Here is a 140,966-nt window from a genome sequence, read left to right on the forward strand (position 1 = left end):
TTCCACCTCGAAATGCATGTTTTCAGTACTTTTACGGGTTCACCTTGTGATTTGTTGGTTCAAACTTTGATATTTAAATAAAATTATGTATGATTTACATATTTAATCTAAAACTTTGCTTACGTAACCTATTGGAAAATTGTTTGGGTCAGTTTTTTATGCATTACCTTACGACCCTAACGAGCCAGGTCGAGTTTTATAACGATTTGAGCCAAGCTGGCTCCCTATCCATACATAATGCTACCCAGTTTTGATTGTATTGATTTTGACGACTCCATTGATTAATTGTTAGGCGATTACGTGTTTGCCACATAAAAATGACATCAACAGTTTGATAATATCGTTAAAGTAGATTTTTAAATAGATAATTTACATTTAATATTTTTCTATCTGTAAATATTTTACATATAATATTATATTTATAAATATAATATTTTTATGTGTAAACACGAAGAACCAATAGTTTGTATGTATAAACTTTTTACGCATATAACAGATGTTCGCAAAGGTTTAACAAACTGCGAATGTTCACTCGTTAGGGCCCATAAAGGCCGGCCGAGCTAACTTCGCCACCCCGCTGGAATTTTGACATTTTGCTTCTTTTAAAAAACTTATTTTATTAATAGATACTTGAACAAACTTGTTACACAAATAGATCTTTTTTACCGCGTCAATGCCCAATGTTATTGGCGTCGTCGTTGTATAGGACGTCGTCCTCCCGCCACATGAACATAACATGATCATTGGTACCGTCCTATACAACGACGGCGCTAATGACGTTGGCTCGGTAAAAAAATCTATTTTATGTAATAAGTTTTTTAGAGTCTATTTGTAAAATAAGTTTTCTCAAAAAGACCAAAATGTCGAAACGGACTTGGTAAAGAACGAAAAGGCCGAAATAATTTATGGGCCGAAGTATTGACGGCCCATAGTGGGATCTCCAACACTCGATTATTGGGCCTGGCCCACTTGCAGCCCCCACTTCCTGAAGCCTCCCGTGCCTTCAGTTCGTCGGCACGGTTCGATTCCTCGCCGGCCGCCGCCTCTTCCTCGACCCCGAGCGCCGCCGGGGTCGTCGCCTTCGCCTGGCGAGAGAGCTTGTCTTGGTGCTCGCCGCGCTCTCCCCTTCTCTCTCTCTCTCTCTCTCTCTCTCCTCATTAACCCGGCTGCGGCGGTGAATAGGAGCTGCGATGGTGGTGATCGAGCAGGAGGCGGAGGCCGAGGAGACGACGGCGCGGCCCTCGTCGTCGGTGGAGGCGGAGGCCGGGGAGGTGGCGAGCGCGGGTGCGGCCGGAGGGGAGGCGGCGAGGCCGGAGGAAGACGAGGAGGCCTTCGAGGACGCGCTGACCGACGAGCAGCTCCGGGAGGTAAAGTGGTCTGGGCGTCTCGTCCGCTCGATTCCCTCCCTGTCTCCGATTTCGCTTCTCTCTCGAACTGCTGTGCCCAAATCTAGGGGAAATCTGGGGTTCCTGTGCGCCTAACTTGTATTTGTACTGATCGGCTTCGTGATGCTAGTCACCAAGGGCTTCGGGGATCATTTTCTTTTTCTCACTGAAGGTGAAGAATGGATTACTGTTTCTGGTTGCAACCGAGAATTCCACTGGTACACTGGGTTTAGGGCAGTTTTGGTTCTGGATAGGGATGAACCCTAACTTCTTCCTTTTAGCTTATTTCCATTTACAGTTAATGATGTGAGCAACTAGAGTACGGTGCAAGAGTTAGTAAATAGGCTATGATCTAATGAGATGTTTAGTGCTAATTCCTGATGCAGGATGGTCAGTTAGTGAATTTAATTTCAAAATTCATAGATCCTTTGCATATCCTTATGAAGTGAATTTCTTTTTTGGGGGGCCAATTTGTTAGTTTGTTCAATTAGCATTTTCATAGCTGGCCCTCTTGTTTGTATGATAGGTCGTATTAGGTGATTATTTTGTTCTCGGATACTCGTTTGGAACAATCGCAGTCAGGGTGGTTTAACTGCACTTGTGCATATGCATATTATGAGATAAACTAAGTTGGTGCTTAAGAAGTCGTGTGGTAGTATGCACTAGGTAGAACTAGTGCTTGATGCTTCACTTGCTGTCCCAATTTTCTTAGCAGTTAACCTTTTTGCAGCACAACTGTCACCTGGTTCTTACCCTTGACAAGTGCAAAGCTAGGTAGCACCAACCGAACAACCAAATTTGTTGATAAGCTAGATTTCCAGTCTAGCTGCTAATCGGTACCACCTCCATTTCACAGTTTAAGAGTTTCTAGCATTGCCTATATTCATATGGATGCTAATGAATTTAGACATATATACGAACAATATATATTGATCAATAGATGAATCTAAGTATAGCCAAGAAGTCTTACAAATTAGATTCACCAGTTTATAGCAGCTTAATGGAGGCTATTGTTTGGGCCTCGCTTTGTTGAATATCCTACATCATTGGGATAGATATAGGTGGCTTGTATGTTATTGAGATTTATCGGCTTTATTGCATTCCAGTAAATGATTGTGCTTCCTACTTCCTGTAGAAAGCTAGAAGCCAAGCAAATGATGCAAAGGCAGAAGGGAACAAGTTTTTTGGTGCTGCAGAATATGAGAGTGCATTGTCACAATATGAGATAGCTTTGCAAATTGCTGCTGAGCTGGAATCTGCTGAAGATATACGCTCCGCATGTCATTCAAATCGTGCTGTATGCTTCTTGAAGTTGGTAAGACTTTCTATTGGTCTTTAATTTTGGATAAAATAGAGGATATCCTTTTTCTTGTCACCATTAATAATTTTCCTTTATGTGAAATTGCAACATGATCATATTGGATATGCTTATTTTATTAATATCTTACCTCTACCATTAGTAGATCACTATATCTAAGCCTTTGGCTATAGAATTCTCCAAAAAATGGTTATCCTTCTTGATGTAAAGCGGCTACCTTTATTCCTTGTAAAAGTTTACTTCAACAATATTGTAAAGAGTTATGCCTGAATAATCTGCTAGGCGAAATCAGTTCTTTTTTTCTGGTGCTTGGTAAGTTGGTACTGAAATCAACTGTTGTTTCTTTAGTTTTTCTTAAATGGTATTTTATTTTCTTCAACCAGCTGATTATTTTTATCCAGTTGTTTTGTTTGAGTAATGTCATGTTAGAAGTAAACCACAGTGCTAACATTATGTAATTTAGGGCAAATATGATGAAACAATCAAAGAATGCACCAAAGCACTTGAGCTGAATCCTTCATACTTAAAAGCCTTGCTCCGGAGGGGAGAAGCACATGAAAAGCTTGAACACTATGATGAAGCTATTGCTGGTTAGATATTGTTCTCATGATGTGCTTTAGATTTACAGTCTATTTCACACCATTACCTTTGATGCCATATTTTAAGACCCCTCTTGTGCTGAGCTTTATCTTCATCTCAGATATGAAAAAAGTTATTGAGTTGGAACCTTCAAATGAACAAGCTAAGAGATCACTGTTCCGACTTGAACCACTGGCAGCTGAGAAAAGGGAAAAAATGAAGGAAGAGATGATTGGTAATTGTTTCTTCTCAAATTTTCAGAGTACTGTATGCATTTACTCCTATGATTTTAGCGTGGTTTATGTCTCGGGCAACCTTTATGTAAATCCATCTTTTTAATTTCTGTGCTGCTTGGTTCCAGTTCATGCAAACTAGTGTTATCTAGTACTTCCTCCGTCCAGAAATATAAGGACATTTAGAGTTTAAATTTTGTACAATAATATAAGGGCATCCTTAGCTACCTCCTCGTCTCAACCAATTACAGTCATATCTCATTTAATATTCCCACGTGCTTTCCAATTGCAACCTTCCCCTCTCTCGATCTTAATCTCTCGAAAAAGCTCCAAACATCCTTAAATTGTTGGATGGAGAGAGTAAATTATACAGAGAGCACTGCTATAGTATGTGCAAGATCTATATGAATTGTTTGTTGAAGTTCTGATCAGAAAAGAGTTGTTCTGATATCCTGACTCATGCAAGCTTCTGTATCAACTCCTGACCTATTCTCTGTTGCAGGAAAGCTAAAAGATTTGGGTAACTCTGTGCTTGGGCGCTTTGGGATGAGCGTTGACAACTTCAAAGCTGTTAAAGATCCAAACACAGGCTCGTACTCCATTTCGTTCCAGCAGTGACATGGTTGTAACATGTTATTCAAATTAATATATGGACAAGTACACATGTAGTCAATGTACATCCTGGAATTGCTCGTGTCATTTGGTTCAAGCCGTCAAGCCCCCTTTACCATCAACTACGATCCCGCAGTTCAATCTGAAGATGGTGCATGAACGTTTGCAGTCTGGGTTCGCTGCCTTTGATCCAAGAGGGGGGTTTTTATAGAGTGGACCTGTATTATATGCGTTTGCCACGCTGGGATTTTCCTGGTTTTGTCATAGCAATTCTTGCGTGCTTCTAATGTCAATTGCCCTCGTGTCACGAATTGGCGTATGTTTCTGCTGTGAAACAGTACATTCCTACGTGCTCTGCTCACTTCATCCCTATACGTCTCTGTCGTCCTTGCTCAGCGACCCCGTCTCCTTGGATTGCGTCGAGACTCCTCTACTCTTGCTCACTGCACTCCCTCTATTGCTCTTGATCTGCTCTACTTCTTTAGTAAAACCCTTCAACTGATCTTCTCCATTGCTCCTGATATGCTTCATATGTACTTGTGTTTCATAAGGCATGACTTAAAAGAGTTAAGGCTTCCATCATTTTGCTTTCTAGAAGGATTTCTTCGTATGTACTTGTGTCGCTTTTCAGAAGAACTTCAGGTGTACTTATTGTTTCATAACGCATGACTTAAAATAAGGCTTTCATCGTTTCGCTTTTTAGAAGAAAAGACAAAAACATAATTTTGCAAACAAAAAATAATGTCTATAATATACTCAAAAACAAAAGTTATAAAAAACACGATGAAAAAAACAAAATGAAGTCTAAAATTAAGTTTTAAAATTAAAATTTTGGTTTATAATTAATTGTAACTACGAAACAATAAAACCTAAATCTCATACTATTTTGTTGATCTTAAAATATGTGCAAAGGGGAGAGCGCCGGTGGTGAAGTAGGAGCGGTGGTCTGGATGGAGGACGTCATCTAGACTTCCTGTAAAAGAAAACATAGCCAAACCCCCCTGACTATTACACTCCATCTAATCTATTACTCCTACCTAAGACTAGGGCTGGCTACCGCTTCACGACGGTGCACGGCGCCGGCGCCGGCGCCGTCGCCGTCAGATTCCCTCCGCCGAACGGCGTCAGCGTCACCTCGCACCGCGCGCGAAACGCATTGGTCATTAGGAAACCAGGGTACGGTTCGTACGCCACCGACACGTCGAGGTGCACCTCCCCGCGCCGTAGCTCGCCGTCGAGGCGGCCGCGCGCGTCGCCGGGGAGCACGGAGGGCGGCGCGCGCACAGTCGCCGACACCACGGACGGGAACAGCGAGCTCAGCCCGGTGTCCTCGAGCACGCCGCGCGCGGCGACCGCGCCGCCCGCGCACGACACGGCGACGGTGCCGTTCGCGTACGCGGTCGGGAAGAGGTGGAACCACCTCGTCCTGAGCCGCACGGTGACGTCGAACGACGGCGAGAGTACCGCCGCGGCGGTGCCGTTAGTCCGGCCGCCGCCGGCGCCGGCGGCGGCGTCGTCCGGCACCAGCTGCAGGCCGGCGGTGGAGACGCTGTCGATGGAGACGACGGGGTTCATCCAGACCCCGAACAGGCAGAAGCCGAGGACGGCGGCGAGGGAGACCGCGTACCACAGGAAGAACACCGCGGCACGGCGGTTTGGTGAGGCGATCGTGCGATCGCCGGGGTCCGCCGGGACGACGTGCGTGGAGCTGCTCATGGCGAATCGCCGCAGAGACGTACGCGCGCGACACGATCGATTTGTCTAGGGCTAGCTACTTCAGAAAAGATATCTTTTTTTTTTCCGAAAACGAAGCATATTAATCAACTCGGTATAGTAACTTACTAACTATATATATGCAATAAAAGTTATATACGAGGTATTTATATTCTTGTTAAATCAAGAGAATCGAGAAAACATATATGCATGAAAGAAGTATGATGGAGCCATTTTTCATAGATACATTTAAAAAATATATATGGACTTCTTGTTAAACTATTTCAATATATTTTTCATTTTATTGTAGTTATTTATCAGTTTAAACTCTTAAATAACTAGGACAAAACTGCTCGGCTGTTCAGTCATTAACTGCATAAGAATAGACCAAACATCTTCAATGCATATATATATGCAACTAGTCTTTCACCACAAAAGAATAGGCTAGACATTTTCAGTATGTATGTATCAATGTATGCATGTAGAGGGGAATTATGCAATGTTAGAGTACCACATATACGCATATAATGAGAAAAATAGTATGATATTGTAGCAATAATAATAATAATAAGAGTAGAGTACATGGCCGGTCCTTAGACTCGTGGCGCAGTACCACTTAGGTCCATAAACTTAGAAAATGCACGTTTAGATCCATGAACTTGTTTTAATGTACATCCAGATCCATGAACTTGTTTTAATGTACCATTCAGGTCCATGAACTCGTTTTAATGTACTATCCAGGTCCATAATTTTAGACGTTAAAATGAGTTTATAGACCTAAACGTGTATTTTCTAAGTTTATGGACCTAAGTGATACCGTGTCACAAGTTTAAGTATTGGCCATGTACTTTACTATAATAATAAATTTATGATTTTATACTAGCAAATCATCGTAGTATAGGGATATAGAGTCATTTATCTTACAACGGATGGTTGAGATTCTGCCAATGTCGCAACACTGTTCTTCTCTGTCATTGTTGTGCAATGGCAGTACTATAACCTGTATAGTTCAATTTATAATTTTATATGCCCTCGTTTACAAAGTATTCATATCTAGAGTTATTCATAAATATGTGTTCCACGTGGGCTCACAAATATCAACGTCCATTTAAATTTATATTGAGCCATAACATCAGCCCGGAGGTAGCATACTGAAACATGAGTTTACGAGAGAATGTCAGGGTTTCTTAAAACAAATCCCAATAAATTTGTGAAATCTACTCTAACTAAAATTAAAATTGCAGAAAGATCTCCATGACGCTATGGCTAAACTAGAACCAGTCGGTTGGGCTCGACGGTGCACCACGCCGTCGCCGGCGTTGAATTATCTCAGGCCAAGCGAAGTCGCCGGCGCACATGCGCGGAACCCATGGCTGAACAAGGTCCGTCGTCGATCTGTCCCAGCGACACCGACGCGTCGAGGCACACCTCCCCGCTTCGCCGCTCGCCGACGAGGCGGTCTCGCGCGTCGCCGGGCAGGGCGGTGGGCGGGGCGCGCACCGTCGTTTTCTGCGGTGATTGGACTTGTCTGGTTACTGCTTCACGATGGTGCACGCCGCCGCCGTTGAATTCCCATGGCCGGGAGACGTCGTGGCGGCGCACAGGGCGCGAAACCCGTTGCTCGTTATGGCTTCTCTCGGTCTCTGGTACGCCACCGACACGACCAGGGGTGCACCTCCCCGCGCTGCAGCTCGCCGGCGGGCTGGTCGTGCTCGTCCCCGGCGACGGCCGTGAGCGGGGCCTGCACCGTCGCTGACACCACGGACGGCCAGAACGCCCTCAGCACGACGTCCTGGAGCTCGCCGCGCGCGGCGACCGCGCCCCCGACGCACCACACGGACGCGCTACCGTTCGTGTACGGCTCCGGGAGGAGGTGGAACCGCCGCATCTTGAGCCGCACGGAGACGTCGAAGGACGGCGACATGGTGGCGGCGGTGGAGGCGTTCCTCCCGCTGGCAGCGGCGTCGTCCATACCCAGCCCCGTGGTGGAGACGCCGTCGACGGACACGACCGGGTCCATCCATGTCCCAAGCAAGAAGATGGCGGCGACGGGGACAAGGAAACACGTACGGCAGAATCACTACCACCGGCGGGATGGAGCATCTGTTTGGTGAGGACCTGCGGTCGCCGTGGCTGGCCGGGACGACGTGCGTGGGGAGGGCGTCGACGGCGCCGGCGTTGGGTCGACGCGAGGCGACTTCGCGCCGCGCATGCACCCGCCGCCAGCCATGGCGAGCGGGCGCAACAGCGGCCGCGAAGAAGAACGACACGCGGGCACACGGTACTGGATTTTCTCTCTGCTATCACCGGATAAAAATTAGTTCAAAACCAAACCGAATCACGATAAATATCTTGTTCTTCACTTCTGTCCTGCATTTCGCAATAAACAGATCGGTCAGTTTCAAAACCGATTACATTTACTCGTATAGCCCCTTATCCCATTTTGTCAGGGAGTCGTTTTTTTTGGATAAAAAAAATCGAAACAACATATTTACAAATAAATAATAATTATAAATAAAATATTTAACGATGAAAAAAACTCTACCCTAAATTAAAGCTCGAAATTTTAAATTTTAACTTACATACATGAACGAAAATATCCATTGTTATACTCATTACTCAGGACGTTTCCGGAGGAGGTAGTAATAATAATATTGACAACGGGTTTATCCTAACCATGGTATTTGGTGTGTATAGGGTACCAATATGTTTTACTGATGGTATAATTTAATTATATCGTTGATATAATTTTATCGGACATCTGTGATTAAATTATATTACCAACAATTTAGGTGTAGTAGAAATTTAAAGGGATAATATCTTTATTGCAAAAAAATAAAATCACAAAATACTGCTAATCAAGTAATTAACAAAATAAAAAATACTATTTTTACTGGTAGTATAATACTACCAGTAAAATACATCGGAGACTACGAACAAACTTCGATATTTGCAAGCAATGAGATAAAAAAAAGGCATATCTAATATTGTCAACGAGTTTTATGACTTTTATCTCATGTACATCTATTATTTGTATATATTGTCCAGGTAAGCAGTCGGAGAACAATGTGTGAATGGAAACCTTGATTTAGCCTATTTAACTAATTTAATCGACGAGACGATGGACATGGAGTGGTCGTCAGTAGATCGTGCTTGGTGGGCTTTAGAGCAAGTTAAATAGTATAGAAACTACTGGCTCTAATTTATTTATACTCTAATTTAGCTCTAATTTATTTATACTCCAATTTATATATAGACAATTTAATAATCAACTCATACAGTAGTTACCTACAAAACATAAATATATGGTCCCACATATTATACACATATTTTATCTTGGAACCCATGTGAAGCTGGCAATAAATTAGTACTCACATCTCTTCTCTCTACCCTCTTATTTCTTTAAAATATACTTATATCTCTTCTCTCTACCCCTTATCTCTTTAAAATATACTTATAGCTGGCTTATAGAATGCTATTTTATACCTGCTCTAATTAGCTTCTAAACTGCTTCATCAAAGCTTGATTGGATGCCCTTCCGTTCCAGGAGGCCTTAAATTTACACCTTAAATTGTTCAATTGTCTAACATTACCTCCGTTTCATATTTTGTAGCATTAACTAAATTCATCGCTGGATGAATGCATATCATTTATATATATATATTCATTAGCATCTATATGAATCTATGTAAGACTATTGTATGAATTGGCTACTATTGTATGAATTGGCTATAGATGAATTGGAGCTAGTATTTGGCTATACTATTGAACTTGTTTTTAGGATTTGCTACTACCTCCGTCCCATAATAACTTCATTTTTCAGTTTTTTGACACAATGTTTTGACTCTTCGTCTTATTTGAAATTTTTTTTACGATTAATATTTTTATTGTTACTAGATGATAAAATATAAATAGTGTTTTATGCGTGAATAATTTTTTAAAATTTTTGTACAAATTTTTTAAATAATACGAATGATCAAACGTTGGACACGAAAAAAAATAAAAAATAAAGATATTATGGAACGGATGTAGTATCTAGAGCAGGTACAATAGCAGGCTATAAGCTAGGTATAAGCATATTTTAAAGAGATAAAAGAAAAGAGAGAAGAGGATGGGCTACTAATTTATAGCCAGCTGCACTGAACTCCAAGACAGGGTGTGTGTATGATATGTGGAACCATGTACTAATGTTTTGTAGCTAACTATTATATGAGTTGGCTATTAGATTGACTATAGATGAATTGGAGATTGTAGTTGGCTATATTATTGAACTTGCTAATATAACTAACAAGTTGGCTATAAGATTTCTTATAGCCTTCTTTTAGCCCACATATAAGTATATAACCAGCTTATAACCTGCTATTATACTTGCTCTTAGGGGGTATTTAGTTGGTGAAATGAAAATTTTTGCGTGTCACATCAGACTTTTGACCAGATGTCGGAAGGGGTTTTCGGACAAGAATGAAAAAACGAATTTCACGGCTAGCACGGAAACCGCGGGATGAATCTTTTGAGCCTAATTAATCCGTCATTAACGCATGTTGGTTATTGTAGCACTTATGGCTAATCATGTATTAATTAGGCTTAAAAGATTCGTCTCATGATTTCTCACATAACTGTGTAATTATTTTTTTGATTTATCTATATTTAATATACTATTTAGATATCCAAAGATTTAATGTTATGTTTTTGGGCGAAAATTTTTTGGGAGCTAAACGGGCCTTAGCTAGCTCAGCTGCTGGTGCCGCCTTGCAGGACAAAGGAGTAAAAATGAGCAAATCTTCGGTACAGCAGCAAATCCAGTCTCACTTGTCAACACCCGGTTCCATTTCCCGAGCTTGGCGCAGTGCAGTGGTGCGCGCGCGCTTGCGCTACTAGTGCGGTTGCAATGCAACACGAATGCCGCGAAAAGACCCAACACGACACGAGAACCCAAAAGCCGCGGGAACCGAGGGAGCGGACGAGCGGTGCGCGCTCTCGCTTCCCAACAGCGCACAGCGGAGCGCTGTACCGCCCCCAGGCGACGCAGCCGCAGCGCGGCCAGGTCCAGAGCTGCTGCCTTTGAGAGCTCGGCTTCTCGTGGGGTGGAAGAGTGGGCGGCGATGGCGGCGGCGGCGGGGGAGCTGGGGTGGGTGGCGGAGGTGGCGGCGGAGGAGCTGGCGAAGCTGGAGGCGTCGCACCCGGGGCGCTTCGGCCCGCTCAAGGCCGAGCTCAAGCGCCTCATCGCCGACCCCGCCTGGGACGCCGCCGCGCCGCTCGTCTCGCCGGACGGCGCCGCCACCACCACCTGCTCGTCCACCTCGTCCCAATACTCCCAGCCCGCGCCCGTTCTTCACCTCGTCTCCACCCAAGGTCTGTCGTCGCTTCACTGCCTCGCCACACACACACACACACACACACACACACACACACAAACCATCCTTCTTGACGTTCGCCGTGCATGGCCGAGCACGAGCAGCAGCCATGGTCGCCCACTCACCAAAGAACGTTCTTGCGACGACGCGACCTGTGCAGAGTCGTCGAGCCGGAAGAGGAGCTGGGGCTGCAACGGCCACGGCGAGCAGGAGGAGGGGAAGCGGCGGCGGATGGCCACCGCGGCGGCGGCGCCGGCGGGGAAGGACAGGGCGGAGATGGCCATGGAGCGCGCGGAGAGGTGCCTCAGGAGGATTCGCGCCTTCAAGGCCAGCTTGCTGGGCTTCTCCGATTAAACGAAGCAAAAAATAATTAAAAAAATTAGAAAAAAACTGAGAAAATAGAGATGGAAAGAAAAATACTGGAGACGATGACGTAGCCACGTTGTTGGCTGTGGAAAAAAAAAAGAGATGGCTTTATGGATTTGCCTTTTGGTTGTATATTGTTTGCCTTTGGCAACGAGATTAAAAGTGGTGCTTTGCCAATGTTTTTGATTAAAAAAAAGTAGCATATAAGCCGCAATGGTTTATTAGTTACGAGAAATCGAGTATGTATAACACTTTGTATATGGATTTTTTTACTACTTTAATGTAAAATTTTGGTATTATAAGGTACGTGGTATCTTTGAAGTATTAACAATTTTATATAAAAAAGATGGTATTTCGATATATTTTTTAAGAACAATTGTACATATCTTCTTAGGGTAATATTTTGGAACATACGTTCTTACAAAGCATTTTTAAAAGATTATAATCAACATTATAATTAAGGATTAATTTTTTTAGGGCAGCTCATGAGGTGAAGACGAGAAGGGCAAACGATGGGGTGATTCGCATGTACGGATGGATTCATGGCACGTCCCTGTAAACTTTAGAGCTATGGTTCCTCGCGGAAAAAGAAGAAGAGCAACCTAACTCGTTGATTGCCTTGATTGAGTTTTGGAGGATTTATAAGTGTGGTCCAACCCTATTGAAATTTTTCTCTCTAAGATCCTGTTTAGATACTATAGGACTTTTCTTAGTCCCTACCACATCGAATGTCAAATCTCATATTCTGGACTATTTCGCGAGACGAATCTATTGAGTCTAATTAATTCATGATTAGCGAATGTAATGTTATAGTAAACATTTGCTAATCATGGTTTAATTAAGCTTAAAAAATTGTCTAATGAAATAGTCTTTATTTATGCAATTAGTTTTGTTATCGGTCTATATTTAATACTTCTAATTAACGTCTAAACATTCGATGTGACGAGGGCCTTAAAAAACCCTGGATCCAAACACCATGTAAATTCTTCTGCTCTTTTTTCTTATTGAACAGTAAGATCCCTGCCTCCTCGCTTATGTTTATATGCCAAAATTTAAACTTTAACCTTAAATTTGGTGTTAGTTTGGAGTTTTTTGTCGAAGTTTATTGTACAACCTTGACTTGTATATCACTAAGAATACGTATATAAAGTTTTTATTCATAAATATGTCATTTCGTTTTATCTACCAAACCCCCAAATAATCACCCCGTATAAAATTTCCCGTGTTTAAAAAATCCAAAGGATCCAAATTGATATGTTATTTCAGTTCTAAATTTTTTTTCTATTCCTAGGCTTTTAATATCCCTCGTGCCAAATGAGCCCTTAGAAATTTCGAAGTCTCCGTAAGTTCAAACTAAACATTTCAAAATTGCTCTAGTTATAGCCGCAAAAGAACCACTACTCCAAAGCGAAATTTTTTTATTTTTTAAATATTTTTAAGAAATAATTTTATTACTAAACATTCAAGAAAAATATTTTCACCACATGAACTTTTTGGTCACGTTACTAACATTAGCGTGGCCAAACGGCTTGCCACACCATGGAACATCGATTAGACTGCATGACAGCGTTGTCTTGCCACACTAATGATGGTAGCGTGACCAAAAGGATTAGATTTAGAAATATTTTCCTCGGAGATTTAGTAATAAAACTATTTCTTAAAAAGGTTTAAAAAATGATGAAAAAAAATCAGTCTCCAAAGCTCACTGCAAGTCCAGATTTGGGTGGTCTCGTGATGGGCCGAGCCCAAAACCTAATTGTTAAAGTGGGCTTACGGGCCCACTTGACTCGCCTACCCCCCTCTTCCGCCGTTCCACCCTACTCCGGTCGGCGCGCTGTCGCCGGCGCTTTCGCTCCGGCGAGCTGCGCGGCCGCGAGAGCAGAGCCAGGCGAGAGCGGGGGAGGGAGGCATCGGGAGAGAAGGGGAAGAGTAGTGAGGAGATGGTGTGGGCGCTGACCCCCGTCGACACGGTGCGCGGTGCGTCCCCCGACTCCTCCGCCGTTGTCTCTCGTAGGTTTTTTTTGCGTCGTTGGTTGGTTCAATTTTTTTTTTTTGTTTGCAGGGGCGCAGAAGTGCTACATCTTCGCCGCCGGGACGTACAAGGTCGGCCGCAAAGGTCATCTCTTTGCTCCCATCCCCTCCCCTCCCCTCGCTTGTGTTTCTTGGTGCTGTTTACTGTTCAGCGATTGGGTGTGGATTCGCTTCGTTGTGTGAATCATCAGAGTTAATGTGGTAGTGGGTGTAGTTCTGTATGATGTCAGGATTGAGAGAGACAGGTTGATTCATATGGTTTTATTTAGTGTTATTGTTCCTCACTTGTCTGAAACCTGTACCAGGAAAAGTCTATTAGTATGTTTACTGGTTCCTGAATCAGCAAGATAACAAGAACTTTGTTTCAGTTAATTTGGTAGTTACTTGATGCGTCCGTATCCTGTGATTGGCAGTTTGACAATGCAATAGCAAATGCTTCACTAGCAAGTTTGTGGCTTCGTGATTGTCTTGTGAAGTTATTGACTGAGTATGTTGATTTATGCTGAAGACTGCGATGTCATTGTTCAAACGGACACATCGATATCGCGAGTCCATGCGGAGATTGCAGTTGAAAAGATGGTTGCTTGGGATCCACATTCTGGTGCACCAGCTAGCCCTTCCTATGTCCGTGTGATTGACCGCTCAAAGTATGGTACATTTGTCAACAAGGTACAGGGAACACAGGGCAGTCGGCTTCATAAAGATGAAGATGCAATGCTTGCTGATGGGGAGACTGTGACTTTTGGAACTGGTAACGCAACCTTCAGGTCAGTATATAAGAAAATGCGACATCCATATGCTAATTGCACATTTTTATTATCAAACATACTGCTATGTATAATAGATGCTTATCATTTGTCAATACATGTCATTATATTTTAACTGGCATTTCTGTTTAATTCATATGTACCTTTGTGATCCTTTGGTTGAAAAGTTATATTCATAAGTGGTGTGTATTTCTGTTTGTATGTTTGGCAGGTTGTCATTTGTTCCCATAGTAGTCTTTTTTCATGGAAGAAAGTCAGGAAGGATTAGTCCATCTTTGCAGGCAGTAATAACATCTATTGGTTAGTGTAATATGTGCTTCTATTTTAACATTGGTTAGTGTTATTGGTCCATTCTGAAATATAGTTTTTTGACTTAAAAGTGTTTTTACTGAGTACTGAGTTCTGATAATCTGATGACCTCTTTCACCTTAATGATGTTTCCTTTTTCTTCCAAAGGTGCATATGCTACTCGGAAGTGGAGTGATGAATGTACACATGTTCTCGTTGATGACTCATGCTCATTGACACCTGAACTCCTAGATGCAGTGTTGGCAAAAAAGCATATCGTCTTGGGAGACTGGTTTAAGGTACTTTTTTTTTCCTTGTTGCAGTAGTGCCTTTTAGCTCCAATACACCTTTAAGCCAGTGGTAGATCTTCTGAATGCATGTATTGTGTGATTAGGTTAGAGTATAACAGTTGCCAGACAATTGGTCCACAAAGCTACTATGATTTAATTCTTGATGTTGATATGGCATCAAACACCTAGCTCATGTTGTAATTCAATTTGAGTTCTGATTATTTTGATCTGTTTTAGGTGATGGCTGAACGGAACATACACACTGAAATGCCTTCTTGTACACAGTAAGTTGTGAGCAACCCATCAAACCTGATTTTGCCATTTCTGTAGATTTTTGCACCAAGTATTGGTTGCTCCATAACACAGATGGTAAAGTATTAGTGGAACTTGATCCAGATATATTCCAAAGTTGACCCTTGATGGGATGGAGATAAAGATGGTGGAGATCAAGCTCATCGAGAACTGCCTAGCAGGATATACTTTTATCTTGGGGCCATCAGAAAAGGTGGTGCATGTTTATAGAGTAAAATGAAGTAACACAATTAGGCGTTTTAACTAATTCTGTTTGAGTGCAGTATAAATTTGGAGACAAACTACATGCTTTGCTGGAATATACTGGAGCAAAGTATCTCCGCACAGATGAGTTTTGTGCAAACAGCCAGGCAAGTTCTACTGAAATTTATGTTGTGAATGTGTCCTCTAGAATGCTGGGAAGATGTTCAGTCAGCTCTACCTAATAGGCTGTGCTGATAGAGTTTACCCTAGTTACTCAATGCTACCTTTGGCATGACAGTTTTATCTTGTTAGCAGTAGCTTCTCACTTCTTTTATGGGAGGTATAGGTGGTTGGATTCAATACTTAAGCACGAAATTGACAGGACTCTGAAGCTGTTGAAAATGATAAAGAAATTCTTCTTGTCCCTGCAAAATCTCCTTTGGAATTCAGTAAGATGCGCCCGCTATTTCCATTGTCCAAGATCACTGATGTAAAGCTCTTTGCTGCTATTTTGTCTGGCCGCTTGGAAGCAGCTTCTATTGAGCCACCAGCCTGTAAGTACTAAGTATCATGGTATATTTGCTGCCAGATTTAAGTCTTGTTTACCTTAAGAGTTTCTTTGGCGCCTTTGCTTTATGACAATGCATGTGTAACATCAAGTATATTAATTGATGTTCCTTTAATTATGTTTCTGATAGACATTGTTGCATCCTCAAATTCCACGGATGAGACTATTGTGATGGACTCTGATGTTGAAATTGATAGTGCAACTTCTGATGCTATTATTACTGCTAGCAAGTCTCAACATCACGTTGAGCATATTTCTGATGATAAAAAGGAAGTCACTGTAATATCTGAAGAGGATGCTGTAAATTTGATGGAAACAAATGCCAGCATTGATCTTCACAATGACCTGGAGAAAGATGTGATTGCAAAACCTATGGGGGAGGATGCCAAGATCATAGATAAAACAACAATGCATGGGGTCAAAGTTGAAGATAAGGATGTTTGTGTTATAACCAAGGTGCCAAAGGATGAAACTTTGGACAGCAGAGATGAGACTTGTCATGTTATATATAGCCATGATCTGGTTGTGAAAAGCATCCTTCAATCAGCTCATGTCGAGTCAATAGAAACTGGTGGAGTTAACTTCAAACGCTTTAGAAAGGTATTCTACATGCTTTTCTCCTGTAATATTCTTTAGGCACAAACAACGGAATGGCAGCAAATTTAACTATGGGCCTTCAACTTTTTAGAGGGGAACGGTGTCCGGAAATAGCTTCAGGGACCTGATCCCATATTCGCGAGAACCATACAGGTAAAGAACAGATATCCTACCAATGAAACTCAAAGCTTTTATCAGTAGCTTGGCACTGAGAACTCACCGAGTTCTGCTCCCTTCTGCAGAGAATCTGATTATAACCGGGGAACAGTAACCGACTTCATGCGAGAGGAGAAGAAGAGGAGACAGATGGAGGCCATTGCAGAGGACCTCTTCAACAATGCCAAGGTACCACCTTATTACACGTTACCCCGAATCCGCATTCCCCATTTGTCATGTGCATATTTTGAACCCTGTGATGGTGGGGGTTTCAGCCGAAGAAGAAGACAGCTGCTGGTAGTTCAATTCACACCATACTCACCGGCCGCAGATGAAGGCCAGGAAAAAATCACTGGCACATGTGCTCCTTCTAACCCAGAAGACGGGAGAAGTCAATCGCATGATGCTTTTGGGTTCTTTCTGCCACCAAGCTATGTAAAACGTTTTCTGGAGTGGATGTCTGTAGGTTGACACTGCATGTGTTAGATGTAAATGGTGTATCAAAGGGCAGTTTTTTTCCTGCCCAAATTTTGGAGTTATCACAAGTTGGATGAGCTTTGTGTACAAGCCCAGAATCCGAGCAATTCTCACACTGATACACCAATTATCAGAGCCCTATCAATATTGTTGCATGTATGTTCAACCTACAGGGTTATTATCTCTCCCCGTTGTCACACATCCAGTAGATTGGAGAGGACGAATTCGTGGAAATTTGCAGGGTTATTGTCTCCCCAATGTCACACGTCCGGTAGATTGGAGACTTGAGTTTCGTGGAAATTTGGCTGGGATCGTAGTAATCAGGGAATATTTGTGCCTAAAACAGTCCGAGGCCTCATTTGGAAATGAAGAAATGTTGAGCGCTTTTCTATAGAAATTGAACTAGTTCATGTGAAAATCCTGTAAAATTCCTACTATATAAAAAAAAAACCAGTTATCAACTTTTGCCCAAAGGTCAGCTCGACCTTTTGTCTCAAAAGCCTTGGGATTTTATAGTATTTCACAAGAACCAATTGAATTGCCCCCAAGAGAGAAAGATCACACTAAAACCTACCTATAACACAACTTCCAAGGGCACCCGGAGGTAAGGGGTTGTTTGGATCAGGGATTTTTTTCCCCTTATCACATCGGATATTTAGACGTTAATTAGAAGTATTAAATATTAGACTGATAACAAAACTAATTACATAAATAAAGGTTATTTCATTAGACAAATTTTTTAAGCCTAATTAAACCATGATTAGCAAATATTTACTGTAGCATCACATTCGCTAATCATCGACTAATTAGGCTCAATAGATTCGTCTCGTGAAATAATACAGAATATGAGGTGAGTTTTATTAATAGTCTATATTTAATGCATCTAATTATTGTCTAAACATTTAATATGACGGGACTAAAAAAAGTTCCAAGGAAACAAACAACCCCTAAATCCACCACAAATCCACAAAGTGAATTACCTGAAGCACAGTGTACACCTCAGCAGGAACAGTGCCTAGGCACAAACGTGCACACGCATCCAGAACAGCAAATGAGATGGCTCCTGAAGACAAGCGTACATTGAGATATACATACGGCAGGCGTAGGAATGCTCCGAGTTTGGTACTTTGATGAATTTAATTAAAAAAATCTGCACATAGAAGTCTCAAACTCGCAACGCATGTTTCCTGCCTCGGCAGTTTTCATGCCTCGTGTACATGACCTAGTGGGCAGCGAGAACTAGAATGAACAATTGTTCCATCGGGATAAAAAGACTGTAAATTTCTTTGGTCTTTTGATGTCTGTAGTATAAGTTGCAGTAACAGATAAATATGGTAGACCTTTGAACGCCAGATCCAAGAGGATAACCTGCAGAAAAATTAGTAGTGTTAGTGGCTGGTACACACCATCAAAGCAGTAGTATAGCAAATTGTGAGCTGCAGGAAATAGGGATGGGCATAGGTCGGCCGCAGATAATCTGTGGCCCTAGTTTAAATAAATGAACAAAGTTTTATTTTTAAGACCTCCAGGGATTATACGTAGGCCCACCCATGCCCATCCCTAGCAGGAGGTAGTTTGGACAAAAATAGAAAGGAACTGGAGGTAACATAAATCAAACCTTTGTTCTACTTACGCTTATAAGTATATAAGCAGAACCTTTGGTCTTTTAACTTGTTTGTTTATTCCTAGACTAGTCTATTGGAGAAAACCAGATGTAGCATTGCTGCAAAACTCTACAGGCAGTTCTTTGTCTCATGATCAACATGGTTTGAGAAACTAAACACCCCCAAATTTGTGAAGTATACAAGACTTAAAATCTGAATTTGCAAAGGCATACTCCCTCTAGTTCCATAATTCATGTTGTTTTTGACAAGAGTATGGTCAAACTTTTGAAACTTGACTATTAATAACTTTTAAATTATTTAGTTTGAAAACACTAGGACGACATGCATAGATGAGTCTTAAAATGTATTTTAATAAAAGTAAACATTTATTTACGCATTGTATACATTTTAATTAAAAATTACAGTTAAACATAGATTTAGAATATCCAAAACGACAGGAATTATCAAAATGGAGTAAGGTCCTAATGTGGCTAAAAGCTATATCATCAGATAATTTACAGGAAAATGGCAAATTAATTAGTACAGCATGCAGAAAGGATGGGGGAACAAGATAGTTGAACAAAGTGAATGTCTGGCTAGTCTCACCAAGCTGCATTGACTTTGGTTTAGAACCAACCATCAGGTGCATATCAAGAATTAAACAAGAAAAAAATTGCATGCAATTTGGTTCAGAATCAGCCATCATCCGCTCCCTAAGGTTGTATGATCATACGATTCCATAGAACTGTGTGCGGATTGAAGTTTAGAAGTTGCCATTTATTACTGGAACTTGAAAAAGCAGGAGAGATGAGACAAAATATTGTATGTGTTTTTCAACAATTAAAGCACCATTTATTCCTTTAATCTAAGGGACAAAACAAGAGCAATTGTGAAGAGCCAGACAACGGATCAGACACAACAGAACAATAAATCAACCTTGGAAAACTCATCTGAACATTCACACTTTCTTGAAAATGGAAGGCACATCAATCTATTTACTATCCTACTATCTTATACTTCTTAGGTGTCATTCTTTTTAGCTTATAGGGGGTGGATTATCAGCTGGATTTTTCGTGCCATGTTTCCAAAAGTAATATTTCTCCAAACTTTCTTCATCAGCATTGTTTTGATTACTTTTCTAATTTATTGTCAACTTCACAATATATAATATTGAATTAATTAACTGGCTATCAGATATTCGGCCCTGTTCTGTTCTGAACGGGACCTAAGCAAAAATAAGATTTATGGCTGCAAACATAACAGAAATGAAACCAAGAGTGCAAGGGTTTACATGGAAATAGGATTTAAGTTAATCCAAAGGATGCTTAATACTAGGAAAGGATGTACTGTACTTTAGCTATACAAGCATGTTGCTCAGATGAGTAAGTACATCAAAGCTATAAAAATGCAAGGTGGGTGCTCATAGATGGATAATTAAGTAACTGCTCTGCACAGGTCTCTCGACTGGCTATGGACTTTGGCACCTGGGGTTTTCTAGTTTTAGCAATACTAACAGCCACAGCATGCATAACATAATTATCAGGGTTAAAAATCATGAACCATAATTCCTTGGGTAAAATTTGGCCAACGAAACTAGCAAAAGCTTAACACTAAGTTTTAACTTAAAATGACCTTGCACTCAGATTAAAGAACACGGGAAAGCATAAATCAGACTAAACCAAAGAGTTAACAAGAGATGATTTTAGTTTAAAAGTCATTTTATCAACAAAAAAAAAACATGTGACATCTAATATGCTACTCCATCCAATCAAAAATATTTGTCGTTTAGGACAAAATTTGGTCAAATTTCTAAAATTCTGATCATCGATAATTTCTTAAATGCTTCATATAGATTCTTCTCGATAAGTACCATCGTAATATCATAAAGTTATTAGATTTTATAAATTTATTATTTTAACACAAAATTGTTTGTCAAAAATTAGAAGTTTGACCAAATCTTGTCCTAAACGACAAATATTTTTGACCAGAGGGAGTACTTGAAAAGGGCCTTTCGGTTTAATAGTTGTTTTATTAGAAAGATATGCAACATCTAATATATCATAAAGTTGAAGATATAATGGAGAAGTGTAACATCTGATATGGTATTAAATTAACAACTCAATGGAGTTAAAGAGAAATTTAAAATATGATCCAATAGAGTTAAAAGGGAAAAAAGAAGACAAACGAAGAAGATTGTAATAGAGTTTGGCAGAAATCGATCCCAAGACGACCTACACTATGCAACCACTAAGCACATTTGAAGAAAGGCTGGATTTTATTTATTGAATAAGAACTTATATGCATTTTCGTTGTTGTTTGCTACTTTTATTAGAGCTAACCACATGGATGAAGGGGAAGGTGGGGGTCGCTAGCAGTGATGAGGGGTGCCAGGAGGACATCCCCAACACCCCCCCCCCCCCCCCCCCCGCCGTCGCCACTGAAGTCAGATGTATATGTAAATAACTCTCTGTTCAGTGGTTAAAATGAAGGATCAGTTCATGGTAATGTAATTTGAGGATGCAAATAAAAGATCAGCCAAAATTTTAAGAACTTGTTCTGTTAGCTATGCACAATGACAGGATACTTGCTTGGATAACTACCACATTGTTAGCTTCCAAGCAACTGGTGGAATCAGGTATGCAGGTGATGCATCTTTTCACATTGCATTCCTAATTTTTATTGGGAAAAATGTTGTGGAGTGTTTCAATCAAACTAATGTACTCCACAAGTTGTGCTGGCATCGTCATCACAAACACAATCCCAGTACATCCTTTTAATAATAGTTGAAACCGTCTAGTGTTGAATATGACTTGCTTAACACAAACTTCACATAAATCTGAAAAGGCTTGTCATTGCTACTATACAATGATTGAAGATAGCTAGATCAGAGATATGCCTATAATCGGTAGTGAACAATCAGGCTGCTACTACTGCATCTGTATGCTGCTTTTAGGATAGCCAGATCCCATTGCATTTTACCACAGTTTCAGTAATTTTGGATGTTTCCTTACCTTCAGGTTAAGAAAACAAATAGCTAGTTTCTATGGTCCAAGCAGATATTAATAAAATTTGAGATTGGAAGGAAATAATGACTAGTTCAGAGCAGGATACAGTCTACTAACTAAGTTGCATAAATTACAAATAACTTGATACCTCTAATCGACCACACATTTATGCTCAGTTTTTGCCGCCGGGTGCACCTCCATCCTTTGAGCCACTGGCATGCGAGCTGGCACCATCACCCCCATTGTTCCCATCCTGCTGTGAAGTTTGTGACCCGAATCTATTAAAAGGCCATGGCAGTGACATAAACCGCTGTTCAACCGACCTCGCACTATCCCCACTCTCCTCCCCTCGTTCCTCAGCAACAGCAGAACTCCCAGATGCAGCTCCAGCAGCCATGCCAACAGCTGGCTGTGGGTTTGAGGTCCTGCGGTCCTCATAATCAGGGTCATCGGTAGGCAGCTCAAAGCGGCATATAGGGCATGAATTGTGGAGCTCCAGCCATGGCATGATGCAATTGGAGTGGTAAATGTGCTTGCAAGGCATCTGCTTTGCCCCCTCCCCAGGTGAGAAATCCTCCTTGCAGACGGCGCATTCGGCGCCGTCGGTCGCAGCGACCATAGCATCGGTCACGATAACATCAGGGAGCGTGGAGAGGGCCGACTTGGCGGCCGGCGGCGTGCCGTAACGATTTGGATCGTTCTCGGCAAGCTGCTCGATGAGCTGCTCCAGACCCGGGCCGACGAAGTAGTCCCCAAAGCTGGCACCGCCGACACGGCCGATGCCGCCTGGGGCGAGGCTGAAGCTGGCGTCGTCGAGGAGGACCTGGATGTTGGCGCCGCCCTCCACGAGGCTCTGGAGGTAGTTCTGGACGAACGTGACCGCGTCGAATCCGTCGGGCTCGTCCTCGGGGGTCGCCGTGCCGGCGGCGGAGGTGGCCCCGGGCGCGCGGTCGGGCTCGTCCCGGAAGCTGAGCACGCTGCTGAGGAAGGCGGAGAGGTCGTCAGAGGGGGACGCGGCGTTGGAGGACGACGAGGACGGGGGGGTCGGGGACGCGGCGCCGCCCATCGGGGGCAGCGCGAAGGGGAAGGGGATGATGGCCGGCGCGGGGACGTTGACCTCCTCGAGGAAGTCCCCCCGGCACTCCGGGCAGGACAGCGCGCCGGCGGCAGCGGCGGAGGCCGCCAGGAGGACGGTGCGGTTGCATTGGTAGCAGAAGTACTGCTTCCGCGCCACCGCGGCGTAGTAGGCGGCCGGATTCGACATCGCGGGCGGCCGGCGATCTCGCTGCCCAGTCGGCGGCTGCGGCTGCGGCGGCGGCAGATGGGATTTTCTTTGCTTTTCTTTTTTTTCTTTTTCTTTCTTTTCCGGGAAATTTAGGTTTCGCTATCCCTCTCTCTCTCTCTCCGCTTTTATTAAGAGCCAGGACTATGGGGAAATCGGGATTAGTTCGGTAATACTAATACGCGTCGAGGTATACAGCACGGCTTCCGTTAGGATTCGATTTCACAGTTCTACTCTTGGACGGCAACACTGCAGCCGGAATACTTGAGATTTAGCCTTTGTATTTGAACATTATCACCGGAATAATCTCGGTTAATATCTTCGGATTTCACAGGAACCGTTGATGAACCGTAAATACCTATGGGACTCGAACATATTTTATCAAAAGTTCAAAAAAAAAACTCAGTTTTGGATTTTGTTTTCAGCTTAGCTCAAAACCGAGCCGTTTGTGTGGTTGATACCATCCGGAGAGTCCGAACCAGTTTCTTTCGGTTTGGGAAACGCTTATTTAGTTATTTGGACTACTTTAGCTTTATAAAACTTGTTCGGAAAAAAATAAGTTTAGAGTTCATTAAGATTTAAAAAAAAGTTTAGAGTCCATTTGAAACACAAGATTATCAAAATGCGGGGATAGAAAAAAAACTTTACCATAAAATATCATGCTTATTGAATTCCTACATGATTTTAAAACATATGAAAGAATCAAAAGTATTTTCTAACCGGACTCATGAAAATATAGAAAAACTAAAACACAAAACGAAGAAAACATGTTGTGATTTGTGTGGTGCCACCGTCCATGCTCCTCTTATCCCTAAGCAGCTAGCCTCGGTACAGTCATGGAAAACGGCAATTATCCACTTTGACGCGGCAATAGAGCGGAGGAACTACAATAAGGCCTTTTGCCCACCCCATGACACGTCGCATTGGTTGCAACACCCAACTTCACCATCACACCACCTACTTCTTCGATGTCATCTAGTGTGCTCGATTTACATGAGGCTCCTCAATGAGTGTCGCTCACGAGGAGATTCTGCCACGGCTACATGGTCCTAGCAGTGTTGAGCCACACAAAGTGCTAGTCCCAAGACAACAAAGAAGGAAGGAAACTCGCCATCGTCAAGTCCATCATTGATTGATGGGTCAAGGAGAAGCATCCCTCACTTGTCGGTCTCCCGCTCGTGGAATGGACACATCATTAAGAGAGTACTTCCTCTCTACGCTGGTAGGGAAGGTTAGGTTCAGTAGTGTCGCCATTACGACCGTGGAAGTTGTGTTTGACATGATGGAGGACATTGTAGCCAAGTACTCGAGTGACACGTTCATGCACATGCCCAAGGACAAGTAGAGAGGGCAGGAGGTTGCGTTGAACATGGGCAAACTCAATGAGAATTGCGTTGGCGTCCAAGAGATCCAATGTTGAAACTTGTAAGTCCGTGAGCACATAGTTCTTGGCAGTGAGGATACCAAGACTGACTCGTGTCGTTACCGACAAACTAGTTGATGCGCTTCACCAGAAGGGGTTCATGGATGAGAAGGGGTTTCTAAAGGAGCACATGGAGAGTGAACTCTTGAAGAAAGACAATAGAGGATGCGAAGGTCTTGCCCAAGGTTCCAACTGAAGAGGCATGTCACGGAGAAGTTGAATGTTGCATATGCCTACCATGAATTTACCAGCCTCAAAACACAAGAAAAATCTTTTGAGTAGATTGAGCTCATATAGATCATAAGAGATGAAAGTATGTTAGTAGCAACACTATTAAAACCCTAGTTGAAATGTTGTTGTTACTAAAACCAAGTAGACAACCACCATGTTGACTCAACAATCTTAACCATGTCAACACATAAATGCTAGATAGGCACAAGAGACGGGGAATGCTTATATGTAAACTGTACACAGTTAGATATCTAGTTCTCTTATCCTTATCCTTGTGCACTAAATAGCTAGCTAGAAACACTAAACTTTAAAGTTGATTTAAACTGTTATGGGTTATACCCCACTGGTGCACGCAGGACACTCTTGAATTTTCAAACTGTTTGGGATTCATCATTTCAGCAAAGTTAATCTAGTCCACTAGTCAAGGATATTGAAACAAAGTTGCTAGTTTCTAGTCGTTCCTTCTTCCACTCTAGCTTCTTCGCTTTGTTCATGGACTCTTCACTTCATAGCTTAGTATCAAGAGAATATCTCCAACTAGCTCATTAATAAACCTAATGCCATACACAGATATCAGGGATGATATTTGACTTTTTTATCAATAGAAAAAAGCAAAACAACATATTTGCAAATGAAAAATGACTTGTAAATAACACTTTTATCATACGTGTTCTTAGCGATCTAAAAATAAACACTACAAAAATAAACTACGATAAAAATGCTTAAAATCAACTCTAAATTTAAGGTTGAAAATTCAAAATTTGGCTTATAAGTATAAGAAGAAGCAAAAAATTATGATGAAAACTCATAGTTCCATATAATTAAGGAAGAATGTTCTAGTATTATTCTTTGCACAATGAGTGATCCTCACGGAGAAATGAAGCTCATTGTTACCGTCACACGCATACGAGAAGAAGCACGTCTAGCATCTTATCTATCTCATGCTTCAACTACAGAATAGGGGACAAATAGTAAAAAAAAATGACCTAGCCGTTCCTGTAGCACATTCTTTATTTTTGTCCATCATCCATATGGTTAAAAATTTGAAGTTTCTCTCTACTTACTCCAAATAAAAACACAATGCTATTTCTTGAGTAGTATATGCTTAATAAGAAATGTACACTTGATATATATTAAAAATATAGTTGGATGTGATATGATAATCTGAGTATAACTATATATGAAGGATGAATCTTTTTTAGATGATCATTTAAAATTAAGGGCAAAATTTAGATGAGTTGTTTGGATGGTTTTAACACTCGAGTTCTGATGTAGAAGATGATGGGTATACTCTTAACATATAGACCCTTCGATAAGTGTATATTCCACCCCTTTCATATTGTATGATGTTATGACCTTACTTAGATAGAGAATTTCCTGTATGCCACTAAAATTTACCTAGTTCCTTCTATGCCATGCAAAAAGTCAAACATCCCTCTGTGCCATTCACTTAATTTTTTCTTCCTTATTTGCCATTGCCGTTAACTTTTCTATCCAACTCCGTTATCTTACGTTTCTTTTATGCCACTACATGCCAAATGACCTGAAACATAGAATTGAAAATTGATATTTTCGAATAAAATTTGAAAATTGATATTTTCGAATAAATTTGAAATGACCCGCAACATAAAATCGAAAATTTGAAACATATCAATTTCCCTACTTGGAATTTTTCAGAGATTTTCCGTCACTTTGTTTACTTGTTTATTTTTTCAGAGATTTAAAACTATTTTAGTTTTTGGAATTTTTCAAAAGGTTTTAAAAAGATACGCAGGTAGACTAAGGTCAAATATTGCTCTTTAGTACTCTTCAAAGTAGGGAAATTGATATTTTCGAAATTTCAATTTATGTTGCGGGTCATTTTAAATTTATCCGAAAAATATCAATTTTCAATTCTACTGTCTTAATTTCAAATTTTATTCGAAAGTATCAATTTTTTCGGGTCATTTGGTGCACTGGCATAAAAGAAATATAAGCAAAATAAGTTAATAGAGTTGGATGGAAAAGTTAACGGCAGTGGCACATAAGGAATAAAAAATTATGTGAATGACACAGAGGGAAGTTTGATTTTTTGCATGACATAGAAGGAAACGAGTATAATTTCAATGGCATATATGGAATTCTCTCTACTTAGATTCATACGTGCGCTAATGAATCTAAACACATATATAAAACATATATAAATCTAGTTAAAAAAAAAAATGAACGGAAGGAGTGAATTAACATTACTCCTTTTGCCCCCACTGTAGAATTACGTATTTACAATTTGGTACTCCATTCTCACATAACGCTCCCTCCCCTTCCCCCGACCCAAACCAAAATACTCCAGGTCGTCCCCGTCTCCTCCGCCCGCCGTCGCTCGCGCCGGCCTCCATCGCCGCGAGCAGCCGCCCCGGCATCCTGCGGTGAGCACCCGTGCCGACGCACGCACATCCTGTCTCTATCTCTCTCGCCTGCACACCTTTCCTCTTTGCCCTAACCTTGTCTTCCCTGATAGATCTGGAAGCTAGGTTTTCTCTCTGTCTTAGCCCTAGTAGTGATAACAGCTCTTTCCGTCCGCTAATTTTGGAGGGGGGGGGGGGGGGTTTCGACGTCTAGGTTCGCCCGTGGCTATGTTGCTTAATTCGTGCCAGGGACTAGTTTGATGGACGCGATGGGGTGCTGTCTGATATACTTCGTCTAGGATCGGTGATCAGTAGGCGGTACTGTATGATTTCTGTATAGCTACTATTGTACTTGTAACAGATGGTCCTTTGATTGTTGATACGCGATGCAGTGTTGCATGGGAAATTAAATTTTGCAGTTTTTGCTTTACATATATTGGTTTTGTTGGGAATTTATGGCTTGTAAGATGGTACTCATAAGCCATGCTGATTATTTCCTGATATATTGTGTTTTACTAATTGACCTCTAATGCACAGTTTTAGTAGCAACTAGAGTAAAGTTGCCATAATTTTTACTGGGCCACATGAACCAAGAGCTTACTTCATGTGGTGGGACAATCGGTATGTGTCCATAAACTTTGCACTTGGTGCAGAAACACCCATGTTTGGGCATTTCGGATTGCAGGCATGGATAACCAATTTATTTCCTTATCCTTTGGATGCCTTCCCGACACGCTGTGTGATTTTGAGCCGCACAGCAGATATTTGAACACATAATCACTTGTCCATCCCTTAAAGCACCATGCGCATAACAATTATCCTGTAAATTCTCAAATCATGTGACCCACAGAGCTCACATGCAAAATCACCCTGTTAGCAGATGCAACTCACTATTCTTCAAGGATAGGTCATTCTATCATGTAATGGCAATGTCCCTCTGTCCTGATGTCTCTTATATTCATCTTTTTTTTTTTGAAAAACTAAGGTAAGAGTTTATGGTTTTGTTGATCCATATGATTGAAGATCAAAGTTGAATTTGTTTACTTTGTTCCTCCCTGGCCTAACTAGCACTTGTTCATTCAAACTGAACATAAAGAGAAATTTTAGGAGCACAACATAGAATTGAATTATTGTTATGAATTTATGATTTAATTGTTGTGTAACATCAAACCTCTCCACCAAATACATTTCTCTTTGCATACATTGAGTGTGAATTGTGAAACGCGTACTAGGTGCTAATTCATGTGACCCATTCACGTCTTGCAGTGCTCCTGGTAAATGACAAATCCAATATTAAGAACGGTTTCTCCCCTAAATGCTAACTTAAAATTCTCCCTCTTGTTATTTTGACTTAAATGTTGCCCATTTGGTAGGTTCTGCTGATTGCAAGATGAACTCTAAGCGTAGGAGGAGTCATAGCCCAGTTGAGCACATGGAAGGCAATGGTAAAGAGAGTGAGGTTTCTGGAAGGAAAGATGACACAAGAGATCTAGAGAATGACACTAGCAATGCCAGATCAGGGAGAGGTCAAGAATATGTTAGGCATTCTGATAGGCATTCCTCTGGAGCACCACGTGAATCCAGGAGGCATGATGATTATAGGAGGTATCATGATAAGCGTGCTGATGACAATGACAGGGGCCATAGAACCTCTCGGTCGGAACGGGAATCAAGGGCTGACACTTACTATGATCGTACAAAGCGTGATGGCACATCTGATAGATCACGTGGTGATTGGCGAAATGTTGACAGCAGGTATGATGACAAACTTGTCAGGAGAGAACACAGGAGTAAGAACCAAGAAAGGCAAGATCCCTCACGTGATTATCCTAGATATGATGGAGAACATGACAAATATTCAGACGGCAGGAAGCAAGGGCACAATAGCAGAAGGTATCCAGAAGAAAAGGAAAGTAAGAACAAGGAGACTGCCAAGCAAGAGGAGGCCCTAAATAAGAGAACTGGCAAGGAAATTGAAAAAATGAGTTCCATAGCAGAGCCTGAGGCTAGAATTAGGGAGAAGAGAAGTTTATTTAGTTCAGTTGGGCCAGATTTTGAAAATGCACAACTTAATGATAAGGTAGACACTTCTAGGAAGATACCTTCACTTGATTGCTCGAAGGGTGAGTTGAATTTTAAATTATGAACACGATTTTCATGGAATTGATATAGTCTCACATTTAAATAGTGGAATTTACAGATGGAGTCATGATTAACTCTGCATCAGTATTTAAAGATGGTGGAATTGTAAACAGTGTTGATGCAGCAAAAGTTGCAGCTATGAAAGCTGCCGAATTAGGTGATGAATGTGCTTAATTTATTGCTGATATTTTCCTTTCATTGCTGCATTATTTTCAAGTCTTTTATACTCGTTAGATGGTTTAGTTTTTATTGTGCATTTTCTAAACTTGAAGTGGACTCCTGTAAATCATTCTGTTTTATGTAAATAAAACTAAGGTTTAGTTTTACCTGAATATTACACTGTTGACAGAATTGCAACAATGACCCAAGAGAAAATTCACGATGTTAATATATAGGCCAACAATTTTGTGTTATGTACTTGAATTATTGATCATCATTATGTTCTCCATTGCAGTGAATAAAAACCTTGTAGGATTTGGAGTTGGCGCTGGGCGCCTGTCCACAGACCAGAAGAAAAAGCTGCTTTGGGGCAACAAAAAGAGTAATCCTCCGGAGGTAAAATTTACAAACCAGTCGACTATTGTTCATCCTCTTGCTTCCATAATAACTTTATACATGCATATTATTTTCTTACTGTATGATCTAATTAAAGCCCATTCCCCTTGCTGCAGTCAAGTACTCACTGGGACTCAAATATGTTTTCCGACCGGGAGCGCCAAGAGAAATTCAACAAACTCATGGTAAACCCTGTTCCTCAAGCTCTGCTTTGCAGTAAAACAAAATTCATTTGATACTTTCGTTTCTCTTACCAGCAACATATATACCGTTATTACCCTGCGATGCACTAACACTGTTTTAGAGTCTGAGGATGCCTTGGTGGCTATGGCCTGTTGTAGGGAGTGAAGAGCAGCAGCTCAGCCCAGGAGAGCAGCAGGGTCGACAACAAGGACGGGGGCTCGTCGGATGCCAAGAAGCAGGAGGAGCTGGACACCGACCTGGAGAAGCACTACATAGCTGGCCTGCGCCGGAGAGACGGCCGGACCGTGGGTCTTGGCCTGTAGTAGTAGAGTGGCCTGCTCTCAGCTGCTCTTGCTACAGAATTGGACAACTCTGGAGCTCGTTTCGTGCACACATTGCTGGCATGTGTGGATGTTTAACTGGGTTTTCACCTGTGGAATTGCAACTGGTCTGTTTTGTACTGGCGCCTGAACTGCTGTTCCTGCGTGACGCATTAACCACAGTGAAGGGGGCAGATAAACTCGCTTCCCATGCTTGTTTATCTTCCCATGCTATTTGCTGTTTTCAGTTGCTACTCCTATGCCGTAGAATGATGAAATTGAAGTGCATTTTGGCAAAGACTTCAAGCAGCTCAGGTTTACGGGAAGTGTAGAATGCGAGAGAATGCATACGTGGGGAGTGGAGGCTACACTGATAAAAAAGCAGAAAACATACCATCAAAAGTTGTTTCAAGAACTAGAAATGCTAAAGAATACATACGTCGTATGATTTCTCCTTCGGTAAGAAAACCAGAAAAAGAAGAAAAATATAAAGAAGTGTGCTTTCTTTTTTAAAGCAGAAAAGGAGTAAAAATAAATAGAGATGCCCCCATGCAGGATCGAACTACAGACCTTCAGTTTACAAGACTGACGCTCTACCACTGAGCTATAGGGGCATTTCTTCTAATTACAACCTAATTATTTAGACTAACCCATTTCATAATATTAACGAGGGCCGTCTATTTTTGCTTCGCCCTTCCTCCTCTACCAATCGATCTTCCTCCTCGTATCCTCTCCACCCTCCTCGGCGGCGGCGGCGGCGGAAGCGGCGATGGCGAGCCCGCAGCGGATCGAGCTGGACAAGCTGAGCGTGGAGCAGCTCAAGGCCGTCAAGGAGCAGACGGATCTGGAGGTGAACCTCCTCCAGGACAGCCTCACCAAGATCCGCTCCGCCGCCACCCGCCTCGAGAGCGCCTCCGCCGCGCTCCACGATCTCTCCCTCCGCCCCCATGGCACGCCCCACCCCCCTCCCTCCCTTCTTCTTCTCTTCGTTCTCTCCCACGCGCCGTCTGATTTGTTTTTGTTGGGTTTTAACCCTTGGTTGGTCTTCTGGCGCAGGGAAGAAGATGCTCGTGCCGCTCACGGCGTCCCTGTACGTGCCCGGCACGCTGGACGACTCCGAGAAGGTCCTCGTCGACGTCGGCACCGGCTACTTCATCGAGGTATCCACACCTGGGTACTCCTATATGATAATTGATAACAAGAGTATGGAATAAATTAGATTGTTCAATTGACTAAGTAAGTTTCTCAACCTGATAGTATAAAACTGTTAAATTCTCTTTTTTAAAAAGCTGGTAGTATGAGTTGGAATGATTGTATTCTTCAATTTTACAAAACGATTGCTGGTTGGATTGGGGTGGAATGATTGTATTCTTCAATTCTACAAAACGATTGCTGGTTGGATTGAATTAACACTCTGACAGTTAGCAACACCGACCAATCAGCAGCTTAGCATAGAAGCATATTTTTTTGCATGAACCTCTGATGAACTGATCCAATTGTTGGTTCCTCTGTCCTGCTTTCTTGATTGGGCCCTGATGGAGGATAAATGGGAAAATCGACTATTTCAAATAACTAGGCATGGATTCAAATACTTGCCACTCTAGAGTTGCCAATCACTCCATCTGGTTGGAAATATATGGCATCGCGGACGCTGCGCGGCATTATGTATTCCCAACCGGAGGTATTTGCCACTCAATAGACATACACTCTTAATAACATACCGGCTTAGCCATTTTCGTTGCTATGCCCCTCCTAAACAACAAACCCAAGTTTTACTACCTGTCTAATCACGTGGGATTTTGGTTATTCTACTCAACATCTTGAATCAATGACAAAACATATTCTGACTTGAAACCTTATGTGCTCTAATTCTCTAACTAATCATCTCCAGAACCATTTAGCTGTGATCTAATGTATACAGCAGATTGAATATTAGCTATGTAGCAACCAAGCACATATGGAGATCAATGGGAAGGTGCAGGACACTTCCAATCGAAATATAGAATCTTGCCTATCTTCCGTTCTATTCATTGGGACCAATCACAGCAAGGCTGGTGGTGCCAACACTGGCAAGGGTTTGGTCTTGTACAGCATGCCCATCCAGCGGCGGTGACAATGAACAAGGGTATGAGACAGAGAGATCTATGGTGTTGGTTGAAGAGGTCAATCAGGCGTGGTCCAGTGTTGGCTACTTGATCTGATCTGGTTGCGGTGGTTCAACAAAACCAGGCGTGGTTGCCGTTAGGGATGGAAGCGGTAAAAAGTAAAAAAAAAAAAAAAGAGGAATAGGTGGGCTAAGTATTTAGGGGAAAATTGCAAAGGAAATGGATGATATGGCGTTTTTATTAGTGTGTATGTCTATTGAGTGTCAAATAATTAATTGTGATATGTAGAGTGGTACATAGTAGGATGAAGGACAGATCACCTGCTGATCTTTTCCAAAAACATGTGAAGCTGTAACTTCTTTATGATAAGCCTGAGATATCTAGTGTAGTGGCAACTGACAATGGTCAAATTGCAGCATAGCCCTTGCTGATATAAATATGTGAAAGCCTGAGTCTTTCAGTCACCTCATAAGAATATGATGGGAACATATGGTGGCTGTTTCCAGTACCCACCCTGTTGCTCGACGAGGCCCACTGGAAGAACACAGATCTACTTTACTATTATATTACATGATATGGCTGGAGTTTTAGGGTTAATCCCCTTTAGATATTTCTTATTGCTTAAGGCATAACACAATACTAGGCTATACTGAGGCACTTGTAGATAAAGGGAAAGGAAACAAACTAAAACTAGTAAGTCCAGCCATATCACTTCAAGTAAATACCCCTGTTGGATGCAAGAAATTAGCTATATTAAAGCCACTACTTTGAGTGGCAAATAGTTAATTGTTTCATCAATTGTTCTAAAGTCGTCCTATGTAAATGATTTTTTTCCTGAATTTTAGTGTAGGTAGTTTTCTTTTAACTCTTCTGCAACATAGTGAGTCTCGCAGCAGTGCAGCACCTAAAGTAAAACATTTCTACTGGTGTACTTGAATGATCCTGTTTCTTTTTGTTTGCACTTGTACTTCCTTTTGTATACTTATGTTTTTCTTTCTGTGCAGAAAACTATGACTCAAGGCAAAGAATACTGTGAAAGGAAGATTAATTTGCTAAAGTCTAATTTTGATGAACTAGTTGAGGTACGGTATTGACTTGTCAGCAAATTGAACTGTTCATTATATATTTAACATTTTTATGCCATCTGAAGGACAAATGCTTTCTCTTTCATGCCTTTTTTTGTTGAAATGTTAAGGCCTTGTATGGAACCTGGGTTGCATGAATTTTACAGGATTTTCGCAATAATTTATCATAAATGGTTCAATTCCCATGGGAATAAGATTTTTTTCCGGCATTCCTATTGTGACCTAACTGAATAGAAACACTCAGGATGCCAACATTGACAAGTTCACTTTGACATGAGTAATTTTCGTTTTTGATTCCACTGATGGTTGAAATGGATTCCTGACATGAAATTCATAGGAGAACAAAAAATTATTTCCATCCATGTGTGCTCTGAACATGCAAAGTCTTGTCATGCTTCACTTATGCTGGTCAGATGAAATCATTTTGGGGTTTGTAAGAACCATTTCTGTATCACTAGATTAGCCTTGCAGACTGTCGCTGCCCAAGTTGGATGCCGAGATGGAATCCAGTGCCCAACACAAATAATTAGAATTAGTGCAACTTTTGATTATTTTATCATTAGTATTTACACAAATAGATCGGTGCAACCCACCAGGTCATCACCACAAACACAAAAGTGCACAAAATGGGCTGAAAGGCCGACTGACCAAAAACAAAATTTCTTGTTGCTAAATATCATGGTCTCATGGACATGTTATTTTATTATATTGCATGCACATGTTTTGGTCCATTATAGTGTGTAGATTTTGATATGGTGGTATGTAGCATAAACTTTGTAATTTGTAGGACACATGACTATATTAACAGATTTGTCTCTCTCATTGTCTGCTTCCCTTTCGTAATTTCTTTAAGACTTTGACCCTTTGGTCAATTGTCCTTAATGATTTGATGGTAGTTTTAATATGCCTTTTATGAAAGTAAATGCACAAAAACATTGTAACAGGATTTTCCTGTACAAATGTAACCGCATACATCAAATATCCATGTATTTATGTCATGAAAAGAAAATCTTTTTTCCAGTACCACTACAAGTTTCTTGTTAGCGAGCTCGTACAATTTATTCAGCTATGGATTCCCATATGAGATCTATCCCATCTGTTCAATCAGAGTGCTAGATCGTGCTAAACATGATGTGTATCAATGCATGTGATAAACGGACAAAAATAAGTTACTGGGAGCAATACTTGTAGCTGATATTCAAAACTTGCATGTTCCTTATTTGTGATGCACAATTGTTACAGTATATCCCAAGCACAACTCAGGATCCTGTCTAAGCATGCTGAACATTGTACGTTTACTTGCAGATGGCTACCAAGAAGAAAACCATAGCTGACGAAATGGGTGTGCTTCTACAAGCCAAGCTGAGGCAGTCATCGCCGAGCCCGAGCTCATGAGAGCCGACCACACTTTTGTCTCCACCTTGTTAGATGGCCAGGTTGAGTAGTTTGTGGCATCCATCTTAGCCAACATAGGAAAATATTAGCTGCTCTGGTCGTGTCTGTGCAATGGCAACCGGTTCACTTCGATGTTTATTGAAAGAACCTGCCTCATCAAGTTGCCCAGAAATTGGGCGTTGGATATGCAACGGAGATTATAATTTTATGGCTTCAGTTGCAAAAGATAGCCGAATTGTCATAATCATTCGTGTGGTCGTTTAAATTTGAAAAGCTGAATTCATTGGGCATTTTTTTCTCCTGCTGCTCCTGTTCCTGGAATATGATATTTCATCCAGTTATTTTTTCCAGCACTGCTAGAACCACAGGTTCACCAGACCAAATAGTAATTGAGTAAATTTGATGGAATCTAAGATTTGGGAGCAAATATAATCCAATGCGAAATAATTCAATAATTTCAGGTTTTGAATTTTGCCCAAAGCAATAGGGCATGCACCAGATATTTTTATTTGAATCTTTTCACTTTATTTTAGATTTGATCTTTTACCCAAAGCAATAATGAGCATGTTTTCATTCCATTCTGTTACTAACCAATAGTGTTTTTTGCCACGTCAATCTAGATGGCACGGTAGAACTCTAGCACGTTAGTTGCATTGACATGACCGAATAATGATGTCACTCAAGGTTTAGGTATGGAAATAATGTGTGAGAGGGTTTATTTTTAAAATTTAAAAAATAAAAGGGGACGTCAAATCTATACTCTGTATATAGTTGGAACCTACTGGCAATTAGTTTGTGTTTTTTATAGGTGAAAGATGGAAGATAAGAGATGAAGAAATATCTTATTTTTATAGTTATTTAATGATATAAATGATGAAATTAACTATAAAAAATGAAAATTCTAATTAAAAGTATACATATAGAGACTTATTTGAAAAACATACCGTTTAACCGCTTATAAAACGTCCCCACAAAAGCCGAGAATAATTTGTGTAAAAGAATACGGCCTTAGTAATTCTAAAGCTTGAACATATAAATATGCCACATCATCACTCACTAATCACTAGTAATTATTAAGTCCGTACAAACATACTGCATCACCGCTGGCTGCTAGCAATTGCTAAACCTGTGCGAGTATGTTGCATCATTTATAATTCAATGTTATGTAGAGATTAATATACATGTAAGCATGTCAAATCATCGGTCAATAAAAAAAGCTCCACACCTAAAGTAATAGCCCAAATGTGTAGTAACGGATGGGCAAATGATTATAAACTCTCGAGGGACATTTTCTCGTTAATTGCATACCATGTAAATGTAAATAGTCATAAAAATAAAAATTAGAAATATATATTAGTATGGTACTCCGTATATATCATTTCACAAGCATGTAACTTCAAATATAACCTCTACAAATTGCAACAAAAACAATAAAATAAACTATAAATACCACATTTATATTTCTAGTCGTATGTTTTTCTACAACTTGCAGAAGTCACATTTAAAGTTATATGTTTATAAAGTGATATATCTTATATTAATCAATCTTCCTAAATTATTTTAAATTTTGTAATCAATATATCTAGATGAATGCACAGACATAAGAAGATGTTTCCATCGAGAATTTAAAATGGAATAAGTTTACCATAAGTCCCTTAACTCATCGTCGAATCTGTTTGAGGTTCTTTAACCACAAAACAAAAAATGTGTACCCCTAAATTTGTATAAACTGTTCAAAAAAGGTCCCTCGACAGTATTGACTCAATTTTTTACCCGGTTTTGCTGACGTGGCATATGATGGGTCCCACCTGTCAGAATATTTTTTTTCTTTTTTCTCTTTCTTTTCTACATGTCTCTCTTCTCTCTCATACCAAGCGCAGGCGACGGTAGGGAGGTGGCCAACGCGAGCTGGAGGGTGGAGCCGCGTGGCGGTGGCAGCTTGCGGGACGAGTCCGACGACCTCTCCTACAACGGCGCGAGAGATTACAACGGCGCGAGAGATTGGATCGATTTTAGACGGCCGCACAAGCTGCCGGTGTACACCGTCCCGAGCGGTCTCCTCACCTACGCAGCGCTGCGCTCTAGCTGTAAACATCCGTCGGATGAAAAGCAATTTCATGAAAAGAAAAACAGAGATAATTACCACCATTGGACCACTTCAAAAAAAATTACCACCATTGGTCTTGGTGTTTGTCATCTCCATCCCCTCCAAGAAAACTTCCACCAACTTACAAAGCAGCAGGAAAAGGAACGATAGAAACAACAAGCAAAAACAAAAAGAATGGGAACGGAGATCACCATGACTCTGGTGTTCCATGTTAGTCACCTTCCTCAAGAAAACCACCAACACACCAAATGTAAGAACACGAGGTAGCACCACACCACTCATGCACCACCAGAGAGACACGGAGACCAACCAAAATCTCACGAAAGCACCTCGATCAAAGAGAACAGACACACATTGCTCCTTGATCAAGTAGTCCGCAGCAATGAACGAAACAACAAGAACGAGAGGAGCATATACATCGGCCAGCATCAGCAACAACACCACTAACACAAACACATCGCCATGGGAGAACAAGAGAAGGAGCAGTGCCAACCTGCAAGCCAGCCGGTCGCGTCGACGCCACTCGCTGCCACCGCCGCCACCCGTGCCCCTGTCGCCAGCCTAGCCGCTGCCAGACGCACCTCACCTCTCCAGTCGCCGCAAGCCGCAGCCACGCCGCCCTCTAGGCCGCGCCGGTCGTTGGCCTGCCGCCTATGCCCTAGCTGGAGAGAGGGGCCCGAGAGAGGAGAGAGGAAGAAGAGAGACCTGTAGAAAAGAAAGGAAAAAAAGAACGTATCCTGACACGTGGGACCCACTGTGATTCCACATCAGTAAAACCGGGTAAAATTAAGTCAATACTATCGAGAGATATTTTTTGAATTGTTTATATAAGTTTAGAGGTACACCTATCTGGTTTTGGGGTTAAGGGACTTCAAATAAATTTGACGGTAAGTTAAGAGACCTCGGATGAACTTATTCCATTTAAAATCCACTAGACGGCCCAAACAAAAAAGGGCCCAGCTCCCGCGGCGCGGTCGCAGGAGGAAGCGCGCGAACCGGATCTCCGCATGCTTTCCCCCCATCCCCTCTCCCTCTCCTCCTCCTCCTCCACCTCCGGGGTCTCTCTCCATCCACTCCCCGGCGGCCCCCGATCGATCGATCGGCACGAGACGGAGCGGAGATCGACTGCAGGTGGGTGTGGGGGGCCCCTCGCCCGCGCCGCGCGCGCTCGCGCTTCATCCGGCGAGGTAGGTATGGTGACTTACTGAGTTACTGGCCACACCGCTCGTTGTGATCGGCTAGGGCTTCTGACGGTTTTCTCGGATTCGATTGATTGATGGGGCGCGCGGTGTGTTGGGAGGGGGGGGGGGGGAGAGAACTCCAGCTTCCCTCTCATTTTGCGGATGGGGAAATAGTTGCATTTATCTCGATTGAGGAATTCGCGGCAGTTCTTTTTTTTGTTGTTGTTGGTGGTGTTTTGATCATTTTGTTGGGAACAGCTTATTAAGATTAGGTTTGACCGTGTGACCGCAGTAACCTAAAGAGGCGACAATGGTGGGAGTCAACGAGAAGCGGATTGAAGAATCATTTGGTGCCTTCTTCTCCTTTAATGAGGATTCTTCCAGGTACTACCATCTGCAGTTGCGTCAGAGTGATATATGTCTGCACTTCTAGGTTTTTTTTTGAAAATTATAGTTTTCAGCATATTGCTTGGAATAGATTTAGGGAAATGGCTGAATCACAAAAAGGCTTCAATCTCTAAAGTGTAATTATGTAGAGCTATTGTGCATGTAATTGCGCATCTAAACATGATTTTATCGCGAGGGAAATATTGGACAATTACCACCTCTTTCTCCTGCTATCTACATTCCCTGCACGTGCAGCTTCTTTCTCTTAACTGTTGGCCATTTTCTGGAACAACATAACAGTGAGGATATATCATTGGATGGTTTGGATGAGGAACTTGAAGAGCACAAGAATTATGACGTAAGTTTAATGGCCTTTGATATCTCTCCATCTCCATCCGAGTATAAGAGATAATTACTATGTAGTTACCATAGTGTGCTAGTGTACTAACTTCAATCACTTGTTTTTGAGTATGAGATAGCTGTATAATTACCATATGTGCTGCTAGATACTCCCTTCGTCTATAAATGTTTGACGTCGTTGACTATTTTATATACGTTTGACTATTTGTCTTATTTCAAAAAATTTACACAATTATTAATTATTTTATATCATTTCATTTATTGTTAATTATACTTTTATGCATATATATATAGCTTTATATATTTTACAATTTTTTTAATAAGACGAATAGTCAAACATGTATAAAAAAGCTAACGACGTCAAATATGTAGGGATGGAGGGAGTATAAAGTACTAAATGTTACCCTTACATATCCTTTTATCATTTATACCTGTAGACAGCACATTTATGTAGTAGTTTAGTTAGACTTTCCAAATTATGCGGGGTATTTGAAGAGAAATAAGTCAGTAATCCTGCACCTCTGTTTGTTAAATACCTGAATTTTACCCTTAGCTCAATTCTGACACGCAGTTCCATAAGATTTTTTTTTCAATCATATCAAATACAGTATTCTTCTGTGTTATTCTCCAGGTATTGATAAGTATCCTAGCGAATGGTGAAAAACAGAGAGACAGGGCAACCTTAGTTGAAGGTGACCTAGGCCATGATGAACAGGATCTGATTCAAGTATGAGTTTCTGGAAAATCCCGGCATTTTATGTTTGTATGTGTGTGCATGTGATTGGTGACTTATTTATGGCTACCTTCTATTAACTTACTCAGTAATTATATGAAATATCTAAGTAGAGATATCTTTTCTGATTGCAATATGATAGTCGCTATTTTTTTTCCCACCACTGTGATAACTTTTTTTATTGTGATATATTGCATATTTTAATTATTTACATGGATAGTTGCATAGAAATATGTGTCTTAAATATGTCTTTAATCATGCAGGATTATGTTGAAGATAGTGACAGCCTAGTATTATTGCATGATCAAATTCATGATTGTGACATTATTTTGTCACATATAGGATCGCTTCTTACTGGATTCCAGGTATAGTATTGATTACATGTTTACTACGTGTATGATCTATGAAACGTCCACTTTATGCTACTAAGCACTAGCTTTTCTTGTTTCCGTTGAAACTAAAATCCGAGTTTGTTATATATTTGAATACTTTTGGATGTGTGAAGCCCTCATGCATTCGTATGAAAAGGTAGTTTTTTTGTTATTTTTCAAAGATCATACGGCTAGTGTTGCTTAGTCGTAGTTGTCTCTTAAAACTGATAGCTTGGTGGTCTGGTTTACTTGGTTTACATGCGACACATTTTACATAATCCTATCTATTGCATTATGCTATGTCATGGATTGCATTATGTTATATTATGGCTTAGAATATAAGGATTCAGGAACCCAGCTGTCATTAAAATATTTGTTGTACTTCTAAATAAAATTTCTGAGTGACTCAGAGAAAATGCCATTGTTTGACGTGTTACTTAATGTTTCTTTAGCCACACTAGGAAATACAAGTTCAATGGTATCTCCTACTCTGGTGAGCTTACCATGATAATAAAATCAATGCTATAAGTGTTAATAATTCTCCTTACAGGTTCACATTGGTTCCATTAGCTCAGAAATAAGAAGTCTCCAGGAAAGATCCTTGGATATAAGTGTAAGACTGAACAACCGCAAGGTACGGACAGTCCTATATGATCAATCCCAGGAAAAAATACTGCATTTTCATTAGAAAAAGGTTTTGTGTCCTGGGGAGGGGCCGTCCCCATTACAAACCTACATGGAATCCAGCATGTTTTGATGCTTAAAAATTTCCCAAATAAATCATCAGTGTAGTTCACATAACATTTTAAAAACCTGCAAATGTTCAATCTAAGGTTCATCCGACATGTCAAGACCCAAAAAGTTCCAATTGAAACAATTTTTTCAGGTCTGTATAATTTGTGTACTACACAAATTCTTTTACAAATATTTGAACCATTGTAACATGCTAAATTTGATAAAACGGGGACATGGGCACCCAAGGATAAAAAAACCACATTCATTAATTTGTTGAGAATTAATTAGCTCAGGACTATCTAGAATTGCCTTATAAATTCAGTTGATCTTTTTTTTCATTTATATGTTAAATAATAAAATATCTTTTAATCATATTTGATGAATTAATGTGGTTCAGCTTTGATGATTGTTCGATAAATACAAATGTGCTTATTGAGCTCAAATGTACAGTTGGTTGAGACAAAGCTTGCAAAATTTGTCGAAGAGATTGTTGCTCCTCCTGGTTTGGTGACTGTTATTATCGATGCAGAGGTAACCATTGGACACAAGACATTGTTGCTGTGGTTTTGCAGTATAATAGGTTCTGTTTGAGTGTTGACTTGTATGCTACAAGTAGAAGAGCATTCGATGCTTAGTAATGATAATGCCATCTTTATATTAAGCACATCTTGTCAAATATGAATGTGGCTTGTAATAGTGGCTATTTGATTTAATTGTATTCGATTGTTTAAGGAGCATAGTGCTACTAATGATATCAATATTGAGTTCACCCATCAACATCCTTTCATTTTCTAGCAAGATTCCATGTTATTTAGTCCTCACTAACTGCAATGCTTCCAAATAATTGTTTATTGGACCATACAATCTATTTCTTCTCTTCTAGATTTGCATTGAGATGCTTTCCCAAAGAGGTCTCCCTTTTTTTAATTTTCATGGATTGTAAAAATGCTAGTTCAAATGACTTGTTATTCTAGTTTCCTTTTGCAGGTAAATGATGCCTATGTTAAAAGTTTGGAAATTTTGAGCAAAAAGTTGAGGTTTTCTCAAGTTGATCCTATGATTAATGCATCAAAATCTCTGAAAGATATTAAGCCAGAACTGGAAAGGCTTCTAGAAAAGGCATTATCCAAGGTAACCTTAGGAAAGCACTCATTTGTGTTGCTTTATTATGCCTAGAGATGGCAGCGGGTATGTACCCACTGAATTTTATTACCCCATACCCATACCAGCTTACGGATGCAAGATTCTCCCCGTAGTCATACCCATTGCACTAACTTATAGCGTTAGTAATTTTACATAATAATTAGACTAACGGGCAACTATCAAAATCATGTTAGGTAACAATGATTTTAACATTAACGTTCAAAAAAACGTGAACACCCATGATTCAAAATCAAGAAATTATACAATAATTTTATACAACTAAACTAGAATAAAGGCTCCGTATGCAAGGGCTTTTATCAATAGGTTAGTGGGTATGGGTGACTAAAAAACAAACCCATGCCCACATACCCAATGGATAAGGATTTTTTTTTTCCCAGTAGTAGGCACAGGGGTACAAGAATTAGACCGTATGTAACTTCTAATAGGGTAAAACCCCATCAGATCTCAGGTCATGGGCCCCATTGCCATCTCTAATTGTGCCCAGCTTTCATGTTGATAGATAGCATGCTTTCATTCATCATAATTTATGCCTGTCATGCACTGCTGAAATTTGCTTCACTCTCTTGTACCTCTCATTTACCTTTTCAGGTGTCCGACTATCTGACTGAAATATTCTTTTCCATGAAAAAGCCTGGAACTAATATCCAGATACTGCAACAAAATTTGGTTCAAAAATATAGGTATATAGTTACATATTTTCTTGTAGATAGACAAGACAAAACTATACTTCTACACCATGAGGCTTTCATGCATTTATCCTTGAATTATTTCTGATTCATTTTCATGCTTCAGATTTAAAACTAATAGTATAGTAGGGAAAACTATCTAAGTTAAACTCATTAAACAAGTAAAAATAAGGCCCGACGTTAAACAAGTAAAAACAGTACAAATCGCACCAGCTAAGGTATAATATATAAATCTTATTATTTCTATTGTTGGTTGTGGTTGATGCATATGCAGTCAGTCCTCTTCTGATACGTAGTCCTATGGCTGCATTAGAAAAGAAAAAAATCCAAACTGACATCAGGATTTTTTTTCTTCAGACAATCATATCACTGTTCCCTCCAATGAATGCTAACCATTTTTGTTTATTTACTACTGTAACTAATTGTGCTGAAATGTTTTCAGATATCTTGTCCTCTTTCTAAAAGAGCATGGAACCAAGGTCTATACTGATGTCTGTGCAGCATATGCTGATACAATGAACAAGGTAAAAGCCCTATGGTATTCCATATGACTACAGGAATAGGTGAGGAATTTTAAGAAGGTTTTCAAGAATTGGGATGTGTCTCTGGTGTCATGCCTGTGTTGTTAGGTACTCGGAAATCACAGATAATGTTGAACAACCTTACCTTAGTGGTTGGAAGCCTGAAAAATCTAGTAGGAGACAAAATGAGAGTTCCTTAGTTTGTCATGGTTCTTTTGACTTGTGTATATTGACTTAAAATAAAACTTGTTCATTGGTTTGCATGGCAGAGCTGCAGCTAGTCTCCAGCAACTCTGCCTGCAGTGTTAAGCTTTAGACATCACTTCTTGCCCTTCCATGGTCCCTCAATATGTTCGCTACTCCTTTTTTCTTTGCTATCGCTGTAGCAATGAAACTGATGTGAGGAGACTTCTAAAAGTACATCGTCATCTACTACCTCTGTCCCAATTCAAGTGCACTTGTGGATTTGCGTTCCAACGTTTGATCGTCTGTCTTATTTGAAAAAAATATGAAAAATTTAAAAAATAGTCACAAATAAAGTATTGTTCATGTTTTATCATCTAATAACAAAAAAAATACTAATAGCATTTTTTTAAATAAAACGGGCAGTCAAATGTTGAACATAAACCGTGCAAAAAATGCACTCTTTCAGGGACGGAGGTAGTAACATACTAATCCAGTATCTTGTATGATGCCAACAGAACTGTCCTATTCCATAGCCAGCTAAATTCACTACGTCATCTAATCTACTATTATGATGAAATCTGCTGCAAGTTGGTGAATTATCAGCAGTGCTCATTCATTTGACAATATCCTTTAATTCCAAAATTGTAGAAAACCGTGAACTCCAGTCGATTAAAAATGGAGAATGAAATCAGTACTTGATGCATTAGCCTTGTATTAGTGGATAACTTTTGTCTTGTGTGTCTGCTTATGTCAAAAACATTGAGATTTATTACTAGAACTTGCTACATCAGTTATGTTGGGTGATCATGATCCTTAAGTCCTCGATTGTTGCATTTACCTTCTGTTTTTGTCAAGGTAGGTGCTTAGTGCACATTTTCAAGTGTACATAGAAGCATTAGCGATGTTGAAGCTTGAGATTGGTGTATCAAATGATTTGCCTGCTTATGCTACCAATATCATTGATCTATTATCAAGGGGAAGAGAATATTTAAGAAATCATCGCTTCATGTTTTCTGTTGGAGAACGAGCAAGCATTTTGAAGGTACATCAATATTATGATACACTAGCTAAATAACCATACTTTGCTACAGAGAATACGAGTTATACACATGTTGGTATTTTTTGGAACTTGTATTTTAGAGATAAAAAATATAACCCCTATATAGGATTGTTTTAAAATATTTTATATACACAAAGAAGTACTACCTCCATTCCATATTATAAGACTTTCTAGATTTGTCAAGATTTATCCATGTATCAATGTATATGTTTTGTATATGTGTCTAGATTTATTAGCACATAAATAAATCTAGACAAGACCAAAGTCTTATAATATGAAATAAAGAGAATAGTTGGTAAGACAATATATAATATAGTTGGTGGATGACATATTCACGGTTACCACCACTATCTTCTTTTAGAATAGTATAGAATATGTGTTGATGAACATTTTTATCTGGACACAGGCACATGTGTTGGAATCTGACTCAGTTTACATATCCAATACAGAAATACAATGGACATATTAAAATAGTACTCGAAATACAACACAGATGTCAGAATCCAACTTGGATTCTGGGTGGTCCTATTTTGCAAAAAAAAAGAAAAATGAAGAACAGTGTATTGGTCAAACTGGGTGGAATATGTCATCCACATTTGTGTCCTATATACAGAAACATTATGAAAATAAATTCCAGATATAAATTATTGCACCACCCTCTGAACTAGGTCTCTGGGCTTTATTAAGGAGTTCTATTTATAGATCTTGTATCACTCATTTTTTAGGAGATTGATCGACCTGGATTGGTTCCTCATATATCTGAAGTCAATCCTGTGAAATACCCATATGAAGTTATTTTTAGGAGTCTACAGAAGCTTCTGATGGACACTGCTAGCTCTGAGTAGTCACTTAACTGTACTGAAATCAAATACATGAGTATGGTCATATTACTAACAGTTAACTGTAAAACATATTTTTCAGGTATCTTTTCATCAAAGCATTCTTTGGTGAAGAATCATTGTTTTATCAAGTTTTTCAAGGTAATTGTTTTCTTCATTTGTGTTCTATTTGATTTTTTTCCGTTTGTTTAGAGGGGACCTTTTTTTATTTCATTAGGGACATAAGTCTTATTGTCTTCTTCCCAACACTAAACGTTCTAGAAATGCATTCCCGTAAAACAGGACAGTCAGTTGTTCATTATATGGTGAGTATTTATATAGGCGAAAGAAACTACATAAATAAGTAACCATTTGGTTTATCAAAAATATGTTCAAGCATTCATGGATAGTCTTAGGTAAAATATTATGCGCTAACTTGCTGAAGAATTATTTCTGTTATTTACAAGGTGGAACACCTTTTGTTTTATTATGTTTCCTACTCAAACAAAAAATTAGCGAAGCAGGTCTAATGTTTTGTTCAATGGACAAATTTCTGTAAGTGTGCACCCAATGTTCGTGACCATGTTTTTTTCTTTGCCTCACTGTACTTGCATTTTAACTTAATTAGAAAATTAGCATTACATAGCATGTATTATAGATTATGAGGAAAAATTGCAAATCTTGCTCTGTCGTTATTTTCAGGAACTTTTGAAGTTATTGACCAACATTTGGACCATACACTTCAAAATTGCCATGACGCAGTATGCCTAATGCTCATGATCTGTATAACTAGGAAACACCAGGTATGGATGCATTTGCTATTTTTTTATGGATAAACACTGGACTAATTTACTTCACCAAAATAGTGGAAGACACCCACGAAGATCTCATGTTATGAGCTTATAACGTTAGTCTACCCCATTGTAATTACATATATGGTATGTCCTATGGCGTCCACCTTTGCTTGTGTCTATAAGATTATGGTTTTTTTTTTACTGAAAACTATAATCAGATCCAGTTTGAGAACATAATACGAATTTGAAATTAGTACTTTGAACAGGCATAGATTTAAGATATCCTCCAAGATAGATAAGGAACAGATGGTGGTCAGTTGTGTGACTCTTGCAATATATTGCTTCAAGATAGTTCCAAATTCATAAGTACTCCCTCCATTTCTTTTATTTTATGCCGTTGACCTTTGGATCTATGTTTGACTATTCGTCATATTTAATTTTTTTTTTACAAATATGCAAAATTATAAACATGCTTAAAGTACCTTTAATCATTTGATGATAAAACAAATCACAGCAAAATAATTAATAATTATATACATTTTTCGAATAAGATGAATGATCATACTTAGATTTAAAAGTCAACAGTGTCAAATAAAAAAAAAGGTAGTATATGACTCTGCTATTTTTTATAATTTAGGACTTCATCTATTGGACAATCAACTTAGTGGGGGGCAAACAGAGGACTTACATTTAATTCTACTTCTACCCTTTTGGCAGCCAGACAGTGCCAATTGAATGTCCTTCTCTATGAACAAAGCATTTTCTAAAAGAAACAAATTGCGACAAAAATATGATCATTTTTAGTGGTACAAACTTTAGTTGCTACAAACTTCATTTCATAAACAATGAAACTAGTGGAGCATTTGATGTATGATGATGCTCCCCCTGTTCCCTGATTTCACTTGCTAATTTATGATGTTGTACTTCTGCCAATGTATTGATTTTTTAAAAAACAAATTCAATGTATGTAAAATTATATGACATGGGTCTTTCCCCACTTTTTTGCTATTTCAGTTGGTTATGTTGAACAGAAGACTTCCTTGTCTAGACACATATTTGGATAAGGTGTGTAGGGGAACAGCAGTGTATTTTGAATGAGTTACTAACTCTGCTAAGAGATTTAGTTCTCCCACTTTCTTTGTGTTAAACCAACTTTGACCATCGTTCCCACTTTAGGTTGTTATCTATCTCTGGCCACGCTTCAAGACTGTTTTCGACGTATATCTTCAAAGTGTGTACCAGTGTGATGCAAAAATGTTATGGGAAGATGGCTCCCATCCGCACCATATTGTAAGGTGCTATGTTGAGTTCACATCATCCCTTATTCAACTTAATGCTGAATGTGGAGATGGTCAGGTCAGTAAACTAATCTGGTTCTGTTGAACCATTGGATTCCCCAAGTGTTCTTTTGATTTATACTGATAAGAATTGTGTATCCAAACATCAACTGTCCCAAATATAAAGCTTTGTTGATAACCACAATATTCATTTGATCTCAAAAGCTTGATCATCAGATGTTCTAGTTTTATTGCTATCTTAATCAATCACATGGAATTTGTTTTGTGCTTCAAAAAATAAAAATTAAAACAGTAATTTCCATGCCACCATGACCTCTTGCTGATATAAATTCTACAGTAGTTAAGAAATAACAATCCAAAAAAGATTTCATGAAATTGTAATCTGTAACTAAAATTTATTTGTTTAAGTCATTGTTCATTTTCTTAAGTTCTCTAGCATTTTGAACATATGATGGTTGGCACAAGAAACCATGCCACTTGTCAACTCCATGTAGGCATGTGTGCTGAAGTAGTACAGATAGTTTGTGCCACAGCCAACCCACACATTTTTGAAAGGAGCGTAAAGTAGAATGAAGCAATCCAAGATTTTTGCTATGAACTTTCTAGATCTAGTCCTCATTCCAATCTAAGATTTTTGCTAGCACATAGTTGTGAAATATTTTTCTCACTGCAAGCAGTAACTTTGTTACAGATTTACCATGGTTATATTATTTATCAGTCAGACTTTCCAATAGTTCCTTGGTTCTTTTATTCTTTCAAGTGCTCTGGATAAATTGCTTTTTTATAGGAAAACATTGCTACAGGGCATCGAAAAAACGCGTAATTAGCTGGTGGACACCGTAAGACCACGAATTTGCTGTAGGGCACCACAAAAATGTGGTAATTAGCTGATAGACACTCTAGTTATTTTATTAATTTCGGAGTAAAAATTTTAAAAATGACAAGATTGTCCTCGGTGGTTGGGTCACCGCCGCCCTCGCCGCAGCTGGGTTGCCGCCGCCGCTGCCTGCTCGGTCGTCCTGTAGGCTAGGGTTTGGGTGTGGTGCGGCGCCGAGACCTACTTGGTCTGGTTTGACCGGATCCAGTCGGCATAACGGGTTGGCCACCGAGGGCAATCTCGCCATTTTTAAAAAAATTTACTCCGAAATTAATAAAATAGTGGCCCGTCTACCAGCTAATTACCACGTTTTTGTGGTGCCCTGCAGCAAATTCATGATCTTACGGTGTCCACCGGCTAATTACGTGTTTTTTCGATGCCTTATAGCAAATTTTGCCTTTTTTATATGGTAGTATGTATCATGTTATTATTTATGCAGCTTGATATGAACTTGGAACGCTTGCGGTTAGCTGTTGATAATCTACTTGGCAGACTTGCTGAAAATTTTCCAAAACCCAAGATGCAGCACCTGTTTCTTCTGAATAATTATGACATGACCATTTCTATTCTCAAGGTTGGTCTCTTGCCTCTATCTTAGAAATATACATGACAGTCCTTCCATTATGGGTATTTACTGTAGCTACTTATTGCAGGAAGCTGGTGATGAAGCAAATAAGCTGCAAAGATATTTCGAAGAGAAGTTAGAAAGTAACATGATATCATTTGTGGTAAACATATTCATGCCTTTTTGTATCACAACTGTTATACAACAGTATATTATTATTGGATTGGTTCTACCTGGTAGGTTGTGCTGGTCTGTGGATGGCCTGCAGGGGCTGGCTTAAACCAGTTCCTATAGTGAAATCCCAGCTGCACTGGAACTTTGTTGGGAACCGACCAGACAACACCAATTACAGCCAGCAAATAGCTGGTTATGAGTTGTGACCCTTTTTTAACATTCTTTTAAATTTTATGGCAAAATAAATTAAGTATATCACGAAAAGAATTGACACCATAATGGATTTCAAATGTTCTTTAACACATTCTGCTTGACTGCAGGACGAATTGCTTATGGAGCATTTCAAGGATTTAATAAATTTTGTGAGAAGCCGTGTCTGTAAGTTGCATAAAACTGAAGCAAGTTGCAAATGCTGTCATTCATAAGATTATCAAGAAAGTAATATCGTTTTGTCTACTTTAGCTGAAGACCTTATTCTTTACACCGAACACCCAAACATTGCTGATGTTGAGCTAATTGTGAAGAACTTCGCCATGACATGGAAAACTGCTCTAGAGCTCATGCACAATGAAGTTGTAACTTCTTGCAGTAATCTTTTGTCTGGGATGGCGATTCTAAAAGCAGCAATGGCCCAGTTGCTCAATGACTACAATAGACTCTCAGAATGTGTGAAGATAATCCCAGGAGGATCAACTCTGAACAGGAATCTGGTGTCTATTACCTCCATTTCATATGAAATCAGGAAGTACTTGTTATGATGTCAAAGTAATTTTGGAACAGATAAAAAACGCACAGAGCTGGTATTTTTTATCCCTTCCATCCCAAGAAAGAGGGAATGCAACCGAAATTTTGTGCTTTATTTGATGTATTGTACTTTCACAGCTTCATTGAAAGTTGTCGATCAAATAATACTTGACAACAATGATCTGCTCACGGTTTACTTCTGCGTGGGGTCCATCAAGTGCATTTCTGTGTTAGCTTGTGTCATGCAGGTACCATTCAGATAATATTTATTTGGCACCCATGGACTGACATTTCAGTTGAGTAATGATGGTTCACCTATCGCTGTCAATTGGTGATGGTAAGTATGTTTTAGCTTATCTTCTCTCTTTTCCTCTCAGATACTTGTTTCTCTTTGGATTTAAATAAATTTCTGGGAAAGAAATAAAGGGCTGTCATGGAACTACAATTTTAAGCTCAAATTTTCCAATTAGCAATGCTTACAATTTTTTATGAACCTGATAGTCTGTTTCTGCACCCACATATGGTAAACTAACATATGTAGTGGCTGTTGTTTTCATACTTGCTGTAGGAAAAAGAAACGGCTGGATTTCTCCTTGTTTACTTTGCTAATTGTTTGGCTGCAGCTGTTTAATGAAATTGCTTTCTTTTTTATTGTTATTCTGTTGTACAATTATACTATATGCTTGTCCTCAATGATTTGTTTATTTGATTTGCAAATCCTGTGTGGGGAAGAAAACCAAGTGAGCTTGTGAAATGCTGTGTCACAAAAGGTGATTTTGACTATAGAAAGGGGTTTATGCCTATCAAAACCTTTCATATCTGTTTCCCATCATTGAAGTTCATGCACCTAACATATCCATTCTTAGGAAAGGAAATTGGCGCTCATCAAGCACATATTTAACTAACCGCTTCAGCTGCATCTTGGCTTTCATAATAATGGGTTTGTTACTAAGGGCATGTTTGGGGTAGATTTAGATTCTGAGAAGCAGCTGTTTGGTAGCCAACTTCTGAGAATCTGGAAAAGCTCTAAAACCAATTTTTGGAAAAAGTGGAAGAAGCTCTCCCAAATAGGACTTAAGTTTCATTTGACTTCATTATTAATATAGTTAGGCACCATATAGTTTGTCAAATGTTCATCTATAACAACTCCCAAGTGTCCACATTATTTTTATTTTTTTTGCCGGGATGGCCAAAATGAATGTCCACATTAATGTAGTTAATGTTCATGTGGATTAGTACCTAAGCCATCCATTTCCTTCTCTGCCACTGCCCACTGTTCTGATCAATATTCTCTTCAGGACTTCAGGGGAAATGAACACCATTCTGGAAGTGAAACCGGACGCAATCCCTCGTGCCCCACCCGTCTTGATCTCCCAATCTTATCCAACTATCCTTCGGCATCCTCCAAGATTTCTCTGGATCAAAAGTTGGACAGCGTTTATTTTGAATGTACAGCAATACAAAGATTATCATAGTAAAACTGAAGCATATTTACGCTCCTGTGGTGCAGAGGCCGGGGGAAGTTTGTTTTCTCATAACAACTGTATCCTGTGGTGCTGAGATCAATAAAGCTTGCATTATCTAAAAAACATGTACTCTCCTGTATCCAGTTTTTTTTTTTTTCAGATCACATTCATGCAGAGTTAGGAACAACACAGTGCACAAACTGTTGACCTGGCACTGAAGCAGGCAACTCCTATCTGCATACTGGGCAATCAATTAATCCCAAAGATGAAATCAAAGTTCAACAAGCTGCAATCTGAATAACAACTACTCAACCATGCATCCTGCACTGTTTGAATACAGTTACCTGTTTCTGCACATAGCGATCTGCTCTTTTGTTTCTGTCAGATATCATGACATCTTTCAGACATCGACATCTCTACATGTTGGTTCGGTGCATTGCAGCTAGCTAGCTTCGCATGCAGGCGAAGACGACGGCCCCAGCTCCCCTCCACTGGGCCGGAAAACCGGCCGGCCGGCCGCCGGAGCCGTCACCTTGCCGCCGCCCACCGCATTTTGTCCGGTACGATCCCATCGATCTGGCAGCGTATCTACGATCTTATGTTTGGATGGTTTAACTTACATAGTTTTTAAAATATCATAAATATATCATGCCAAAAATACAATATATCCATATATATCATTGTCACATATTATTAAAAATTTTTTCCTTTTCATAAGATTTATTTGTCTTTATATATATATATGACTTAGATTAGTTTTTTTTTTTATCGAGACCACCCTTAGATACGCCCATACATAGCGTCCCCTTTCTCCCAGACCGATCCTGTCATGGCAGAAAAGACTCGAGTATTTGGGCAAAAGTAGCATGCATGCAGTAGCTAGGCAGGCAAGTAGGCAACAGTGTTGTACCAGGATGCATGATAGGTGCTTGGTGGCATGGTAGCCGTTAGCTCGTGATACCTGATAAGCCATTGGCACATCGCCATGACGCCATGGCTGCATGCTTGATCCTTTTTTTTTTTCTTCTCCCCTTTTGGTGTGTAGCTTTAGCCTTTATTCAGAGTGATTGTTTTTTTTTTCTTTCTGATCTGCAAGTAGACAGTCGGCAGAAAGGGTTGGATGCTCATACCAAATTAGGCCGTCTCAGAAACACATGAATTTTACAGAAATTGTCATGCTTTCACATAAACAGGTTTAGTTGCTGCATAAGCCGTGAAAAAAACTGCTGTGTTTCAAAGGATGTATTGTCAAGAATGTCAGCTATATCATCCTCCTATTGCTTCGAAACTGGTTACTGTTGTTCAGGTTATTAACAGCCGTTGGCTCTAGAGCTTTCCTTCCTAGTGGAAATTGCCTCCATGTAAATGGAAATCTGCATTGGCTGGAAGAGTTAATTGAATGGATTTGTGCATGATTACTAAGTTGATCTTCGAGATGAAGGTGAAACGTAGCACTCGACCTGCAGTACGTATGAAATGGACTTAGCATTCTTGTCTGCCACAACCAATCTCATATGAAATGGACTAGCTCTAGCTGTGTGTCTGTAACATATACTGCGGGAAAGCTCCATGCAAGATTCCTTTGCAAAGATATGATTAGTGCTTGTGTAAGCAAACTCGCATTTGGTCATGTAACTCTGATGCAAGGTATAATTTAGTAAGGACAGAAATATTAATTACTGTATTATTACACTATATTCCTTGTTAATCTAAGCTCCTAGAAGCTATGTACTCTCAGGTGGAAGATGCAAAACATGATGGATTACAGAGTGCAGAAAGCGAAATGCTCGCCAGTTAGTGGGAGAAATGGGGAGCAGAGGTAGTGCTACCCATGTGCAGAGAACTGCTCCGACCAATTGATTACGAGGCTGTCACTAACAGCCTCACAGGTAATGTAATTTAATCTCATCAGCACAGAGGAATATTTCTGCTGCTGCATTTGTGCGCCTTTTTCATTGTTAGCTTTCAGCCAAGCTAGCTACTGCATGCATGCACTTCAGATCATTTTAGATAGATATTTTAGATGGATAGATGGATTAGGGCATGGGACCCATGAATGCTTCTTGATAAGCAAAAGCAAGCAGAAACTTGCAAGGAGATAAAAAGAAAAATAAAGATGGGATCATTAGAGGGCGACATGTAGTAGTACTACTACCTTGTGTGCTGCTTTGGTGCTAGCTGCTCCAGCTTTGGGGCTCCAGCTCCATTGACTATGAGAGTAGCTAGGAGACAATCCATGCATAAGTAGTTTCAGACTTTTAGTTGGGTTAATTTATTTACTCCAATAATTTAATTTTCCTGTGGTTGCTGGTTTCATCTGTGGTGGTTAAGTTTCACTGTGCTGACACTGAGTGAAAAAAATTGGCACAACTAATTTAGTTATATATACACACATACTTCCTTCCTAGCTTGATTTTGTGGTTTTGTATCGTAGTTTAATTTTCATCGTTGAGTTTTAGATCACTAAGAACACGTGTATAAAAATCTCATTTATAAATTATTTTTCGTTTACAAATATGTCGTTTTGATTATTTCTGAAATAAGCCAAACAGATGGGTACCAACTCTGGATAGGTAGGATGATAAGAGTATGAACTGTCATTTGTACTGGGATGGTGACGAAAAAGCGAGCAAATCCGGCTTAAAATAAATGCACTGAAATGAAGTCAGCAATCCATGGTAGCTTTCTGAAATGACCATCCTTGATTGACAATCTTGCCACCTCTGCACGATCAACAATTAGCACTGCAAATTTTGTGGCCCAAATCTCTATTGACAACTTGGCAGATGTGTTCCCTTTTCTTTTCTGTTTGATCTTTTTTCTACAAGTCAGTCTTACGTGTAATCATATTACATTAACTCACGGTAATTATAATACAGTCGTATGCATTCTTTAATTATAGCGGTGACTGGTTCCATGCTGTGCAATTCATAGTATTTTCCATGAGCAGATTACTGTTGATTTAAGCAATACCCTGTTGTACCACTAGGTTTTGCTGGTTGAAAAATTCTCAGGTAAATACAACACGTATCGATCTTTTGATGGATTCGCATTTGACCGACCGTCACGAGATGACCATGGACTCTTATCTAAGGCTGCATTCGTTTGCACCTCTTAATAACTTATATTCTCTCGTTTTTAGCACGCACGCTTTTTAAAATGTTAAACAGTGGCAAAGTGAGATTTAAAAAGGTACTGGAGATGCTCTAGGGCTATGTTCGGCTAGACTGATAAGTTAACCTATCTCCTTCGTTTTTCGCGTGGACGCTTCCGAACTGCTAAACGGTGTATATTTTTTAAAAAATTTCTATAGGAAAGTTGTTTTAAAAAATCATATTAATCTATTTTATATTTTTTAATAATTAATAATTAATTAATCATATGCTAATCTATTACTACGTTTTTCGTACCGGGATAAGTTAACTTACACCCCATTGCCGAATGCGGCATAGGTAGGTGTAGTATTTTCCGGTATGGTACAAATGTCACTCTTGGTTCTAAATTTTTTATGCTAGAATGCCTCTTAAGATTTCACTAATTCTTAAATCAAATTATTAATGTCTCCTTTCAAGTGTGCAAATTGTTACAATATTACAATACTACACTATATATATGTGTTCTAGATGGGCCTAATACTAGTATACTATCGAAGTATCTAATTCGTCACTAGCTACCGCTGGTCTCAAGACTGAAAAGCAGTGCTATCAATGACTCAGTATGGACGAGTACGTACATGTACAAGATTTCTTGTATGCAGTGATACGTAAAAAGAATTATTTCGAGCTGCTTTGTATGGAAATGAAATGAAGGATATATCTTTCCAAAAAAGAAGAATGTCACAAATTTGTTAACAGATTTGCCCTCCATAAGCTTAATGCCACGCTAAAATTGGGCCATCAAATTGGCACCCTGTTTCATGGCATGAAAATTAAATTACAGGATAGAAATCAATCTTGTAAAATCTGGTAGTAAACCAAATGATCCCCAAATCCAATCAGAGATGGATATACTAAATCTCCACTCGACAAACGCAAACAAAAAAAAAATCAGCAGCTGTTCGCACACCCAAATCTTCAAATTTCAAATTTTACTTCAAATATTTTTTTTCAAGGTCCTTGCACCGCCACAAAGCGATACGAAAAATTGATCCAAAAATGAGCCGAGTTTAGACTCCTTTGAGATATCTGAGATCGAAGTATCAAGTGATTTTCAGCTATTTAAGAGTATAAACCAATGGTATAACTAATTAGTAATGTTACTATCATTAATAAAGCATATCTTTGTACCAAAATTTTGGTATCTCATAGAATATCAAATTTTACAGTAGAAAACATGATATAAAATTGCTAACTAATACTAACAAAGTTAAAAGTTTCCTCTAGAAACTAGCTGAATACATGTACTTTGCAAAGGAAAAAACATATTATGTTATTTCTAGAAAAAAAGAAAAATATCCATATCAATTTGATTTTATATGGATATTCATCTAGATTTAATTGATTTTTAATATTACGAAGTTAAGGGAGTAAATTATAAAAATACAATAGGAGTAGATGGTGAAGACAAATTCGCTGCCACACCACTGTAGCTTTTATAGCTTTTATAGTAGTATAGATATCAGACAAAGAAATTTATTGCTTAATAAACAACAATAGCTTAACAATCATGTCCGTGAAAAATCTAAACAACAATTTTACCGTCCTTAAGAAATTGACTGGAGATATATATCGTCCAAATCCAAAATTATATAAGAAAAGAAATGTGCCTTTATCACCACTCAGCCCTTATATAAGCGGCCTCGGCGGTTGCTCGCTACACCCCACCGACCGACCCAACCACACGCAGACGCAGCCATGAAGTTGTACTTGCTCACCGCCGCTGGCGCCGGCGCCGCCGCCGTCGTCGTGGCCATAGTCGCGGCCACGGCGGCAGCTGACGCGTATGCGTCCTCCTCCTCCTCCTCGTCTGCTGGCGTGTTCTCGTCGCCTTGCTTCCTGTGGGCCGCGGCGAATGTAATCGTTCTCTGGCTCGTCTCGTCGTACCGTGGCCACACGGCCGCCGCCGCCGGTGATGGGGTCGCGGAAGGCGGCGGCGGGGGAGACGGCGTGGACATGGGGTTGTACACGTTATCGCTGGGGCGGCGTGACGACGTGTTGTTTGCCGTGCCGGACGTTGTGGCGGACCTCGTTGACGCCGTCGCTGCGGCGCCGGTGGTGGTGACGACGACGGCGGCGGTGGCGGCGGCGAAGAAGAAGAAGAAGCAGCCGCGGGAGGAGAGAGCGGCGAAGAGGGGCACCAACCACCCGCGCGTCCGCAAGGCGTCGGCCGGCGGGGAGGCGCCGGTCAGAGCCGTCGCGGCGGAGGCCACGGCCAGGCCGGACAGCCCGCGCGTCAGGAAGGCGTCGGCTGGGGTGGTGGAGACACCGAGAAGCACCGTCGCGGCGGAGGCCAAGCCGGATCAAGTCGTCGTCAAGAAGCCGGCCCTCGTCGAGGAGGAATGGCTAACCTGGAACCTCGCCTCCACGGCGGAGGCCACGGCCAAGCCGGACATGAGGAAGTCCGTCGTCGAGGTGGAGTGGCCAGACTGGTCCTCCTTCGTCGAGGAGGCTACGCCGGCCGACGCCAAGAAGCCCCTCGTCGATGAGGACGAGTGGTCTGCCTGGGCTCTCGCTCTCGCTTGCACCACGGAGGCCAAGCCGGCCGTCGTCGAGAAGCCCGTCGTCGTCCAGGACCCATGGCCAAGCAGGTGGACCATCGCCGCGCCGGAGGTCAAGAAGGCTATCAAGAAGCCCGTCGCCGTCGAGGATCCATGGCCAAGCAGCCGGACCATCGCCGCCCCGGTGTCCAAGCCGCGCGGCGTCGTGAAGGAACCCGGCGAGGAGTGGGCGATCACGGTCGCCACCACCACCGAGCCCAACACCAAGCCAGACGCCGACGGCGGCGCCGCCGACGACGTCTCCATGGAATCGATGTGGCAGACCATCCTGCAGAGCGGCCGGGCGCGGCCGGTGACCGTGCGGAAGAGCGAGACGTGGGCCACCGGCGAGCAGCCGCAGCGGGAGCGCGCCGCCGAGGCGTCCGTGGCGCGGAGGAGGGAGATACGCAAGTCCGCCACGGCGACCAACATGACCCCGCCGCCGTCGCCGCCGCACGTCCGGGCTCCCCCGCCGCCGGCCAGGCAGCCCTGGCGCACCCGGGACGTGCTCCCGGCGATGCAGAACGACGAGCTGATGCGCCGCGCCGAGAGCCTCATCCGGCGCCACCACGAGCAGCTGCGCCTGCAGCGCCAGGAGTCCGAGCAGCGCCAGGCCCTGGAGCTGCAGCGCCGCCGCCCTCTCATCCGCGTCTAAACCCCCGGCGCCACCGCCGCTCGCCGGCGGCGTGCCCCGGCCGTGCATGCGTGCATGCAAGGCCGGCGGTGTACAGAAGTAAGCTTAGCTAAAAGCTACAAGTGTGCAGTGCAGTGCAGTGAGCAAGTGACCATGGTTAATTTGTGCAGCGGTTTGATGCACTAATTAACCATGCACTTGATCATCCAAAATTACTGCTACTAGCAGTAGATTAGATAATTTAGATTAGGCTTCAAAAAAAGGTAGAGTTAGATTGAATCTGCATGACTGCACATGCAAGATTATGATTGCATTTTGAGTGCCTTGATCCCCCTCTGCCTAGGGGATTAATGCAGTTAACTTGAACCCTTTGTGAATTAATGGAGGTAATCAAGAACACTTGGTTTTTTTGAAAAATTTCTTTCCTTGTTAGGTGCTTGTGATCATGCTTGATTTCTGGGGAAGTGTATATTTTCCAAATATATTCAGATGGTTAGTGGTAAGCATGAGCTTGGCATAATGTTCTCGAAGTCGATTGAAGCTACAGAACTTATGTGATTCTGAACGAATTATTGTTTCTTGGATGGTTTGCAGTTTATTTATGTGATATATTTGGGTCTAATTTATGCTTAATCATGGTGAAAATAGCATGTTGTTTTTCTAAGTACATCCGTACATTATCATGTATCTGCCTCATTGACTATGGCTGGGTTGCCTGTAGCATGACAATTTGTATGTGTGTGTGACTAGTTGCATGATGCTGTTGCTGTCTGTGTTTTTGTCTTTTCCCACTAGCAATCAGAAAATTCGGATGGGAAAAAGGCAGGCAGTATTGCAGAGAGTGTGCACATTGTCGCCCTATCAAGAAATGCTCCCTCCGTTTTTTCAATTTAATTCTAAAGCAAATATGTGAACTTATAAATCATTCTTAAAGTTTATTTGATGATAAAGCAAATCACAACAAAATAATTAATAACTAGGTAAATTTTTAATAAGACAAAGGAATAAACATAGATTAAAAAGTCAACGGTATCAAATAAAAAATTGAAGAAAATACCATATTTTTATTGGCAAGTCTGTAAGGTTATATGAAGTTCTTTTACCTCAATCATGGAGAACAAATCGTGGTATAAATGGCTCAAATCCAGGTTGTTTCTTTTTGAAAATTATTTATAATCCAATAAAAGGTAACACCCGCCCATATACCGTCTACAATAGACTCGGATGATTCATTACCTTATGCTCCCTCTATTAAAAAATAATTAATGTTCTAGTCGGTCAAACTTCTAATTTTTTGACCATCCGTATTTTCTCAAATGCTTAGTTTAAAAGCAAAGTAAATTATATGAATGGATTTCTAACATTTGCCTGGAAAATTACTATTATAATATCATAAACTTATTATGATATAAAATTGGTTGTTTGAATTTAAAATATTTGACCGAATCTTGTCCTAATATAAAAAATATACATGGAAAGAACATCTTCATTACTGATCACATTGGTGCCCGCACCATATTAAGATTTCTCCAATAGTAAGTTAAGAAGTTTTTTTAAGAGAAATCAAGGAGTAGCTTCCCAATAGTAACTTAAGAAGTTCTTTATTAAGAAAAGAGAAATCAAGCAGTAGCTCTCCCATAGTAACTTGTTAACTCAACCATTTCTCCAAGTGCATGCCTAGAGGCTACACAAGAAACCTGCAAATTCAGCTGCTGGCATTAAGATGGCAACCTTGTTAGGCAGAGCAGTACTCAATCAATCAGTAGGATTAGATCAATCAAAGAGCTCTCAGTAGAAATGAAGCTTCTCCTTCTTTCACCTTTGGATGTGTCGGGTGGAAGACACACAAAGGAGGGTTGGTGCAGATCATAATCATAGGGCTTTGCACCTAAGAACGAGTAGGGCAACCAGCAAGGCCTAGGAGTGATGCAATTAGCCTGTTCCATCAGGTTTTCTTATATGCAACCAGCCAGCCACCTGTGTGCTGACAGTGCTTCCACTAGGGGTTTCTCTGCTATAGATCATGCCATTGTCTCAACAACTTATGTCTGCAGGGGATCCAAAAAAACCCTCTTCTGATCCTAACAAAAAAAACTCTTTTTCGGATTCAAGGTATTCGTTTTGGTTCACATCCTCGGTATTTGTTTCTTTCGATTGAAAAAAATGAAGACAAATGTAGTAAGTAGTATAGCTAGTTTTCGTCCATATCCGAGCCGTTTTCACCTTTCCTTGTTTGCATGGAAGTCATAAGTTTTGCGGATTAGTATGAAAAATTTCAATTGTTCAATGTAGGGAAGCTATTTTTGAGAGAAGAACCCTCAGTGAATCATTTTCAATTGGTTGTGCTTGTTTTAGAGAATAAGAATTTCGTAGTAAATGGAGAATATTGTTTTTTCTATAGAAACTGGAACGATTCTTGTGACATTCCTGAGTTTCAAATTATGCCTTAGTCTCACTCCATTCGATAATTCTTGTTGGTTTTGACCGAACGTAGTTGAACTTTGACCATTGTTTTTAAATCAACTTCGAAGCAAATAGGTTTAAGATATCCATACAGTACTTTACTCACAAATATAATGCAAACCCTTTTATATACCAAATGACTCATTTCAGGATGTAATTTGGTGATTAGTAATGAAAACTACAGTATCGATGCATTTGAAGGAATCCTTTCTCTTTTTTTTTTACAGAACTGGGAGTACGTATCACCGATTAATTTGTTCAGGGTGGAGTTCACAATCAACTGTGATGCATTTGAAGGAATCCTTTCTCTTTTTTTTTTTTTGGCACCAGTAAAGTATACATGGCTGTCTACGTAAAGAGAAAGAACAGATAAAAATGCAGAGGTGATTAGGATTTCCTACCAGCATGCCAAATGAATATTCCCCTGAAGATATTGCCTTGTTGCATTGGGAAGATATTTTCAGATATTTTGTGCACCATACTCTGCAACTTGCACGGCACCATCACATTCCTGCTATATCTAGTGTCTTTTTTTTTTCATTCTCCTTTATGCCGCTCCCATCTGAACTTGATTTTCAAAACCCAATTCTGGCATCAGTCTCAGAGAAAAAAAAGGAATTGTGATTCCGATTGGGGTGTCAAACGACATATTTACAAATGAAAAATAATTTATAATAAAACTTTTATATACATATTTTTAGCGATATAGAAGCAGAGGCTGAATAAACTTTAGCAAAAAACCAAAATCAATTTTAAAATTAAGTTTAAAAATTCAAATTTTGGTTTATAACCATAAGGGGAAGCGAAAGGATGGACAGATGTTTTTTCGTTGAACATGATGAGAGAAATGATAGCTTTTCTAATGAAGGGAGAAATAATATATTTTATACTATTCAAGTTTACACATTATTTATGAAAGTAATTAGAAACTGGAAATTAAATCTCACTTGTCAGTTTTTCAGTGTTGCTGACACCAACTCACCAAACCAACATGAATAAGACTATTTTGATGTTGTTTACATAAACAGTAGCACTTGCTGAGGGGCTTATCATGCCCTTTTGCTTTCACTGATCGAACTTTTTACAGTGGAGTATCCAATTGGCATCAGAAAACAAAAGAAAAAGGTCAAAAAGGAATCGGGCTGATACAGAATCACACATCATTCTGTATCACTACCATGCAAAGAACAAAAACTCATTCTGAACAAATGAGTAAGTGGATAAATATATATTATGTAAGTGTAAACATTGTTTACAGTTGATTAATGTAATGAAAAATCACTGTTCTTGGCTAGCTCAAGGCATCTCAGCCGAATGAAGAGGTTAACTTAAGCTGCACTAAATCCCTTTACTTTGCAATATTGTTGCGAACTGCACAGGTGGAGTAAGCACTCCAATTACTCTGGATTCTGATTTCTGAAAACCACATGACATTAGTTTACCTTAAAGTGGCTATTGGCATGGAGTGAGTGGCAGAGCCTGATGTGGATGCATCCTCCAATCTCACAAAAAAGATAAGTTTTGTTGGACAATTAAAAATAGGTCAACTCTTCGGTGGATTTTACTAGTAGTATTATACTACCAGTAAAAAATGGTATCTTTGTACTTCGTTAATTACTTGATTAGCAGTATTTTTTAATTTTGTCTTTTTGCAATAGTGATCACAATAAAAATAACGATATTACCCCTTCAAATTTCTACTACACCTAATATTATTAGTAGTATAATTTAATCACAGTCGTCCAATAAAAATAGATCAACGATATGAATTAAATTATACTATAGTAAAATGCACCGGAAGATAATTTTACTCCTCTCATTTTCCTCTAACAAGAAAAAAAAAAGGAAGATTTCACTTTGGATTGGATTGTCTGAATATTGTCAGCAGTAAAAAACAGTCTGATGTGGAACCATTAGGTTGCATGCTACTACTTTGCTCAGCCTTATCTCCTTGTCTTAAAAACCATAGTCTTTCTTGACCTGGCCACTATTTTTTTAAGTTGACTATTGACTTCATTCTGCCACTTAAGCCTTGTGATGGTAACAACTTTTTTCGGGTGACAATGAATTTACCTTTTTCTTTTCATCTGTCTGTTGGGGTTCACTTCACTTGTGAGTAGTGACAACCTTGTGGTTACCACTCTGCCATCAGACTTGTTTGGTACTAATCCAGTCAGGTTAATTACTGGTTTAGTCCATGTTACCATGCTCTAGTGGTTGAAGAAACTGTAGTCTTATTGGTCTCCCTCCTCACATTTCAAAATTTCTATCTTGCTGATAGCAAAAGGTTAGCTATGTGGTCCTCTATCAATCATGCATGAGACTATATATATATACCCTTACTAAGTTACTAATGGTATCTGTATATATGCTATAATTTTTAGGTGGCAACTAGAGAATTTTACTTGATTCCTAAACCCCATAATTTAATGTTATAATTTCATTTTTTTGTATGGTGTAGGTGTTGTTGGGATTGAACATGTGATTACAGATCTCGTTAACTGCAAAAACAGACCTACCAAAGTACTAAACTGAACACAATTATCTTGGAAAACTTTTTTGCTCTTTTTGATAAGTCAAAGATCCTCCATATCACTTCTCGTTTGATTGGCCCAACAAAGGTCACTATACGTCAGAAATTATTTTATTTTTCTTCTCAAAATCATGGATGAGCCGGCAGATTACGCTGTCTGTATTGAGACAACGAATTAATTAACAAGATTGTGTGATCTACATGTAGTTGACTTGGACATATATATATTTAAGGATAAATGTTTTAGTAAATGATTCGAATGATATGCTAAGAATCACTGATTAAGCATGTCGGTTCATGGTATATAGCCTATCTGGCAACGAATCAGTTATTTTTCAGACCAAACCTCAAATTCCCCGGACGATCAAAATCACTTTGGAGCTACATCAATAGCAATGTTTGAGCCTCTTTTTTCTCGGTTATTCTTTGAAATTCTTGGCCTCCAATTTTCCACAATTAGCTAGGCCATGTTTAGTTCCAAAAAAAAATTATGTTCACCCGTCACATCAAATATTTAGACACATGTATAGCGCATTAAATATAGTCAAAAAATAACTAATTCCACAGTTTGGAAGTAATTTGCAAGGTGAATTTTTTAGCCTAGTTAGTCTATGATTAGCCATAGCTCCTACAGTAACTCATGTGCTAATGACGGATTAATTTGGCTTGAAAATTTGTCAAGTGGTTTCCTGACACCCTATGTAATTAGTTTTTTAATTAGTCATCGAAATAGTCTTCTGACATTCGATCAAACATCCGATGTAACACCCAAATAAAAAAAATCACGAACTAAACACCCTTAGTCAAGTTAGTCAAGCAGACAAGCACAGGAGCTGATAGTTTCCCATCAAAATGAATAGGAAAAGCCGGCGACAGATGGACATTAATTCTTGGACTACCATGAGATGATGATAGTGAAAGTCTTTTATCAACCTAGATTATATTGCACTCCACAAAGCTTAGTTTTCGATCTGTACATACATCCTCTTATTTGAAAACTTACTTTCATATCGCATTAGGAGTTCTGTTTATGATCAGAGAGAGTATATCAATCGGTTTTCACCTTGGGTGCATGCATATAATTAATAATTAACCATGTGAGCCATGGGAACGTTCTCAATAGTTGATGGACGATGGGTTGGGGATGAAAATGAGTTTATGACCATTATGTATTTGAGGGCACAAATTAATGAATTAAATATTGGAAGTTCATAAGTTGATTTTTTTTTTCAAAAAAAAAGGAATGTTGATGAAGTTTTTTGTAAAAAAATGTGTATTTAGGATATTGGGAAGCATGGAAGCGATAATCCATAGATTAGACTATTCCCAGTATAGGTTTTATAAGAGTTTTAATCTGATTAAATGATATGACACATAAGCTGAATTGATGACTTGTCAAGAAATTTATGAGGATATAGAAGGAATGTATTTCATCTATATGAAGCTATACGAACTTATCTATGCATTGGAAACATAATGAAGCTTCATTGTGACTGAATTGTTTCATTATATGAGTTGGAACAAAAATGAAGCCTCACTATAAGCAAATTATTTCACAACACAGTTTAAAAGTTAAATTATATGGTTGGCATATGAAATCGCAAAATTACACTGTTTATTAGAAGCCTTTGTTGCATTCATCAATTCAAACCTCTTTTGATGATGTGGCGCTACTGGAAACCATGAAATGAAACTACCCGCTAAGAATGGCCTTACAACCTACCGAACGTGCAGAAACCATTTTTTTTTTGGAAAAATTAGAAGAGTACTCCCTCCATCCCTAAAACAGTGTAATTCTATGACAAATTTTGTCACTAAAGAGTGTAATTCTAGAGTACCATTTTTCACTCTAATTACCCCTCATTTAAATTATTTCCATTTTACAGCCCGACAACCACCCTCCCATCTAGGTTATTTTTCAGGACTATTAATTTGTCTAAGCATTCTCTAGTACTCCACAATATAAGATTTTCTAGCATTCTCTATATAATAATGAATCTAGATATATATACAAACTATATACAATAATCAATGAATAAATATATGTAAGGTCAACAAGTCTTATGGAATTGATGGAGTAACTTTCTTTTTAGTAACAGAGAGAGTAACTGACAAGAAAGATCAATGGATGGAATTTTTTTTTTAACTTGCGCATCTACTGGCTCTGTTCAGAGCACTGATCTTGTGAGGTGGACATGCTGCCTATGACAGGTTAGCACATGTTAGAAGCTCCAAATCCAACCTGCACGGCAGACAGCTCCACAATGGGTTCATTATGTATTTCCCAAAACTTGAAAATTAGTGGCATGTGATTCAGATGGTTTTGAGTATTTTTGGGGCACAGGGATTACATATGCAGGCTAGATTTAACAGGTTAGGAAGACAAGTGCAACAAGTTTCATAACTGGTATATATCTAAAGTCACATAGTTTTGACAAACATCAAGGTGTAGATAAATTACTGCTATTCAAATAACCCTTTCCTTTTCAGACAATACAGTTGACCATTTAGTTAGGAAAACTAGCCACTTCATTCTGACCACCTTATGCAATCTACACTTAAAATTTGCAGCTGCAGGCAGGTTTGCACCTAAGCACATGCAATTACCTAACCTAACTGTTGCTTTGCTGCCTGGTCATCTTACTTTACTACAAGACATCAATGCAATCAGTGAGATTACTGAGATCTGAGACCCATTCATAGTGCTAGTGGACAGTGCAATATGGATGATGATGTGCAGACTTTGTGGTGCCAATTCTACTATTCCAGGATATTGCCAAGGTTTTTTTTTTCACTTTTACTATGGATCAAACGTTTGAGACTTTTTTCTTCCATCAAACACGTGTGTAATGCATGGGGGCTTGGGAGAGAGAGCGTGTATGAGATTTTGACTTGTGTGCATGACTTCAAATTATCATCCAAGGCAGTGACCAGATTTGATTGATGAAATTAAAATTACCAAAAGTTTGATCAATAGACGGACTTTTTTTTTTTGCCGGGAAGATATTGCCAAGGCTAGACATCGATTTGTTCAAGTCATCCTGCACGAGGTCAGACAAGACCAACAACGAGATGCAGAATGAGGTCACCTGCGTCGTCGCCAAAATGCCGTCATATGCAGTGAGGTGTGCATTGATCAGAGTCAGATAGATCGGTCTGCTTCGTTTTCATGTGTGCAGCATCACAAATTCAGTGGATTGCAAGTGTTTGTGGTGTTATCGTACGATGACTGTACTTAGGTTGGTACTTACAGAGAATAATCGTACGGTTAATTTGTCTCTGGGAAAGCATGTCATCTTCTTCTTCTTCGAGCACAAATTTCGATTAACAGTTCTTTTTTAAGAAAAAGGTTCGCAGTGGTAGAGCACTAGTTCTATTAGAGAATTTATTGGAACTAGGCGTGTAATTAGCTTTAGCACTTGTCTGAATCGTAAAAAAGGCATGTAGCCTATAGTTGTAGCGATTTGAGTAGCACCTAAGTTTTTAGGTTCAAATCTTCATAGGAGCATAAATTTCTGATTGGGTATTTGAGAGGCTAGGTTTCCAAATTAAAATAAAAATGGCTGCATATATCCGGTTGGATATAGAGGCCGGGTAAAAAAAGCCGACTCCGGTGCATTTTACTGGTGGTAGTAGAATTTAATCTATACCGTTGATCTATTTATCGGATGGCTGTGATTAAATTATACTATTAATAATATTAGGTGCAGTAGAAATTGGAAAGGTAATATTGTTCTTTTTATTGGGATCTTTATTGCAAAAAAAACACAAAATTACAAAATACTGCTAATCAAGTAATTAACAAAGTAAAAAATACCCCTTTTCTACTACAAGTAAAATGCACCGGAGAGTTACCCCGGGTAAAAATATCCTTCTCTAAAAAAAAAGCACTTGTCTGAATATCTCCATGCTTCTGAATCAAACATTGCATGACAGGTTATGGTTTATGATGAAATGAATCTAAACTACAAATTTCAGGAAATTGGGATCTTGGAATATGTTCTGCAAATTAATTAAAAGCTAGAAGACGCTTGTTGTTTTGTTTAAATCATTGATTTCTTGGCACTATGATTCAACCCTACAATTGCTCGGTATTTGCTTTGCCGTGTGCTTGGCCCTTGACCTTGACTTGGTAGATGTATAATTGCTACGTTTCAGCACCTTGACAGCTTAAGATTATACATTTCATTTCATTAGCAAGTCAAGCAAGAAAGCTTCTTTGGAGTCAAGGCTGTTATTACTAGACTATTAGCACCAGCTAGGATGTTTATCTACTACCAACCTGTAAATTATTATTTTTTTAACTGATGTAACTGTCGTGTTCATCGTGGAGTCAGTAAAAAAGTGACAGTTCTTCTGGTAACTATGTCATTTCATTTAAACTGGACTTTCACCTTTTGCGTGGAACGCGCAAAAGACTCGCACATCTTTGAATTAAGTAGAAAACTGAGGGTTTCTTTTTTATCATCTTTCAAAAGTAGCCTGAGATATCAAAAATTTTAGTACAAAATTCTGATACCTTGATGTACTTTTCAAGAATATTAAAAAAAGCTCAGAAACTGATCTTTCACATATGTTGCATTGGGCACTTGACAGCTTTAGTTTCTTATGGAACCATGTCCACCTTGAATCATTTTCAGTGTTAATTGGCCGTAATTTCACACCGTAGAACTACTGAAACCTATGCAGAGTTCTTGAATAATTTTCAGCATTGGCCAAAATTCAGATCAGCAGTGACGGCAGCAGCAATTGCTCTGCTGACGTTTTTTCTGAAGTCCTGACAAAAGAAGAACAGAAGGTACTACTGACCTGTCGACTCTGCAGCAAACATGGCCAAATTGAAAAATTCAGGCCGGCATTTCGTATACCATTAGGAGGAGGAGACATATTCAACCATGGCGTGAAGTAATAAACTGATAAAATTAATTTGGTTAGTTCGATCTGCCATAGATTAGACGATGTGATTGAATACTTCAAATCTTTAATTAATCGATCAATGGCGACATGATTAGATGACCTGAAACTGAAATGGTTGTTTAGAAACAATTGGGGTATGCCTTGCCTCCTCCCTGGAAATCTTAAGCTTGCTGCTTGAAAACTATATGCTTAGCATGTGCTTTCCCAGTTGCACAAGTTGAGAAGCTAGATTGCTTCATTTGTCTAAATCAAAACCATTTCAGACGCCATCATCTGATACTGGAGCTTGATGCTGATAGGTGACAGCTCTCGCTTTTTAGGTTAAATTTAGCTGGCTCATTCGTAGTTTGGTAAGTATCATCATTCTGCTAATGACATGTGGGACGAGGCTCTAGTTTGCACTGTGATAATTGATTGTGTTAGTTCTGGCAAACAACAATTTCAAACAGTGGTATTTTTCAATTTTAGCAATTTATGTCAAATAAAAATGCGTACCATCAGCAAACTTCCTAATTTACCCATTCTAATTTATGAACGGCGCAGAAGAAACTACACGAGCAACTTCAAATTGGATCATATTCGCCATTGAAATGAAACATGTTTAAGATACTAGCGTCTTGCATGAATTTTGTATATGGGCCTTGCAGAGGTAACTATGTCTCTGGGTTGGGCCTCTATGCAGAATCCAGAAAATCTCGAAATGTTTGCCCGTTTAGGCCCAATTTGGAAATCACTCCAGGATTGGCAGGCCTGTCCTGCTAGCACCACAAGTGGCTGTGTATTTTTTATAGATAAAGACGAAGATAAAGATTTTCTGACTTTTGTGATGTCTATATAATTATATAGAAGATAAATTAATTTTTACGAAGTTAAAAATATATTTTAAATATAAGATGATAACCTTCTTATATAATTTTTTTTAGAAAATACATTGCTTAACAGTTCAGAAAGTAAGGAAAAATCTGAAGAAAATCGAAGAAACGAACGCAGCCAAGGTGACGTGCTAGCTGACCTGATTTCGAGCATCACTACCCCCTTAATAAGTTCCAATACGAGAGTCATTTATCTCATATCGAGCGTCTTTTTACAGGAAGGCCCGGAAAGAAAGCCCCAATCACTTAGGCCTTGTTTAGTTCCTAAATTTTTTTCCAAAAACATCACATCGAATTTTTGGACACCTAAATAAAGTATTAAATATAGATGAATCAAAAAACTAATTGCACAGTTATGGAAGAAATCTTGAGACGAATTTTTTGAGCCTAATTAGCCTATGATTAGCCATAAGTGCTACAGTAACCAATATGTGCTAATGGCGGATTAATTAGGCTCTAAAGATTTGTCTCGCGGTTTCTAGGCTAGACGTGAAATTCGTTTTTTCATTCGTGTCCAAAAACTACTTCCAACATCCGATCAAACAATTGACGTGACACTTCTTCCAAAAGTTTTCTTGATCTAAACACCATCTAACTTCAGAAAAGGTTTCAGCTTGCACAGGCATGCATGTACTCACATTGCTGTACATGTCGCAGCCAGCTGCATGAAAGAGTTGTAAATTGTAATCAATACTACTCCTAGTATTGCCTAGATTGATATGGATGCTAATAAATCTAGACATATATATAAATCATATATATTTTTTAATTGATAAATTTAGATAAGACTAAAATGTCTTATAATAGTGCTCCTGCAACAGTAACACGGACACACACACGAAGACGGCCGCTCAACTGTTATGTCCGGGCACTTGTTTGTCAGCTCTAACAGTGATATATGTCAACTTCTTCTCATCAGCCTGAAGCAAAACAGTGGTATTTCTGTTCTGTAACTGTCAATCACAGAGCACTACTGCAACAGTATTGCACCTCCTTTTGCAGTTTCCACTTCTTGCAGATCATCAGGTCATGAACATTGCGAGATTGATTTTTTTTCTCTCCTCTACCTTCTTTTGTTTCCTTCTTTTTTATCTGCTCCTTGTAAACTTTATTCGTCTTAATACAAGATACGTATGTCTTTTGCTTATTCCCAGAAAAAAAATCTCAAAGAGTTCTCCCCTGCAATTTTTTTTGTCAACAAAAGTTATCCTAATCACTGAATAATTGTCTCACGTTTGGTTCTTAGTTTATTAGCCACATGCAAAATTTGAATTTTGAAACTTAACTTTCAAGTTGATTTTATTTTTTTCAGCGGCATATTTTTTCTCAACATTAGCTTTTAAACTACTAACCAATGGGTATGAAAGTTATATTCATTTCTTATGACCTATCATCAGCTGTAGCTCAAACAGCTTATCTTCATATGGTCGATCTAGTCGATCTGGATTACGTTAGCTACGAGATGGAGAATTAGCCGATCTAGGTTTTAAATCTCACTCGCTTCTTAATAAATATATAGACAAGAGTCATTTCTCTCATAACCAGTGTTTTTTTTATTACATTGGGCAGACAAAAGGGAGATCCCAGGACAGTACTCTGAAGGCCGTGATCCATAGCTACAACTCCAAGCCAGTAATTAACTGCCAGCAGCTAGCAACACACAAATTATTCTTATCCCCTTAATTATTGTACGCCTTCCCCTACTGTTGCGCATTGAATCGCCAGCTTGGTGTTAACCTAAGAAAGAGAGATAACAATGTCATCGAATTTAATCATTCGTGCCATTGCCAACGCAACTCGGGTTGTATGATGAACAGTACCACTTCACATTAGTACTGATCGATCTAGTATTCTCAGATCAGTCGATTTCTTATTAGTGTCCTGGTTTTGGTTATTACTGATCACTTGATCTTAAATATCTTAGTTAAAATGATGTAAGCGGCTATAATAACCGATACATCGGATTTATACTTGGTTAGAGGAGAATTAAACAAAAAGCGAGCTATAAATTTATACTCATGGTACGGACTCAGAAAAGATATATAGTAGGTAATTATAGCTAGACATGGTATGTTTGGACTATTTGATAGATGTGTTAATTTTTAAAACAGATATCACCCTCGTGAGACCGTGCATTCAATTCGTTGGTTCATTCAGCCTAATCTTTTGGCTGTTTAGAAGTATAAAAGAAACCGCTCCGTAACGATTAAAAATAATGTATGATTAAAACTTTTATACAGTCATTGTAGAGCAAACTCAGCAGCTCATGCATCCCATCATTTATATTGAAAATAGATGATATGAAGAGAAAAACATGCTCTAACAGATTATGCATCCCATCATGCAAAAATAGATAACCACCAAATTGAGAGAGGTCATCCAAATTTGGATGTTCTATCTCCTCTATCCATATTTCAACAGCCAATCATAAAAGGAGAGAGTAATATCAACATGAGTAGATGGATATGAAATATTAATAAAATAAATATGGATGATATATTATGGATGATCTCTTAGAGTGCAAGATAATATGGATAGAGACGGTTTTTTGAATGGTCATCCAAAATGATCATATAGATGATCACATATGCATGAGCTGCTAGGTTTAGTCTTAGGTCTTAGTTATCTAAAATTAACGGCTAAGAAATAAACCGCAATGAATAAACACTAAAGTTAACTCCAAAATTCAAATTTTTAGCCTACAATCATGAGCTAAAACCTCGTGAAAAAGAAGACGGCGACTCCCTGGACGCACTAGCACTTTGCATGGGCCTCCTGTAGTAGCTTGTCGATTCACATTCACCGATGGAATTGCAAGTTGGCGATGCACAAAGCGGATTGCTGGCTGTGCACATGGAGGAAGAGCCATGATAGCTTAGGCCGCGTTCGGCAGCCCTTTTAAGATAACTTATCTCTACCATTTTTCACGCACACGCTTCTCGAACGGTTAAATGGTATATTTTTTGCAAAAATTTTTTATAGGAAAGTTGTTTTAAAAAATCATATTAATATATTTTATATTTTTTTAATAATTAATCATGTACTAATCTATTACTATGTTTTCTGTATCAAGGCATAAGTTAACTTATATCTAGTAACGAACGTGGCCTTAGTAGTACGCTAGGTGCAGATTAATCAACGGATGAGCATGGGTGATTTAATTTCAGGACTGGACATGGAAGGTTTGTGCAGTGATGAGTAATTAAGGCGGTGCCTGTGACACATGATTGGTAGGAGGAGAATTCAGATCCATCCACTGGCAGAACCTAAGTACAATTTTCATCATATTCAGAGTCAGAGCCTAGGAAGAGGTAAATTAGTGACAATGCAAGATAGGAGTACTTCATATTCATAGTTTTCCTCATGTCCAGAACCCAGGAGGAAGGAAATTAGTAGCAACAGCAGTGCAAAATATTTCAGATTCATCAACTGAAGCACTGAACCAACACAAGCACAGTAGATATTTTTTAAATAAAAAACATAAAATTTGGAGATGCGGGGTATCGATCCCCGTACCTCTCGCATGCTAAGCGAGCGCTCTACCATCTGAGCTACATCCCCATTTTGGAGAAATTAAGTGTTTGAATTTATTTATACTTTGTAAGTTTTAACGTCCATTTTATTTAAAATCATCCGGATATGCAAAATTATAAGGCATATTTAAAATTTCTATAATAATAAATCATATTATAATAAAATAATTGATAACTATATTTTTTTAATAAAACAAATGATCAAACATAGACCTAAAAGTTAACAATGTCATATAAAAAATATGTAGATGGAGTACTAAATATTATATATTTAGATGATGTTGTTTTGTTGCATCTGAGTAAATATTTCAAATCATCGTTGAAAGAGGTAGATCCAAATGACTAAGGGCTCCTTTGAAACACATGTGAGGAATAAAAACAAACACATGATTTTGAGAATGCAAGTGCCAAATAGGGAATTGCAAAACAAATAGAAATTACAGGAATAGTTGTTAGGAAAAATAAAGCGATGAAATGAGAGAGATTCAAACTAAATTTTCCGAACTGTTGGAGTAGTATATGCACACTGTGACGCTCCGTAGAAATTTTATAGGATATTAGAAACTCAAATCCTTTGTTTTGAATGGCCTATGGCTATATAGGGAAAATTCCCATATGATTTGAATTCTACAAAATTCTTTGATAAATCTTTGATTCAAAGTGCTCTGAACGGATACTCCCTTTTCCCAAAATTAATCAACTATGTTGGACCTCTTACTTCTCTAGTTCATATCGTTTTTATATGATTGGGTCAAATTTTAAAACTTTGACTATTAATAACTTTTAAAATATTTAGTTCAAAAACAATAGGACAAGTTTAAAAAAACTTTAATAAAATTAAATACTTATTTATTTCTTATATATAATATAACATAAAATCAAAGCTAAATATGAGCTTTCGTGATCTTGTCATTTTCCAAAACGTTCAAAACGATATGAACCTAACCTTCCTCTCAAAATCGAGAAAGTTCATTACTCTTTACTTACCCACCCAACAATATTAGTGTTTTAGTATTAGTAAGGAGCATTTCGGTCTTTAATCTTATACTTATAAACCAAAACTTAATTTTTTAATCTTAAAACTAGAGTTGATTTTTGGATTTTTTTTATTGTTTATTTTACGGTCTGGGCTTTTAGATTGCTAAGAACATGTATATAAAAAAATATTATTCATGATTATTTTTTATTTATAAATATATTGTTTTGCTTATTCCTTCGATAAACCAAAAAAGATGGGCACATAGGATTGCTTCTCTTTTTCTCTGATCGGGGAGACCGGTTATATTGGGTCAAGAGTTCAAGACCTTCGGGCCATCTCACAAATCTACTAGACCTTAAATATTTTTAGCTTAAAAACCTATAAAATTTTAGCCCATCCTATTTTAGACCCTAGCTTATAAATTAAAATTTAAACAGGTTTTCATCCCAATATCACGTCGACTGTTGGCCACTAGAGTTTCATGACATAGTTACCAAGACTATAAACCAGTTAACCGAGCCAGATGAGTTTTATGGGGATGAAACTCCTATCTCATCTCACGAAACTCCCTCGTTTAATAACTCTGTCAAATTAGTAATTTTACTAATGTGACACCCTATTTAATGTGTATAACACCCCATAAAACTTGCATTGAGACTAACCTTAATTTAATTTAGCATCATGCATGCCGGGCCCATCTGACAGGTAAGTAGCTCTCCGATCGTACACACTCCATGCATGCGTCATGCATCGATCTACTCCAGCTACCAGCGGATCGCGTACTTAATTTAATTAGACTGACAATGAAACATTGAGTACGTCCATCTAATTGAGACTTTCACACACACTGGCTGTACTTGTACATTAATATCAATCATATATATCACGCCATGATCATTAGCCAACTATAACGACCAATGTTACACGTCCGCATGGCGTAGCTAATTAGTGAGACGATGTTTTTTCGTTGTTGTTTATACTTATAAATTAAAATTAAAGTTTTAAAAAATTGTAAATACTTAGTTTATTTTTCAGCGGTTACTTTTATATCGGCATATTATGTTTTACCGACAAATTATGTTTTAATAATAACATATTTCTCGTAAGCTTAATTTCAAGCAATCAATGAGGTCATCACTCTCACAGCAGAAAGAAGGCTATAAATGGGGCTTAGTTAATACTCCTAGCTAGTTAGGGTATACACATACACATAATTCATTATCTAAAAAAGCATGTACCCGCGATTGACGATAGGTCCTAATCGACCGATGCCTATAGATACGTTTCAAAAGAATAAGGGCTTATTTAGTTTCCAAAAATTTTTTCCAAAAAAATCATATCGAATTTTTAGACACCTAAATAAAGCATTAAACATAGATGAACTAAAAAACTAATTGCACAGTTATTTAAGAAATCTTGAGACGAATCTTTTAAGTCTAATTAGCCCATGATTAGTCATAAGTGCTACAGTAACCAACGTATGCTAATGATGGATTAATTAGGCTCAAAAGATTTGTCTCACAGTTTCTAGGCTAGCCGTGAAATTCGTTTTTTCATTCGTGTCCGAAAACCCCTTCCGACATCCGATCAAATATTTGAACTACTGTCTAGCTACTAGCTAGTAGCTACTACTATCATACAGCTAGCTGGCCATGCGTACATATATGAATATGGAGTTGATTGTTTGGGCTTCTTATGAAAAAAACAAACGATATATTTATAAATAAAAAATAATCTATGAATAAAAATTTCATATATGTATTTTTAGCGATCTAAAAACCAATGACATAAAATTAACTTCGGTGAAAAAACTTCAAAATCAACTCCAGAATTAAGATTAAAAATTAAAATTTTAGCATATAACCATAAACAAAAGCGAAAACAATAGAGACATATCCCTTCTTTCTATAAAGTTAAGATCCAAATCTGAATTGTGGTTGAGCCACGTCACCTGTAAATCTCAATCATTGGATCTAATATGGACGTTCTGTGACGCGTGAAGCCTAGCCCACTTCTCCTTTATCACCATCCGCCTACCGATGCCGTCGTCGGGTGCTTTTCAATATTTTAGTCCAAATTCTATTATCAGAAATAATTTATCCAAATTGCATTGTTATCTGAATGTATTTATTATATCAACACCCAATCGAATTTGTTGTACGTTACTTTGCAGTTGGAATAAGATACGACATATAATTACACGATTATACAATTCACACAAACATTTCAATTGTGTAAGAGCCATTTATCATCAAGATAATTTTACTACCCTCTCATTATATAAGTTCAATGTCTGTACTTCAACAATACCTCATCTCCTAATTTATATATCCCGTCCTGCAGCAACGCACGGGGTATCATCTAAGTATCCACAATAATATAATCCACGTGCGCTTCGTCTATCGATCTGCAGTTTGCTTTCCAACTATGCATGGATGCATGAGTGAATGGTCCCATATATGTGCATCCATAGCTAGCTATATAAGCTAACAGGGACCAGAGAAGATCGATGGATGCAGATGGTTCAACTAATTAATGCATCGATCGATCGATACGTTTCCATCATCCAATGCTAATGACCGGCGACGATCATAGTTAGTGACAGAGTGTGTGATCGATCGACATCTCCAGATTATTAGTTTTTTCTTCAGGATTAGTGTCCTTTTCATGGCTCAATCGGTCGATCCAATCTAGCTAGCTAGATCAGACACTGTTTCCATCAAATTCTTCATATCCACTCTCACGGAGATGGAGTCATGGTCATGTTACCAAAAGGTTGCAGTCAGGTTCGCAAAACCGACGAAAACTAGCCGTTGTTTTCTCGTGGTTTGACGTTTTGATGCGGCTTGCAATCAATTATTTTTTGGTTCAAGTTTCGGTTGAATTTTGACGACGGAGTCAAATATCGAATTTTATCAAAAACCATGATACCGATATGGGCTCGAAATCTGGAGGACAAACGTAATGCAAATCAAACTTTTCATCGCCGCAGTGCAATTAACTTAATTAACTAGAAGGTGCTACAATCAAATTCCATGGATGTTAATTTTGCAACTCTCAACTTATATTACATACCCTATATATGAAGTCTAAACTTGTAATGACAAATTAAGGACATGTACCAATTGGGATTTTTAAGATTCTGCGAATTAACCGGTGAGAATCTAGCTTATTATAATCTATAAAATCTGATATATTTCTTTGCAGTTTGTGGCTTTTAACTTAGTTGTTAAATTCGATGGGTCCAAATTCTTGTACTACCTCTGTCCCAAAATAATATTATTTTTCAGATTTTAGATGTAATGTTTTGACTCTTCGTTTTATTTGAAATTCTTTTATAACTAATATTTTTATTGTTACTAGATAATAAAATATAAATATAAATAGTATTTTATACGTGACTAATTTTTTAAAAGTCTTTTACAAATTTTTAAATAGCACTGGCACGAGCTTCGACGGCATGAGCTGCTCCTTTTAGGTCCCGTGGGCCCACATGCAGCTGCCTGTCCGCGGCCCATCCTACCGATCTACAGAAAAGCGGGGCCCTCCTGCCACCCCGGGTAGGGCCCACATGTCCGTGGGGGTGCGTGCACCGCGGCATGTGTTCCATCCTCCATGGCGTTTTGGCGGCAAATCTCGACTGGGACTTTTCGCCTCACCTCTTTGCATCTATACCACATATAACGTACCACACCGAGTGTGATGAATATATCATTTACCTTATCATCAACCCTTTTTTATTTCTTAAAAGGCTAATATTAAATTATTTTTATTAAATATGTGCTAATGATATATTTTAATAAAATTTCACTACAACGCATGAACGATATACTAATATACCCATAATCACTTGTGTCATGTGGATGGATGGGCATATAGCAAGTCCATATGTCATATGGGGCCCTCATCTTTATGAACACATGGATCATGGGTACATGGAAGCATCATTAATAAAGTGTCACACATGATCGATCATGCTAACACAATTATGACCTATCTTGTGACTTGTGTTGTGCTGGGCGCGTGAGTGTGATCGATCTTTTGCAGCTGTTGCGTCTTTTTTTAAGTCACTCCTGATGACTCATCTCAGTGAAAATGTCCCGGGGTAACCTCATCTTTGAAGGGTCCAAGAAAATTCATTCAATATGAGACCATCAGAACAACATATCTTTTTTTTTCTTATGTAAATCAAGTCATTACTACGAAACCGGACATAACCCATTTTTACTTATGTCTATATGATTAAAAGGCTTATGGAATTAAGTACGAAGCCATCACCCGGGCTAGTTGGGTGACCACTTCGCGGCTCCACCACTGTCAATTCTATCTGTAAAAACTAATAGATCATCAGAAAATGCCATCAGTCCAATTACGTCGCCGGCTACCCATGGATAATTTTGCGTGTACTTTGTCCATAGTTAGTCTCGCCTAGTCTTGTAAAAATCCATGGATCCACCATTGTAACCTAGCGACCATGATTGCTTGCAAATTGATAGCATTTCACTGCAAATAGGGCTAATGTCCTTAACCGTGGATTTTGTGTTTTCCTGATAACTAAAGTTGCCTTGATGATGGATCTATATGGCAAGCAGCATCCAGGCAGCTAGCTAGCAGACAGAACAGTGGATCAACCAGTTAATTGGGACCTGATATTATTGGTGAGATGAGATGTTGATAGACAGAAGTGAAATAATAGAATAATACTCATCTTTTTGCATTATTGGTTAGGTGTTATATATATGTTTTACTGGATGAGACATGCATTTCCACTGCATCAAGGTAGCTTGTCCCTTTCTTTTCTTGAGAAACAAGGCAGTTATTCACATGGTTGGACACAAGGAATTTTGCTGGCAGGCATTGCTTTCCAAAGACAATGGTGTATTTGTGATAGGGTGCAAGAATTTAGGTAGCCCTTCTAGTGAGGAGTTGGACAGAATATCCCTCTGAGGCTCTGACTTGTGAAACATGCACAACTGTTGCTAAGGTAGCATCTATGCTTCTCGTCTCCTACTCCAAGCATATCATTCACCATCTCTTACACATAAAATGTACTAGCTCTATTTTATAACATAATACTTTTTAGCATGATATATTCATATGGATACTGATGAGACATATATATATATATATATATATATATATATATATATATATATAAAAGTAAACAACATACATTAATATATAAATGAACCGGCATAATAAAAATGTCTTAATAATTGGCACGCTTCTACAAATACACCCAATATATAATGGTGTTCATTTTTCTCGTGAGATTTTTACGGATCATATAATTTTATGATAGCTATTAAGGGTCTAAGCTATCGAATTAATTACTATAAAATCATAATTTTTTCTTCACAAAGCCAGATGGGAAGCTTTTATGTACAGTTTTTTTTTACACTAAAAACAGTTTAGGAGTTCAGCAAACGAGCCAGCAGAAAGAATAAGGCCTATACTAGAATGAGCACACGCTCTAGATGAACCAATAAATAACACATTACTTTTCTCTTTTTCACCAAAACAAATAGCCCTAGTTCAATGGTCCTTCCATTCATAGGGAGCTCGTGAGAAGAAAAAAAGCTAGCTCATCACGCCTCACTCACACAGGCACATGTCCAGCGACGTACTGATCGATTGGATGGATAGATCACAAGCTAGCTACATGTCGATTAATTAATTGTTCTGCAACTAGAAAAAAAAGGACACCACTATAGTAATTAATTGAGCTTAATTATATAAGAAAAAAGTTAGCACTGAGAAAGTTCAGGGTCAGGTCGTCGTCAGGATGGCAAATATTCGTCTCTGCCTCGCGCATGCCGATCGATCGATCGATCTCTCGCACCAAACCAAACGATCCATCTCATGATCTCGAACTGGGGATTTAATTAGGATGAGAGAGGATTAAATTATCCGAGGTGCTTTTGGGAGCTGCATTCTTTTCAGATTCGAAGCCCGTGCGTGATCTGAATAAATTATCTGCAACATGCATCTCGTCACTTGTTCAGTCTAGTATTCAGTGTTTTCTTTTTCCTCTTTTTTTGCCCCCCTTCCCATGGTTCAGTATATTTGTAACCATTTTTTCGAGGGGTATAAATGAATGAATCAAACAATCTAAAATTAAAATGGATTTAAAGTACACACAAAAAGAATTTTATAGGGCAAGTTTTTCAAGCTACGCCCGTTTAGAAATTCAGAAAGTGAAAGCATGGCAGTTAATCTATTCATCGAAAACAACATTTTAAGCACTTATTTGCAAAATAATTAAGGTGAAACTTTAGGTTAAGATTGAAAAGAAGTGTCTGTGCTTAAAATGTTAGGTGCTTTTTGCACAGACTCTGGTCACTGTGAAGTGGTCCTGAATTATACCATAGGCAGTTGGGATTGATCATGCATGTGAGCTAGCTAGACAGTGCCCAGCAGGACAGGCCAGGTAACATGCCTGCCAGTGTTCCACATCGTTTGCAACTAAATGTGTTCTTGCCTAGTACATGTACAGATGTACTGAGTTACTGACCACGAAAATTCTGGCTAACAAGCTGATAAATTAAAGATGTTTTTGGTTAGTTCACATGGAAAATTTCAGCATGTGAGCAGTGAGTGGTTTGATTTAGTTTTATGGATGTATGGCAGAGCAAGTTTTGTTCTGAAAATGACTTGGACTATTTTTTGAGTTCTGACAATTCGATCTCTGAATTTTTCATCATAATGGAGGAGAAAACAGCTAGCTGCATGCGACGGTGGACCTTTTCTAGATCCCGGCCGAGTCTGACTACGCAACCAAACGGAGCCTCGAATTGATTGATGAGCTAGTGCGGCACTACGCAATAATCAAGCAGGATTGTTTTTTTTTCTTTTCATTTTTTCTTGTGACAAGCTGGCCATTTAGATTTAGACAGAACCAAATCACACCCTACAGATATATCCATATAACAGGTAACAATATAATTTACTTGCTGGTATATATGGATCATGTTCTTTTCATTTTTAAAATTTCTAGATTTTTTTTATTTTTATAACAACTATTTAAAACATAAACAACCTAATTAACTACTACAACGTTAAACAATATCTTAGAAATATTATATTAATGTTTTATAATTTTTCCATGAAACACAGGATTAAAAAGCATGTCAACAATAACGAGAAAAGAATACTGCCCTCCGTCCCAACGACAGCTGACTTGCGTTAAAGACGAAGTAGTGATTACAAGACATTAAGGGTGATTGTTTGGCTTTCTAATGAAAAAGCGAATGACATATTTACAAACGGAAAATAACTTGTGAATAAAAATTTTACGAATGTATTTTTAGCTATCTAAAAGATAAGACTGAAAAATAAAACTTCGATGAAAAACCCTAAAATCAACTCCACAGGTTAGAATTCAAATTTTGGCTAATAAACATAAGCAAAAACAAAAAGACGATTAGTATGTGGTAATAGTATATATTTTTATGAACGGCTCCACTAACTCTGATTCAGAAAAAAATTAAATCTATATCAGTTAGCATAACTCTGGCACTCTAGATAAATTAGAGTTGAGAGTCAAAAGGCATGCCTAAGGTTTTTAGAAAACAACAACAAAACGTACTAAAATATTGGAGTAGTACTACCAGGCAATTCAACGGAACATCAAGCAGAAAACATCCGGTCAAAGATAAACAGAAAACTCATCTCGTTCCCTTAAAAAAACATCTTCCTATTTTTAATATAAAACCAAAAGACAAATCCCCCCACTGGTATCCGTTCAAACTATACTCACCACCAGATTTTAAATTGAAAGAAACAAAACCCAAATCGAGCCAATTTGGACGGCCCAATTTTTATAATTTTGTACGGTTCAGACTTCAAGCACATCGCTGACAAACGAACGAGCTGCCGCCCTGTGTCCGTGTGGCGCGGAGTGATGGTTTTCTTAAATATTTTAATAAATATTTTTATTAATAAATCTTAAAGAAAAATATTTATATGGTATGAACATTTTGATCACACTGATATGACAATACAACGCCGTCATACAAAGTATTTGATATGATAGATAACACTGATATGTTTTGCCACGTCAAACGTGTCCAAAAATGTTTATGAGATGACTCATACGAAGTATTTGATATGACAGATAACGCTGACATGTTTTACCACGTCAATCAACACGGACATGTCAAAAATGTTTATGGGATGATTTTGCTGAGATTTAGCAATAAAATTATGTATTAAAAATATTTAAAAAATAAAAAAGCTCGAGTGAGTGACCCAGTCTTCCAAGCCGCGTCCCTGCGACGCTCTCTCGTCCGTTCGATCGCCATCCGACGGCTCCCGTTCAAAACGGAGAAACGAGATGTCGGGGGACCTTACCCCAGCGTCAGAGGCCCGACTTTTTTTTAAAATTTTTGCCCTTTATTACCGGTTACTGTTGCAGCATGCGCCACGTCACCCACTAATAATGCCGTGGATTTTTTGGGAGTGCGAAGTTACGTCTTTGCCCCTAGGGTTAACTGCCGAAAGTTACTGCACGTTTACTTTGCAAATCTGTCACTGACAAGGTGTCCCGCTAGAGGTAGGGTCCACGTGTCGGTGAATGGTTTTTTTTGGTGGAGTTGTATATTCGGTTTATCTCTGCCACGTGGCGCCACACGTAAAGTTGTGTAATGCGGCGTCACTGCCTAGACTGGCGGGTAATTACAACCCCTCTGTCCTCTTTTTGAATCGGTAGTCTTAAAAAAGTAGAATGTAACTAATTTTCATTAGGATAATTATAAACCTATCATCGTTATTTTAGAAATATAACTAGAAAATTATAAAAAGATCTAAAAAAATGTCGGGCATTCTTACAAATACAAAACAAACAAACTGAGTGTCATATTTACAAATGCACTCCTCTTTAAGGTCTCTGCATTCCAATAATCATATCATACCAGAGTGATTTACAGGCAGGAGTACAATTAAAAATAACATGGATAGCCTATACATCACAACAATTTAACGTGAAAACCTATGTTTATACACGACAAGTTCACTAAAATCAATACATTTGACATGAAAACTGGGGGAAAAAAAAGACAAATGTCGACGCATAAATTTCAAAGCATAAAACGCTGACACTATGCTAAATTCGCGACTTTCAAGTGTATTGCAATTTCATCCCGGCAGCGACGGCGGCCACAGAGGCGGCCACAGACTTGGACCGGCGCAGCCGTTACTGCCGTTAGCCACCCGTTCACTGACTCCGTGCTGCCTTTTCTCTCTCCTCCTCCGGATCTGACGAATTACACGCGTGTGGGCATCGCCATGTGGCCCCTGATTTCAAAAAGAAAAAAAAAAACCCCTTCCCGATAACGAAACCTCCCCACCTCACCCACCCCCCGAATTTAAATTTAAATTTAAACGTTTTTAAACCATCCCCCACGAAATTCGCCCGACGCTAAAAGTGAAGCCGACTTAAAATTTCCAATTAAAATATTTTTCTCTCTCCCGTTGCCCTCTGTCTCTTCCTCCTCCTCCTGACTTCCTGAGCTCCTCCCCCCCTCGGTCTCTGTCGCTCGCGAGAGGGAAGCTCGTTCACGCGAGCGAGCTTCCGGGAAGGAGGAGGAGGAGGAGCTCGCGTCGGAGGCGGTGGGGGGTGGCCGTTCGCGCGGGATCGACGGTTTCTGTGTGGGGTTTTTGTTGGGAGGTGGTTTTTTTTTGGGTGGATTTGTGGAAGTGTTTGAGGTGGTGAGGTGCGGGTGGAGATCCGGCGATGGCGTCGGTGGAGGTGAGGTCGGTGAGGAAGTCGGCGGCGCTGCGGCCGAGGGGGCCGGGGAAGCTGCAGCCGGCGAGGTCGATGCCGCTCGACTACAGGTACTCGAGTGCGGGCGGGAAGGCGGCGAACGGCGTGGGGCCACGGGCCGTTGTGGCGCCGGAGGTGGAGGAGGAGGAGGAGGAAGAGGTGGGGGTGGTGGGGTTTGAGGGGGATGTGGACTCGCCGTACAGCTCCCAGGCGGCGACAACGGAGGAGGCGGAGGAGGAGGGGGTTGTAGGTGACGGGGAGGTGGATTCGGCTGCTGCTGCTACTGGTGGTGCTCGGGCGACGGCGACGACGCCGCGGAGGATGTCTCCGGCGGGAGCTGGGAGCCCCTCGCAGCGCGACGCGAGGTGGGGTGACACGAGCTCCTACGGTGCTAGAAAGGTGGACCCTATTTCCCCTTTCTTCATTTTTTTTTCCAACCGTTTCTGTTGCTTTTGAAAGACATGCTTGTTGATGTTGAAAATTTGTTCATTTTGTGCATCATTATACTTGCGATTTTGGTGAGCACTCGATCAGTGATCCCGAGACGTCTTGTGATTTCCACGGAATGTCATACTGCTGGATTTAGAAAATTTTCAGCAAAATAGTGATAGGCTGAGTTATACCACGATGCGGTTTTTATGCGCTTGTCTTGTGCTGTTGTGCATGTTATTGCTTGTTAGAAATGTTGCAGCTTGTCAACTGAATTGCGCTGAAAGATTTTGGAATGTGAATTTTGAGAACTAATCTGTAGCTAGACTTCTATGTAATTATCAAAATGTAGGTAAAGATCCCGTTATGTGTCACCTTTAGTTTGGTTTCTAGCTTTCTACCACACGACACAATTTTTTTACTTCCAGTCTCTCGGGACGTAAGAATCATTTAACATTAACTATTAGAGCTTTGCGAAATGAGTCAATAGTGCTTGATATCTTTAATTTTAGAGTAAATTGTGTTCACGGTACAAGAACTTGTTAGGTGGGTGCATTCTAGTGCAACTACTTGAAAATTGTGCATATCAGTGTACTAACTTGGGTATATGGTGTGCTTTGGTCATATGAAATGGTACCTAGGATTTTTTGCCACATCAGAGACATATTGTTGCAGATTGCATCAACCATGAAACCGTTATAGCAGGACAGCTGTGATGATGGTCTTTACAAAGCTAGCATTAGCCGTCATGGGGTCATGTTGCTTTTCTTGTTTAGGACAATTAATTTGAGTAAAGGCCATCGGTTGACTTTGTTAATGATATATAAGGGGGTGGTTGTTTGGGTTTTTCATGGAAACAACCAAACGACATATTTGCAAATAAAAAATAATTTATGAATAAAATTTTTGTATATGTATTCAATTCTGGAAAATAAACTTCGGTGAAAAAACCCCATAATCAACTCCAAATCTAAGGTTAAAAATTCAAATTTTGGCATATAAGCATAAGCAAAAGCCAAAAGATGGGTGTGTAAATGTTGAGCTCATACATGCATCAATCAAGAGATAACAATGCCTTCCGTTTGCACTAAATCTAGAACCCCTGGTGTGATAATCTTGTTAACTATTGAGCTGACGTATCTGTTGAAATGACCCTTCAGTCTGCCCTTCGAAGGAAGGAGCAAAAACATTTTGGAATCAAATAAAAAAAAGATGTGGGTTTCGTGAGAAATAATAACAGGAATGATGTATCTGTTGATATGGCCAAAAATCCCATGTCGCATCCACTTTGACCAAAACTGCGCCGTATAGCCTAGTTGATAGACCGATATACTCAATTTTCAAGTTCTTGCACTAAAATACACCCCCAACAAGTTCTTGTACCATGAGTGCGATTTACTCTTAATTGTATCAGCTAATAGCTTTCCAACTATTCCTACGTTTTCACTGTTGCCCCTTTGATAATTCAAGATTTGCCTCCACGTTGGCATCTCTTCCTATGGCTTGCAAACTTGGACTTGGTATACTAAGGTACTCTAGTTTAAATGTTTAATTCTTAGTGAATGCTTCAATTGTAATTAAAGATTTAAAGTATACCTGCCATTTGAAGATACATATACATATCCTGTTTTCCCTTCCATCAAATTTTTACGCTCTGCTATTGTTGTAAGTTAGCACATTTAATAACTGTAGGCCTGTAGCATGTCAACACTAAAAGAAACATCAAGCTAGTTATTAACACAGACAGTTCCTACTCAATATATGTACAATTTTGAAACCAGAGGCAGTTCTTTGTGGTATTCACCTATTTATATTATATATGGTTCCTAGCACCCAGTTGTCATATATTCATATTTTACATTGTGACTTTTGGGATCATACAAATTAATTTGCTTGCGCTGCATCTTTCGAACAATTTGGCAATGTCAGTTCACCTTCTACCCTAAACTTGCTGCAGAAGCACAGAGTTTTTTGTCAGCTTCCAAATGGTGATTGGGCCTTATGCACTGTAATTACAACCTCCGGTGACGATTCTGTACTAAAGCTTCCTGAAGGAAAAGTAAGCAACATAATTTGCTTTATCGAAGGCCTTATGGTTGGTTCCAGATTATGATAATCTGATTCTTAGTCATCCGATTTAAGGTACTGAGATTGAAAACAGAGAGCCTTGAAGCTGCAAATCCTGAAATTCTAGATGGGGTGGATGATCTTATGCAGCTAAGTTATCTAAGTGAGCCATCAGTTCTGTACAATTTGCAGTACAGATACTCCCAGGACTTGATTTATGTAAGAATAAATCTCAACTTCTTTCCCCCTTTCTTTTGGATTTATATGGCTTTTGTACTGATATTATATTGTACTGTAGACTAAAGCAGGTCCAGTTTTGGTGGCGGTCAATCCTTTTAAGAAAGTTCCTCTATATGGTAATGAGTACATTAATGCATATAGAAATAAAACAAAGGATAGCCCGCATGTTTATGCAATAGCAGATTCTGCTCTTCGTGAAATGAAAAGAGGTAGGCCAACTTATATTAATACAATTTCATCTATCCTGACGCATCTAACTTTGTTCCTAACTAAGTGCTATGTTCTTTTACGGTTTTACAGATGAAGTTAATCAGTCTATTATTATAAGGTTGGTATTTTCCCAAGTTGGAAGCAATCAATAAAATTCTTAGTGCAATGAAGTCTTGCAGCATAGCTGATGTACCATCTTAGTATGTTAAGCTAGATGAAGTATGCATTTCTAAATAACTAGTACATTGCCCGTGCGTTGCAACAGGATTTAGTTTTAAAAAATATCATAACATGTTATTAACATTATTTTTTGCATGTGTCATATTTAATTGTTACATATATTTGTTATTGATATATGGGTCTATTAATCTCACGGTTCTTTTCTTCTCATAATAATTAGAGTTAGTGGGAATGGTTAATATATGAAATCCACCATTGCTTTTAAAAAATAAAGTATAGATAAAAAAACAAAGAGTTGGCGGTGGTGGTGGCAGATTCACTGCCACCACCACTAGCAATGTTTATAGTAGTATAGATTATGTTTGCTTTTCTTCTACTTTTGCAGCATCTAATTAGAATTAGTAGTGCCCTAACTCCCAGCCAGCATACTTGCTGTACTAGTTTTCTCATTGATATATGGATTCCTGTAATGTTCATCTATCAAGATCAGACCATAAGAATTTTTTTGAGGTGGTTAAAAGATCCCATTGTTCTTTGTGTTACTAAAGTTGGAAATTTAGTGGTTGTCCAAGATACACAATCAGCGAGGCAGCATTCGGATATTGCATACATTTTCCATTATGTTACTTTTTTTTTGCTTTCTTGTAACACTAAACCTTTTACCTTTTTGCATGCCTATCAAATCCTGTGAAAAACCCGATAACAGCATTATGCCACATTGCCACGTGTAGAAATATTTTACTTCAACAACAAGCTAAACATTTAAATTTTCTTTTAGCTTGCTTGTTTTTCAAGGTCATTTTTGTAATAGTCTAAATGATGTTATATTTATTTACACCTTGATATAGAAAGACTATATGAATGAATGGTGTCTTTTTTTTTTATATATATACAGTGGTGAGAGTGGAGCAGGAAAGACAGAAACTGCAAAGATTGCTATGCAGTATTTGGCCTCTCTTGGAGGTGGGGGAGGCATAGAATATGAGATCCTACAGACTAACCCAATACTTGAGGCTTTTGGCAATGCAAAGACACTAAGAAATGATAACTCAAGTCGTTTTGTAAGTAGTTTCTTGTGGGTATCACAATACCACATTGTAGAACAAGGAGTTTGATTAATATACGTACTCTGTACTGCAGGGAAAGCTTATTGAAATCCATTTCAGTACAACTGGAAGGATTTGTGGTGCCATGATTCAAACGTGTATGCAAATTTTTATTGAGTACCTCTTTTCAATATTATATACCTTTTTGGTTCTCCATATTGTTTTTCCTTTCTCCTACTGACAATCTCATCGCATGATTTGCCGTATGGTCAGTTCTACTCGAGAAGGTAACTCCTAATTTTTTGGATACCCATTTGCTTTATAAAGACAACTATGCTGTTTCATAACATATCTAAACTGACATCCATTTTAACCTATGCCAGTCAAGGGTTGTACAATCTGCAGTTGGTGAGCGCTCCTACCATATTTTTTACCAACTATGTGCTGGTGCTCCTGCATCCCTCAGAGGTACATAATTTATTGATTCATTCTGAGCTGATCAGTTTTTATTTGCTTGGTTCAGATGACAGTGTCTGATTATACATCACAGAGTTGTTTTAAGTATATCCCTTTTCTTTCTATGTATTGAAAAATTATTGTTTGACTTGCTCTGTTCTTAACCGAGATTTTATGCTATCTTTTCACTGTTAACAGTTCTCTGTTTCTTCTTGTCACTCCTCTCTTTTGCTTTGGACAGTACTGGCAAAAACATTGCTATCTCGTAAAACTTACTTCTATAATGTTTTGATACAGATAAGTTGAATCTGAAAAAAGTGGATGAATACAAATATCTGAAGCAGAGTTGCTGCTATTCAATTGCTGGTGTGGATGATGCTCAGATGTTCCGTACTGTGACTGTATGACACTTTTTGATATCTCATTCTGCACATGCCCATTTTTGTGTGCAATAAGACTATACTATGTTAGACTAATCCTATCAATGCATGTACATACTATATATATATTGCTGCTATCATGTTTCTGACTGGCCACATTTTAGGAAGCTATGAGCATCGTCCACATCAGTAAAGAGGACCAAGATAATGTTTTTGCAATGGTTTCTGCGGTTCTATGGCTGGGAGATGTCTCTTTTACAGTTATTGACAACGAAAACCATGTTGAGATTGTTGTAGATGAAGGTAAAGGAAAATATTTATGTTTGAACTCAATAATGGTATGAGTTACTACCATGTTTTGTAGGATGTAATGTTTTCTGATGCTGACTATTCTTTTGATACTGGTGTTGCAAACTATTGGTGTGACTATCAGCAATTGATTTAGAATGAAACAAATTAACCATCATTTCCTTCCACCTTGCCTCTTCTGCTGATACTTTATTGGGATACCAGCATTTTGACTCCATTTTGGGAAATTACCATTAGTTCTCATTTTGAGCACACATTGCGATGCACGGATCTTTACTTTTTTTATTTTTGGCATAGCTCGAAGTGACTTTTTCTTTAGTCTATACTGTTTTATCATATTCTTGGATTCAAAGTATATTACTGACTGGCTTTTACTATTTTATTAACAAAACAAGTACTGGTTTTGCAGCGGCAGAAATGGTTGCAAGACTTCTTGGCTGCAGTATTGAAGATCTCAATTTAGCTTTGTCAAAGAGGCACATGAAAGTTAATAATGAAAATATTGTCCAGAAACTCACCCTTTCACAGGTTTGTTTTTGTTCTTAACTAATGCAAGGTAGCAACAACTGTCATGAAAATATCATTAAATTAACAGTTATGCACCCACCTCTTTGAATATTGCAGGCAATTGACACAAGAGATGCACTGGCCAAATCACTCTATGCCAGTTTGTTTGAGTGGCTTGTTGAACAAATTAACAAATCTCTTTCAGTTGGCAAACGTCGAACTGGGCGATCAATCAGTATTCTTGATATCTATGGCTTTGAATCATTTGATGTAATGCACTTCCTCTTGTTGTGCTATCATCGTATTTCAATTGTTAAATGGTTTCTCATGTCATAATTCAAAATTGCAGAGAAACAGTTTTGAACAGTTCTGTATTAACTATGCTAATGAAAGGCTACAGCAACATTTCAATCGCCATTTGTTTAAGCTCGAGCAAGAGGTGAGATATTGCTATGATTTAACGTCAAGAATTCATGTTTCAGGACTGCAGTTTTCACCCTCTTATTTTTTCCCAGCAGTTGCATTTTTTTATGGTAATTGTTTTCTTGTCATGATATGGAGTTCCAATGCATGAACATTTTTTCACAAGCTCTGGTGATATTTCCCTTTTCTTTTGAGAGAAGAAATGTTGCATGCGTTTCTTGACCATGCTATTTTCAGTCCATTTTGTTAACCAAGTGGAATACTATGTAATTGTTATTAATTCACACCAGAGTTTTTTATCTAAATTTGTCTGGTGCATGTGAACAGGAATACGTTGAAGATGGCATTGACTGGGCAAAGGTTGAATTTGAGGACAATCAGAACTGTTTGAATCTCTTCGAGAAAGTATGGGTCACTACATCTTGCCTGCTAATCATATTTGTCTATAGAGAGTATTGTGCATTCATTATTTAGAAGTGCTGCGTTAACCTATGTTATTTGACAAGCACCTGAATGCTAGTGAGCAATGGCCTAAAGCTGAATTTACTATGGATGAGAGAAACCAAGTCCATTTCTTTTAACTTTTTTAATGTATTGCTGTAGTGTTATTTTGGGGGCTTTTCTTCTATGCAGACACATATTTACTGTTAGTTAATTGCATGGGCTTTGCGAAGGATAAAATAAACTGTATGTTGACTTATCATCATTACCTTGGTCCACTCCACAGCCTTGGTCCCACTGCTGTGCTTGACTGAGTTCTGCTGTGGCCAGGGTCATCCTCTGCTGCTGTCTTCTTAGCATTGCTGCCACACCCACTTGAACTTGGAGATATCATTGTGATAAAAATATCATTGTGTTTGTTATTTGCTGGTTCGGAGGTATTTCACAACAAAAAATGGGAAGTCACTTTTATTAGATATTTTTAAGTAGGTGGGAGAGATAAATGAACCGCCACAACTATATCATCTTTTCCTTTAGAAAATATAAAAGTATCTGAAAACATAGAAATAAAAGGCATTGAAGTTCACTTGGTTTTTTTGTTTATTTGTAAATTGGCTTGAAAACAGCATGCTAATGCACTAGGTCATACTATCTAATTTTCATTATCCCATCTACTTTACTGGATATAGAAGCCACTGGGGTTATTGTCTCTGCTAGATGAAGAATCTACCTTTCCCAATGCCACGGACCTTACTTTTGCAAACAAGCTTAAGCAACACCTGAACAATAATTCCTGCTTTCGAGGAGAAAGAGGCAAGGCCTTTGCCGTCCATCACTATGCAGGAGAGGTTGGAAATTGACACTTATCCGTTGCTGTTCATATCATGTTTCTTTTAGCATGTTTTAACTTCATTTCTGTTTCATGATAATCAGGTGGCTTATGACACATCAGGTTTTCTAGAGAAGAACAGAGATTTGTTGCACATGGACTCAATTCAGCTCCTTGCCAAATGCAAATCCTCACTACCGCAAATCTTTGCATCCAAAATACTTTCTCAATCTGATAATCCAATACCTATTCCATATAGATCTAGTGCTGCTGACTCGCAGAAGTTGAGTGTTGCGATGAAGTTTAAGGTATAATTTTTGTGGTCCCAGACAACAATTCTATTAGATCATTGATCAATTAGATTGATTTTGTTGACAGTGTCAATCTAATTTTTTGAAGGGACAATTGTTCCAACTTATGCAAAGACTTGAAAGTACAACACCACACTTTATACGTTGTATTAAGCCAAACAATTTGCAACTCCCTGCAATCTACGAACAAGGACTTGTGCTTCAACAACTCAAATGTTGTGGGGTTCTTGAGGTTGTCCGAATTTCAAGATCTGGGTATCCAACTAGAATGACTCATCAGAAATTCGCTCGACGGTAAATAAAATATCTGAACAATATTATTACATACTTACCTTTTAATTTTGCAATACTGTAACAGTTCGTTTTATCAGGTATGGATTTCTTCTTCTTGAGGATGTTGCATCTCAAGACCCACTGAGTGTTTCAGTTGCCATTCTTCACCAGTTCAACATTTTACCTGAGATGTATCAAGTTGGGTACACAAAATTGTTCTTTCGAACTGGCCAGGTGAGCTAAGCAAACCGTGTTTTAGTTATTCACTTCCCCTGGTAATGAGTGTATTGCAAATGAACTGTTGGGTGATGTTTTTTTCTGGATGGGAGTTAGTTGTTTGCAAACTAAATATATTTGCAGTTTCTTAATAAATTTTTCTGTGCATTTATTTATGGTGCCCCAAAATGTTTTATAGTTTTAATGATAATTATCTTCCACTGTTGCTTTCTTATTTTTTGGGGAACTGAAGATTGGCAAACTTGAAGACACTCGGAATCGTACTCTGCATGGTATTTTAAGGGTTCAAAGCTGTTTCAGAGGGCATCAAGCTCGTCGTCATGCAAGGGAACGAATAAGAGGAGTTCTGGCTCTTCAATCATGTACATACAAATTGTTATAATTATGTGTTTTATCTATTCCATCTTGTAGCTATATCGTCTCAGCTTAGTCCTGACTCACCCTTTCTTATCTTGTAGTTATTCGAGGTGAGAATGCTAGGAAAATGTATTCATCTCTGGTGAGGAAACATAGGGCAGCCACCGTTTTACAGAGAAGTCTAAAATGCTGGCTGGCAAGAAGATATTTCATTAACATACGAAAGGCTTCAGTAGTAATACAATCTGGTAAGAAGATTCTTGACCTCGTCTTTTCTAACTTTACATGGGACTATGTGAGTGTAATCTGGATTTCTGGTTATGGTGCCTTGCTATCTTGAAGGCATTCGTGGTTGTCTTGTTCGAAGATGTGCTGGCAATGTTGATCTATTGAATGTGTTAAGAGAATTTGAATCAAAGAAGGTAAGACAAGTTCCTTTTTGCCCCCCTTGATAGTCATGAATTGGTTCATCCAGTCAAAACTAAAATACCATTTGCTGTATTGCTCCTGGGTCCTGGTCCATTTGGTGTATTCAGAAGTAACATATATGGTCATTACACCGTTTGCTTGTATCTAACATCATTCTTATAATTCTTCAGGAGGCAGAGGGTGATCAAATTTTGATCAAGGCATCATTCCTTGCTGAGCTACAAAGGCGAATACTAAAGGCTGAGGCGACAGTCCGAGAAAAGGATGAAGAGAACGAGATGCTTCAGCAACGACTTCAGCAATATGAAAACCGATGGTCAGAGTACGAGCAGAAAATGAAAGCGATGGAGGAAATGTGGCAGAAGCAAATGCGGTCACTACAATCAAGCCTATCCGTAGCGAAGAAGAGCCTTGCTCTTGATGAGACACCCAGAATGTCCGACTCATCAGTAGACCAGAGCTGGGAGAGCAACGGGAATCACATTGGCAGCGCGTCGCAGCTGGTTCCGCGCACGATTGGGCGGGAGATGAACGCCAGCATCAGTGTCATCAGCCGCCTGGCTGAAGAATTTGAGCAGCGCAGCCAAGTCTTTGCCGATGACGCCAAGTTCTTGGTTGAGGTCAAGTCTGGACAGGCCGATGCCAGCCTGAACCCTGACATGGAACTCCGCAGGCTGAAGCAGAACTTCGACTCATGGAAGAAGGATTTCGGCTCGCGCATAAGGGAGACGAAGGTGATCCTCAACAAGCTGGGGAGCGGCAACGAGTCGTCGCCCAACTCCGTGAAGCGAAAATGGTGGGGAAGGTTGAACACCTCCAAGTTTTCATGATCCACCACCATATAATGGTGTAGATGCCCCGGTGTTTTACAAGCTGGGGGAGTGATTGCTAGTCCTAGAGCTTCTATTCAGCTGAGGTGTTGGTGTAAAGTCCAGTGTTTTGGGCTGGATCTGTGATTTGTGGAGGGCGAGTTTGTATAGTTCTTCCACGAGAGGCCTTCTTTCTAGGGGCCAAGAACCACCGAGTTGTGATGTAATTACTTGCTAAGATAGCTGCTAAAGGGAGGAGATCGGAGATTATTGTTCGGTGCCTGTGCCCCTCCTTTCAGCTTGTAGGTTTTGTAGCTTATAGTTCGTTATCAGGTTTCATCGTGTAATAACCATTCTGCCTGTGCCACTGCATTGTATCGTACTCCTCTGTCCCTAAATGATTATTCGTCTTATTCAAAAAATTTAAATAATTACTAATTATTTTTACATTATTTTATTTATTATTAAATATACTTTCGTGCATATATATATATATATATAGCTTTACATGTTTTAAAAAATTGAATAAAAAACGTACGGTAAAACATGCGTTAAATATTTATGGCCGGATGGCGTACTCCTTGTTCACCGCTTGTTGCAATGTGCCCAAGAACGCCAGTGCGGTACGATGCTGTCGCAAACAAGTGGTCCACCTGTTAGCCTTTAATAAACTGACATATCAGCATGCATTAAAATTTAATAAAACGAAATTATTGCATTGATATTTAATAAGATGGATGGTCAGACACTTGCAATGAAATTTAATAAAGAGAAAAAATATACTAGAACTTAAAAAATAGTAGACAAATTTATTATGGTTTGAAGAAAATAAAGCATTCTAGTATTCTACCTATGTTTTAGGTCATAAGACTTTCGACCTCGTCTAAATTCATTAATTCATAAATGTATATAATTTATATATGTGTTTATATTAATTAGCATCTATATGAATCTATGCAAGAGAAAAGAAAGTGAAATATAAGGAATGCCTTTGTATTGGTATGTGAGATATAATCTAGTACAAATAAAATCCTTGTAGGACCGATAGAGCATAGTCTCTCTTCGTCTAGAAATAATCAAATGTAAAATATTTGCACCAAGAACAAGACCAAATAAACTCACCTACTATCCATTTAAGATGAGGCGTCGATGGAAGAAAAAAGACGTCGATGAAGAAAAAAAAACCGCGTACGACTCAATCATCCGACTTATATATGACTCAACCAATCTAACGGCTACAGTGACACTTACTTGATTCTCTTTATCTAATTAATGGTTGCAATGTTTCAATCGTACGTATGTATCGTAATTAAATCGTACGTATGTATCGTAATTGGGTCGTACGTATAGGGGACTGAAAAAATATTCCTTTACTTACATGGAAGACGAGGCTAATACATACTCAAATCGATTATATGCTGATCATTTGTGCAAGATTATAAAAGAAATGCCAACCGTTTATGGAGGGAGGGCATAGTTACTAATGCAGTTATGCGGTCATAGGAGTGATTGTCTGTTTTTTATTAAAAAAAAGTCAAACGATATATTTAATAAAAAATACTTTGTGAATAAAACTTTTATATAGACATTCTTAACGACCCATAAGCCAAAAATAAACTATAAACTTTGGTGAAAAAACCCAAAACAACTTCAAATTTAAATTTAAAAATTAAAATTTTAACTTATAAAAAAATAGTGGTGTCTCTTTTTCCGATATGTCTGTTTCGATATTTTTTTCGATATTAGTATATTACGGTCGCACAAATAATATATTTTTTTGATTTTTTATCTGTACCACTTCTATTCAATATGGTTGCCATAGTGAAGTGCGTACTGCTCACTGCCGACTGGGCCTCACCCTCATGGAGAAGCTGCGGCGGCCGCCGGCGGCGCCGGCGCCGGACGCCGCCGCGACCCTTCGCCTTGCCTCCCTCCTCCAGTCGCACGGCCGCGCGGGCGACCTCCGCGGGGGCCGCGGCCTCCACGCGCGGCTCGTGCTCTCCGGCGCCGCCGCGGCGTCCACCTTCCTCGCCAACCACCTCATCACCATGTACTCCAACTGCGCCGACCCCGCCTCGGCGCTCCGCCTCTTCGGTGCCATGCCCCGCCGCAACGTCGTCTCCTGGACCGCCCTCGTCTCGGGCCTCGCCCGGAACTCCATGCACGGCGACGCGCTCGGGGCCTTCGCCGCCATGCGCCGGGCGGGCGTCGCGCCCACGCAGTTCGCGCTCTCCAGCGCCGCGCGCGCCGCGGCCGCCCTCGCCGCCCCACTCCCGGGCGCGCAGCTGCACTGCGTCGGTGTCAGGCTCGGCCTCGACACCGAGCTCTTCGTCGCGAGCAGCCTCGCGGATATGTACTCCAGGTGCGGGTTCCTGCCTGAGGCATGCAGGGTGTTTGATGAAATGCCCCAGAAGGATGCCGTTGCGTGGACTGCCATGATCGATGGGTACGCCAAGAATGGGAGCCTTGAGGCGGCTGTTCTAGCCTTCCGCGACATGAAACGCGAGGGATTGGCTAGAGTTGATCAGTATGTGCTCTGCAGTGCCTTGAGTGCATCAGGAGGAATCAAGGATGGGCGGCTCGGCAAAAGCATCCATTGTTGTGCGACGAAGGCAGGGTTTGATCTGGATGTTGCTGTGAGGAATGCGCTTGTCGACATGTACGCTAAGGCCATGGATGTGGAGAATGCCTCTCGCACGCTCAAGATTGACCCCGGAGGTTGGAATGTTGTGTCAGGCACCTCCCTGATTGATGGCTACATTGAGACTGATTGTGTCGAGGAGGCCCTTGGAATGTATATCGAAATGCGGAGGCATGGAGTCGAGCCCAATGAATTCACTTTCTCGAGCATGATCAAGGGCTGTGCCATGCAGGCACTGCTTGAGCAAGGTGCCCAGTTGCATGCTCAAGTGATCAAAACAAGTGTGATTAGGGACTCCTTTGTTGGTTCCGCCCTAGTTGACATGTATGGAAAGTGTGGCCTTATAAATTTGTCCATGCAGTTATTCGATGAGATTGAATACCGGACAGATATTGCTTGGAATGCAGTAATCAATGTATTCGCGCAACATGGTCATGGCAGGGAAGCAATCCAAGCTTTCGATCGGATGATCTATAGTGGCATGAGGCCAAATCACATTACATTTGTCAGCCTGCTCACAGCATGTAGTCACGCTGGATTAGTGGATGAAGGACTCGAATATTTTTACTCTATGAAGGACGCCCACGGGATTGAGCCTAAAGAGGAGCACTATTCCTGTATCATTGATATGTATGGTCGAGCTGGGAGATTAGATGAAGCATATAAGTTCATATCTGAGATGTCCATCAAGCCTAATGCTTATGGTTGGTGCTCTCTGCTTGGAGCTTGCCGAATGCGACGGAACAAAGAGCTGGGGGAGATTGCAGCACAAAATCTGATGAAGCTTGAGCCAGGTAACACAGGTATTCATGTGTCCCTTTCTGGGATCTATGCGTCCTTGGGCCAATGGGAGGATGTAAAAGCAGTCCGGAAGTTGATGAGGGATAGCAGGCTTAAGAAACTTCCTGGTTTTAGCTGGGTTGATTCTAACAAAAAAACCCATGTGTTTTTATCCGAGGATTGGTCACATCCACAGAAGAATGACATATATGAGAAACTTGAGGAACTCACTACAAGGATTAAGGAGGAGGGCTATATCCCGGACACAAGTTTCTTGCCAAGTAATTTGGAAGACATCGCGAAAGAGAGGATTCTGCGTTATCACAGTGAAAGGATAGCTGTGGCTTTTGCTTTGATAAGCATGCCAGCTACAAAACCAATCATTGTGAAGAAGAATTTGCGAATATGTGTAGACTGCCACAATGCATTGAAGTTCATTTCTAAGGTAGAAAGAAGGGATATTATTGTCAGAGACAACTCCAGGTTTCACCATTTTGTGAATGGGAGGTGTTCCTGTGGAGATTACTGGTGATGTCACTCTCATCCTTTCTTGAACTATAAAGGATACAATAGGAATTTTTTACATTGCTGGCAACTGACCAGTTATTCATGTTACTGACCAGTTATTCGTGTTACTATTGTTTACTGTATACAGTTGTTAGTTGTAACAATATTGATTCGGACAAAAAGCAAAAGCAATGTGCATTGACTATAAGCCTTTATAAGGACATTCACGGTGCACTGATCTGGCGCACAGCCTCAGTCCACCACCGTGGAAAGAGAATGCCACCCAACCTCCTTCCGCTGCCCCGCAGAGACGCTTGTGCCCTGGTGAAGAAACACGCACCCGCTGTGTGGCCCAGGTGTCCCCGTCCTCGTGAGCAACGCGCCGCCGCCGCCGTCCTCCTGAGTTTCAGCCCTCCGGCACGCCCTGACGACCGCCGCCCTCGGGTGCGGTCCACCGCTCGCCGAGCTCCGACGCCCCCCGACACTCGTGCCCGCCACGCTCCGGCACTCGCCGCGCTCCTCCGCCCGCCGCCCCGACCTCTGCCTGCAGCGGCCTCCGCTGCCCCGAGCGCTTGCCGCCGCCCCGGGCGCCAGCCTAGAACGAGGGAGCTGCGAGGGAGAGGAGGGAGCTGGATCTGGAACAGAGAGAGAAGGTAGAGGAGGGAGCTGCGTGGAGGGAGAGAGAAGGAAGCTGTGAGCTCCATTTAAAACGGTTGTGGGTCCTATTTTAGAGTGATTTGCATTATGAAACAAGTGGTCTCTCGAGTGGTGGGGTAAATCCCTCAATATGAATGGCCTAAGGTGTTTCTAAAGGATTCTTATCCTTTTTCTTATACAGATCCGATTACGGACTCCAATGCAGGCTACGAGTTGCTTTGCTTCCTCTACGTGTATTCATAATATCTATAGAGATTTAAATCAGGACCTTAAGTGATACTCATGTCACTGTAACCACTAGGCTACATGTACTTTTCGTTTCCCTGTATTCCTTGGCATATGCAAGATTTGGAACAAAATACACATATGTATACGTATTCATACCGTACAAATAAATAAAGAGGCCCGATACAACAAAACCCACTAAGGAAGTCCAAAAATGAAGAAACGACGGAGTCGCTCGCTTCCTCCGTTCCCTCGGCAGCTTCAAGCAGAGGAACACCCTAGGCTAGATCCACATCCACTTCTCAGACGTCAGTGGACAATTGAATTTCCTTTTTCTAATTATTTTGGTTGTATTCTTAATTCTAATGTAGATGAAGAAGGGTAACTGTTAGCATATTCATATTTACATTGTGGGAGAAAGTTGCAAAGGAAAAAATTTCAAAGTGCTTGAGCAACCAATGAATTTCAAATAATTTATTTATAGTTGATCTTAATAACTAACATAAAAACATTTCAGATTTAGTAGAGCTACCTTTTCGAGGCTCCAGATCGAGTTAGAGTTACTAAGGTTTCCCTTCTTCATACTTGAAATGTCCAAGCTTTGGCTAAAAAAAATATCAAATTAGTAGATTGTACTTAGAATTTAGCATGATGTTTGACCAATAGAAAAGGTACCTTATGGAAGCTTCAAAACAAGATTCAACAAATTTTCTCTTTTGTACCAGTAGTACTCGATCTCCAAGTTTTGGCTACAAGTGAGAAGGACGATGAGAGACCATTGATGCAATATGAATTCGGAAAAATGAGAGATGAGACACCAACAAGCTCATTCCGTAGCTTAGGGTTAGTAATATAATTGTTAACATCAGGATGTATGTTGTTGTCATACGCTCTTCCAATTAAAATTCCCACTAAGTAATGGGCTCAAACGATTCCAAGGTCCAAATGGTTAGGATGCCATATTATATGGTTGGACTAGTGTTGTGATCCTTGGAGGTTAACAAGGGTCAACAACAGGATCGAGACTAGGCTCAGAGACGAGCTGTGGTCTAGACGGTAAACGATGCCGGTGACGTTGTTGAATATGAGGTAGCACATGGTGGAGGTACACCATATGACGATGGATTTGTAACGTGCTTCATAAGTTATGCTTGCAAGCATTAAAAAAATTGCGAAGAATTATTGGATGAGAAAATCGAAAATGGAGTAGTAGTGAAAATAGTTGCTACGGGGGGAACATCGATGTCGATTAAATTCAGCCCAATCGATCAATCAACCAGTGGCGGCGGTACAACTGGTGCATAGTCGACAGTCAGACCGATCGATCAACGATGATCAGACTGGCGAGTCTTTAATCTGAAGTAAATCTTTTAATTCCGCAAAAAGATTTGGATTTGTGATATACCTACCATTCACCCCTATCTGGTACGTGTGTTAAACTTTGTTTCGATCCTACATGCATATGTGTCGATGATTTGGATCGGCAATAAAACTATGGGGGCGTCTATCAAGCTAGGAACTTGATAGTTAGGATAAAGAAGGCGATTTACCCAGGTTTAGGCTCTCGGTATACGAGATAATACCCTACTCCTGCTTGACGATTGTATTTGACTAAGTACAGATCAACTAGAGAATAACCGATCTGAATATGCCGTGTGTCTTCATGCCCCCTGAGGGGTGCCACTGCCTTCCTTATATAGTGAGAGATAGGACTTACATGTAGAGTCCTAATACGATTAGACTAAAATCTATCCTAATTCAGTTACAACTCGGATCCGGTACCTGCGGCATGCAATCCGACAGTTACCAAACTCCAATTGATACCATATAGATGTAACTGCTTTTCTATTCGATAAACCCCTGCTATACATATATGCATAGTCTACCGATATCCCTAGTAGAGGTATTGCATAGTATGAAACCCATTTAGCACGTACAATCCGTGCTTTCCCAGCGATCCTTCTTACTATTGATGTATACCCGCCCAATCATTACGTGTCACGTGGCATGCTACGGTTGTTTGGGCGGACGTTGCTCAGTTTGAAACACGCGGTGACGCCCTCGTTCGCCATTCATGTGCTCAGGCCAGTCTCAGTGCCGATTTCATCTAACAGTTTCCAACGCCTTCGTATTTTCTGTCACATTCTCGAAATTTTAAGATAAATTTTTTCAAAAGTATTTTAAGTTGTCATTCTTCGTTTTTATCAAGTTGGAGCTCTTATGTCCATCCATCACATCCCTGTTATTTTTTCAACCGTCGTAGTTTATCTAAATCTTCATCATCAATTCAAATTCATCCATAGCCCATTGACCTGAGTGTCCAACACCGATCTGATTTCTTTTGTAATTATTCATTACTAAGCCCTTGCCACAAAATTCCATTGTTTACAAATATTTATGTTTGGATTTATACCGATATCCGAAAAGTTTAGATTTATTTATTTAATTTTGTTTCATCCAAATCCTATCCAAGCTTTATATTAAATCTCTATTTATATCACTCATATTCAAATTCCGAAATCCCCATTCTCAACTCCTATACAAAAGTATCCCAAATATCTCAAACACAGCTCAAATACAAATTCCCGAGTTCATTATTCGAAAAGTATAATGAATCTTATACGAACTATTGTTTCACTTGCCTATCTATAATTTTCTTAATTAATCTTCTTAGCCCTTCTCTAAATCAATTTTGGACCAAAACCCATGCGGCCTATTTCCTTGGCCCAGACTAGCCTAGGCCGAGCCAGCCCCACTCATTGTTCACCGCCTTTAGCCTCTGGCCAGAGAGAAGCAACTGCGTCCTCATCTCCTTACCGTCGTCGTCATCATCTTTAGCCACGCACTTGCTTCGCGTGTCTACGTGTTGCCGTCGGAATCGCAGCCTCGCCGCCGTCGAACCAAGAACCGACGGACTCAAGTCGAGTTGGTTCAGTCGTTATCTTCCTCTTTGCCACCTTTGTTCTTCGTTTATCTCCCACCCTTTGTCTCGTCCAAGACGTACAGCTTATCGGTGCAGCCGACAACGCTCATCTCGTCTCCACCGCCTCTGATTTCTGTCAGCCACCGGCGCAACCGACATTGCCGTCGTCATCTTAATCTCCTCCCCTACATGATGCATATCATCTTGCCGATGCCTTCCACCGCCTTTGCTTTCCCTACAAATTCCCTCTGCTCGTCTCGTCATCTCGCCACCATCTTGCACAAAAGAGAGCAGAACGCAAGCCAACAACGCTGCGCACTGCTCGTTACCCTCATGGTGTTCACCATTTTGCCGGCCGAGCCGTCGCCGGAATTATTGCCGCCGACCGCGAAGAAGGTCGCTGCAGCCCTCTCCTCTGTTCCTTCGAAGCCGTAAAGACAGTCGCCATCAGAATCGCTGGCGCCCAGCCCAGCCAGACCATGGCAAGGGTTTAGGTCGTCGGTGCTCCGCCGTAACATTCGCCACCACCATAGCTTCTCTCCCAAAATTAAAGGTAAAAACGGACTCTTCATCCCCTTTTGAACTTTTACCCTCACTTTTCACAGCTAGATCGCTGCTGGAATTCCACCGGTGCCATCATTGGCCCCGCTGCTCTGTTCGCCGCCGCCGGCTGCACGGCGCCAAGCCGCCTCGCGCCGTCCCGCGCTCAACCGCCAACTACTCTAGCGCCGTAGCTCCTTACTGCATCTCCGAGGCCGCCGCGCCCTTGCCGACACTCGCCGGAGCGCCGCCGCCGCGTGCTTCACCGCCGCCCGCCCCTGGCCGGCGTCGCCAGCCTCGCTGGCCTATCTCCCAGCCGCCGCATTCGAGGGGAGTAGGTCCCCCTCGGCATCCTACCGCTGGCGCCGCCTCTCCCCAGCCGGAGCCGGCCACCTCTTGCCGCCGGCGCCCATCCTCCAAGGCCGCCGCTCCTGCCAGCCGAGAGAGAAAAGAAAGAACGAGAGATAAAAGAAAAGGAAAGAAGAGGGAGAAGAACAAAAAAAAGATTAGATTTTCCCTATAAAAATAATTCCCAAAATACCTTTTCAACCCCAAATCAATTTACCCATCCATTTGACCTCTGATTTCAAATCCGAGACCTATTCGAGATTCCTTGAACTATTTCAGATCCAATGGCGTTGGTTTCGTCACCGTCCGAGACTTCAAAGTCGTAACCCTAATTTTGATCATAGGGTTTACTATTCATTGATACCGTTGAGACCACTCAAATTCAACTCAACATTTGACTCGATATATTATTATGTATTATTATTTGGTTAGCTACTCTGCTATACTGAATAATTATGTAGTCAAATCCAGAGTTTATCCTAACATTTCGACGATGTTTGAAACGTCGATTTCATATTATTTCTTTCGACCTGACCTCATTTAATTTCTAAATTCTTTTATTCTTATATGCTGAACCATACCCGATTCAAGTTCTTGATTTAATTCAATAACTCAGTAATCTACCATCATTATCTAGCCATTTCTTTGATTTAAGCCAACCATACCTGATCCTTACACTCTTCTTCGATACATATAATTTAATCTTAAATATGTATGCAATTCAATCGGTTAGTCTTGTTTCAAATCTAATCATTTATGACCATTTACCAATTATGGACCATATATATTTCTTCTATCTATATCAATTTCCTTGTTCATGACAATACCTTGGGTTAAATCCTAAGTCTGCTTGTTGCTTTACACATAAAATCACCCACTCCTCTTATAAAGCCACATATAATCATAGCATAATTATTCCACTTTATAGTTCTAGCTTTCACCATTATTGTTTTCTAATGTAAGCCCTAAACCATATCTATCGAGACCTTTAACCCCAATCTTATTTTTTGAAACAACCAGAGCCTATTTAAATCCATTCATCCTTCGTTTTGTTATGATATCTTTTAGAACCACCACTTCAAACTGTCACATGACATTGGTTTCACAACTCATACAACAACCTAGCTATAGACATCTTCCTAAATCCAAGTTTACTTTATTTAACACAAAATAATCTCGTCAGACTTATCGTCTTCTCTTTCGATACCCTAGTACATAGCCTCTCTGATATACAGTTTAAGTTATCATCTCTATTCAATTAACCACTATCTATCTGTATTCCCATTTTATTTGAATCAACCCTTGTCTCAAGTTAAACTCGATCTTTATTATGTGTTATTTAAATCAATCTCGCAATATACGAAGCCACATAAAATTATAACACATTCTTTTGATATCTTTTACTTCTGATATCTATCATATGCCATTCTGATTCTAGATCATAACCGTCTAGATATGCAATCATGATCTTAATCCTAAATCAGCCTAAAAGCCTTCCAAACCCATCCAATTTTCTATCCATCCATTATCTCTGTCTAGCTCCAACTTTTGTTGCTATTTTATTGTTTATTTATAGCTTTTAGTTTTATGGTTTTGTTTATTGTTTATTCTTGTGTGCGTGCGCTAGATCGTATGGAAGAAAAGTCTATCAAGCTATAGCAGGAGCTGACGTGGATCCAGACGGCTACGTTGAAGCCCCAAGAAAACCACATATTATAAGGCAAGCCATTAATCCATCCTTGATCAACTTGAAAACCTAAGTAGAGAACCACTTAGTTATTTTATGTATTATTTACTTACAAAGTTGTTTTAACGTATTACTATTTTAAATAATCTTGTTATATTAGTTATTGCTTGCACTTAATTTGCTATTATTGCCTATACCATAAACTAATATATCATGTTCCCTCATACTTAGGTATAGGTTGTATACTTCAGATTAATATTGTAATGGGCAATACCACCGAAACCCCGTATAAAATGTGTTTTGATATGAATCACTCGTTTGGAGTGATATGGAGGTTAACTCTGATTGAAGATGATATTTTGAACTACTTTACTATGCCATGTGAAGTGATGTAATTTCGCCCATCCGCATGATCGAGATATTTGAACTTAGCATATACTGCTCCAGTGAGTTGATGATCTGCAGCTTATATATGTATATGGCAACATCGACCTTAGATGTGTATTGGGCACCGAGTGTTGTGAGATTTGTATGAGTGAGGGTATTGCATGCACCCAGGGCATTGTGTATGACTAATGAAGGTCTGGAGGATCTGGTTTCCCTCCCAACGTCCAAAGAGGTCAGGAAGAGTTGATGTGCCTCTGAGACGCTCAATAGTGGTTGGAAATTTGTGGCGGGTTAGAACACACCCCCTCTGTGTTCTGGAATGGGGCCAATAACCACAAAATCCTTTAACCCGCTAGGTGAATCTTAGATGAGCTTGGGGCACGTTATGTTATTTACAACTTTGCAAACTGTGGATATCGTGGGGCTAAAGCTGGGCAGACACTGCAGAGTCTTACGGTATTCGAATACGCTGTGCTCTTGGTTAATGGAAATACGTCATAGGGTGATTTCTACTCTCATGGTATGAGTACTCTTTTATAATTAAAAATGTGGACTAGACAATATTGAGAATAATTGTGATTTAATATTGCTATTGTTTTAAAATATTGTTTTATACCTTTTTATGAATAAAATGTTTATGAAAATAGGGCAAAACTATTAATGATAGGACTGTTATCAAAACCCATTTGATAAACCCTATTCCTTTGTACTCCTTGCATGTATTATACTTGTTTATTTACGGTTGTGGCTTGCTGGGTACTTTTGTACTCACCCCTTACATAAATGTGGTTTAGAAGAGCAGGTCTTCGTCAAGGTTGCTCGTGTTAGGGTCGCTTACTTTGCTCAAGCTTGCCTGTGGTGTTGTTGGATCTCCTGCGTGTAGCCTGTTGGTATTTTTGAAAAGCTAGGCCGACATGCTCTATTTCCGCTGCTAAGTAAGTATACTTCGCTGAGCTTGTGCTTTTATATCTTTTCTGTGTGCTACATCCTGGGTAGTCGTGGCTCGTAGGATTCCTATTTATTTAAGGTGTACCCTCACATTTTCGGAAGCAATCGAGAAGAGCTTCATCCCCATGAAACTATCTTTGATTCCATAAAACTCTTATTGTCTCTTTTTCTTAATATGACGTCACATGAACATATTTAGTGTCCATGAAACTTTGACAAAACTCCAATGAGACTAGCCTTATCTATGGGGTGTGAGCTTGTGTGGCCCTGCCTTTGCTTCTTTGTCATTTCATGGGCCGCTTCGCCACCCCATAGACAACACGTGTCCCGCACTACTTGCTCTTGGGTCACGCGTTTTGGTGCTCCGCACCTTGACTCGCGCCGCCGCTCTCCCACAAAGGCTATCCCTCGCTGGGCCCTCCCTCACCACTCACTAGTACAGTACACAGGAGAAAGAATATAGACGGTGAGACATACATTGTCACACCCGGAGTTTAATCCTAAGCCTAAATTCGTAAAAAAAATTCGTAAATAACAATTGGCTTAATTAACTCAGGAAAAATCCTCTAAAGGAATTAATTTAATTAAATCGTGGTTCGCAAATTGATTAACATGATTTAAACTCAAATTAAAGAGTATAAAATTTCACTCAAAAATTTAAGTTAAAATTTGGCAAAAGTAGGGTTCTCCTTTTTCTTTCTTTTTTCCTTTCCTTCTTAAATTGGGCCAAAGTCCAATTTTCCTCCCTCTTTTCTTTTTGTTTTTCCTTTCTTTCTTCTTTTTTCTTCCTCTCCCTCCCCTCCTCCCGAGCCGGCCCCAGCCGAGCCGGCCTAGCCTCCCTCCTCCTCCAGGCCGGCCCAGCCGAGTCAGCCTCTTCCCCCGCACGCGCGCCCTCCTCTTCTCGCCTGGGCCGCCGCCTCGGCCAAGCGCGCGCCGCGCCCCGGCTGAGCAAGCCGTCCCAGCACTCGTGCCCGCGCCGAGGTCCGCGTTGCCTCCCCGCGCCGGCCGTGTCCGAGCCGCCGCCGAGCCGGACACTCCGCCGCCGCCGCAACCGCCGCCGCCTCCTTCGCCCGTGACCGGCCCGAACTCCCTCCTAACCTCCGCCCTGCCCTAGCCGGCGCCACCCCCCTATAAAATCCCCTCCTCGCCGCCGCGCTGCCGCTGTTTTCCTCGCTGCCCGAAGCTACCGCCGCGCCCGACTTGTCACACCCGGAGTTTTATCCTAAGCCTAATTCACAAAAGAAATTCGTAAATAATAATTGGCTTAAATAACTCAGGAAAAATCTATCTAAAGGAATTAATTTTAATTAAATCGAAATTCGCAAATCGGTTAACTGGATTTATATTCAAATTGCAGAGTATAAAATTCCGCTCACAAATTTAATTTTAAAATTTGGCAAAACTGGGGTTTTCCTTTTCTCCTCCTTTTTCTTTCTTTTTTCCCTTCCTTCTCAAATTGGGCTGAAGTCCAATTTTCCTCCTTTCTCTTTTTCTTTTTCCTTTTTCTTTTTCCTCCCCTTTCTCTTTTTCTTTTCTTTTCTTTCCTTTTTTCCTCTCCCCCTCCCGGGCCGGCCCAGCCGAGTCAGCCAAGCCTCCTCCTCCACCGGCCGGCCCAGCCGAGCTGGCTTCTCCCCGCCGTGAGCCTCCTCCTCCCGCTTGGGCCGCCGCTCGGCCCGTTCGCCCGCGACCGCGCTCGCGCCGCGCAAGTCTACTCCTCCTCCCTCGGCCAAACCCGCTCGCGTCGCCGCCCATGACTGAGTCCGCGCCGCCGCCGACTCCAACTCCTCCGCCGCAACCGCCATGCCCGCAACGGTCGCCGCCGACTCCGCCGCCGTGACCGGCCCGGTCTCCAACTGCCACCCCGCCCTAGCCGGCGCTCCTCCCCTATAAATCCCCCTCACCTTCACGCCGCTGCCGCCCCTTTCCGCATCCTCGAGCCACCGCCGCGTCGTCCCCTCGCCACCGTCGGTCGATCTCGCCGCCGGACGCCGCGCGACGTCGCCCACCCGCATCACCGCGCGTCCCGCTACCTCCCCGACTTGCCGCCGCAATCCCCATCGCCGGTGAGCCATCGTCGTCCTCCCTCTCTTTTCCCTCTCGGCGACGCCGCCGACCCCGAGCACCGCCGTCACGCTCGTGCGCGTTTCGATGGCCGTCGCCGCCCCTTCGCCCATCACCACCTTTGCCTCGCCGCCGCGGAAGAAATGCCACCGTCACCGGCGCGCGCCGGTGTCCACCGCGCCACGCTGCCGTCTCCCCAAACCAAAGCTGCCTCGGACCCGCTCTTCGCCGCCCATCCCTCCATCGCCGCCCTCGCTTCGCCGGTCCACCGTCGACCGTCGGTTCGCGCCGCCGCTCGCCGCCGTCGCCGCCCTTCGCCCCTGACCGCCGCCGCCTCTCGCCCCTCCCTCTGTCTCGGCCAAGGCCGAGCAAGCCATCTCCCGTCCTCTGTTCCAGCCCACTGACGAGTGGACCCCACTCGTCAGTCGGCCGGCCCCCCTTTCCCTCTCTCCTCCCTCCCGGGTCCACGTGTCAGCCCCTTCCTTCCTCCCTCACCCGCCGACAGGTGGACCCCACCCATCAGCCCTCTCTCTCTCCTCGCTGACGTCAGCGCCTCACTTAATTACGTAATAAATATATTTAGGACTTTTCTGTTTAGCTAAAAACACAGTTAAACTTCTAAAATTCATAACTAATTCATCCGATCTCCGTTTTAGTCCATTCAAATTTCATTAAATTCATAAAATTGTCAAGAATCCATTAAAAATACTTTCTTTTACTGTTTCAGTAGAGTTTGTGCCTATTTTATTTATTTCTATGCCTTGTCGCTTAGATTCGGACCCCGCCGAAGCGCCGATTTATTTCGAGATCGTCGCCGAAGTACCCCAGGGACCAGAGCAAGGAAAGTGGCACTCATCTTTGATCATATTGAACCTATTATTGCAAATTCTCCGCTTTATTTATTCAAATATGCATGGTTTTAATCAAAGTATTTACTGTATTTATTTCTCGGGTAATCCTTATTATTATGCCGTTGTGTATCCAACTTTATTCATGTTAAACCAGGGGTAACTTGAGTAGAGTTAGGCCTAGGTTAATGCTTGGCCATGCTTAGAACAAGTAGCTCATGGGATCATACTTTAATCATTACTAGTTCTGAATAGCTGTTAATTTTGATTCATTACCCGGTTCGGGTTAATGCCAACTAAAATGCTGATAATGGTGGGCTGTGGGTGCATGGTTTTGAGAGTCGCACCCATGGCAATTAAGGACCGGTTCACGGGAAACCCTGGAAGTTATTTCCGTGCTAACCACAAGCCGAGTATGGGCAAGGTGGGATTTGAAGCATGGCTTCGAACTATTTGATGTACCAAGGCACAAGAGGGGACTGCCCAACTTGGTGTAAAGCAGGGGTGAAATCTGAAGTGCGGTGCGATTAAATAGAGAGGGTTATGTGACGGGTCCTATCACGGTCTCCTTTCCGGTATGCCGTGGTGGTATGTCGGCGCACGTTCAAGTGTAGTGGAGTCGTGTCTTGTGGGTATAGTAGTACACCTTTGATCAAAGTAAATCTATTCGAATAGCCGTGCCTACGGTTAAGGGCGAGCTCTCAGCTTCACTGTGACTAGTGAACCTTTTAATAATCTGGGTGAACTGGCTTTCACTTGGGATTACTGCAACGTGGTGTAACGTTGAGTAGTGGTTGGGCCTGTGCAACATGGTGTAACGTTGGACAGTGTTGGTGTATTTTATGACTGTTATTTACTTATTCTTTAATTTAATTACTTTTATTCAGTTTAATCTCTGTTATTTATTTAAATGCTGTTTTATTGTAACTAACCCTATCTTGTCCTTGATGATCCCTATGCATCATTTATTGCCCTCTTTTCCATGCTGCTTGTTGAGTATGGTGATCTGTACTCAGCCTTGCTCAATTTCCCCCTCTAGAGTTAGAAGTTGAGTCCGATGGAGGAGACTCTCAGGAGTGAGCTGGTCTATCGTTGAAGCTTTGCCTGTGGACTGGAGCCGTACCCGCTGGAGCTAGTCTACGTTATCTTTTCGCTGCGTTTTCGTTAGAGTAAATGTTATTTTTAGTTGTTTCTAAGAACGATGGTTATGTAATCAACATTGTCTATTTGTGTACCCTGGCTGGTCCTGGACAGGGATTTTAATACACAATTAAGTTCAGAAATTCGTGTGAGGAATTTCTGGGCGTGACACGACCTCCGTCGTCCGCCGCCGATCTCGCCATCGGACGCCGCTCGTGACCGCGGAGTTGCATCACCGCCTGTTCCCGCTCGACGCCGACCCGCTGCCACCGTTCGCACCGTCGGTGAGCGTCCCCTTCCCCTCTCCCTCCTTTTCCTTCCCATCGGGAGCCGCCGCCATCCGCGTACGCCGCCGGTCACCGTCGATGCGCCATCCTGGCACCATCTTCCTCGCCTCGTCATTGCCGACGCCACCTCGCCGACGCTGGAGCACCGTCGCCCTCCCGTCGCACCGTCGCCGTATCCTCCCTGAGCCTGCCGGCCGACGTCCTCCCCTTCGCACCGCCGCCGCGCTGCCCGCCGGTCTTCGCCGTTCCCCGGTCCACGTCGCCCACCGGTCGTCGCCCTCTGTGCCGCCTGCCGGTCGCCGCCTTTCGCCGCAGACCGCTGCCACCTCTTGCCCCTCCCTCTATCTCTGCCGAGGCCGAGCAGGCAATCTCCCCTCCTCTGTTCTGGGCCGCTGACGAGCGGGCCCCACTCGTTAGCCGGTCGCCCCCTCCCTTCCTATCTCTCCTTCCCCTCGAGCCCGCTTGCTAGTCTCTCTCCCTCTCTCTCACCGACAGGTGGACCCCACCTGTCAGTGCCACCTCTCTCCTCCGTTGACGTCAACAGCCCCATTAATTGCTTAATAATTGATTTAGGACTTTTCTGTTTAGCTAAAAAACACGGTTAAACTTCTAAAAATCATAACTAATTCATCCAGTCTCCGTTTAAGTCCATTCAAATTTCATAAAATTCATAAAATTGCCAAGAATCCATTAAAAATACTTTCTTTTGCTATTTCAATAGAGTTTGCGTTTGTTTTATTTATTTTTGTACTTTGTCGTTTAGATTCGGACCCCCCGAAGCGCCGGTTTATTTCGAGATCGTCGCCGAAGTACCCCAAGGACCAGAGCAAGGCAAGTGACACTCATATTTGATCATATTGAACCTATCATTGCAAATTCCCGCTTTATTTATTCAAATATGCATTGTTTTAATTAAAGTATTTACTATATTTATTTTTCGTGTAATCCTTAATTATGCCGTTGTTTATCCAACTTTATTCATGTTATACCAGGGGTAACTGGAATAGAGTTAGGCCTAGGTTAATCTTAGTCGTGCTTAGAACAAGTAGTTCATGGGATCACACTTTAAAACATTTTTAGTTCTGAATAGCTATTAATTATGATTCATTACCCGATTCGGGTTAATGCCAACTAAAATATTGATCATGGGATCACACTTTTACCGGTTGATTACCCCACGATGGGGACGCTATGGTGTCGTCGCCAGGTATGTTTCTTAGACATTACATTTGTACTCAGCGTGCCTGACAACCCGTTCTACACTATTGAACTACTTGTTATTTGCAGAGGAAGTGGGCGCACAAGCAGGTGGTGTGATCGTACCTAGAGTTCGTGATGGAGTTCGACCGGATTCAGGTGAGCGACATCGTTTGGGAGCCATACACAGATGCGGCCATCCTCGCTAGGAGTACGCGCGGTCTCTCCTCTCTGTGCACACGGGACAAGGCGTACTGGATGACCACCCCACCCCTTGTGTTTGACATCTTCGTCGAGCCGCATTGTCCCCATCGAGTGCTCCGTCAGTTTGGTCTCCTTCATCCGTTCCCAGTGCCACTGTAGGCAGCTCCCGGCCACGGGTACTAATGTAGTATTGTTCAAGCAAGTCGTATGCCATCGGTTTACATACTAATTCAGCCATTTCACTTGCAGATTTAGTCGACGTGGACAGGGTCCAAGGACACGGTGAGTTCCACGGGTACAGGAGTACGTCGACAACTGGCTCATCGCGACGGAGGATATCGTAGATGAGGATCGGCCACACACCGAAGCGAACTACGACGAGTACCTTCACTGGTACCAGTCATGGACCCGTACTCACGTTACTCACACCCTGACGGATCCTGTCGCACACGCTGCCAGGATTGATGACCAATACCCTAGGCACCACGACCAGGATTACTTTCGTGCGGTAAGTCCTTCGTCATTCTCGAAGTTTGACGTTCTGTAGTTGTTTGGAAGTAATGGATGTTCATCGGTACAGGTGGAAGCCTCGCGTGAGATACGAGGTGAGGTGGATGGGGTTGTCAGACGTCTAGAGGCCGGTGTCACGCTGACCGACCAGGAGTAGAAGATCACGTTTCATCGCATCCAGAAGAAGATTACAGCTGTTGTGTGTGCACTCAGTTGTCGTGGCGACAACGTAGTTCCGCGACGTGGTGGGAGTTCAGCGGCAGGTGGTCGTGGTCGATCATCGGCCCAGGGTAAGAAATACTACTGCGTAAGCTTCACTACTAACAATATTACATATGGACTAACAAATAAACTAAAACTTTGCCGACGTCATTTTTAGATGCCACAGGGGCGAGGACAACGACGCAGGCCGCCGGGTCCTCGAGGCAAGCAGGAGGTACTTCTTCTCAGGCAGGCGACATGTCCACTCAGACTCCGTGGACGTCCACACACGGGGCAGGGACCTCCACAAATGCGCTAGGTGGAGGGACTTATGTGGACCCGTTCTCATGGGATGACCCGTGGACGTGGACGACGACACCGTGCACGTCGTCCACCTCGGCATGGGCCACTGGGCAGGCAGGAGGGTGGACACCAGGTACGATTGACTCCTCTGTTGTAATGTGCTAACGGTATAACTGCAACCACGCTGCACGTTTATTACTTCGTTTTTGTTGTACGCTTTCGCAGGTTGGCATGACACGGCGAGAGGTAGCTCGTCGGGATAGGGTGGGGCCGGTTGGATGGCCCCGCCAACTGGCTGGACCACGTTGACACTAGGTACGAATGACACCTCTGTTGTAATGTGCTAACTGGTATAACTGCAACCACGCCGCACGTTTATTACTTCGTTTTTGTTGTACGCTTTCGCAGGTTGGCATGACACGGCGGGAGGTAGCTCGTCGGGATGGGGTAGGGCCGGTTGGACGGCCCACCCTACTGGCAGGACCACGTTGACACCAGGTATGATTGACACCTCTATTGTAACGTACTAAACGGTATAACTGCAACCACGCTGTACATTTATTACTTCGTTTTTGTTGTACGCTTTCGCAGGTTGGCAGGACACGGCGAGAGGTAGCTCGTCTATTCGAATGGTTTTACTCTGCAGAGGTGTACAACTTTACCCACAAGAAACAGCTCCACTGCACTTGAACGTTCGCCGGTGTATCACCACGATACGACAGAAAGGAAACTGTGATAGGACCCGTCACATAACCCTCCCTATTTAATCACACCGCACTTCAGGTTTCACCTCCTCCTTTACACCAAATCGGGCAGTCCCCTCTTGTGCCTTGGTGAATCAGGAAGTAGCAGAGGCCATCGTTACACCACGATGTCTCGTCCATACTCCATCACGTCCACTCTTGCCTTGGTATGTCAAATAGTTCGAAGCCATGGTTCAAATCCCACCTTACCCATTTCGGCATGTGGTTAGTACGGGTAAGACTTCCAGGGTTTCCCGAGAACCGGTCCTTAATTGTCATGGGTGCGACTTTCAAAACCATGCACCCACAACCCACCATAAGCAATATTTTAGTTGTATTTAATCCACATCAGGAGATTAAATCATGATCAAGAACTATTATAGTCTAGAATTAATGAAACATTAACCCATGAGCTAGTTGAACTAAGCATGGCTAAGCATCGCCTAACCCTAATTCTAGTCAAGTTATCCCTGGGATGACAATAATAATAAGTGGGAATCAACGGGTATAAAGGTAATTGCCCAATAGGTAAATAAAGTAAATACGGTAAAAATAAATGCATATTTGAATGTAAAAGCGGGGAATTTTATAATCATAGGTCCAATATGATCAAAGATGGGTGCCACTTGCCTTGCTCAGACCCACGAGGAACTTCAGCGATGACTTCGAGAATGATCGGCTCTTGGACGGGCGAAAAACCTACGACAAACAAAGCAAAACAAGCAAAACAGGCTATAAAACTACTGAAACAGAGAAAGAAACTATTTTTAATGGATTCATGGCATTTTTCTGGATTTAATGAAATTTGAATGGACTGAAACGGAGACTAGATGAATTAGTTATGAAGTTTAGAAGTTTTCTAGATTATTAAGACTAAACAAAAAAACCTTAAATGAATTTATTGTGCAATAAAGGGAGGCGCTAAGTGAGGAGAGAGGAGGCGGCTGACAGGTGGGGTCCACGGACAGTGAGAGAGAGGGGTGAGGGGAGGATGACATGTGAGCCTGGGGAGGAGAGGAGGGAGGAAGGGAGAGGGTGGCCGGCTGACAAGGGGGCCTCACGGGGAGCAAAGAGAGAGGGGAAAGAGAGGGAGGCCGACGGGTGGGGTCCACCTGGCGGTGAGAAGAAAACAGAGGAGGGGGAGGCGCGGTCATCGGCTCACCCGGCCGAGGACAGCCAGCGGCGACTGGCGACGGCGTCGGCCAGCGGTGGTGGCGGGCGACGGCACAACGGCGGCCGGCGGTCGCGACGACGGGGCGGCACGGCTGACGGGCAATGGGGCGACGGGCAGTAGGCGGTGGCCAAAGAAGAGGCGCGGCGACTAGCTCGGGGAGGCGACGGCGACGACACGACTCGCATGGCGGCGCACCGGCGACAGCGGCACCACGTCGACGTCGGCGAGGCGAGGGGGACGGCTCGCCGGCAGCGACCGACGACGCATGTGCGCGGTGGCGGCACACGGGCCAGCGGCGGCGACCGAATGGGAAAAGGGGGAGGTAGAGAAGAAGGGGAATGCTCACCGGCGGTGCGGGGCGACGACGAGTCGGCGTGGACAGGGAACGGGTGGTGATGGCCGGCGGCGAGCGAGAACGGCGGCGGCGAGCGAGAACGGCGGCGGCGAGCGAGATTGATTGGCGGCGGCAGAGAGGTTGGGCACGACAGCGACGGAAAACGAGCGTGGCGGTGCGCCAGGTTGAGGGGTTTTATAGGGGGAGGTGGTCGGCTAGGGCGGGGCGGCGATTGGTGGCCGAGTCGGCCACGGCTGCGGAAAAGGCGGCGGCGGTGGAGTCCGGCTTGGCCATGGCGGCGGCGCTGCTGGATCAGGCCGGGGAGGCGACGCAGACTTCGCGGTGGGCGGCGCGATTGTCACGCCCAGAAATTTACACCAAATTTCTGAACAATAGCATGTATTAAATCTCGGTCCAGGCATCAGCCCGAGTACACACTATGACAAATCAATACACAGTTCCACGACTTAAAAACAAATAAAAACAAATATCTATCGAAATGCAGCGGAAAAGGGAAACAAACTAAACCATCTTATCTTCAGCTTCAGCTAGCGAAGACGGCTCCACACCACAGGCACTCTCGACGGCGGACTGAACCTTACTTCAACCTTCGGAACAACCTTCTTCTGACACAGGCTCTGGCACTTGCTCTGGTGGGGGAAAAATTAAGCAAGGCTGAGTACAAACCACCGTACTCAACAAGTAACACCCAAGAGAGGAAGAATAGTGAATGCAACAGGGTATCAAGGATAGGCTAAGGTTAAATTGCACAAAGCTGCAGTAATTTAGCAAAACAGTAAATATAATAGACTGAAATAAAAGTAAAGTAAACATTTAAAATAATCATCCACTGTCCAACGTTACACCACGTTGCAACAGGCCCAGACCGCTGTCGAACGTTACACCATGTAGCGATAGGGTCAACCCTCTGTCCAACGTTAAACCACGTTGCGACAGACCCAAACCACTGCCAACGTTACACCACATTGCGTAGGGTCAAACCAGTTCCAAGATTAATCAGGTTATTAATGGTTCAACTAATCCCAGTGAATCTGTCAGTTCGCCCAATAACCGCGGGCACGGCTATTCGAATAGTTTTACTCTGCAGAGTTGTACAACTTTACCCACAAGACATGGCTGCCAAGCATGTTATCATGCCCCAACGTATCACCACGATATCTCAGTACGGAAACCATGATAAGACCTTTCACCTAACCCTCCCTAGACAATCGCACCACACTTCAGGTTTCACCCCCTCCTTTACACCAAGTCGGGCAGTCCCCTCTTGTGCCTTGGTAGATCCGGAAGCAGGAGAAGCTTTCGTTACACCATGATTGCCCGTCCATACTCCATCACGCCTACCCTTGCCTGGGTACGTCGAATAGGGACAAGCTAGATTACGAGTCTCACCGTTGCCCATTCTGGCTTGTGGTTAGTACGTGTAAGACCTTCAGGGTTTCCTGAGAACCGGTCCTTAATTGCCATGGGCACGACTCTCAAAACCATGCACCCACAGCCCACCATAAGTAATATTTTAGTTGTATTAATCCTCATCGGGAGATTAATAATGATTACAACCATTAAAGGTCTATTAAAGTGTAACAGTAATTAAATAATAATTGGTGAGCTAGTTGAACTAAGCATGGCTAAGCATTGACTAACCCTAAGTCTAGTCAAATTAACCCTGGGATGACAATAATAATAAATGGGGATCAACGGGTATATTGGTAAATGCCCAATAGATAAATAAAGTAAATACATTTGAATACAATGCATGTTTGAATGTAAAAGCGGGGGATTTTATAACCATAGGTTCAATATGATCAAAGAAGGGTGCCACTTGCCTTGCTTAGACCCACGAGGAACTTCGGTGACGGCTTCGAGAACGAACGGCGCTGCGACGGGGTCAAAACCTACGACAAACAAGGCAAAACCAACAAAACAGGCTATAAAACTACTGAAACAGGGAAAGAAACTATTTTTAATGGATTCTTGGTATTTTCCTGGATTTAATGAAACTTGAATGGACCTAACCGGAGACTAGATGAATTACTTATGAATTTTAGAAGTTTTCTGGGTTTTTAAACTAAACAGAAAAACCTTATTGATTTATTGCGCAATTAATCGGAGGGATGACGTCAGCGCAGGAGTGAGAGGAGGCTGACGGCTGGGGCCCATTTGTCAGTGGGAGAGAGGAGAGATTGAGGGGATGACACGTGGGCCAATCTGTCGGTGGGGCTTGCTGACAAGCAGACCCCACCGGTCAGTGAGTCAAAGCAGAGGAGAGGGAGGGGACTGCTTGGCCGAGCCGAGCGGCGCGCGGGCTCGGGCAGTGGGGAGGCGGCGATGCGGTGGTGGCGGGCGGCGGCGAAGGCCGGCGACGGGGACAGGGACCGACGACGAGCAGCGCGCGGCCAAAGGCCAGCGGCGCAAGACCGCGCATGGCCGAGCGGGTGTACAGCACGACGGCTAGCGAGCGAGCAGGGCGGAGGGCGGCGTCTGGGGACGACGCGGAGAGCGGCGACCGGCGGGTGACGCGGACCGGCGAGGGGCGGCACGGAGAACGGCGTCCGGTGGGTGACTCGGAGAGGAGGGCGACGGCGGCGGCACCGGCTCGGCGGCGAAGATCGCTCGACGGCAAAGACGGCCGGCGGAGGATTTTATGGTGGCGGCTGGCGCGAGTGGCACGCGCGGCCAGCAGAGGCAAGGTGAGGCAGCAAGGGGTGCGGTCGACGGTGCGACGTGGAGAGGCCGGTGGCGCGGCGTGGCGGGGGAAACTGCGCACGTGAGGGTGTGGCGCGACTGGTGGCAACCGGCGACGGCGACGACCCTTGGTGGCGCACGGCGGCGAGGAGGACCAACGGCGTCGACGCGCGAGCACGAGCCAGGAAGAAGAGAGGACGGGGAAGGAGGAAGAGGCGATGGCATCGGCCGAGCGGCTTGGGTGATGGCGCGGGCTCGGTGACGGCGAGATCGAGAGCGGCGGTGGCGCGGCAGATGGCAACAGAGATGCACAGCGCACGCACGCCCTCGGTGACGCGCGGCGAAAACAGAGGAAGGGAGAGAGGAGGAAGGAGATGCTCACCGGGGTGGTGGGACGGCGAGAGGCGGTAGTGATGGCCAGCGGAGGTGCACGGCGAAGGCGGCGTTCGGCCACGGCGATTGGCGGCGTGGTCTCGACGGCGGTGAAGCGCGGCGGTGAGAGGCGAGCGCGAGAGGGAGCGAAGGGGGCGGCAGCGCGGCCAGGGGAGGAATTTATTGGGCGGCCGCCGCATAGGCCGGGGAGGTGGTTGGTAGCGGCGGCGTGGCACGCGCATGGCGCGCGCGGTGGTGGCGCGGCGCTGGCGGAAAAAGTGGCCCGTCTGCTGGGCCGGCACAAGTGGAGCGGCAGCCGGCGCGTGCTACAGTCGGGCTGGCACGGCTAGCGCGACGGTGGAGCAGCGCGACAGTGAGGCAAGGACGCGGCGCGACTGCGCGGGCGAGCGGAGGACGGGGACAGTGGCGCGGGCACAAGGGCGCGGCGCCGGCTGGGGCGGGGAGGTAGTTAGCGGCGTGGCCGGGATGCAGCGCCGGGATCTCCGGGCGGCGGTTGGCGGCGGCCGGGGAAAGCGGAAGGAGGGTGCGGCGGCGCGGCAATGGCCAAGGCGACCGAGCGAATGGTGACGGCGACGCGGAGCAGCGGTGACCCGAGGGCGGCGTGGTGATGACGGCGAGCGGCGGCCAAGGACGGGCGCGAGGCGCACGTGTCGCGGCGTTGGCTCGACGGCAGAGGCGAAAGGCGGCCGGTGACGCGGCGCGACTACGCGGATGCGGCGCACGGTGGTGAGCGCGGCGACGAGGCAGAGCGGAAGCGTGCGCAGGTGCAGCGGCGCAACGCGGACGGCGTGGCGGCTAGGCGCGACGACACGTCGGGCGGCGCGGAGCGACGCGACGGCGGGCGCCGAGGGAGAGATTGAGGAGGAAGGGGAGAGTTCACTGGGTGGACCACGATGACGGTGGGGCGGCGGACGGACGATGGCCGTTGACCGGCGGGCGAAGGCGCAAAGGTGGAGACCGGTGGCGACAGCCGATGGCGGGGAGCAGCGCCCGACGGTGAATGCGGCGGCGACACGACGGGAACACCGGGCGGCTCGGGGAGGCGACGACGACGCGACGGGCGCGGCGGCGCGATGACGCTCCGACGACGGCGGGGTTGCGTCGGTGTCGGCTGGAGGAGCTAGACGGGCCTGACAGATGGGGCCCACCTGTCGGTGTCCTGGGAGAGGGAGAGGGAGGCGAAGAGGACTTAGGGCTCGGTGGTTTGGGCCGTGGCCTGGCTCGGTCCGGTGCGGGAGGGAGAGAGGTAGGGGCGAGCTAGGCCGGGAGAAGGACTGGGCCGGCCCAGCGGGAGAGGAGGAAGAGGCTGAAGGGAGAGTGAGGGAGGTAGGTGATGCGGACTTTGAGCGCCGGTTGGGACACGACTCGGGAAATTGCAGGCAGTACACGCATTCACACGACAGAACCAAATCATGCATGAATTAGAGATTCGTACGACAAATTAGATTCGTTACGTGAAACCGTGAACTGTTAGCGGAACAACGGCAGGAGTTAACGACCCGTTAAATTGAGATTTAACGACTCGCTAAACTAGAATTAGGCGACTTTAACGTTAAACCAATCTACGCTTACGAAATTGAATTCCGCACCGTAGATCAATCTCACGCTAGTTAATAGATTGGAAAACCTAAGCAATTACACTGTAGATTAACGATAGACTGATTTGCATGAATAAAACGTATGCAAACCTGAGGTTTGGTGGAGAGATCAGCGATGGATTGCGGTTGTTCCTCGCTGTTTGGCTAGAAAACCTGAACAATTAAACGGTAGATTAATTTAGATTGATTCACAAGAATAAAATATATGCGAACCTGAAATTTGGAGGAGAGAGACCACCCGGCAGGAGACCACCTCGGCATGGGCCACTGGGCAGGCAGGAGGGTGGACACCAGGTACGATTGACTCCTCTATTGTAATGTGCTAACCGGTATAACTGCAACCACGCTGCACGTTTATTACTTCGTTTTTGTTGTACGCTTTCGCAGGTTGGCATGACACGGCGAGAGGTAGCTCGTCGGGATGGGGTGGGGCCGGTTGGATGGCCCCGCCAACTGGTTGGACCACGTTGACACTAGGTACGAATGACACCTCTGTTGTAATGTGCTAACTGGTATAACTGCAACCAAGCCGCACGTTTATTACTTCGTTTTTGTTGTACGCTTTCGCAGGTTGGCATGACACGGCGGGAGGTAGCTCGTCGGGATGGGGTAGGGCCGGTTGGACGGCCCACCCTACTGGCAGGACCACGTTGACACCAGGTATGATTGACACCTCTGTTGTAACGTACTAAACGGTATAACTGCAACCACGCTATACGTTTATTACTTCGTTTTTGTTGTACGTTTTTGTTGTACGCTTTCGCAGGCCGGCGGTCGCGACGGCGGGGCGGCACGACCGACGGGCAATGGGGCGACGGGCAGTAGGCGGTGGCCAAAGAAGAGGCGCGGCGACTAGCTCGGGGAGGCGACGGCGACGACACGACTCGCATGGCGGCGCACCGGCGACAGCGGCACCACGTCGACGACGGCGAGGCGAGGGGGACGGCTCGCCGGCAGCGACCGACGACGCATGTGCGCGGTGGCGGCACACGGGCCAGCGGCGGCGACCGAATGGGAAAAGGGGGAGGTAGAGAAGAAGGGGAATGCTCACCGGCGGTGCAGGGCGACGACGAGTCGGCGTGGACAGGGAACGGGTGGTGATGGCCGGCGGCGAGCGAGAACGGCGGCGGCGAGCGAGATTGATTGGCGGCGGCGGAGAGGTTGGGCACGACAGCGACGGAAAACGAGCGCGGCGGTGCGCCAGGTTGAGGGGTTTTATAGGGGGAGGTGGTCGGCTAGGGCGGGGCGGCGATTGGTGGCCGAGTCGGCCACGGCTGCGGAAAAGGCGGCGGCGGTGGAGTCCGGCTCGGCCATGGCGGCGGCGCTACTGGATCAGGCCGGGGAGGCGACGCAGACTTCGCGGTGGGCGGCGCGATCGAGCGGGCCGGCTAGCTGGGCCGAGGGAGAGGAGGCGCGCTGGGCCGAGGCGACCGACGACCCGGGCGGGAGGAAGGGAGACGGGCCGAGGGATGGGAAGGGAGGGAGGAGGGTTGGGCTGGTGGGCCGACGGCCTGCTCAGCTGGGAGGGGAGGAAAGGAGAGGAAAAGAGAAAGAAAGAAACAGGAAAAAGGGAAAGAAAAGGAAGGAGGGAAAACACTCTTGGAGATGCAATAGGAGAATCGCATTGCTTCCACAATGCAATCCGTGAGAAAATGTGCATGCATGCATTCTTGGCTAAACTAAGCAAAGCTTTAAAAGAACAAACTAAACTTTACGGGAAGTAGAGAGGACCTTGCGGGATAAAGCAGCATACTATGCTATAATAAGTAAGCATCAGAAAGCGCAAAACTCTCTCGCAGCCTCACAAACATGCATGTATCCATCTATTTGTTTCTTATATATGGTGGTATGAAGGGAACCATGCATGTCTCAACAGCAAAAACAACAACAAAAAAGGCACCGTACCTACCGCTTAGGGACGCATTGTTCCATCAGAAATCAAGATGTCCAGCCCGATGAGGAGGCTGTGCTTCCTGCTTGTGTCCCTTGTGGTGGTCATGGCGTTGCTGGTTCTGCCGGCGGCGAGCACAATGACTGATGAGGAGAGGAAGGTCGTCAAAGTCGCTGCCGGGTGCACGAGAGAGTGCCACAGCCTGTGCGCCGTCTTGCCTAAAAGTGAGGATCCCCTCTGCGACATTCGGTGCGAATCCATCCCGGTCATCTTCAACGGCACCGTTCGAGACCCCGCCACCCTGCACCCGCAGGCAGCCTCGACGGCCGTGCAGGAGATACAGATGTGCTCGACAGGTTGCTCCCTGCGGTGCATCCCCGAGGGAGCCAGCAGCAGCAGCAGTTGCAGGGACAAGTGCGCGGACACCTTCCGCCCCTTCAGCCCGGCCATCGCCACCCTCGGCCAGACCATGGCGACCGACGTCTTCGCCGGTGCGAACCCACAGCATGCCCCACGCAAGGTTGAGTTCAAGTTTAAGGCCTGCGGCGATGCCTGCATGGGTAAGTGCGTCGCGTGGGCCAGCAAGGGTGGCGGTGGTAACAAGGACTGTGCTCGCAGCTGCGCCCAGGCCTGTGGCTTCTACGAAGGGGCCGCCGTCGTGCTCCAGTACGCCATGCCGCCGGCGACAGCTCCCAGCATCGCCGCCGTGGGCGGCGACACCGTCGCCAGCACATTCAAGGCTTGCATCGGGCACTGCTCCGCCAATGACGAGAAGTGCTTCAACAAGTGCAGCTATGCCGGCTACATCGTCAGCAAGGCCAAGGCATACATGAAGCTGGCCACCGGTGCCTTAGGCCTGCCAGCGTGATTCATCCGGCCGCATGCTCCATAAATAAGACCTTTTTTTCTTAAGAAAAAGAAACAAAAGGAATATATATATAATATATCATGCTGTCATGATTCATGCATCTGCATGATCCATAAAATAAACCTTCTTTTGAAAAAAGAAATGAGAGGAGAGCATGTGTGGATGAAGATCAAAAAAAGAATAATTAGATTTTTCAGTTCCATATCCTCCATGGAAAAAAGGGCAAGCCTTAACGCACGGCTCTCTCTCCGGCACAAATGATTTAAGCCGAGGTCTTTAATTAGTTCAACTATACAAATTCACAAAATATTATTGGAATCTACGGGTTCATCACTTTCATGATCAATGAGAGATAGACATATATAGATAGGAGATGTACTTTGCTTATATTTGAATTAAAATTTAAACAAGAGTTGTGAAGAAAACTGTATCACACAGTGTTGACACCTAGAATTGGACTTTGGAGTTTTGGAAGGAGTCTGAGTCCAAATGTAAGTTGTTTTCCATGGTTTTTGGAACTCTAATGAAGGCAATTCCAAAGAACATCAAATCTATCGATCGTTCTTCTACTTTTTAATCCAAGCTTTACGTAGTATAGATCTTTGCAGATTTGTGATGAAAATTTGCGGGCTCTTTTCATACAAACAACAAACAAAGGAACATCCTCTGTGGATATGCCTCGTAGATCCTTCTTACTCATCCATGAAAGCGGGGGGGGGGGGGGGGGGGGGGGGGTTATCTTCGAATAACTCGATCGACGATAATTTGTCGGTATGATTTGGTTGAGTTATCTGAAAATTCAGTACGTCGCACCCAAAAAAACCTTCTCTTCCTTATTTAGCACACTACAAGAAATAGGTGACGTTTCATTTACGTCATAAGCACTAAAATTTATGTCATGTTTTAATCTTTATGACGTTCACGTGACGAAAACACAATCGTCACCTATCATGCGTCGCTAATCATGTTCTATGATGAAAACATGTTTTTTCATCGTTGATCTAGTGACGATCCTTCTTTCATCATTGAGCTAATGACATCCGTTTTCGTCATTATTGAGTGCATGAAATGTCACAAATCACCAGGTTTTAATAAATATATAATTGCCACATAGGATAAAAAACGTCATAAAATTTTAGCTGTGTACCACGTGGTGCTGCTGATATGGCAGGTTTATTATGACAACTTAATTCATCATAAAATATCTTTTGACCTATCAGAGCCGATGATTGAGCAACCCATTTATGGGCTAAGTCCAATCAAAGGCCCCAGGCCCATCTATAACATAGCAATACATACTATTTTCAGCCCAATTGTATTATATCCATTTGCATTAAAAACAGATAACAAATGGGCCAAGACCATATAGGCCGAAGCATTTACCAAATAGCAGCCCATACAAATATAGCCCAGTTAACATCCAATACAACCCAGTGAACATCCAATACAGACTTATAGCCAAAAATTACACCCAAACCTAATCATATGTGTCCAAATACAATCATATGTTTACCGATCAAAACAAACATAAACAAGTGAAAGTCCTTTAGCAGCCAGAAGTCTCGAGCCTAGCTCCATCTGCAAAGAGGTGAAATCAAAATATTTCAGAACTATATGCAGAAAGAGGAATAACTAGAATGAACCACCATGTTGCCGCCATATACCAAAAGTTCAATTTAAATTCAGCTGATAGTGTGTTCTGCTACTAAACACTCAGAATTAGCATTGAAATTCAGCTAAGAAACTACCCCCTTGGTCCACAAGAAATTCCTTCCAGTTACACATGTATTTATAACCTGTCACCTAACATGTTTTTTATTCAGATTTGAATCTTCCCTAAGTAAGATTTCAGTTCCCACGCCTAAAGGTTTGAAAAAGGTTAAGACAAATTTCCCCTCTATGATTTTATCCAGTCTGAACAACTGTACCTACCGGCATCCAAACAAACAACTCCCACCAATTCTTGATCAATCCAACTGCCTAAAAACTTGTACTATATTGTTCTGCCATGGTAGTAAGTAGAAGGTGTAAGACCACTTACTTTTCTGGTGCACAACCCTCTTTGTAGTTTGCAATTCATATCTGCAATGCACAATCACTATTGGACTTCTTTTCTTGCATCCTTCTCTTCAGGACTTCCTCGTAGCGCGCGATCACTACCGTCTCAATAATATGGTAGCATTGTAGCAATCTTCAGTAAATTACTTCAACCACTACGGCTGTCAAAAGAAAATAAAGAAATATAAAATGAGAAGAAAACCAACTATTAATCACAGTAACATAAATCATTACACTAAATCACAATTTTCAGAATGACACGATTGTCCTGGCTATTTCTTTACTTTCTTTTAATAAGATCTGGGTTTCCTTCAAGCACTGTATAAATTGAACTTGAAATACCATCAGAGTCACATATCCTCAACTTGAAACTAGATTTATTTAATCTGACCCTAAAAGTGAATCCTTTGAACCTGAATTTATTTCAAGTCCTGAGTATGCTGCAGTGACTGCAGTTTTACATTACAAAGACTACTTGACAATGTTAAAAAATTCTTATGAAAGGCATAATTTACTTTGCAAAGCATCAAAATTAAGAATGATGTATAATGTAATTGATTTTTATTGTGTGTAACATCAGACAAAAAATATTCAAGCATAAAATTAATTTCAAGATGGTGAATACCTGAACAGGTATCAGTAATCGAGCCTTAATAGGTAACAATAATCCCGATTTATTTTTTAGCGCATTCAGGTCCTACATGCAAAATTTTGATGTACCCTACAACCTACAGCCCTGAGATAGCACCAAAATCAGATCAGCACGTCGAAGCAAAGACAAACAAGGCAGAGAAAATAGTTTAGTATCTTCCTTCTACCATGCATGTCGAAGTAGAGATTGAATCTGATATAGGCAAGCCTCAAGCGTGCACACCATTGGGAAATCCGCAGGTTAATCAGAATGCTTCCAAAATGCAAATCTATGAAACAAAAAAATATTAGTTTAAGCAACATAGAATGGAACTATAATGGTGAAATGATATTTTTTCAAAGTAATGTAAATAGTTTGTAAACCACACGAAGTGAACTAGTAGTTGTTCATCGGCGAAAGAAAGAATGTATATACTAATAGGTGAGTTAACACACAGCACAACCTTGGAACTAGTCTCTTCCAAAACAAAAAAAAATCTAAACAAATCATCGTGGTCACACTCACGGATGGTTCTATTACGATCCTCTATCCAAAAATGTCAGGATCAACACGGCCGACTAGCAAGGACCAGCGAGGGGAGTTAGGGAAAGTACAGTGATGCACACACGCACCATCGCTCCAACCTCCAAGTCGACAGATCCTGTAGTCATCACCATGGTAGGTAAGCCTCTGCCGCCGCCGCGGAGCCGGATCCAACGAAGAAGATGCTCAAGTGGGATCCGGGGCGGGGGAGGCCCCGGGGAGGTGAGCTGCCATCGGCGCGGACGCCTGGTTTACCCGCGTGGTCATGAGCTTGAGAAGGAGATCGGATGGATGATGGGCAGGGGGGATGTCGGCAGTAGAGGGGAGTGTGTTGCAACGGAGTGTGGCGGAGGAGGGGATGGGCGGGGGGCGGAGGAGATGGCGGCAGTGGCTACGGTGAAGGGCATGGAAGTCGGAGAAAGGGTTAGTGAGGAGATGGGGGCGCGGCGGAAGTGGAGGAGATGGTGGTGTGGCGGCCGGCAGAGGTGGTGGAGGGGATGGGGGCGCGGCAGCCAGTGGAGGTGGAGGGGGTGGGGCGCGGCGGCCGGCGGAGGTGAAGGAGGGGATGGGGGCGCGGCGGCTAGCAGAGGTAGAGGAGAGGGGGCGCTGTGGTCGGCGGAGGTGGTGGAGGGGATAGGGGTGCGACGGCCGACGGAGGGATGGGGGCGCGATGGCCGGCGGAGGTGGAGGGGGTGGGGCGCGGCGGCCGGTGGAGGCGGTGGAGGGGATGGGGGCGTGGCTGCCAACAGAGGTGGAGGAGATGGTGGCATGGTGGCTGGCGGAGGTGGTGGAGGGGATGGGGGTGCGACGGCCGGCGGAGGGGTTGGGGGCGCGACAGCAGGCAGGGGTGGAGGAGGCGGCGGCGGTGGAACTGGAGGGATGAGGAGGCGACAGATGTGGGTGACCTAGGGTTTTCGGCGGCAGATGAGGGCAGTACAATTACTATCCTACCCTTTCTATTTTGGTGGATGGTATAACACAGTCTAGTAATTTTTCGGATGGGGAGGGGTAGTAGAGTCAATCCACTCGGAAATTTTTTTGGGTTGGCGCCAGTCAGTGAAATTTTCTGGAATGGCGCCACTGAATCAGGCCCACCCAACATTTTTTCTCCTTTTATTTTATTAAATCATTGTGAATTAAAACACAAAAATTATACTAAATCAACTCGTATGAAAAAAGTTGCCAAAAACAAGGTTGTAGAGCTCATTTAGATTTACAATTTTTCTTTTGGTCATTTCTCCATCCGAGTTTGATTAGACTATATAAAATTTGAATTTCAAATTATGATAACTTTAAACAATATTTTTAATACTAAAAGATTTCAACTGAAAAAGTCATCAACAATAAAGTTGTATAAATCATCAATATCTACAACTTTTGTTTTGGTCATTTTGTTATATAACTCCGTTTCAATAGGTTGAATTTGAATTTCAAAATATTGCAACTTCAAATAACCTTTTCAAATAATAAATGATTTCAATTGAAAAAGTCATCAACATCAAAGTTGTAAAACTCATCAAGCTCTACAACTTTTATTTGGGTCATTTCTTCATCCGGCAAAGCAGTTTGTAACACTTTTCACAAAATATATATATCTCTCATCTAGATTATAAGCTATAAGTGAATATATTAATTTTGTGAACAATGTTACTACTATTTTGTTGGATGAAGAAAATGACCAAAATAAAATTTATAGATATTGATGAGTTATACAACTTTGTTGTTAATGACTTTTTCAGTTGAAATCATTTAGTATTTAAAAATGTTATTTGAAGTTGTTATAATTTGAAATTCAAATTTTATATAGGTCAATCAAACATAGATGGAGAAATAACCCAAGTAAGATAAATAGATCTCAGTAAGTTATAAAACTTTGTTTTTGACAATTATTTCACAAAAGTTCATTTAATATGCTAAAATTCGATTCAAAGATTTAAGATTTTGAAATTAATTGAAGGAGGGAGGCAAAATGGACTTCTCGGGGAGAGAGGAGCAAAAGGCCTGTTATGGGCCAACCCTTTTGCTCATCCCTCTCCGAGAAGTCCATTATGCGTCCCTCCTTTGAATTAATTTTAAAGTATTAAACCTTCGAATGGAATTTTATCTTACTAAATGAAATTACTTGAAAAAGTTGTCAAAAGCAAAGTTGTATAACTTATTTAGATCTACCGGTTTTATTTTGGCCATTTCTCCATCTTAGTTTAAATGACCTATATAAAATTTAAATTTCAAATTATGACGACTTCAAACAATATTTTCAAATATTAAGTTATTTCAACTGAAAACGTCATTAACAACAAAGTTGTATAACTCATCAATATTTACAACTTTTGTTTTGGTCATTTTGCTATATGTCTTTGTTTCAACAATTTGAATTTGAATTTCAAACTATGCTAACTTGAAATAAGATTTTCATATACTAAATGATTTTAACTTAAAAAAAGTCATGAACAACACAGTTATATAACTCATCAATATCTATAACTTTTATTTTGTCCATTTTTTCATCTGACAAAGTGGTAGTAGCATTGTTCACAAAATTTATATATCTCTTATATGGTTTTATAAACTATAACACAGATATATAAATTTTGTGAAAAATGTTACTAGCACTTTGTCGGATGAAGAAATTACCAAAATAAAAGTTATAGATATTAATGAGTTACACAACTTTTTGATTGATGACTTTTTCAGTTGAAATCATTTAGTATTTAAAAATATTATTTAAAGTTGTTATAATTTGAAATTCAAATTCGAATTATTGAAGCAAAGTCATATAGCAAAATGGACAAAATAATACTTGGGCCGAAAAAGGCCCAAGGATAGACAGAGGAGTTTTAATTTGTTTTCAATTTATTTTAATAGGTTAAATGAGCTTTGTGGTATTAAAATTAGTTATTGAGTTCCGAAAATTCATGAAAAATTTCAGAGAATAATTAAGACCACGTAGAATATTACAAAAATATTTTTGACCGTGATTTTTAAAGAAAAAGTTTAGTTTCCTCATTAATTTACTTGATTAAATTGCTTTAACTTTTAATATATTTTTTAGAAATGCATTATATAAATCTGTGACGTTTGCTTTTTGCCCCCTATGACAAATTAGTATTCGTCATAATGTCCTATTGAAATACTTTATGACGATTTCTAGTTAGTATTAACGACGAACACTTTTTTTCGTCACTAAGCCACCCCATCTCATACTAATCGTCATAAAATGGAATGTGCTAATGACGAATAGCTCTGATGCCACGAGAAATTCGTCACAGAAGGTCATATTTCTTGTGGTGGCACCTAATGTTCAAAACTTCCTTATCATTACACTATTAATTTTCACCCCTATTCGTGCGGACACTTATTGGTGTTAACTCTAAGGGGAAAGACAATTTCCACATTCTTTGGTCCCCAGTCAGGTCGCTGGTATGCTGGGCGCCATTTTCTTTTATTCCCATTTTGTTTTCATACTGATTTATGTGGTGACATTTTTTCTTTCAGTTTTTTCCTTTAGTTCTCACTTTGTGTACAACAACATTGTTTTTTACACATACATCTCCAGCAACATATCCATGCACTTAGGATTAAAATGCACCATGACAACAAACCAATAAATTTGAGAGAACACCCAAGTTCACGTAATAGATCACATACTTAATTCACATACAAGTTTACGTGCAGTACAAAGGACATATGAGATTATTGTCGGTCTTCATTTATTGCAAGAATTGCAGGATCTACCTTTTTGCTCCTTGTGCCCATTGCAGGGCTATCAAGCTGCAGCTGCTGAGTTTTTGTAGTCATTTTGGGCATGCCATTCTTCTTCCTTTTGCCCTTCCCCTTCTTATCCCTTTCAAATGTTTGATGGCCGTAGGAAATTCAATTGGAAGTGGATCAGGCTGATTTGAGCCACTCCATCGCCTACTCATGTATATGAACAATTATTTGAAGAACAAATGAAAACACGCACAACATAGAAACAAATTTAACGTGGAGAACCCTGTAGATAAAAAACCATGGGCGCCACTATGAGAAGATAATTACAATGCAGGGGAATAAAATAGGCCGTCACACCCTTCCCGTGTATATAAAAGAGAAATCTAAGAGTCCTAGTAGAAAAAGACTACATATATATATCTTATTAGGAAACTCTACGAGTCCTAAAGGAAAAAAAAAAGACTAGGAGTCATATTAGAAAACAAATAACATAGTCCAAATACATGGTATATTATAACTCAGATCATATCTCTAACATTAACCACGCAATAAAATTTCAGATTTAGTAGAGCTACCTTTTCGAGGCTCCAGATCAAAGTTAGAGTTGCCAAGGTTTACCTTCTTCATACTTGAAATGTCCAAGCTTTGGTAACCGAAAAAAAATCAAATTAGTTGATTGTACTTAGAATTTAGCATGATGTTTGACCAATAGAATAGGTACCTTATGGAAGCTTCAAAACAAGAGTCAACAAATTTTTTCTCTTTTGTCCTAGTAGTGCTCTCCAAGTTTTGGCTATAAGTGAGAAGGACGATGATCGAGAGACCGTTGATGCAATATGAATTCGGAAAAATGAGAGATGAGACACCAACAAGCTCATTCCATAGCTTAGGGTTACTAAGATAATTGTTAGCATCAAGCTATATGTTGTTGTCGTGCTGCTCTTCCCATTCAAAATGGCCAGTCAGTGATGGGCTCAAATGATTCAAACAGGTCACAAAGAACATTTGTACAACCTTGACCTTATTGTGTACATCAAACATGCTTATACAATCTTGGTCTGACTTAACTTCTGTGAATTTTCCTAGAACATCATCATAGTACTCCTACATCGGTTTCATTTTCAAATACCCTGAAGGATACTTATGTACAACTGATTAAACAATATCCATATAATTTGACTGCTCTCAACTCTCTCTTGTCAGAGAAGAGGGTCTGTAACTAAATCAATGACTCACCTTATATATCATAATGGGCTACCTCGTCTCAATAGGTGAAAATCAAGGTCTCGTCCCTTCCCTCTATCCTAAGATTATCGTAGTGGTTGATGAGATGAGAAACGAAGTGAGGTCAAGGAAACGTGATTCCAGGTACGCCCGTTCCTCTACATCGTTTGACTATCAAAGTCAGGTCTACTAGATTTTGACCTTGTTACCACAAAGCTCATTGCAACAATGCGAATTTAGTTGCAATAGGGAGGTCTTATTACCATGGTTTTGTAATATCGTTGCAAGAGGTAGGTGTTATCGCAACTATTTTTATAATGGTTGCAAGTAGTTGAGAATATCGCCATGATATTTTGCCATCGTGACAACCCTGATTTTCGTTGCGATATGCACATGATATTGCCACCAAATATAGAACTGTTGTGATTACTTGTTAATATTACCACCAATTTGATTCTGTTGTCATAACCATGCCTTGTGTTGCAATAGTTTTCTCCATATTGCAACGAAAACCTAAGTCGTTGCAAGATTGAAGATTGTATTGCCACGGATTTGATTGTGTTGTCTTAAGGATAATTTGAGTTGCAATAGGTGGTTGTATATGGTAGTATTGCTGTCGCAATAAATCAATTTTGTTGAACAAATTGTTTCGTGGGCCTTTCACATATATACAGGCGCTGATGTTGGTCTGGTTTATTGCCGGGACAATAATTTCAAATTTACCATGCCTAGTAAATATCATGTCTATTCCAACTAAATATAGTTTCACTTTTACCATGCCTAGTAAAATTAAAATTGAAGGTGGTATTGGCATGGCAAAATATATATTGTATACTTGGGCATAGCAAATTTAATAAGTTTATTGGGGATCCATTTGTATAATAAGTTTTTCTAGAACGACTAAAATATAAAAAATGTAGCAAAAAATCTACATTGGGTATGCGCACACAGAAGGCTTATCGAACCAGGCTTGTTCAAGAGGCGTTGGAGCGGAATGCAGTGGGCCCAATCGGTATCCCTTTGTTTGATATGCCGACCTGTCAACCTTTGGCAGGTCGTCCACTTAAAATTGCATGGTAAAAAGCTACTTATCCCCCTTGTTATATTGTTTTAAAATTTGCAAAACAAATCCGAGCACTTATATTATAATATTAATCTTAATGATATAATTAAAAATCTAAAATTTAAATTTACTGTTGTTAACCTAACTAATTAGTTAAGAATAATATGATATAATTTAAATTCTCAAAATTGTTGCCTCCATGTGTAATAAATAAAATGATTTTCCAAACATTTGAAAATTTTAAAAGGTAAATCTAACGAGCTTAGGACTTGAACCCTGACCATATGGGTTTAGTATACAAAGCATTTAACACTAGGCTAGCTTTACTAGTTATTAGTATTGACTTTCACATTTTTTTTAATATAAAAAGAGGTCAGTGCAACAATAAACATTGGCTCGTCCTGCCAAAGGTTGTCTATTGTGGAATTAGTTTTTGGTGCAGTTTATTCTGAACGTACACCAATAAACATTGGCTCATCCTATAGTTCTAGTACCTCAGTTAAATATCTTGATGATTTTAATAATGCATCAAACTAATTATGTTCCTTCATTCAAACTAATTAACTATATTGTGAGTTTTATAAAAGAGTCATTTAACAAATTTTTGGTAGCCCAACTCTCAGAACTTGAGAGCATGTGAAATGATCGTGTACAAGAATATAGTTGTCAATGTTCCGAAGAAAAAAACACAAAATTTCCCTCTCAATATTTGGCATTTCTTCCGGATAACAAACTGATAAGTCCAACTCAAAGTCATAAATCAATTTAAAAGGGGAACATAAGTGAAATTCATCGACTCATTAAACAATTGCAAAATTATACAAAAAAAACATCGTCTTCACCAGTAGAATTCACAGGTGCTACATAGCCATCATCAATGTAGGTGTCATTGTCATCGTCTTCTTCTTCATATGCTAAGCCAATATCATTAGGCTCAGGTACAGAATCTGCAAGTGCCTTTTCAATGACAGAAGCATCACCAGTAACACCTTCCATGTCGGACCTTGTCCAACTAACCAACTCGTCCTGTCTTTGTGAATTAATCATGTCTTCCAATCCCACGTCTAGTGAGTCAACATCAATTTCTATATCTCTTGATTCGGGCATGGCAAACAAATTTCTGGGATTTATTTTGAGCACAGTGCACCAATTGGGTTTGTTCGGGCTTTTCACGTAACAGACTAGCTCAGCTTGTGTCCCCAAAATATAAGGATTATCTAAATATTGCAAACGAGTTGTATCGATATCAATAATCCCATATTGATCCTTTTTGTAGCCTCTACTTCTGCTCCTACTGGCAGCAGGTGCGTCATACCAGTCACAATGAAATAAGACGACCTCCTTTTGTATAGCGAAATCAAGTGCATAAATTTTTTTAATAACGCCATACCATTCGATGTTGCCAGTAGCATGACCACCTTTCACAACCACACCACTATTTTGTGTATTTAGATTCTTCTCTATCTGAGATGTTCGAAATAGAAATCCATTGATTACACACCTATTGAAAACACGTGCCCGATGGTCTGGACCTTGAGAAAGTGCATATATGACATCACTTGTGCTTCCTTCAGCATAAAGTTTGTTGATCTTAAAGCAAAAAAAAAAATTCAAAATGTCAGAAAATTATACATGTAAATAATTACATGCCAACGCTGCAATTAAAGGGAGAAATATAGTTTGCAACTCACTGTACGCTCGAACCACCCTACAAACTGGTCCCTGTGATGTTTCTCAACATTTCGTAGACTAATTCTTTTGAGTTCATCCATATGCTCACTACAGTAAAGGTCAAACATGGTTGTAGTAAATTAAAAAAATAGTGGCAAAGCATACTGGAAAGATAAGCAAATTTAAATTGCAGCTTACTTGACTCATGGGATGGCCTCATCAGTGTTTGTTATTATATAGCGTCTGACTCGCTGCATTTCTAGCCTAGAAATTAGTTCAGCTGTGAATCCTTTCTTAGTATAATCAATGTTCCCAAATATGCTTAGACCAGAATGTGGTTCATTCACCATGGCACTTTTCTGCACGATTAAGCTTGGTATTAACGTCATCCAAGAAGCGAGCGCAGAATGTCATGCACTCCTCTAATATATACCCCTCAGCTATTGAACCTTCAGGGTGGGCTTTGTTTCGGACATATTCTTTAAGCGTACGTAGATACCTCTCTATTGGATACATCCATCTATAGCACACAGGTCCTCCTAGATTAGCCTCTTCAGCAAGATGAACCGGCAAATGCACCATGATGTCAAAAAAAGCTGGTGGGAAGATCATCTCAAGACGACAAAGAGTTTCTCTAATTGAAATGCTCAATTTCTCTAACTCATCAATACTCAACTCCTTTGAACATATTGCACTAAAGAACCTACTAAGCTCAATCAATGGGATCACAACATCTTGTGGCAATATGCTACGTACTGCTATGGGCAATAGTTTTTGGAATATAACATGATAGTCATGAGTTTTGAGTCCAGAAAGATTACTCGTATTCACGTCCACACATCTCTTGATATTGGAGGCGTACCCATCAGGCATCTTAACTCCTTCTAGAAAACTACAAAAATATGTCTTGTCATCGTCATCCAAAGAGTATAACGCTGATGGCAAAGTGTACTTGCCATTCTTCACCAAAGGATGTTGATCCTTCCTCATGCCCAAATGTTCCATGTCAAGCCTTGCCTTCTCGCTATCCTTTGATTTACCTGTAATGTTAAGCAAAGTCCCCAATATGCTCTCACAAATATTTTTTTCAATGTGCATCACATCCAAATTGTGCCTTACAAGCAACTTTTCCCAGTACGGCAATTCAAAAAAAATACTCTTCTTCCACCAGTTGTGCCATCTACGTTCTTCTTCACGCCGCTTCCTTTTTCTTGTTGTGTTCCCAAATGACACTTGCTCAAAGCTTTCATACTGTTTCAACACCTCTTCACCCGTTAGTGGCATCGGAGCGTCCCTAGTTTCCACCTTGTTGTTGAAGCTAACCTTGTTGCGTCGCCACCTGTGGTCCATAGGCAAAAATCGTCGATGACCCATGTAGCAATGCTTTGACCCAAATTTCAACCATAAATATTCAGTATCCTTGTTACAGTATGGACAAGCAAACTTTCCTTTTGTGCTCCAACCTAATAGCATGCCATATGCTGGGAAGTCATTAATTGTCCAAAGTAGAATTGCACGCAAAGTGAAATTCCTCTTTACCTTTGCATCCCAAGTCTCAACACCATTTTCCCAAAGATCTTTTAACTCATCGATTAGGGGCTGCAAATATACATCGATGTTATTTCCCGGTGACTTTGGCCCTGGTAAACATTGACATCATCAAAAATGGTTGTTTCAGACATAACCAAGGTGGCAAATTATAAGGGATTAGGATCACAGGCCATGTAGTGTATGTGATGTTCAACATACCAAATGGATTGAATCCATCAGAGGCAAGACCCATCCTAACATGGCGAGGATCCAATGCAAACCCTGGAAACTCTTTATCCACGTGCTTCCATGCCTTGGAGTCGGCAGGGTGTCGCATTTACCATCTTGGACCAGGCCCTCCTTATGCCAACGCATAAATTCAGATATGGTCTCTCTCATGTATAACCTTTGCAGTCGAGGTGTAACTGGGAAATACCTTAGGATTTTCTGCGAAAAATGCTTCTTGGTTGCAGTATCACCACCCACATCCTTTTCACCAGAATCATCCATTTTCCATCTCGACTCACCACATGTTGGGCACGAATCCAGGGAAGAGTATTTCTTTCGAAATAAAACACAATCATTGATACATGCATGTATCTTTCCATAGTCTAGACCAAGATCACGAACTACCTTTTGCACTTTGTCCAATGTGTCTGGCACACAGTGGCCTTCAGGGAGAACCAATGAGAACAAATGAATAATGACCTCTAATGCGTTGTTACTAATACCAAACATGCACTTAATCTAGAAGAGCCTCACTATGAAAGATACCTTACTAACCTCCTTGGAACCTGGATATAATTCCTTTTGTGCTTCTGTTAATAATTTATAGAATTTCTTAGCACTTTCATTTGGTTCTTCGTTCTCAGTACCTATGATCTCTCCATGTATTGCACCCCTTATGAGTGTAGAAATCAAATTGCCCACACCAGCACCATCACCTGTTGCACCTTCATTCCCATCTCTTTGAGTGTGGCCCTCATCTGAATCTTCTACTGTTCCTTCCCCTTGGATAAAACTTTCATCAAACCCTCTCACAACCAAATGATTTTTAACTTCACTTTCTGTTTTGTATGACATCGAGCGACACTTTTTGCATGGATAAGGTGCAGTTTCTCCCTTAGACATGCCACCAAATCTATTCTCTATAAATTCCTTGAATCCTTTTTGCCACTCAGAGGTAAACTTTTGCATTCGCATCCAACTCCTATCATCATGCGACATGCTTAACTTTATGATCCAAATTGATTAACAATTACTGGGCTCGAACTGTTCAATGCCCTGCACTTTATACAAAAATAAATTGCATTGAATACAAGCATGTAATTTCAGCATGAAGCTGTAAAGAAAAGATTCAGTATATACTAAATGAGTGGAGTTTCTGCCTTACCTCTTAAAATTAACTTTCACCATAAAGTAGTGCTAGCAGTGTGTCGACACAAGTTACCAAAAGATTAATTCAAATACTGCCTCAATTCACCTTGAAAACTGACATAGAAACTGCTAAAAAAAAATAAGTATATGTTGAGAAAACTGCTGAACATATGTGGCTAAACTGGAAAACAAACAGAGAATCAGAATCGACTAGTTTATGCATAAATCATAGCACCACCTTTTAATCTATGTTCACAAAACTAGAGGAAATCAGTCTAGAATATAGATGAACCAGTCATAGATAGATAGAGAGAAGATACATGTGTGTATTGCATTGCTGCCATCACCCAGAAATTTCCATGAGCCACCCCAGTTTCAGTACTTTCACTGCCTACCTTGATCCAGTTTATCTAAAAAAGAAAAAAATTAGATGCAGAGACATGATTAGAGGTTGAAGGTGAGGGGATGATGTTCTAAAAATCATGCTCCTGCACAAGGATATAAATAAGAAAAGTTCAATAAATGCTAACGTGGAATAATTATTTACTGTGAAATAAGCTACTGAACAGTACAAGACATATTATACTTCCACCGGGTTTTTGTTTGACATGTTTCCTATACACTAGATATTAATTCTTTTTTCATTTTATTTCGACCCCATTTGAAGAACTCTTAGCATTTCTAGGTGACGGAAAATCAGTGTATTCATGCTTGTTGAATTGATCCGAATACTTACGAAATGGGTGCATTAATAAAAGTTCAGTATTTCAATCGATCCAATCAAAGAATCCTGAGGTATATATAAAAGTGCAGTATTTCCTTCTCGACTAATTCAGTAAGGCTAGTGCAGTCGACCCATTTAAACTGACAATATCTAATTCAATTCTCAGTAACTTCTAGTTAACAACTTTACATGTTCGATTGATGCATTCAGAGTATGAAACAAACCTTCTATTGCGTTGCAGTTTGGAGTCCTGCCGCTCGCCGCTACCGGCTGGCTCCTGGCCACTGCCTGCCTGGGCCTGTCGCCTGCCGCCCAGCGCTGGCCTGCGCGCGCCGTTCCCGCCGGCGCTTAGCAAGCGACTCGTGGATTAGGGATGGAAGAGGAAGGACCGAGAGGGAGAACTGGGGCTTGCGGCGTCGGATTTGGGAGGAGCGAGGAGGTGCTGCGCCGGAAAAGGAGGAGATTAATTCGTGAGGAGGCCCAAATCTTTGCCTTTTGGCCTCTTAGCTTGAATATAATCCTTCCGTTCTTAAATATAATGCCATTGATTATTTTATACACGACTAATCATTCGTCTTATTTTAAAAAATTACTTAATTACTAATTATTTTTTTAATATTTGATTTATTGTTAAATATACTTTGATGCATATATATATAACTTTATATATTTGACACATGGTAACATTTAAGGGTTAATGCTATCTATGCCATTACAAATATGTCAGTTTATAAAAATATCATTATAATTAAGCTATTTGTAAATATATCATTACGATTCTTCCTCTCTCAGAGACATGCCATTTTCTATGCCTTAGGTGGTTAGACCTTCATATTGCCCAAAATGCCAAGGGCTGGAGGTGGACGGCGGCGACCGACCGGTGCAGCGACGGCGCAACAACGAGGGCGGCCATCTGGCCGGTGCGGCGACGGGCGGAGTCAATGGTGACGACTGAGCGAAGTCGATGGTGGCAGCTGACCCACGTGGCCACGATACGTATACGAGGAAGGCAAGCGCCGGCACAACCACAATGTTACGATGAGGGCGGTCAGCCGATGCAGAGATGAGGACGGTCGGCCGATGCAGAGATGATGGTAGAAATGCATTATAAATTTATTAGGTTACCATACCGTAATTATTTTTTGATGTCATAGCCATATAAAAATATATGTTTATTTATTTATACATATATTGCTATTTTTTATGGTTGTATATAAATATAATATAAGTTACATGGCGGTGACGACGAGGAGGGGGACAATGACGAGGACGATCGACCGGCGCAGCAATGGCATGGAGACAAGGGCGGCCGGGGCGTACTGACGGTGGTATCTGGGGCATTAGTCCTCCCTTACCGGAGAAGTTCGAGATTAAGTAAATGGCATTTTAGGCAATACAGAAATGCAACCTCTTTCGAGGTGTATTAAATGACATGTCAATTGTAATAACATATTTACAATTAGTTGAATTGCAATGGCATGGATATAATTAACCCTAAATTTTAAATAGTTGGCATAATTTTTGAGGAATTACAAAAAATAATAATAATATGATATTTTTGTGCTACACCTATGAACGAGGAATATTACGTGTATTTGCTTGTTTTAATCAAGGAAAAAATGCACGATATGAAACAAACAGGAATATTTTTTTTTTGCAAACAGGAATAGAAAATGGACCTATTGCAAAACTGAGAAAATAAGGACATATGTGAACGTTCGGATGGTCACACAAAAATCCGTATAGAAAATGTATAACATACGGTTAGGCAAAATGTACATTTATTATTCACTGTTACTGCCAGCCACTCGTTCACCTACCACCCCAATTTCCCCATTGACCATTAACCGGAGAAGAAGACCAAGCGCAAGCTCCGTCGAGCAGCAGAGCAGCACGGCAGGATGGAGGACAAAGCAAATCTGATTGGTGCACTGGTGGAGCTAGCTCCGGCAGTGCTCGCCTCCCACCGGCGGCTGCACTCGCCTCCTCGCAAAGGCGGCCATGCTCGCCTCCACGGCGGCGGCTGGGCCCCTCGCCTACACGCCGGCGGCCACGCTCATCTACGTCTGGAGCGAAGTTGACCTTGACTCAACGCCTGCTGCGGCCACGCTAGCCGGCCTCCGGCTGGCGGTCGACCTCGCCTGTGAGTCGGTCAAATTTGTTCGAACACATGATTTTATTTTTATTTCTGATTTTCAGATAATGATTTAAATTTATGCACAACCCAAATAAATCAATAATCCCGCTGCTCAACTATTTCCCTCTTAATATTTTCGCAGCAATTCCACTGCCCCGCCAAATTACCCTGCCATATTCCAAATAAAGCACTACAAGGCCAACCCGTACCCCTATAATCGTGGACTTGATCTAATCTGCCGTGAGGGTTTGGGAGAGACGAGAGTGTTGCCGTTTACTCATGGCGCCTGAAGAAAGGACGCCTCCACCGCCGCCGCCGAATGGTATTGGCTCCGCCAGCAACCATGGGACCAGCGACGCCGTTCATCATGAAGTGACCGATGAAGGGGTGGTCGGCGTTTTTGATGCTCCCGTAGCCAGGTATGTCCACTGCACACTCCCCATCCTGATTTGCTTAGGGCACCAGGTATATGAATGTGATTACCGACGTCTATGGAACCAAGTGATAGGTGTTGGCTGGGTTATTTGTAATACATTTATTTAGTTAGTTATATCCCTAAATATAGTACACCCGTTCATAGGTTGGTTCTTTGCAATCATTCCTTAGTATATGGATTATGACATTAGGATTTGATCCCGTGCTTATAGAATTACACCTACAATATAGATTATGACCTAATTTGACATTTCATTCTCCTTTCTCTTCTGGACAGCTTGCATTGAATCATATATAACAGTGTTGGTTGTTCTGGACCTTCAAACACATTTTTTTACATGGTTCAGAAATACTCTGTAGTTAAGTATTATGGCCAAGTGTTTGCTGATGCCTTTAACATTTTATTTTCTTTCCCTTCTCACAGACAACCATTATGTTAAACTAGGTCCATCTAAAATGTAACTAACTTGACATAGAAACTATGGGAAAATTTCAATTTATATGCATGGAACATCCCAATGTTGTTAGCATATATCTAGAATATTTTATAAATTAGAAATTAATCTTACTTGTAAGCTTGGATATATTCAGATGTTCCTCCATTGTTTTCAGAGGCTTCATAGGGTTTAGGTACATAACCATTGCCTTTGCTTTCATATTATACAAGAGAAACTTATACACAGTGCATTGCTAATGTATTGTTTGTACACCTTGTGCAGAAGTTGAGCAGCAGGAACTCTGAAAATTGTGGGAAACAAAGGACCAAGCATTGCTCTGGATCCAAACCATTTTCCAAAATTAGCAATGAGCAGGTAATGCTACGACATAGTCCTATAGTTCTTTTGCATTAATTTTAAACTCATGTGATACATTATTGCCTTCGCAGAGAGACCCGCTAACAGGTGAAGAGCCAACTGATTTAGATCTTTGATTGAGTACTCACTGCAAGAATGGAGAATGGTCAGACAAAGCATCTAAGGCTGTATATGTGAGTAATTTACTCTATTCACTACTCACAAGGTGATTCAAAATATTCTATAAAATTTTAATGTCAAAGTATAACATCATTACTATTTTTCCACACAGGATAATGCTTGCGAAATTATTTCAGCGAGAGAAACCAACAACCCTGAAGGGTTTTTGATTTCAGGAGAAGAAACAAATATTGTTTTCCAGAAAACCCATAAAGAAAGTACAGGATCCAAAAGATCCAAACCTCGTGGCCATGGGTACTTGTCAAAATATCCAACACAGTCAACAGCTAAATACTAAAATCCAAGAACAAGCTCGTGCTACAGCTGAAGCCAACCAGAAAAATATTAAGCTCCAAGGTGAGGTTGATGATTTAAAAGAACAGCTTGCAGAAAAAGAGAGGCTATTCCAAGAAAAAATGAAAGAGCTTCAGGATGATGAGGAAAAGAAAAGGGAAGAACTCAGGGCAGAGTTGCTAGCAGCACTTGCAGATCATAGGCAAGCAACAGTACCTAAGGTAATAAATATTGAAAACTATTTCGGTTATGCCGTTATATTTCATGAAATCATGACATGCTGTATTGTGCACAACTACTGCTGAGTATTTATTTACTATTTTTCGCAAGCAATGTTTGTATTTTAGTAGCCTTCTTTATTCCTATGGTGAACTCTGCATCACTTACCCATTTGAACCCTGAATGGTTGATTATATGGTACTGGAACCGTACTTCCATTACAGATTTAATATTATCACCACAATTTCACTCCCTCTACTTGTGTATGACAGCAATTTACTTTATTTTCCTTATAGTGTCAGTATACATATCTGAAATCTTTTCAATCAAATAATTCATGCAGCTGGGTTCATGCTGATCATGCTATTTGCTTCCTGTTTGCATTCAGTTTTAGCCAATGCTTGGTCACTTTCTTGTATGCAGGCAAACCCACAATACGTCATCACAAGTGATGTTGTAGATACTCCAGCTCTGGAGAACAATGGCCAAAAAAGTCGAAAATCTAATGTTAACCAAAGTCTTTTTCAGACCAGCAAAGCCAATGGGCCTGCAGGGACTTACATTTCTACACAACAACTGATGAATGTAGCCACAAGACGTGCACGAACAAGGAGCCAACAGGTATGCATTTATAGAGCGAATTTCCAAATAATGTAGGTAACTGGTTAGATCCTCTACTTAGAATTTGTTGGTCTTTGGATTGGAATTTTTTGATATTAGATTGTGCAGTACCTACTCTAGCTAACATTTAGAGCTTATATATCTTTCAGCTATTTAATGCACCTCTGAACCTAAAAAAAAATAAATGTCTCCACTAAAAAAACCACAGTATATGTGCCAATTAGGATATCTAGTAGTTTAGTGCTAAAAAATGCTCAAACTTTATTACAACATAAACACTTTGTTGTTGCCAGTACCTTATTGATAACTTATTGCTAAAATTTTCTCATATGCCAATGTTAATTATTTTATTCAGCAGGACCATATGACTTGAATGGATCACTGGGACTCGAAGTAATGCTATATCCAAGACAAGGATTTATGCAATGTCAAACAAGTTATGCCTAAGTTATAAACTAAAAAGTTTTTGTTTCATTTATCCGGTGACATTTCTTGTATTTTTTCGGTCATCTTGACATGATGAATGTACATTCTATTTGGAATGACTGCACTATTAATGGTGCTTTGTTAATTTAAATTCACGCCGCTGCAATATATATTTTGATATATTTCTTTTTTTGCAACAACAGTATTTTTTCACCAAAATTTAAATGCCATATATATCGAGCCACACTTGCTCCTGTTGCAATATATACCAAAAAGCAACACTTTTGGTTTGTTGTTATTAGCCATGCCAGTACGTAATTTCGTTGCAATATATAATAGTTTGATGCAATAATAATTTATTACCATGGAATAGAGTTCTTTGTGACAACATTTCTTGCCATAAAACGTTTTTAGTTGTAAATATAACTACAGTCATGGGACAAATAGTCGTGGTAATACAATTTAGAATGACGGAACACATTGTATTGCAATATATTCTATTGCCACATGTCAATTTGTATAGCAATATGCACTACTACCACAAATCATTTCGTGTGGCAATAGGTCTTATTGCCATAATGTCGGGCATGGCAAAATATGCAATTGCTACAATGTCAGTTTGTAGCAACTAATTGGTTTAGCAATGTCGTGTTGCGTGACAATACATGCACTAATACCATAGTATTGGTTGATGCCACTAAAACCTAAAGCAATATGCCATTCCGTGGCAACTTAAGA

At 41.2% G+C, this 140,966-nt stretch overlaps 12 protein-coding genes, 1 long non-coding RNA gene and 2 other non-coding genes across 27 annotated transcripts; 10 read left to right on the forward strand and 5 right to left on the reverse strand.

Moving 5' to 3' along the window:
* The first annotated feature begins 1,021 nt into the window (after positions 1-1,021).
* Positions 1,022-4,318, forward strand: LOC102722806 (tetratricopeptide repeat protein 1). The gene is made up of 6 exons (XM_015841686.2): positions 1,022-1,106; positions 1,183-1,367; positions 2,521-2,700; positions 3,167-3,293; positions 3,404-3,517; positions 4,018-4,318. The coding sequence occupies exons 2-6, from the start codon at positions 1,191-1,193 to the stop codon at positions 4,131-4,133; spliced, it is 714 nt and encodes a 237-aa protein (XP_015697172.2). The 5' UTR covers positions 1,022-1,106; positions 1,183-1,190; the 3' UTR covers positions 4,134-4,318.
* Positions 4,319-7,934: 3,616 nt separating this feature from the next.
* On the forward strand, positions 7,935-11,802 carry LOC102723087. Its single transcript, XM_040528022.1, has 3 exons — positions 7,935-8,022; positions 10,596-11,192; positions 11,355-11,802. Exons 1-3 carry the CDS (start codon positions 7,935-7,937, stop codon positions 11,546-11,548), a joined length of 879 nt encoding a protein of 292 aa, XP_040383956.1. The 3' UTR covers positions 11,549-11,802.
* Positions 11,803-13,371: 1,569 nt separating this feature from the next.
* Positions 13,372-17,489, forward strand: LOC102699436 (nijmegen breakage syndrome 1 protein). Its single transcript, XM_006662398.3, has 13 exons — positions 13,372-13,537; positions 13,623-13,676; positions 14,100-14,358; positions 14,570-14,658; positions 14,815-14,945; positions 15,174-15,220; positions 15,333-15,441; positions 15,512-15,598; positions 15,814-15,985; positions 16,130-16,599; positions 16,688-16,749; positions 16,839-16,941; positions 17,028-17,489. The coding sequence occupies exons 1-13, from the start codon at positions 13,501-13,503 to the stop codon at positions 17,085-17,087; spliced, it is 1,680 nt and encodes a 559-aa protein (XP_006662461.1). The 5' UTR covers positions 13,372-13,500; the 3' UTR covers positions 17,088-17,489.
* Positions 17,490-18,336: 847 nt separating this feature from the next.
* On the reverse strand, positions 18,337-23,250 carry LOC102703999 (E3 ubiquitin-protein ligase RING1-like). The gene is made up of 2 exons (XM_006661819.3): positions 21,987-23,250; positions 18,337-18,597 (listed from the first exon to the last, which is right to left on the reverse strand). The coding sequence occupies exon 1, from the start codon at positions 23,100-23,102 to the stop codon at positions 22,011-22,013; it is 1,092 nt and encodes a 363-aa protein (XP_006661882.1). The 5' UTR covers positions 23,103-23,250; the 3' UTR covers positions 18,337-18,597; positions 21,987-22,010.
* Positions 23,251-27,078: 3,828 nt separating this feature from the next.
* LOC102704278 (pre-mRNA-processing ATP-dependent RNA helicase PRP5) lies at positions 27,079-30,852 on the forward strand. The gene is made up of 6 exons (XM_015841931.2): positions 27,079-27,179; positions 28,532-29,281; positions 29,359-29,457; positions 29,755-29,855; positions 29,972-30,040; positions 30,160-30,852. Exons 2-6 carry the CDS (start codon positions 28,549-28,551, stop codon positions 30,688-30,690), a joined length of 1,533 nt encoding a protein of 510 aa, XP_015697417.1. The 5' UTR covers positions 27,079-27,179; positions 28,532-28,548; the 3' UTR covers positions 30,691-30,852.
* Positions 30,853-30,900: 48 nt separating this feature from the next.
* Positions 30,901-30,972, reverse strand: TRNAT-UGU. The gene has a single exon. It is a non-coding gene; the product is annotated as a tRNA-Thr (tRNA).
* A 79-nt stretch (positions 30,973-31,051) lies between these two features.
* LOC102704554 (probable prefoldin subunit 5) lies at positions 31,052-35,228 on the forward strand. Its single transcript, XM_015841932.2, has 4 exons — positions 31,052-31,308; positions 31,415-31,518; positions 33,468-33,545; positions 34,854-35,228. Exons 1-4 carry the CDS (start codon positions 31,128-31,130, stop codon positions 34,941-34,943), a joined length of 453 nt encoding a protein of 150 aa, XP_015697418.1. The 5' UTR covers positions 31,052-31,127; the 3' UTR covers positions 34,944-35,228.
* Positions 35,229-38,045: 2,817 nt separating this feature from the next.
* Positions 38,046-51,448, forward strand: LOC102704837 (vacuolar protein sorting-associated protein 52 A-like). Of its 4 annotated transcripts, none has more exons than XM_015841651.2 (21): positions 38,046-38,241; positions 38,524-38,615; positions 38,919-38,976; positions 39,610-39,705; positions 39,975-40,076; positions 40,633-40,716; positions 41,268-41,348; positions 41,805-41,948; positions 42,570-42,661; positions 43,110-43,191; positions 44,234-44,416; positions 45,160-45,275; positions 45,356-45,414; positions 45,955-46,055; positions 47,061-47,111; positions 47,223-47,402; positions 48,661-48,795; positions 48,875-48,949; positions 49,281-49,338; positions 49,423-50,041; positions 51,003-51,448. In XM_015841651.2, the coding sequence occupies exons 2-20, from the start codon at positions 38,542-38,544 to the stop codon at positions 49,716-49,718; spliced, it is 2,067 nt and encodes a 688-aa protein (XP_015697137.1). In that variant the 5' UTR covers positions 38,046-38,241; positions 38,524-38,541; the 3' UTR covers positions 49,719-50,041; positions 51,003-51,448. The 4 variants fall into 4 exon arrangements, with proteins under 4 accessions (XP_015697137.1, XP_006661885.1, XP_015697138.1 ...); XM_006661822.3 differs by having other exon boundaries at positions 38,046-38,237; XM_015841652.2 differs by having other exon boundaries at positions 38,046-38,237; positions 51,011-51,448.
* A 1,553-nt stretch (positions 51,449-53,001) lies between these two features.
* On the forward strand, positions 53,002-57,916 carry LOC107305073. Its single transcript, XM_040528023.1, has 2 exons — positions 53,002-53,059; positions 55,923-57,916. The coding sequence occupies exons 1-2, from the start codon at positions 53,002-53,004 to the stop codon at positions 57,518-57,520; spliced, it is 1,656 nt and encodes a 551-aa protein (XP_040383957.1). The 3' UTR covers positions 57,521-57,916.
* Positions 57,917-71,772: 13,856 nt separating this feature from the next.
* TRNAA-AGC lies at positions 71,773-71,845 on the reverse strand. The gene has a single exon. It is a non-coding gene; the product is annotated as a tRNA-Ala (tRNA).
* Positions 71,846-82,277: 10,432 nt separating this feature from the next.
* Positions 82,278-92,768, forward strand: LOC102705104 (myosin-1-like). Its single transcript, XM_006661823.2, has 23 exons — positions 82,278-82,958; positions 84,946-85,047; positions 85,131-85,274; positions 85,354-85,504; positions 85,596-85,623; positions 86,581-86,746; positions 86,826-86,889; positions 87,005-87,018; positions 87,115-87,199; positions 87,485-87,588; positions 87,732-87,870; positions 88,286-88,404; positions 88,501-88,653; positions 88,733-88,822; positions 89,134-89,211; positions 89,937-90,095; positions 90,181-90,384; positions 90,476-90,681; positions 90,759-90,894; positions 91,130-91,259; positions 91,356-91,502; positions 91,597-91,676; positions 91,854-92,768. The coding sequence occupies exons 1-23, from the start codon at positions 82,530-82,532 to the stop codon at positions 92,511-92,513; spliced, it is 3,588 nt and encodes a 1,195-aa protein (XP_006661886.1). The 5' UTR covers positions 82,278-82,529; the 3' UTR covers positions 92,514-92,768.
* Positions 92,769-94,354: 1,586 nt separating this feature from the next.
* LOC102699718 (putative pentatricopeptide repeat-containing protein At5g52630) lies at positions 94,355-96,623 on the forward strand. Its single transcript, XM_006662399.3, has one exon. The coding sequence runs from the start codon at positions 94,355-94,357 to the stop codon at positions 96,443-96,445; it is 2,091 nt and encodes a 696-aa protein (XP_006662462.2). The 3' UTR covers positions 96,446-96,623.
* Positions 96,624-121,968: 25,345 nt separating this feature from the next.
* Positions 121,969-124,337, reverse strand: LOC121055477. Its single transcript, XR_005812567.1, has 5 exons — positions 123,912-124,337; positions 123,467-123,568; positions 123,274-123,384; positions 122,632-122,809; positions 121,969-122,168 (listed from the first exon to the last, which is right to left on the reverse strand). It is a non-coding gene; the product is annotated as an uncharacterized LOC121055477 (long non-coding RNA).
* A 6,096-nt stretch (positions 124,338-130,433) lies between these two features.
* On the reverse strand, positions 130,434-135,581 carry LOC121055572. 6 transcript variants are annotated; one of them, XM_040528364.1, is made up of 8 exons: positions 135,347-135,581; positions 134,719-134,808; positions 134,415-134,524; positions 133,796-134,310; positions 133,241-133,692; positions 131,690-133,131; positions 131,512-131,599; positions 130,434-131,410 (listed from the first exon to the last, which is right to left on the reverse strand). In XM_040528364.1, exons 5-6 carry the CDS (start codon positions 133,356-133,358, stop codon positions 131,831-131,833), a joined length of 1,419 nt encoding a protein of 472 aa, XP_040384298.1. In that variant the 5' UTR covers positions 133,359-133,692; positions 133,796-134,310; positions 134,415-134,524; positions 134,719-134,808; positions 135,347-135,581; the 3' UTR covers positions 130,434-131,410; positions 131,512-131,599; positions 131,690-131,830. The 6 variants fall into 6 exon arrangements, with proteins under 6 accessions (XP_040384298.1, XP_040384300.1, XP_040384295.1 ...); XM_040528366.1 differs by having other exon boundaries at positions 133,241-133,381; positions 133,458-134,310; XM_040528361.1 differs by having other exon boundaries at positions 133,241-134,305.
* Positions 135,582-136,965: 1,384 nt separating this feature from the next.
* On the forward strand, positions 136,966-140,386 carry LOC102721984. Of its 5 annotated transcripts, XR_005812561.1 has the most exons (8): positions 136,966-137,265; positions 137,402-137,678; positions 138,286-138,324; positions 138,414-138,506; positions 138,581-138,682; positions 138,781-139,183; positions 139,605-139,802; positions 140,158-140,386. XR_005812561.1 is itself a non-coding variant. In XM_015843538.2 (5 exons), exons 3-5 carry the CDS (start codon positions 138,920-138,922, stop codon positions 140,173-140,175), a joined length of 480 nt encoding a protein of 159 aa, XP_015699024.1. In that variant the 5' UTR covers positions 137,831-138,506; positions 138,581-138,682; positions 138,781-138,919; the 3' UTR covers positions 140,176-140,386. The 5 variants fall into 5 exon arrangements, 1 of the variants encoding a protein (XP_015699024.1); XR_005812560.1 differs by having other exon boundaries at positions 138,286-138,506; XR_005812562.1 differs by having other exon boundaries at positions 138,286-138,506; positions 140,161-140,386.
* The last annotated feature ends 580 nt before the right edge of the window (positions 140,387-140,966 follow it).

This window comes from Oryza brachyantha, chromosome 10, assembly GCF_000231095.2.
Source record: "Oryza brachyantha chromosome 10, ObraRS2, whole genome shotgun sequence".
Classification (NCBI taxonomy): domain Eukaryota; kingdom Viridiplantae; phylum Streptophyta; class Magnoliopsida; order Poales; family Poaceae; genus Oryza; species Oryza brachyantha.

Bases quoted from the DNA above. Each gene is read 5' to 3' on its own strand.
- LOC102703999 (XM_006661819.3), bottom strand. From the start codon at position 23,102: ATGTCGAATCCGGCCGCCTACTACGCCGCGGTGGCGCGGAAGCAGTAC.
- LOC102699436 (XM_006662398.3), top strand. From the start codon at position 13,501: ATGGTGTGGGCGCTGACCCCCGTCGACACGGTGCGCG. The intron at 15,599-15,813 runs GCAAGTTCTACT...CGAAATTGACAG, and splicing joins AGTTTTGTGCAAACAGCCAG to GACTCTGAAGCTGTTGAAAA. The intron at 16,600-16,687 runs GTATTCTACATG...TCAACTTTTTAG, and splicing joins ACTTCAAACGCTTTAGAAAG to AGGGGAACGGTGTCCGGAAA.
- LOC102723087 (XM_040528022.1), top strand. From the start codon at position 7,935: ATGGAGCATCTGTTTGGTGAGGACCTGCGGTCGCCGTGGCTGGCCGGG. The intron at 8,023-10,595 runs GTCGACGCGAGG...GCCGCCTTGCAG, and splicing joins GTCGACGGCGCCGGCGTTGG to GACAAAGGAGTAAAAATGAG. The intron at 11,193-11,354 runs GTCTGTCGTCGC...CGACCTGTGCAG, and splicing joins TCACCTCGTCTCCACCCAAG to AGTCGTCGAGCCGGAAGAGG.
- LOC102704554 (XM_015841932.2), top strand. From the start codon at position 31,128: ATGGCGAGCCCGCAGCGGATCGAGCTGGACAAGCTGAGCGTGGAGCAG. The intron at 31,309-31,414 runs GCACGCCCCACC...CTTCTGGCGCAG, and splicing joins TCTCTCCCTCCGCCCCCATG to GGAAGAAGATGCTCGTGCCG. The intron at 31,519-33,467 runs GTATCCACACCT...CTTTCTGTGCAG, and splicing joins GCACCGGCTACTTCATCGAG to AAAACTATGACTCAAGGCAA.
- LOC102705104 (XM_006661823.2), top strand. From the start codon at position 82,530: ATGGCGTCGGTGGAGGTGAGGTCGGTGAGGAAGTCGGCGGCGCTGCGG. The intron at 87,871-88,285 runs GTAAAGGAAAAT...CTGGTTTTGCAG, and splicing joins TGAGATTGTTGTAGATGAAG to CGGCAGAAATGGTTGCAAGA. The intron at 88,823-89,133 runs GTGAGATATTGC...GCATGTGAACAG, and splicing joins TGTTTAAGCTCGAGCAAGAG to GAATACGTTGAAGATGGCAT.
- LOC102722806 (XM_015841686.2), top strand. From the start codon at position 1,191: ATGGTGGTGATCGAGCAGGAGGCGGAGGCCGAGGAGACGACGGCGCGG. The intron at 1,368-2,520 runs GTAAAGTGGTCT...TACTTCCTGTAG, and splicing joins CCGACGAGCAGCTCCGGGAG to AAAGCTAGAAGCCAAGCAAA. The intron at 2,701-3,166 runs GTAAGACTTTCT...TATGTAATTTAG, and splicing joins CTGTATGCTTCTTGAAGTTG to GGCAAATATGATGAAACAAT.
- LOC102721984 (XM_015843538.2), top strand. From the start codon at position 138,920: ATGGGTACTTGTCAAAATATCCAACACAGTCAACAGCTAAATACTAAA. The intron at 139,184-139,604 runs GTAATAAATATT...TCTTGTATGCAG, and splicing joins GGCAAGCAACAGTACCTAAG to GCAAACCCACAATACGTCAT.
- LOC107305073 (XM_040528023.1), top strand. From the start codon at position 53,002: ATGTGCAGAGAACTGCTCCGACCAATTGATTACGAGGCTGTCACTAAC. The intron at 53,060-55,922 runs GTAATGTAATTT...AAATTATATAAG, and splicing joins TGTCACTAACAGCCTCACAG to AAAAGAAATGTGCCTTTATC.
- LOC102699718 (XM_006662399.3), top strand. From the start codon at position 94,355: ATGGAGAAGCTGCGGCGGCCGCCGGCGGCGCCGGCGCCGGACGCCGCC.
- LOC102704278 (XM_015841931.2), top strand. From the start codon at position 28,549: ATGAACTCTAAGCGTAGGAGGAGTCATAGCCCAGTTGAGCACATGGAA. The intron at 29,458-29,754 runs GTGATGAATGTG...TCTCCATTGCAG, and splicing joins TATGAAAGCTGCCGAATTAG to TGAATAAAAACCTTGTAGGA. The intron at 30,041-30,159 runs GTAAACCCTGTT...ACACTGTTTTAG, and splicing joins AGAAATTCAACAAACTCATG to AGTCTGAGGATGCCTTGGTG.
- LOC102704837 (XM_015841651.2), top strand. From the start codon at position 38,542: ATGGTGGGAGTCAACGAGAAGCGGATTGAAGAATCATTTGGTGCCTTC. The intron at 38,616-38,918 runs GTACTACCATCT...ACAACATAACAG, and splicing joins TTTAATGAGGATTCTTCCAG to TGAGGATATATCATTGGATG. The intron at 43,192-44,233 runs GTAAAAGCCCTA...TTGTCAAGGTAG, and splicing joins ATGCTGATACAATGAACAAG to GTGCTTAGTGCACATTTTCA.
- LOC121055572 (XM_040528361.1), bottom strand. From the start codon at position 133,358: ATGCGACACCCTGCCGACTCCAAGGCATGGAAGCACGTGGATAAAGAG. The intron at 133,132-133,240 runs GTATGTTGAACA...AATGTTTACCAG, and splicing joins TGATGGATTCAATCCATTTG to GGCCAAAGTCACCGGGAAAT.